Raw genomic sequence first — 140,347 nt, 5'->3', positions numbered from 1 at the left:
TTGTGAACCTTGAATTGTAGATGGATAACAGGACAAAGATGTTGATTTATGCGGCTGCACCATATATGCTTATCTCGATGATGGTTGTGGTTGTTGAGTCTAGGAAAAGGAAAAGGAGAGAACATATTACATATGGGCCAATGTTTGATAGGGATAGGATGAGAATAGAGTATCTAGATAATAAGATATGGAAGAATGACACGACATGTATAAACATGCTTAGGCTTAGAAGAGAACCTTTCTTCCGATTTTGTAAACTTTTGAGGGATCGTCAATTGCTTCAAGACACAATTCACATGTGTGTCGAACAGCAAGTAGCCATGTTTTTGAACACCGTTGGACACAACCTTAGGAATAGGTTAGTTGCCACTAATTTTGATAGGTCCGGTGAAACTGTTAGCCGTTATTTCAACCTAGTTCTTCATGCCATTGGTGAACTACGAAATGAACTTATTAGGAAGCCTTCGATGGAGACACCAACGAAAATACAAGGAAATTACAGGTGGGATCCATACTTTCAGGTATGAGAATGAGTGGCAATTGTATTAAAAAAATGTAGACATGAAACTGTAAGGGTTCTAATGAATTTTGGCTTTTATTTTACCAAATAGGATTGTGTTGGAGCTATTGATGGTACACATATTCGAGCTTCTGTTACTAAGGCCATGGAGCCAGCTTTTTGTGGTAGAAAGTCCCATGCTAGTCAATGTAATGGCCGCTGTCGATTTTGATCTACGCTTCACATATGTGCTGGCTGGTTGGGAGGGGACAGCCCATGATGCTCTAGTTTTAAGAGATGCTTTAGAACGCCCAAATGGATTACGTGTCCCACAAGGTAATAAATCAATTATGTAGCTTCATTTCTTAGTATAATTAATTCAAATGTACCAAAGTAACCAACTTGTCCCTCATGTTAGGAAAATATTACCTAGTTGATGCTGGGTATGGAGCCAAGCCGGGATTTTTGCCTCCTTTTCGTGGTGTGAGATACCATTTGAATGAGTGGGGGAACAATCCTGTGCAAAATGAGAAGGAGTTTTTCAACCTTAGGCATTCTTCTCTTCCAGTGACCGTAGAGCGCGCATTTGGGTCACTCAAGAGGAGGTTCAAAATACTTGATGATGCCACTCCATTCTTTCGCTTCCCAACTCAAGTGGACATTGTTGTAGCCTGCTGCATTATTCATAATTGGGTACTAGGTGATGAGATTGATGAATATATCATACCCGAAGATGAATGGCCACCTAATATTAATTATGCTTCATCTTCAAGTGGCCAAGCTCAAGAGCATGCTTATATGGTTAATTTTAGGCAGGGAATAGCCGATCAAATGTGGCAAGCCCGAGAGAACTACATTGCCAATAATGTGTAATTGTTCATTGTGAACCTATTTGTATTGTGAACCTATTTGTATTTGTGAACCCAATGTACAATGGTACTATTGTAATGTTATTTGTTGGAGTTTATGGACTGAATTGAGTTTGCAAGTGTATGTGTTTGACCTGCCTAACTTTGTAGGAAATGGATGTTGAAGGATCCAAAGGGGGTGGTCAAGTGTGCTGGACACCTCCAATGTCTTCATTCATGCTTAATCACTTATTTAATTTGGTGGCTGGTGGTGTGAGAACATCTGATGGTTTCAAGACCGTGCACCTCAATGCTTGTGCTAAAGCTTTGAATGATCATTTCAAGACCACTGTGACTGGAGCTCAGGTGTATAATCACAATAGGACATGGAAGAGGAAGTGGCAGCGAATAGCAAAACTCAAGAAACTGAGTGCTGCATTGTGGGATGAAGACAAGTGTATGATTGTTCTTGATTATGAGCATTACACGGGTCATATTAAGGTATGTACATGCTGGAATTACTTTTTGTCCAACTAGTTGCTCGAATCAGTTTTGAATGTCACAAACTTGCTGGAGTTTACTTTGCTATTGTCCAAATAGTTGCTGGAATCAGTTTTAAATGTCACAAACTTGCTGGAATTACATTGCTATTGTCCAACTAGTTGCTGGAATCAGTTTTGAATGTCACAAACTTGCTGGAATTTACTTTGCTATTGTCCAAATAGTTGCTGGAATCAGTTTTAAATGCCACAAACTTGCTGCAATTAATATGCTATTGTCTACTAGGATAACAAAGGAGATGAGCCGTACCTAAACAAAACTCTTGAGCATTATAATGAGATGGTTACAATCTATGGCAATGGTATGGCTACTGGAGATTATGCAAAGGGCTCAAGTGAACCACTAGCCACTGATTTCATGGATGTTGAAGATGATGAACCTGCCAATGTTAATGCTACACCACCTCCTAATGAAGAAGTTACTCGTTCATACAATGTTGGTGAGTCATCTGTCTCTAGGCCCTCAAAAAGGACAAACACAACACAATATGAGAAACAAGGCTTAGGACCAACACTTGTAGCTGTGGGTGAAAGGCTAGCTGTGGCCATAGAGAAGAATGTTAGCAACGACAACACCCCCGAGGGTCTTTGGGATAACATGAAGACACTTCCAACATTTGGTAGGTATTTTCTTGCTCATTACTATGCCTATTTGGTTGAAAATCCACGAATTGCTAGGGCATTCCACACTTTGGATCATGATGAGAAGATGGTTTGGGTTGCTAGGTATGTTAGAAATAACATTCCTTCTCACCCCGAGGCTAACCATCATGAATGAAGGCATATGTATCGGTTGCATGCCATATTTTGTTGTTGACCCAAAACAATGAACTTGGGGTATTATGACTTATGCTTTTGTTGTGAACCAATGGATGTATGACTTAAAACTTGCTGGTATGTAATGATGATGGTGGTATCTTGTTGGTATGTAATGTTCACGGTGATACCTTGTATATGTTTGTGCGTGTGCTTGATGGTATCTTGCCGAAAATATCTTGTGTGTACAAAGTTAGTATTGTTGAATCCAAGTTAGTATTTTATAACTTATTCATATCTAGTGTGTTCATATCTTGTTCATATCCACAACCTCATATCCACCCTATCCACTCAACCAAATGGAAACTGGACTCGTCCTATCCATATCTCATCCATCTCACCAAACAAGAACCTGGCTCATCCAAATTAGACAACCAAACACTGAAACTGGATATCCCTAGCCAGCCCATCCATGGCTATCCCTATCCAGCTTAGCTCGCTCGTGAAACAAACGCACCCTTAAGCAATGCGGCCGCCCCTTTCTTGTACAGGATGCCGTCGAGGAGGACGTACATCTTGGCTTTCGCGAGTAGAGTTTTGGCGCTTGGGCCTTCTGCTTCTTCGTCCACCTCGCCTTTCAAGGCACGGATAATCGGTGTCATCCAAGAGGGTGGAGCGTTGATGACCATGCTGGTCTTTGAAGCTTCGGCTTCTTCCTTTATGGATGGGGTGCGAATCACTTCGAAGAATGCGCCAGGTGGCAGTGGTTCTTTGGAACCGGCCGTTCGGGCTAACCTGTCGGCCAGGTCATTTTCTCCTCGTGGAATGCGTCTCGCCTCCATGCCCAGGAAGTACCGTTCCATCTTGCGAACTTCTTCGATATATTTCTTCATCGTCTCATCAAGGCATTGATACGACTTGTCCATTTGGTTTATCACCAGTTGGGAGTCTCCTTGGATGAGAAGGCGTCGGACTCCCATGGCCTTGGCCAGCCGAAGCCCGAGAAGTAGTGCCTCATACTCCGCCATATTGTTGGTGGCATTGAAGTCCAGGTGGGCATACTCCAAGATTTTCCCTTCGGGGCTGATGAATATGACTCCAGCCCCGGCGTCGTCGAGGCGCTTGGAGCCATCGAACCTCATTATCCAATGTGGTTCGGGGGGCTCGGTTTTGGATGTGACTTCTTCGGGCGGGGCTAGTGGAGCATGCCACTCGGCCACAAAGTCAGCCAGGACTTGGGATTTTATGGCCGTCCTCGCCATGAGCTCTAGCGAGAAAGAGGCCAACTCCATTGCCCATTTGGCGATTCTTCCGGTGGCTTCCTTATTGCCGAAGACTTCCTTGAGTGGGAAAGTGGTTGGCACCATGATGGTGTGGCCCATGATGTAATGACGGTGTTTTCGAGAGGCCATGAGGAGAGCGTAAGTGATCTTCTCGATCTGGGTGTATCGACCCTTTGCTCCTCCCAAGGCTTCGCTCACGTAATATACCGGGCGTTGTGACCCATCTTCCTCCTTCACGAGTGCTGCGCCTGCTTTGGACTTGTGAGAAGCGGAGGGGTCGACAAATAGGTCTTGAGTTCTTCGAAGGCCCTTTGAGCTTCGTCGGTCCACTCAAAGTTGTCGAGGCTTCTCAAGGCTTTGAAAAAAGGACGACCCTTCTCGGCTGATCGGGCGACGAATCGTCCCAAGGCCGCCATTCTTCCCGCTAGGCGCTGCACATCTTTGACGGAGCGAGGAGGCTCCATTTCCATGATGGCCCGGATTTTCTCCGGGTTAGCCTCGACGCCTCGTTGAGAGACGAGGAAGCCCAGGAGTTTTCCTCCTCGAACTCCGAATGCGCACTTCTCCGGATTGAGCTTTACGCCGTACTTGCGGAGATTGCCGAAGGTTTCCTGTAGGTCCTTGGGATGAGTTCCTGCAATTTGACTTTTGATGACGGCGTCATCCACGTATACTTCGGCGTTTCTCCCCAATTGTTCTTTGAGGATGAGGCTGACGAGGCGTTGGAAAGTCGTGTCGGCGTTCCTCAATCCAAAGGTCATTCTGCGATAGCAGAAGGTGCCGACGGGAGTGATGAAGCTGGTCTTTTCCTCGTCTTCCTTGGCCATGTGGACTTGGTGATATTCCGAATAGACGTTCAAGAAGCTCAACCTCTCGCATCCCGCCGTGGAGTCGACTAGTTGGTCGATCCAAGGGAGCGGATAGTCGTCCTTGGGGCATGCCTTGTTCAGGTCGGTGAAGTCGACACACATTCGCCACTTGCCGTTGGCCTTTTTCACTAAGACAGGATTGGCTAGCCACTCGGGATGCCAAACTTCTCGGATAAGCCCGGCGTCGGAGAGTTTAGCGATTTCTTGTTTGATGACTTCGCTTCGCTCGGTGGCGAGTTTCCGAAGCTTCTGCTTCACGGGAGCTTTGTCGGGTCTCACAGCAAGGCGATGTTCCATGACGTCACGCGGGACTCCTCCCATGTCGGAAGGTGACCAAGCGAAGAGGTCGGAATTCTTTCGGAGTAGGCCGACAAGTTCTTACTCGAGTTTACTCGGGAGGTCGGCTCCAATCTTCACCGTACGCGTGGCATCATCTTGGGAGATGCGTACTTCCTTGAGTTCTCCCTCGGGGAGAGGCTTGGGGATGTAGCGCTCCTGAGAATTGGTTTCGGATGCTCCCGCGCTCGAAAGCAAGTTAATACTCTTAGATGATTCTCCCTTTTCGGCGCACTTGGTCTCGTGGCGGTAAAGTGTCTTCCTGTCGGAAGATTGCTCGCCGTGGACCATTATGACGCCCTTCGGGCCTGGGATCTTCATGCACAAGAAATTGTGGCGGATGGTGGAACAAAGACGGTTTAGCGTCGTCCTCCCGAGGATGGCGTTGAAGGAGGCCTCCATATCCACCACGTCGAAGCGTACGAGCTCGGTTCGATGATTTGTGGCGTCTTCGAAGGTCATGAGGAGCTCAATTTGTCCAAGCGGCTGAATGGACTTCCCCGGTACGAAACCTGTGAGGGGATAAAGGGATGGCTGAAGCGAGCCGTTCCTGTATCCCCCCTGTGGCTCCATCAGCTTCTTTAATGTGCTCAGATATAGGATGTCGGCGGAGTTTCCGCTGTCCACAAGAATCTTCTTGAGCTCGCAATTGGCGATGATCGCCGTCACAAAGAGGGCGTCGTCGTGTGGGAAGCGTATCCCCTTAGCGTCTTCTTCGGTGAAGGCAATTGGCACGCTCGCCCACTTAGGTGGTGGTGTCGGGGTGAAGGTTCCCACGACATTGACTTCGCGAGCGTACTCCTTGCGTTGTCGCTTTGATCCTCGTCCCGTAGCGGAGCCCCTGAGTATCACTCCTACGTGATGTGTTGGTTCCTGGAACGGGAGGTTGTCTTCCTTGGGCGCTGGGTCAGCGACAAGGACGTTGGCGAGGCGCGGAGACTCGGCTGTCTTCTCATCCTTGCGCCGGGCTTGCATTCGCGCCTGGAACTCTTCGCGGGCTGCGATGAGCGTATTACACTCTTCGGTGCTATGGCTTGCCGAGTTGTGGATGAGGCACCTTCAAGCCACTCCCTCGGTCGGAGTCTTTTGAGGTGGTGCTTGCCCTTCGACGGCGAAGATTTTTCGAGCTTGGTCACCGGCGCCTTTTTTCCCCCACCTCCTCTTCTTCTTGGAAGACGAAGCGGGTGCAGGAGGTTTGTCGGACGAGGGAGTTCCTTCGGGAGCGGCGCGTGGCGCGTCCTTCTTGGCGATGTCCCCGTCTTCGCCCCGGGCGTATTCTTGCAAGATTCGATAAAGCTCTTCGGTCGTCTTCGGTGGGTTACGACTTAGGGCCCGATTCACTTCTCCTTGGAGAAGACCTTGCATGCATGCGTCGATCACGGTGGTTGACGGTGGGTTCGCGATTTGGCTTCGCACCTTTGCAAAGCGATGGAAGAAGCTCCGGAGGGATTCCCCCGGCTTTTGTTTCACGGGGTATAGCTCGTGAGCCTGTACGGGCTCCTTAAAGTTTTCCTGAAAGTTGGCGATGAAGACCTCTTGGAGGCGTTCTCATGAGTGCACGGAGTTCCTCCGCAGGTTGTAGAACCAAGTTTGCGCCATTCCGGTGAGCGCAAGCGGAAAGAGATTGCACATCTCGACGGGACCTCCCCCGGCAGCCCGTATGGCGGTGGAGTAGACATCCAAGAATTGAAGAGGATTTGACTCCACGTCATACGACCGTATCTTGGGTAGCTTGAACCTTGGCAGAAAAGGCGCGTCTTGGATTTCCCGAGTGAGCGGGTTGCAAGTCGGCCGATTCTTTTGGTTCCTTCGATGGCAAGGTCCTCCCTCGTCGCTCTCGTCGCTAGAGGGGTCGCTTGGAGAATGATCTCGACGTTTTCTTGGAGGGTCGGAGCGTCGACGGGAATTCCTTTCGCCGTCGGCACGGGCTCCGGATTCCGCCACTTGCTCGTTTCCATGCACGCTAGGGTCTTGTTCCTCGTGAGGCGCAGCTTGAGGTGGTACCTGGTGGGCGCCTTGTTCGACCCCGGCGGGGGGGAGCAAGGGGCGCTTGCGGGGCATTCGCAAAGCGAGGTTGATGTTGAGGGTGTGCGACTTGGAGAACACCTTGCGGCGGAAGCCCCCAATAAGGATGATACCAAGGAGCTCCTTGGGCGATCGCGGCGAGCGCCAGTGGAGGTAATCCCGGGTTGGAGGGGTCGTAGGCCGGGACGCCACATGGTTTCCTCTTGTAGGTTCCGAGGGCAGGGTTACAACCGGTTGTAGGGAAGGTGGCGCGAAGCCCATCGAGCGAGGCATGCCGAGTTCCGTATCCCCTGCGGGGGCGGCAACCATAGGCAGCTCGCCGATCCTTGCCACTACGTTGGTAAGTGTCGAGGGACCGCCTACGACGGTTTCGAGCACCTCGGTTCCTTCCGGGATGGCCGATAGCGAAGGGGCGACCGCGACTTCCGTCGTGGCGACCATGCTTGCGGCGACGTCCGGATTGGTGATGTTTCCTTCTTCCTCGGGAGCCCCGAGGCACTTGCTTTCTTCGTTTGCAACCGTGTAGACTTCGTGGCAAGTTGGGGACCCGATGAAGTAGTCTTCGTCGGGGCCATTAGATCTTCAATTGCGGCGAGGGTTCCCCACGGTCGGCGCCACTGTTGTTGTTCTCGACAACAATTAGAGTAAGGGGTGCCAACGCTCGATGGCACAAGTGTGGGTATAAATGTAGGGCGTGTACGCCGGCCTTATAGTGAAGGTCGCCGTACACTTTGGACAAGTTGACACATCGATATTTTTTGAATAGGTTCGGTCGACCCTACGGGTGCGACTTAATCTTATGTTAGGAAAGGCTTCGAGGGGGTTGTTAGCCGAGGGCTTGGGCCGAGCGGATCTTTCCAAGACACCTTTAGGCGAGAGGTTCGTCGGGGCAGCTCGTACTTGGACCGAACGCGTCTTTCCAAGTATCGAGGTTAGGATACCCTCGGAACTCTAACCCAACCCCTTCTCCTTCGAGTCCAGGCCGAACGCGTCTTCCCAGATCTCAAAACTAGAGCTCTTTGCAAGAGGCTTTAGCCCTCTCCCCTTGAGTTTATTCAAGTGAGAGTGAATGATACATGCCCCCATGAGGGGTATTTATAGCCTAGGGATCCATGACAAAAGTCCACGGCTACCCTTGAGGGAGAGAGAAAAGTGGGGACAAAAGGGTAAAAGTAGCTCTTTTGGTTCATAACTTTTGAGTGCACCATGTGAAAAAGTAGGGCTTGATCCATGGTCCACCATGGACCAAGGGCCCTCTCCTCTCACTTTTTTTGCCCCCCACTCTAGCTCATTTGACCCCTTTGACCATGGCATGAGAGGCTTGACTCGTTGACTAGTCTTCCTCTGCCACGTAGGATTGACCGCGTCACGTAGACGTCTTGACTTGTGCTTGCGATATGTTGACTTGGTCGTCGCCACGTAGGATTTACAGCCCGGCCCATATAAGGGTTTTATTTTACTACAACAGAATTGATAAGTGGCATGGTTTGAGTTGATATATAATGCAAAAATGTAAATAATACATGTATGAATCGATGATGTGGTATGAAAAAAAATGTAAACGAGTATATGCATGGCTTGAAAAAGAAGAAGATATGCATGACTTGATCATGTGTCATTGCTTACACGACAATGTGTATTGTGGGCCTAGTGATGTGACATGCTTGAATGTTGAGAGAAATAGATAGTGAGGTGCTTCTATTTAGATATTGAAGATTCGAGCCGAATAAGTCGAGTTTACCGCGGCTCCGTGAGAAAGAATCAAGACACAATTGGAAGCAATATTCAATAGATGTGATAAGTTATGGACTCGTTGTTACAAGCAACCGAATAACCGTATCAAAGAATGTCACGCAGTGTCCTCCTTCCACTACGTTGGATGATCCATGCATGTTTATTATAATTTGCAAACTTGATTCTCTTTTCATATAAATACTCTCTCCGTCCCATATTAAGTGACTCAAATTTGTCCAAATATAGATAATCTTTGTCTAAAAAATGTCTAGATACTTAATATGGGACGGATGGAGTATAAGGCAGCATAGGGAATGCATGTAAATGATTTTTCTCTTTTGCTCCTCAATTATTTCTGTCAAACAGTGACATCCTTCCGAGCATTGTGAACCTAAATAAATTTAGTGTTCGGCTTATAGAAGAAACTGGAGGAGTGAAATTAAGCCAGAAGAAGGCCATAGTACCGTAATAACAGGTTTCTTTAAACAAATGTGGAAGAAAGGCAGCCATCATTTTATGAAGTGCAACCAAAGTTAGCTAAACGCAAGTCTCAGATGTCTGTTACTGACATGGAGAATCCTGTCTGTCCGTCCTCGTGCTGTTTTTTATGCCTTTCTCTCTCTCCATCAAATCTTTATCGCTGAAAAAAGAAGCAACGAATAAGAGCATCTCGAACAGTCCAACTCAGCAGGTACCAGTGTTGTGACACCTCAGCATATGAGTGACATGGCAGAAAAATCTGAGCAAAAGAGATGAAACGGTTTCCTCTGCGAGAAACGGCACCAGCGTTGATACCTAGGCATTCGTACCGATCCAAACTGCTATTGGAACAACCTCCTCGTTACTTCGGCGGGACCCACCGAAATCACGGATCGATCTGTGCAGGTTCCCCCTCCGTAGCCAAACATTCCCCTCCGTCCCGCTGCTGCCCCGCCCTCCTCCCATCTGCCTTCGATCTCGCCGCAGTTCAGGGCGCTGCCGCGCCGTCTCCTTCGCCACAGATCAACGGCACCGCTGCATCCTCCTCCGCAGCTCATTGGGGTCACCCTGCCGTCGCCGCCGCCGTGGTTCACCGGCGCCGCATCCTCGTCCGCAGGCCACCTGCGGCATGGTTCCCTCCACCTCTGCTGATTGTTGGTGGGCTACTAGCTCCTGGCAACGATTTCTTTACGAAGAGGCTCGTAAATCAGCTTTGTGGAATTTTTTGGAATTTGTTTGTTGAGTTCAACGGAGGTGTGTCTCCAGTCGATCTTTTACTGGAGTAGTACTTGTTTTGCAACAATCGAGTCCTTCTTAACTTATATTCTGATTAGCCAACATTATTTGATAGCACAAGCATGGTCATACCTGGATGTTCAGTTTCATCGTGGCAATGCAACATTAATAAAAGAAGATTCTTTTGCTGTTCATGATCTTGAACTTTCTAATATGAAAAGAGGATATATTTTGCAAACTGAATGTACTTTTCTGCTGAACTCATGATTCAGTTCTTTTGCAAAGAAAGTATGTCCGATGTTCGATTGATGGATGGATGATCTTCCATGGCCGTAGGTTCTAATAGTGATGTATCAATTAATCATTGTGTGCTTTATAATTTTGCTAATTATTAGATTACTACTTGTTAATACAATAGACACATTAAGGCTTCGGAGTTAGAGTTCAGTGTAGATCCTCACAGATAAGTCACACATGCAACATTTTAAACAATAATTCCTGATCCTAAATTGTTAACGAAATATTATGTATCTAGATTTTTTTTAAAACAGATACATTCATATTTGGACAAATTTGAGTCAAGAATTTAGGAGTATTTTAGATCTTAGTACCAAGCCAAAATACTCACTATCGGAGCAGTTGTTTAGCATGAGGCTGTCTTAGTATCAGCTGTACTACTACCGACTTATTGAGGATGCCCTAATTAGCTATGTTTTCATCAGGTAGGTAACCTGGCAAATCGAGTGTTCGTCCCGCAAGGACCAGCAGATCGGGCAAAGTCCAGAAGAGCCTTTGCGCCCCCGTATTCCGCACAACTCAACCAAAACATTTCGCCCCCCATCTCCATTTCTCTCCCAGCCATGTGGGCCAGCACATATCCAAACCCCGCACGTCAGTCAGAGCAGCCAGCTCGCACTCGTCCACGGATCACACGACCCCCACCTGCCCCAAGAGCCAGCAACCGCCTCCCCCCCCCTCGCCGCGCCCGGCGCCTGTTCCCCTCCCTCCCTCCCGCCGTGAGCTTATACAGCTCGCGAGTCAACTCCGAAACACAGCGCCGTTACCACGTGGAGAGAGCTCTTTCCCCGGGGATACTGACGGCGGCGTAGTCTCCGCGCGATTCTGCTCCAGCGAGGTCGCGACCGCGGGCGTTTTGGGGGCCGATTTGGCGGACCGAGGGTGCCGCAGGATGGGAGATCTGGCGGCGGTTGGGAGATGGTGAGCGCGAGCGCCAGCCGGAGCGGCTCGGGACGCGTCGCGCAGAGGGGCGGCGGCGCCGTGCCCGGGAGCCCGCGGGTCTCCGCGGCGGCGGCGGCGCAGCGCAGGTGGTGGGCGCCCTCGGGCCCGTCGCTGGAGCGAGTCGCCCTCGCGCTGTTCCTGGCCTCCGTGGCGCTCGCGCTCTCCTGCGCGCTCTACCTCTACGTGTTCCGGTACCTGGGACGGGGGCAGGCGGTCGCCGGGTTCGTCGGGGAGGACCTCGAGGCCTGCGACGTGTTCGACGGCGGCTGGGTCCCCGACGCGAGCTACCCGCTCTACAACAGCTCCGAGTGCCCGTTCGCGGAGAAGGGGTTCAACTGCCTGGCCAACGGGAGGGAGGACACCGGCTACCTGAAATGGCGGTGGAAGCCGCGGCACTGCGACGTGCCCAGGTTCACCGCGCGCGCCGCGCTGGAGCAGCTGCGGGGGAAGCGGGTCGTGTTCGTGGGGGATTCCATGAGCCGCACTCAGTGGGAATCCTTCATCTGTATGCTCATGACCGGGGTGGATGATCCCAAGACAGTCTACGAGGTGAACGGGAACGAGATCAGCAAGACCATACGGTTTCTTGGGGTGAGGTTTGCATCGTTCGACCTGACCGTGGAGTTCTTCCGGTCTGTGTTCCTTGTCCAGCAGCGCCCTGCTCCTAGGCACGCACCAAAGAGGGTCAAATCGACTTTGAGGCTGGACAAGATGGATAATATTAGTCGGAAATGGGTGAATGCTGATGTTCTAATTTTCAACACTGGGCATTGGTGGACTCCCACCAAATTGTTTAATACGTAAGGTTTCTTGCTTTGTTATGCTATACGAAAGTTTTCTTGTTTTCATTACTGTAATTATCTTTTGCTTTCTCATATCTCATTGGATGCATTTTATGTGTGTATTTTGTTTTTGATTGAATTAGTAGAATTGGGCACCAAAAATTGTATGGGAATAGTAGCACATTCTCCATTTTGATGGTATCAACTATTTAAAGTATTTGTAAGCTTCTAAGGCTCCATTTAGTTTTGCTGTAGAGTGTAGATTTGCATATCTGGTGGAGTTAGTTTTAGATAACTGGGTGCTTGGCTTCCTGTTCTTTTCTTGGTCAAATTGCAAACACGTATGTATGCATCACAGATCATATGAGATGAAATGTGAGATGACAAACATTAGATATCAGAATGTATCTACATTTAATTTGATTTGCGTAGCAGATTAATGGAATATTTTTAAACTTATTTTTGACAGCAACTTCAATTAAGTACAGCAAGCACAAAACGACAACCACAAGCTAGAGCCTAAGTCAGTTTCTCGGGTCAATTTGTTGTTCATGTTCACACTAAGCTTGTGGTTGTCTCGTTGTCCTACCAATCTTCCTATTCATCACATGCATGGGTGTGAGCAGGAGCTTTCACGATAGCGTTGCTAGTCCATGTGGATAGGTGATGACTTTGCAGATGGTTATTTGCTGGATGTTATGTGGCTTCCATTCAACATGATTTTCTTTTTCAAATTCGATGTGTGTTAACTACCATGTGAGAATGTTGGGTTCTAGCATCAACTCATAACAAATGACCTAAGTTACTATTTCGTTGTTCTAGCATGAACTTGTTGACCATTGGCGCATCCTTTTTCTTTTATATGTTATGTATCCATAATTATTTACATATATGAGTTAAATCCAACTTAAAAAAATAATCCTAGCATGATCTGACTTGTTCTTCCCAATAGGGGTTGCTATTTTCAGGCGGGCCGTGCTCTTAAACTAGGTACAACCATTGATGCTGCTTTCAGGATGGCACTACAGACTTGGGCTTCCTGGGTGGAAAAAAGAGTTGATTTAAATCGAACACATGTGTTCTTTCGCACATATGAACCGTCTCATTGGAGGTGCGTTTTATAACATCCGCAGAAAGCTCTTCTCTTCCGTACAGCTTACTGTACTTCACTGCATTGTCAGTACAATTTGAACTGATAGATAGATAGATGTACTGTACTATGTGTGCGGTTTAACCATAAGCAGATGTGTGAAAAGCGTTTTGGAGTTTAACCATAAGCAAATGTGTGAAGAATGCTAACTTTGTAAGTACTGGAGACTAAGAATACAGATCATTTATGATTGCTGACATGTTGCAGCGAACAAAAATATCTTTCTGTGGCATGTAAATTTTATATGGAAACAATCTTTATCTGCATCCAAGCACCACTAGGTTCCACAATATCTAAATCAGACACCCATGTAAATTTGAATCCTGTTAGGTGCTATGCCTATACTTGAATAGTAGGGAGATAGACAATAGTTATGTTACCATTTTGCAATATTTTGGTTGAGATCCCTGTCCATTTATATTAACCAAAACATCATAACATGTACTCCCTCCGTTCCATATTAATTGCCGCGGATTTAGTGTAACTTGCACAAAAGTCGCGCCAATTAATATGGAACGGAGGGAGTATTTCATATTTGGAATGTCCATTGTCAAATTCGCACTCTGCTATACAATGAGGATACATACACGGTTCATCTAGCTCCATCAAAGCATATATACAGTAACTTGATTTCACCAACATTCTGATTGAAATCTGCTTCATACATTTCACTATATCAAATTGAAAAGCTTGTTATTATAATGATAGTATGTTTTATTTTGGAGCAAGGAGGAGACATGAATATGTAACATACACGGTTCATCTACCTCCACCAAAGCATATATAGTAACGTGATTTCATCGACATTCTGATTGAAATCTTCTTTTCATTATATCAAATTGAAAAACTTGTCATAATAATAGTATGTTTTATTTTGGAGCAAGGAGGAGACATTAACTTGTCTGCACAGTTCACTGAGGATCATGTGTCGTCTAATATGTTTACTCCAGTAAACCGCTGAGCCTTCTTAATATTCTCGGATCAAAATTTGACTCTACTGCATTGGGTCCACTAAAAGCTTTCTCTGTTCATAGCACTTCATTCGGAGTAGTTGAATGTTTGTTGCAAAATGTTAACTTCCTTTCTTTTATTCTTACAGTTTTTTCCTTGCTCTGCTGTATCTTTTCTGTAAGAACTAACAAAAACTTGTTTCACGTTACAGTGACTTAAACCAAACGATATGCGAAGTGACAGAAAAGCCTTCATCTGAGGCCAAAGGAAACGATAAGAGTGAACTTGGCGATATACTTGCTGATGTTGTGTCGAGCATGAATGCTCCTGTTACTGTTCTCAATGTTACTTTGATGGGAGCGTTCAGAACTGATGCTCATGTTGGCGCTTGGAGTTATCCTCCCACCATACTTGATTGCAGCCACTGGTGTCTCCCTGGAGTTCCTGATGCTTGGAATGAACTAGTATTTTCGTACCTTTCGACAAATGGTGAGTTCTTGTTTATGCTAATGTGCATCTTCGTTTCTCTGTTACTAGGAGAAAACTAAAGTATATCAATCCACCTGTTGATTCTGTATCACATATTGCTCTCTCCCTGAAATAGTGTTTAATGTATCCCCTTCTCCGTCCAATAATGTATCCCCTTTTCCGTCTGATGTATGTACATGAATATTAAATAAACAAGTCTTCAAATGCATAACATTTGGTAACTCTACACATGCAACATGAACAGTGAATTTACACTTGGTAAAAAAAACTGGATGGTGTAGCAAATCATTTTTATTTTTATTTTTGCGCGCGCGTGAAGTACCATGTTATAGTTGACCCCATTAGGCTGGTCATAGTGGGGAGTAACATAAGATAGTAACATGCATATGTTACTAGTCTATGTTACTACTTCAATAGTGGGTAGTAACATATTTGTGGTAACATAGAAGCCTCATTTATTAGCTTTATAGACTCATTGTATCTTGGGAAGTCTTAGACTAGTCATAGTGGGAGTAACAAAGGTGGTAACTAAAGTGCCAACTAAGCATTTTTGGTGATGTGTCATGTTATTAATGAGGAAGAGAGGGTTGGGGTAACTAGATATGTTACCATCACATCACACTTCCCAAGATACAATGAGTCTATAAAGCTAATAAATGAGTCTTCTATGTTACCAAAAATATGTTACTACCCATTATTGAAGTAGTAACAGAAACTAGTAACATATGCATGTTACTAGCTTAAACCTAGTGCAGGAATTCATCCAGACCAAGTAGTTCTTATTGATTGTATCCTTCATCAAATTAAATGTTGCTCCAAGCATTTACAGCTGGATAATTAAATTGTTCCGATGCAACTGAGTTACTACCCTACAATCTTAATAACAGTGTGTTTGGAATGCTTCAATCTGATGTTGCAGAAGTAATAAAAAATGCTCCAGTTTTGCAGTTGGATGTGTTATAATTGTTTTGTTGATGGTTTACATTTCTCGTGTTTGAATTTCACAGGTTGGCGAAAGACTGCGGGGTGACTGTTGACCATATACTCATTTTTCTTGTTCCTTTTGCACCTTGAGTACATTTCCATCTTCTGTTCTATCAGGTAGAAGAGCAATAGATGCCACCGAAATAGCTGAATCTCATAGGTGGTTAACTGGGCCTTTGCATTCTTTTCTCTCTTATACAAGGTGATGCATTCGTTCTGAGGTGTAGATTTTGTATCATTCTTCTTCAGGTTGTCGATGGAAAGAGAGCATCGCATTTTGTAAGCCTGTATGCTTCTTACAATTCATTTTATACGTTGTCAAAATCTTGTATGTAGTGACAATTCACTTCACACGATGTAAAAAGTAAACGTTGCTGCGTGATAAAGACGTTCCCATTGGTATACTATACTGCCTACATATATGCATTGTTCTTTACTGTTTGAGAAGTACTACCTTCGTCCCATAATTCTTGTCGTGGTTTCAGTACAAATTTGAACTAAAATCACGACAAGAATTATGGGACGGGGGGAGTACAAAGTTAAAATTGCAAACAGTTTTGGTTGTAGCTTCGCTTTCTGACTTAAATTTGGTAGGAATAGTAATCAGTTGATAGGAAGTCTATTTCACAACATACACGTCCTTGGACCCTGGCTCATTGTGCTCGGGCAAGCTAACCGTCTCCACCACTACCTCATTTATTCCTCAGCAAAAAGAAGAGCCTCCAAGGACCCCCCCCCCCCACCCCCCACCAAGTCAAAATTTGAAATACAAACATTCTGTTTGTATTTTGAGTAAAATTCTTTTGAAATTTTACAACAAATGCTCCAACCAAAAAAACCTGGACCCTCCAACAAGGCCCTTACTACTACCAGTTTAGCTATGGCCCTTCTCCTCGGTCGGTTGGCACTCTTCGTCCAACTGGTGGTGGTGCAAGTGGAGGCCAAGTTGGTGGTTCTGATCTTAAATTTAGATGGAAAAAAAATATTAAGTTTTGGAATGATGCAGTGTTCTATTTTTTCAGATACTATCAAATTTCAGTAGAAAGCCGCAGTTCTTCAGTTGATAGATCATTAAATGACGTATGAAAGTTGCCATCTGAAAGTGGTGTTTCAGTTTGTTAGAAGGGATGTACAGTTAGTAGAAACAGGTGTTAAATTTTGTTGAAAGTTGGTGCTGCAATTTTGTTGGAAATTGGTGTTAACCTTGTTAGAAGTGGGGATGCAATCTTGTTGGGAGTTTAGGTGGTTACGTGAAATTTAGCTCCACCTCTCATCTGCCATGCGCCCATGCCCAGTAGCGAAGCACTGTCAAACGGCATCACAGGATTATGCTGAGCAAAGAACTCCAAGTTATGTGCATATTGAGTCTACATGGATGTCACACATGTATTCCGGCAGACCGCGCTCAACGAGGGCCGAGGGATATGATTTGGTCGAAGCTTCTACCTCTAGTGACCAGCACAATCTCTTGTACACAAGATGTACCGTTCCCTCTGTCTTTTCTTCTCGCAAAAGAACATTTCGAGTTCTCAATATAGGACAATTTACATGTGCTGAAAACTTATTAGCTAAACCAACCCAAAAGAATTGTTAGCCATCAACCCGCAGCAAGACAAGAGCTGCAACAAGGACAGCAACAGAGGGTTTGTGTTTGTATGGGAAAGGGCCTAAGCATAGCTACCTATACAAGCTGCTGCTATGCATGTATGGTGCTATACAGAAAGTTTTCTGTCATAATATAATGGTTTATCTACACAGATCATGAGCTCGACAAGCTCACCGCAGGTGTCACTGGCACGGGGAGGCTCTTCGTCTGGTTTGTCTCGCCCCAGTGCCACAACATGCTCTCCCAGAAGCAGAACTTATCAATGCAGATCTTGAGCCTTGGATCAGTGATTTTCCGCTGCCAATGTCCATCTTCAAAGTTTGCCTTCTCGGCCCGCCTCCGGTCCCATTCCAGTCCAGCCTTCTGCCTTGATCTTAGAAGGCAGTAGGACTGAAGCTTCCGAGGCATCTTGTCGTGCACCTTCCACCACCGGTTGTGCGCGACATCACTTGCAAAATCACGCATCACGAGGCTGTTCCAGTTGCAATCGTAGTCCCTGAAGCACAGCCATGGTTTCAGGCCTAAGAAGTGAAGCACATAGAGATTCGGTGGGTCAGCACCAAACAGCTGGGTCTTCTTTGCCTTCGCCGCCTCACTGTCGCCCTCCCAAAAGTGCTTCAGGAAGTTCATGTGCCTTGGAATGCGGTGCCACCATGTGAATATCTCATTCAGGTACCCTTGGTCACCACCGTTGTACGATGTTATCTCATTGATGTGTTCCATCAGTAGCTGGAATGTGCAGTTTGAAGGCTCGATGACCATGACACCAGAGTTGAAGAGGGTTGCATTGTTGCCAGTTGCAGTGATCTCTGGCATTGCAAACAGGAAGTCTACATTCCTCAGGATGAGGAGGTCAGCATCTATGAATATTATCTTGTCGTAGTCAGTCAGCTGCCATAACCTGAACTTACTGTAATTCCACTCATTGTAGGCATCACGCTCAGCTTTTGGGTTCCTGATTCTTTGGATTATTCTTACCTTCCAGCCTGCAGCTTCCAAGCCTTTCCGGTGGTGATCACTTATGGAGTCATCAACAAGGATAACCAAGTCCCTAGTTGATCCTGCTTGCCTAATGCTCTGAGCTGCCGTGATAGCACCACACACATACTCACTCGCTGAATGCAATATCGTGGCATATGCTTCTCTTCTTCGATCTACCGAGTAAAGTCTTGCTGCACCAATAAGAACGGATGTTACCTACTGGATTCTAATATTATTCAGAAAATGAGGTGACTTTTTTTGAAGAAAAAAACTCTAGGCCCATTACATATATATTACTAGAGGCGAGACCTTAACCGGCAAAAAAAACACTAATCCATGTGCGAAACTACTCGTTTACAACATTAGTTGCTGATTTTGCAGAAAATACATGTACCTAGCAGCACTTTTAGTGAACGGAGTAGCATTTTTAATGAAGGGGAAGCATGTTAGGTGTCTTGATATGCATATATTAATCTAATTTAGAAAAGAATGGATGCATTGAGATGGGAAAGACAAGCCAAGCATAACTAAAAAGCAACAAACCTTTTGCTTTAAGTGGCACAGCTAGCTCACAGGATCCGACAGGGAGCTTGAGCTTTTCCTTTAGTGCCTTCAAATCAGGTCTATACAACCAAGCATTGCCTTCATGCTTCACAAGGTTCTTGCATGGGAAGAGATTAGGAATCGGGAAGCAGTCCGTCACAAAAAGCACATGGACATTCCTGTTGCCTCTTGAAGAGATCACAGCCAATTTTGCCGCTGAGAGCTGCAAATGGAGCCTTGCAACATCTCTTGACCAACCCCCCACCCTTGTACAGGGAAGTTTCACAGCAATAACATCAAACCATACACCTTTCCGAACATTAGGCTCCGGAAGTGATGGACAAGATGGTATCTCAGTTTCTTCCTCCTCATCGATCCACTCAGGATATAGTACTGGCCAAGTAATGCTGTCCTTGGCATGCTCAAGTCTTATAATGGAAACATGGCTTTCTGGGAGTAATTGTGACCAAGAGCCATACTCAGTGCTGTTAAAATTCAAGAGTCCGACTTTGAGCTTTTGGTCACCACCGTTAAGATCTTCTATTGCTTTATATACATCCATCCACTGAACATTAACAGATGATACATATCGTGGATCGGTACTTGTTTTGTCCCATATCCAGTCAACATCCACATACCTGCAAATCAAACAAACTTGGATAAGATAATAGTCCTCATATGCATTTGTCATCTTTTAGCACGTCATAAATGGTTCACTGATAATTGCTTGAAAATTTTGTACTCACAAAGAGCTGGACTGTAGTTGGTGCTCGTATAACGTCGGAGTTAGGAGGGTAACAAATGTCGCAGAGACAATAGCTATAAGCAAGTAGCGCAGAGATTTAAACTTGCAACCACAGTTCTTCTCGAGAACAAGAACTTCAAAATTTTCAACATCTTTGAAACTTTTGCTTTTGGTGGTCCTTCTCTTGGTTGTGTCGTCACTGCAGAAAGTAATAATACACGGTTATGCAAAACAGTAGGCTCCTTTCTCAGGAGAATTCAGACATCAAAGATCTATGCTTGTCTTATACAGAAAGAAATACAAGGAAAAAACTACTTCCTTGAACTAAGATAGAATAGACCTAAGCATAATAGTTGTACGATACGACTGGAGAGCTCTCATAGGGAAGCACATATGCTTTAACGAAGCACAAATGGAAGCATCAGCAATCCAAATCGCTCATAAAGGTCTCTCTAGAAACAACCCCGACTATACAATAGTTACAATAGTAAAAAGCAACTCAGGTTCCTACTTTTCCTTAATAATAATAATAATTAGTTCAACAAGATAGACTAGGTAATATTTTTATATGCAGTCAGGTAGTGCTACTTCCATCGTTTGAGCTTGCATAAATCAAAATAAGAGGTGTGCTGATAGCCTTTCACACTTTATTTATAAGCAAAAATGCATAGTGATGTTCCATTGAAGTGTCCAAAGTGTGCTTTTTAAAAGGGAGAAAATGCAGTATATCCGATGGTTGGACGTGAAAGTGAGTCACACTAAATGATGTTTGCCAATAAAAAAATCCAAAGAAACTAAAGGACCAAGCACTGAGATGTTTTTTTTCCTTTTGTGTGAGTGTGTGTGGACTTGTATTCCTTCATTCTTCAGCCACATCTTTCAGGAACTGAAATCATCACTGTATATTATTGCTAATTCACAAAGGTGACTTTGCACCTAACTGACAAATCTTTTTGATCGATTCAAATTGAAAGCATGGTTACCTGTTTTGGTACTGTCAACTTGGGATCTACATCATCCATTAAATTGACTTCTAGTAATATACCCAGTGAGAAAAAAAAAGAGAGTTTAAAGTTCAGAGTGACTTCCTATTATGCTTAAAGCACTACCATGCCGTTGCAAGACAGGAGATAATCCAAAGATGGTGAAATCACCATTAGGCAGCACAAGCCAAGGCAAGCCATCCCCTACACGTAAAGCGTGGCAATTCGACACTAATGCCACAAGAAGCCGTCCTAGTTGCCAAAAAGGATACATCTCCTTACGGCATGCGCAAGACAAACAACTCGCAATCTAGTACTACTAGAAGCTAATGCGACCAATTAATTCCACGAGGAGTCTCCTCCCCAAGGGTTGTAGAGAACTTCACACTGGTATTGGGTAGCCGCCGGATTGAAGCGCACGGAAATTCTACAGTCACCCCCACAAAATGCGAGATTGCGGGACGCGACAACTGCCAACCACTACTACACCAGCGGCAGTAAAGGGGCGGGGAGGAGAAAGTAGAGCACCACGTCATGGCCGTCGTCGTCTTCCTCCTTCCACACGAGGGCGCCGTTGGGTGGTCGGAACAGCCGGGTCGGCTGATCTAATGCCGCAGCATGCGTTTCGCGCGAGCAAACTACCCAAGCGGCAACGAACAGAAAGGAAAGAACTTTCGGTTAAACAGGGAAGGGATTGAGGGAATCTTACGCGACTCCAGATGGACGGTAGCGCTGCTCCATTGAATTGAACCCCCCCCCCCCCCCCCCCCCCCCGCCGGTTCTTCTTCTCCTTCTCTTCTCTTTCCTCTGTTAAGAACGAAGAGAGAATCACGCGATAGCTGCCGCCGCCGTTTCGCCGCTTCTCATCTGCAATCACAACAAAGGGGGCGCACAGGGGCAATGTCATGTAAAACGCGCAGGCCACCGGCAGAAACAAGCACAACAAAACGGAGGCAGAGAGAAAATAAAGGGAGAAGCATTGATCAACACACACCATGGACAAGAGGGGGAGAGGACCGAAAGGACAGGGGAGGAAAGAAAAGAGAGAAGAAGAGAAACTCAGAAAAGCAGAGAGTCGGAGTTGGAGACCCGATGCAACCATGACTCTGACACCACCCAGCCTAGGAAATCAGGCAAAACTAATAAACAAATCGATCTGCCGGGCTATTTTCTTTCGGAGGGAACAAACAAACTGCCGCTGATCAGCAGGAAAACGAAATCGCCAGTTCGCCACTAACCAAAAAATAAATAAAGCAGAACATGGAGCCCCAAAGGACGACGAATCAAGCAAATGCCGGGGCCACCAAAGAACAATCGAGAACCAAGAACGCCTAGGAACCAAATGAATAAAGAGCCACAGAGTACACCACGCAAGGGAACCGCCATGGATGGCGAAGGGCACAAGGGCAGTTACCCGCAACGCCGGCGAGCCCTGGATTGGCCAAGGGAAGGAGGACGGCAAGAAAAGGGTGCGCCTCCCCTGCTCTCCTCCTCTTCACTCTCTACGCACGCACGCACGCACGCAAAAAGAACTCGAGTAATGTATGAGAGCTCAAGAGGAGGAGGAGGAGGAGGAAAAGCTCCTTTATATATGCAATGAGATTGGAATTGGCGACACAGGGACGACGCCCACGCGGGCAGCGAGGGGCCGGGGTAGTGACGCGGATGCGCAGTGGCAAGCGCAGCAATGGCGAGATGATGGATTTCTTCTTTGTTATTCCCAATTATTGGACGGACGTACCACGGCCGGTCAAGGCTCAAGGGCCAAATCTTTTGGGGTGGGCCGGCCATGCACTGTGCGCGAAAACGATGCATTAGCCGGCGAGGGTTTTAAGTAACAAAGCACGGAGATTTTACCGGGAGAGAGGGAGGGGGGGGGAAGGCCATGTACAACTAAAAGCTTTGATGAAGCCATGAAGGATTTGGTGCCAAAAATTGGTTCTGCTGATTTCCTGACTAAAATTGGCTCCTTTGGTTTCCTACCAAAACTAGGTATTCCTCTCGGATTTTTCATAAAATTTTGGTATCGAAATTATCTCTTTTTCGTAGTACCAAAGCAAACGATTAACCCTAAATACCTTCCCAATTTTCCCTTGACATTAATTAATAATCAATTAAACATGTCGATTTTTTTTGCCAAAATATGGTAGTGTGATTTTTAGCGAACTTTCCTTTGATAAAAAATTTTGTCCAGCCGCGGAAGATTTGGGCCGTCAGGAAATTTGTCTCCGTTCCGGTATATGGGTCCCACGCATCCCTAGGTTGAGGATCTAACTAATCTAACATGAGTTTTATATCATAAAAATTATACGATTAGAAACTTCAAATGTTTTATTTTCTAATGATATAATTTTTGTGATACAAGAGTCATGTTACATTAGTTAAATTTTCAACCTAAGAATGCGTTAGGACCCCTTGTACCGGAACAGAGATAGTAGTGAAGATAGCCAGCGAGACGGACCTGCTGCTGAAGCAGGAGCGACGAACATAAGAACCTAGAGAGGAAACCTGTGAGACATGATTAGGGCAAAAAGGGTACATCGAGATGGAGAGGTTTAAACAGAGAGCTTGATCCAGCGGGGGTGCACCTGGCATGATGGCCCTTGACGCCCACGGAGGCGACTGGGTAAATAAAAAGGCTATTCTAAAAAAAGGGGGGGGGGGGGGTAGGGCCTCAAGGGCCATCATGAATTGGCTAACAATCGGAAGCCGCGATTGCGAGATGGATCATGCCTGTGGTTTGGGTACAGGAAAACGGGCAGTCTTGCCGGAAATGCGACATCAGAAAGCGGTGGAGAGAAGAATGAAGGTACAGACGGGAGGACACCACGCGAGGAGTTTTTGAGGATGATTGTGCTTTGTTTCGTTTAAACGCAGTACTTTGAATAAATGCTCACAAATATGCACGTAAACTAATTTGCCCAAACGCATTCATGCACTCTTTACTTTTATCACCAATATTTGAAAGACTGTACCATCATATCTATAAGTCTTCACGGGCATCTTGCTGTTGATGAGTACATCACTTATCATTGAAAAACAGCAACGTCTAAATTTCGAAACCCAGATGGATTGGCTCCACCACAGTAAACCCAACCACCTGAGCCAGTTCGTGGTTTTTGTTTTACTTTGGGAGCATTCTGACTGAAGGTGACCGCTGTCTAAGAGTGTGTTTGGAATATTGGTAAGTTTACCCTACTTTTTTGTCATGACAAATATTTTAGTCCTTACTTGAATAGTAGCCAACTTTTTGGCAAATCAATACCCCATTAGCAACTCTAGTTTTTTTTTGTTAACGACTTTGGTTAACTTACCCGCAAAAAAAAAGACTTTGGTCAACTTATTGGCTACCAAAACAAGCATAAAAAATTTGACTAGCCAATATTTGGCATGTCAAGTTTGGGATAAAACCAAACATAACCTGATTCTTTCTTTGCAACCAGAGTTCTCGTTTAACTCCGTCGAATTAATGGTCATGTACTTGAAAAAATAATCCATTTCTGCTTTGGAAAAAAAATCGTACATTTTCACTCTCTACTTTTACTTTAATGCTTTAAAACCGCACATGTAGTTGTAATATGTTAATTGTATGGTCACTTCTCATTAGATCTCTTTTAAATTTAGTCTTTTTGTTTGTTTGTGTGCTTGGTTGGCTATATATATACACGATATAAGACCAAAATTATATTTCATCATCTCTTACCAAAACCATCCACGTGGTTAACCAGTGTCCATGATCCATGTTTACGTGACGGGTTCTCAAAATTAGGTCTGCATTTAATTTGGCTATGTTTGAAAAAATATAGTACAAATAATTTGAAAATTAGTCTCACATCATCACATTATTAATAGAGCTATCTAATCAACCTTTTACCCGGTTGTAATGTACGTGTACTAGTTTATCGATACCTTTCCATTACCATAGGGCAGTTAAAATGTTTCTTGGACGGGTGTGCTTGATTTCATCTTGACGAGTATAAAAATAGTAAAAATATGATCACATCATTACGTGCTAGTAACATTTTTCATTTGACGCTTTGATTTAAATATTTTTTGTTGCATGTAAGGTAGTAAGTATATATTTGGAAAAAAGATAATGATGTTTTGAGCTGATCGCAATTATTTGTGACTTGGATGCATAATTTTACCGTAAATTCTCAAAGGGAACAGACATCGAAGTAGATAATAAGCATAGACATTGGGTTAGATCAAATCCAAAGCAGTGATATTAAATTGCATGTACCTAATCAGCTTACTCAGAAAGCTGGAGCCGTTGAAAAAATGTGCACAACATATTTCGACATTTGCCTTCATGTTTGGTCTTCAATAGGCCTTCGAGCTGTGGGATCGAATTAGTCCACTGTTTATTTGTTGGAGTGCCATCGTATGTACTAGATGACGCCCAATACGCTGTTGCAGAAATTTTGATTAACATACGTAAGTGAAATTGAGCAGCAACGAAAGAGTATCCAAAATTGAGAACATACACTACTACACAATCACTTATTTATGACGTTTCAGAAAACCTCTATGCTGACGCAAAACGGACGCGTCTGCAATCAAGGGTCAGTAATGCCTCGGAAACTTCTGACGCATATAGACGCGTCAGACATAGGAAATACTTCCTGACGCATCTTCCACCGACACGTGTCAGGAGTGGTCTTCTTCGAGCCTTGGTGGGGTATTTTTGCTGACGGTTTTGGGCCTAAAGAAGCGTCAGAAATTGTTATATTTGACACTTCCCTAAGGAAGAACTCGTCAGTGATGTTTCTTATATGAGTAAAAAAAAAGTTACAGCTGACGTCTTTTTTCTATCAACGTCAGATTCAACCATTTAATTTTTACTTTAAATCGCAGGGAAACATTGAGCCAATCATGCAAGATCTGCTACATTTCAAACAAGATCGACCACATTACCTTGCAGACAAGATCTGCTACATTTCACATAACATCGACCACATTACATTGCATTTGCATACAAGATCTGCTACATTTCAAATGAGGTCGACCACATTACATTGCAGTTGCATACAAGACCTGCTACATTTCATACAAGGTACACACATCAGAGCGTTGTCGACATGATCAAACATTGCCCTGATATGTTGGCAACATCATCCATGAGCTGCGCAACGCCACGCCCAAGAAGGTGAGGTATGCGGCCCGGGACAACAAGAGGAGATGGTGTTTTGGGTCGGAGGAAAGAGGAAGGTGCTTATGGGGAGCAGGTAGTTCAGGAAATGAAGAAGAACACTGAGGGGATTTAAGGAACGTAATCACGATCACCCAGGTACCTCGTGGACATCTCTCGACGCCGTTTCACTGCCAGAGCCTCGCCGACGGTGAACGGCGGAATCCTCGGCTGAGGAAGCTGAGGTTGAGGCTGAGGAAGCTGAGGCGGAGGCAGCTGAGGAGGTTGAGGCTGAGGCTAAGGCGGAGGCAGAGAGCCTGCAGGAAGACCTCTCGAAGATGCCGGCTCAGCCAACGTCGGCGGAGTGGACGAACGTGGTCGCTCCTGGATCTCCCACCCATTGAGACGGCAGTACGCAACTATTTCTTGCGAACCATGGTGGAGTTGTTCATGGTCGACTTGCACTGCATCCGGCCGCTTTTATAGCCGAGGTGAGGCAGTCCATGGACTGGAAGGGAGGCGACGGACCGGATAAAGAGGAGCACCAGCGTCTTCTCGATGCATCGCCATGGCTATGCATGCACCTATATTGAGCTCGCTCTGAAGTCTAAACATGCTAACTTTTTGACCTGCGCTCCTGACTTATATATATTCATACATATCTCTGACGCATCCTATGTAGGACGTGTCACAGATATCCTGTGACCATATATAGTTCTGACCCGTTTCTACTGCAAGTGTCAGAAGGTTATTGAGCTTCAAAAGCTTGCACCACTGACTCTTGTCGGATGAAAATGCGTCAGCTGTCTAGCAACCTATATATATCCTCGGTCCCCAGTGCGTACTCAAAAGAAAAAAAAACACTCTCACAAAATATCTTCTTTGAATCCTTTCTTCATGCGTCGTAGTGGATACACCAACGATGGTGTTGAATCAATGATGTCGTGGCTTAGGGACTTCGTTTTTTGCACCTCCTCTGATTATGATCCTGAGTACCTCCTGTCCATTGAGGAAGGTAGGATGGTGGAGGTAACTCAAGTGTCGAAGCTACAAGCCATGCTAGAGTAAGAAAAGAAAGTGAACAACAGATTGTCCGCTAATATGCTCAAACTAGAGTTCGAACTTGCTGCCCAGGATAGGGTGATAGAAGATCTCGAAACGGAGATACAAGAATCGAAGAAACTGATTGAAAACCTCAAAGTTCAGCTACAAGAGCAGACCAGCTTCTGTTGTGGGATGTGTTAGCATTGCAGCGATATTAGCTACTATTTTTTTGTGTGTTTTATTAGCTGTATCGTCGCTTTTACTTGAATTCATTAGCAACTACGCGTCGTGCATGTACAAAAAATGAGTTCCAACAATTCTCTGACGTGCTCTAGAACAAGAAGTCAGTGAGCATCAAAAAGTATACTGACGTCTCGGCACAACAATGTGTCAGAGACTTCCTCATAAACAAAGTTGACGCTTCCATGAAGCAAAATGTCGCAAAAGATAGATCTTCCTCTGACGTTGACAAGACATGTAAGCGTCAGTAGAAACTATGCATCAGAAGTGTGGACGTTCTCTGACGCTTCTTGCCGGTAAGTGTCAGAAATATCTTCCTACCGCGGCCTCCGGATGTTAGCAGTGACAGTTCTTATAAGACGCGTCAGATGTAAGTGTCCGCGCTAACGCATTTTAGTTTTGTGGCAGTGGTGTAACGAATTCTGTAGTAGTGATATAATGGAATTGTAGATTTTGCACTTAGTAGAGATAGTTTGATGAAAAATAGCATTCATGCATGTGCAAAAAATATGAGTTTTCCACTAAATACGTGTGAACAAGTAATGATGTGGCATGCTTGCATGTTGAGAGAAATAAAGTAGTAGGATTCTCTTATCTAGATACGAAGATATTATCGATTCTTGAACTCGAGTCTTCTTGGTTTCAATGCTATATTGAATTGCATATACAAAGAAAGGCATTAACAAATTTTAAGAAAATTAAGTCTGGTTCTTTTTTTACATCATACAAGCTCAATTTATTTCACCGAAAGTCATGAAAGTCCGAAACTCTTAGAACTTAGGGTCTCTCATCTATCACCAAATTTCATATCCAAATTGGATTTATCCCTCGAAGAAAAGATATATTTTCATGTGAGTAATATATAACTTTTTTCCTTCCAAGAAAAGTTTATAACCTCCGGCCTTTGCATGAAAGTGATGTACACTACCATCTTTTTTATCTTTATGAAAATGATGCAAAGTCGAGTGATCAAAATCATGAACAAACAAGCAGCGTACATGACATAACAACTATTGTAGTAACATTACAGCTACGAATTACGAAACCATCTTATCATGGAAGTTCTGGTAATCGTGCCAGCTAGTACTCCACAGCAGGCCTGAATGACGCTACCGAATGGGTGGCATAGCTAAATAGTAGGATATGAAAAATAATTTTCATATCCGAGGTGTTTTTTATTAGTTGGATACGTTGCATAGTTCAAAATTGTGTTATATTATTTCAGTTTTTTTTCTCCCACAATTTTTTAGTGCTAGATTGAACCTAAAATACTTATTTCATACTAGTTTCTGCTTGGGCTAGTTTACCCGAAATGTCAAATTTGCATCTGTATTTACGAGTATGCTTGCCACATGTTAGGATATACAACTAATTCATTTTTTTTAAAGATCGGAACCCCCGACCTTTGCATCAAAATAATGCATACAATCAAATTTTATTGAATTATTTAATCTCCAAAACCGCCAATCTATGCTTACAAGCATGATGATAGTATATAGCACTAGTTATTATTCATCTACTCTGGAAATAGCTAGGCGAACGAGCTACGGTTTGAATTTATTTCCTCCCCAAATGTGCTTCATGTAAAGCCTGTAACTCGCAGTGAACTTTACCGTGTCCCCCCGATCTAGGCGGTCGAGGATCGAACGGCCGAGGAGCTGTGGGCGGCCATCGGACTGACACGCAGAATACTGCTCCGTAGGTTGGAATCAATCCATGGATTTGATGTTTGTACGTTTGAAAAATGCTTGATTTGATGTTTGTAAAAGACGTTGGTGTTTTTGTTCGAAAAGAGGCAGGCAGCCCAATCAATGTGCTCGCCTATCGCCATGGGCAAGAAAGAAACCTATCCGATATATATGCGCGTGTACGCACCGCACTAGCAAGACGGAATGGGGCACTTGTACAGTTCTAAGCTAAGCTAAACTTCTTGCACCGACGATTGGGTCGATTGGTAAATGGATGAATGGTAAATGGTACAGGAGTTCTTCAGTCGTGTCAGGCATGGTACGCATCCAGCTGGAGCGAGTCAGACATTCGCAAATGTACAGCAATCAATGCCTCGGTTCTGAGTTTCTGACTGCAATTCTGCAAACCGTCATCCTTGATGGAACATACATACGTACCCTGCATTCTGTAGTCCCCAGTTCACTTTCTTGCCCTTGACACGAAACCGAGTCTGGTCACTAGGGTGGTTTTTGGTAAAATGAGAAGAGCATCTTTGGCAGAGACGCTCAAACACATACACAACTTCCCTGTCAAAAACTTCCTAGTGCTAAAAACATTATGGCCTCTTTAATTTGGAAGAGTAGAGAAAAAATATAATATAATTTTTTTCTATGATGACACTGTTAATCTATTTGATTTAAATAAATAAAAGAAAGTGAGCACACAAAATGCAATGATCTTGTAAAGAAAATTGCAGGATTTTTAGTAAAAGCACACAAAAAAATGCTATGATCTCAGAAAAACAAATGCAGGATTTTTATAATGCTAATCGGATACGTCGGGGCGTCGCAGCGCTCACAGCATCACACTCTCCTCGCCGCATGTCTACGCCACCACCGTCGTGTCCCGCAGCACCGTCGTGACCCCACGGCTTGCCCTCGACACCATCTACGTGCTCGTCGCTGCCGCGGGAGCTAGCTGCCGGCAGAGAAGAAGAGGTAAGTGCATTTGATTTTGTTTTAATGTTGCAAATGGTGTTTTTACATGCTACAAGCATGAATTTTATTTTGCTATATACACAAATGTTTTACTGAACGATTTCTGAGCGTGCTGTGGTGAGATTTACTTCCCTGCTGCATGTAGAATTTTTTATGTCGCGATGTGCTTTTGGACCAATGTTGCAACGTTAAACAAAAAGTGGTGTATGTAGGATTTTGATGCTGCGACAATCGGACGGACGAGATTCAGGGTTATAAAGAGATCTAACGGTTGGGAGGTGGCGGATCCCGGGCAAATGCCTCGCGCAGAACTTTTTATCCATCTAGACCTCTTTTGTAATCCCTTTACATGAAAAATAAGACAAGCATGTTTAGTGATGTAGTAACATCAACTTTATTTTTGCATGTGGTTTGACTTAAGTTTATCATGTTTATTAAGAATTATGTGTTTCTCCTATTCATGTGAATCAACCGACGAAATCTATAAAATTTACATGTTTTTCAATCCCCAATTTTGCACATGCATCCCTACCATATTAATGTATTTTTCTATCCTTGTGCTTTTAGAATCTTGCGAATCAAAGAGGCCCTAGGCAAGAATTGATGCAGGATGCGTCAAATATCTTTGTACACCCTAGCTATCGTATCTCGGGTCACTTCCATGGATAACATGCCTCCTCCTATATCACTAGCAAGTGGAGTTATACCCGTCAAATAAAATGATGGATCCAGACTCCGTATATCACTAACATAGAGCGGAGCATATTATCAAAATGCAAAATAAAGTGGAGCATAATATCAAATTGAGAAAAGTTTTTTTTGTCCTGCAACTTGTCAAAAAATGCACAAATAATTTCTCAACTTTTTAAAGTAGGGGTCAATCAAACACAAGCATTGTCTCTTTTTCTTGAAGAGATTGTCTTGTCTGGAACCAAACATGTTTTGTTCTCCAGGGTGAAAAACTGAAAACTCCTGATTTATTCTGACAATGGCGTTTGTGAGATGCTGTTGTTGGATAGTTGTTTTGTATATGTTCAAACGTCACAAGCGTCTTGGCATTAATTGACAACTTGGGTGGTGCTTGCACACAATTTAAATTTCAGTTACGGAGTACTCACTCTGTCCCATATTAAGTGACTCAAATTTGATATATTTATACTCAAAAAACGTCTAGATACATGTAATATTTCGTCAGTTAATATGGGACCGAGGGATTACATCTTAGGATGCAAAGACCCATGGTTTATCCCTCCACTGTCTAACAAAATACAGATTCTTTCGACATTGTGCAATGCACATCACCATGGGAGGTAAACTGTTCCATTCGTGACATGAATGCACGCTAACTACTTAGCCCGTGTACTGTTCAGGAACGTTAATCTGATGGAGAGTTGAGAATTCGACCGGTCTTTTTCCTCATAAAACCCGGTGGTTCCTTCTGCTGTCTACTGCAGTATCGTTGCATGACCGGTGCTGCCCATTGCGGCAAGCACCGACCCAGCAGAGTGGCTAGCCAGTCATGGACTACAAGAAGTAGGATACTACATCACATCCGAGAATTTAGTGCTTTTCTTTCTTCCCTTCTCAATGGTCAGGACCCTGCATTACCAAACCAAAATATCACTATCCTAATTATCACGCACCACTGCATATTGGTAGCGGTTGGAGGATGAGGAAAAGGGGCTAAAGACTAAAGAGAAGCATGGAAGCAGCATGAGGATGACACGCTTGCCGTTTAAAAAGGGCAGAGAGCCAAAACTCCAACGCAAGCCTAGGAACTTAGGAAGGTTACATTACATGTTGTCAGGTTCTGATTCCAAAGCCAAAAGCTCAAACTTTCAGCCGCACGTACCGCACAAAACATAAACACAATTTTCCGGTTAAAATAATGCTCACAACTCTAGTTCTTGTTTGGTATAGGGGCGTGTGGTGTGATAGCACTGTAGACACGCACGCATATCTTATCTTGGTATGGCTGACCAGGCTTCTTTAGTAGCCACGGCGTGCTGCTTGGCCATCGAATTCCTTCTAGATGTATGTACATGCCGGTGTTCCATAACTGTGCCTCTACTGTGTGATGTCCTGATGGGTCCGTATATACTTTGTTCGTTTTTTGGGGAGTACTCCTTCACTGCTCCCTGCATGTACGAGACAATCTATTTGCAATGCAACTGGGGATAGGTATGTCCTTCCAGGAGTTGCAAGCCCTTGGACCTGTATGAAATGAAACTTTTACTACAATTTCTTGCTACGTAATTCAGGTGCATCTGTGCAGGGAGGCCAGGCGAAACAGCTAGTCCCAATTTGAGCGGTCTCAATTCAATTCATCCATTGATAGCAGTAGGCAGTAGAAATTGGGAGGACTTGTCCCTTCACCAACACACACCAAAAATGGGATTTAGGCAGTGGTGGTGTGTGAGTGTGACCCTGCCCTCAAACATGTACATGCACACTAACAACTGCTACTGGCTAGCAAAGTAGCAATAGATTCCATCCGATCGAGTAGCCAAAGATCTGGCGATGCCGATGGGTAACGCACCGGAAGGGGGTCGAGCTGTGGGCGCAGCTAAAGGAAAGGGGGCCATGTGATGTGATCGGGTGGCCTCAAGACCTAAAGACAAATCTCCAGAGGTTTGCGGCAGTGTGCTACTTCGACGGGTTTGCCTTTTGGTTTGTGCAGATTAGGCAAGCACTTAATTACCACCCTGGCTCACGAGATGATGTAGTGGCGAAGCGATCTCGTTTCTGGAAAGAACCAAATTGGCAATCAATGGTGTGATTTTGCCAAAGCGTGTGTTGCATTGGTGATGATCTGGTTTTGGGCATCTTTATTTCGGTTTTTTGCAGGAGCTGCATGGGTTCAAGATGGAAATTAAATGGAAGGTGTGTGGCAATATTCGCTACGGCTTTTGGAAGGGTGAGCACGTTGATTGAGCAAACGTGGTAGCTTAGCCCACCACCGACACTGGCACCAACCCACAATTTGGGACGCATTGACATCAATTCAAGTTAAAAATGTACTGTACTGTAGTGTACAACAGATGAACAACATATTCATTGAACTGTACGCATCTTTTCTTGGAACATTTGTACGCATTCTCAAATTCTAGGTGTATCAGACGAAAAAAATCAGAAAAATATATAAGGAACAACGACTAAAGTGGTAAAGAGGTCCAAAAATGAAGAAGCCGTGACAACAGTAACGAAGGTGCACTTGTTAACGAAGCAAGAAACTTGTTTAGTGCAAAAAACATCTGGACTAATTAGGCCGAACAGACAAAGATCGATATCGTACGGATAGATGAATGGAGAATTGGCTGGCTTCCATGATGATTACGGTACGTACTGGGCATCCGTATGAGCAATCTAACAGACACAAATAACCAGCTGAATTAAAGGTACCAACCAAGAGATGGGGCAAGGATTAAGCCGGTCGATCGATCGACCCTTTCATTAGTTTCTTGCTTTCCAGCATGACGTGCGTGGTTCATCTAAAGAAGTTCTCTTCTAAAGCGGAAGGATTGGGCCTTTCTGGGTTATGATGGATTGATCTGCGTGTTGACTTTTCTTGACCTGATAGACAAAATTACCTTGTCAATAATTGAATATCAGTTGACCTTTTGAGTAAATTTCACAAAATCATATTTTTTTGTGATAGTCGTGTCGCTGAACCACAGTTAACGGAAAACCGTTCACAGAACCACACATTTTGAGTCAAGTTGTCTTAGTCAGTCCGAAAGCGAGTGATTTAACGGTTTTGCTGGATTTCTTACAGGTGGGCCCACCCGACCTGATCCCTTAGCCTGCGATTAAACCCCCAGCCCCTTCTCACTCCCGCAAGTTTTCGGGGCCGATGTGGCGTACAACAGGTGGACCCCACCGGTAAAAAATCAAGCAAAACCGTGAAACCACCCTGTTTCGGGCTGACCGAGACAACTTGACTAAAAAAGTGTGGTTTTGCGAAAGGTTTTTCGTTAACTGTGGTTCAGCGACACGATTATCCCAAAAACTGTGGTTTTGCGAAAGGTTTTTCGTTAACTGTGGTTCAGCGACATGATTATCCCAAAAACTGTGGTTTTGCGAAATTTACTCTTAGTCAATTGATGTTCAAAAAATAATCAACTTTCAGTTTTCCCAGCTTTTAATTTTTTAAACTTTCAGGTTGTGAGAAACACAGCTGGCACGTACTTAGCCGCGATACAATCGGTAATGCAACTAATAGTATATACTTGTGCTTTTGTCATCTGTGTGTTCACCAAAAGTCAATGAAATGGGCATAGTACGTTTAGTGTACGTTGGATGTGTTAATGACCCCATGTGCTCAACCATCCTTAATTAGTTGTATATACTCTCGTTGAATGGAACATGAAAGTGCCCCATACACGACGCATATCCTGCAGAGTGCAAATTAAGCAGCCAAAAGAAGCACAACCGCGTATGTGGTATACGTCCATCCCTGGAGCAGCCCAGCGACTTGGTCAACACGCATGGCATGCAAGATGCGCCGATTTAAAGCATTGTAGCTTGTACTTGTGGTGGTACGTGGCCATGCATGCAGCATGCAGCTCGCATGCATGCTGAACAGCGTGCGTCGGATGGAGAAGGCTCGTTTATACTTTTAATCATGATTATTCATATTTTCAATCATGTTTTTAAAGTCAGAGTCGGACATCACTACGACGAAAGTACCCTTTCACGATTCTCCTTCAGTGGCGCTCCAGTGAATACCTCCACTGAAGAGTGAAGACCCTCCCACAGAAACGTGATGGTTTTCTATGAACGACGGACGCTTTTTCACTAACAAGGACGTAAACATCGACACGCACGTACTACTGAGCTACGGTTAATTGAACTCTTTGATCAGCACACGTACGGCAAGGATTAATTAACTACTCCTATAACACTGTGCTCAGATCGCCGTGGAAGTATACTTTCCGGCCGGGTTGTCTCTGTAGAACAGGTGCACGTGGCCTTTTAATTAATCTGTGTATAGCGACAACCCAGCTAACCCTTCTTCGCTGATTCCTTGTTGGATGTGATCCTATCAAGTTCTCGTACCAAATTCTTCGAAAAAAGAAGTTCTGGTACAAAATCCTTTTTTTCTTATTTGATGAGATGACCTGCTCCTATCCTGTGATTTTATTGTGATATAATCGATCATGATTTGTTGCAATGTCGTTATTCTGGGCACATTAAGTGCATGCAGACCAATCAAAACTAAATTTTTGATATCATAATATGATTGTGTAGTTCGGGTATGCATGTCCAATTAAGTCGTTATTGTGACACCACACAGGCCTAATTCCGGCGTAGACAGACTAGGTAGAGTCCAAAGCTGAACTAAATTTGCCAACTGTGTGGAACCTGCCTCTTTAAAAAAAACGGGAATGGTACTTGCCTGATCGGTGACAGAGTTCAGCTGTGCGAAACTGGAGTGGAGTTCTTTTGCTTGGACCAGTCTAGAATTTGTGATCGACATGCAGGTTTAGCTTACAATTAAAACGGCGACAGGGCGACAGGCAGATTCTTTTCTGCTACTAACAAGCTGCCACGGAGTTACAAAGAGTTGCGATCGGTATAATTAAGTGATCAGAAGCTGACCCTAGCATGTGCTTTTAATTTTCAGATCGTTTTTTTTTTGCAGCGATATTAGATATGATCCGTATGTTGGGCGCTTGGGCGATATTCACAGACGCGCCACCGGATTGGCTTCCGATAGGACACCGTTCAGATCGACCAGAATCTCACACCCAACAGTAGTGTACATTAATTAACTAATTGCGTGGTTATCAGAATGCTAGCCGGACAAAATCCTGCATCCCCTGGCGATCCCACGGTCCCTCCGGTACGTTCGGCGAGCAGAGTTTGGGCCATGCCATGTTTGACAACTCACAGGGGGCACACTGGCACAGTGCAACTCGCCCGGATGATGACACATTGAGACGAGGAGTTTTACTGCTTCAGATGAATCCTTTTCCTTTTCCGTGCACGACGGACGGCAAGGCCTGTTCGTTTCTGCTCCTAATCCTTCCCCCGTGCACGTCACTAATGTTGTCGTTCGTCGTTGGAGGCCTAACCAAATCTGGCCAAACCTGGTGTTAGGGGCACGTACGTAAGCAGACGGATTAACATATGAGACGGGTGTTTGAGCGTCCGCACGTCTAACATGGACGCCGTTTTCTTCTGCTTTTGGTTTTGCCATTTATGTCTACGCCGGTTTCATGTCATGTTCAGTCCACAGCCAATAGAGTGATAGACGAACCCGACTGATAAACAACACTTCAACAGTGCGAGAAGATGCGCAGCAAGACCAAAATCAAGGATGAACAGCAATGCCATGCGTCTGAAAGGTTAGTTTCAGCTAAAGCGAGACAGCGGATTGGCTCATTAGCCTGGCGGGCCTGATGGAACTCATGCTCATCACGAGTTCACGACCGACAGAAGAAAAGAAACTGTGTTCCCGCAAAAAAACATAAAAACCGCTAGGGGCTTTTTTCGGCTTGACAGGTGATCGCCAGCACTTTGCAATTAAGTTTGCATCCACAGACCAAACTCACGACCAAATTAACCGAGATCTCCCCTGTAAGCGGACAGCGGTTTAGCTCAACCGGACCAGAAAACATCCAATAAAGCAGAGGTCCTTTGCAGGGTGGGTGCAGAGCAGAGTGGGCGCGCGCGCGTGTTTTTTGCTTTGCAAACCAGAAAGGAAGCGGAGCAAGGCATGTGTACATCTTGTGGAAGCCAACAGCAATCAATCCAACTACATATCCGGCGCAACTTTCTGAATGATCAGCGGTAGCTGATCTCGACGTGCAAGTGTTGCAAAATGTTGGCTCTAGTGACGGAATGCTGCACTGGGGGACAATAGGACGGATGGGTTTCGGTCCATTGGGCGATCTGGATTCTGGACGCAATCTCTGAACAGCTGACTAAGCTTGCAAACAGAAGATTGTGTCGTGTATCTTGTCGAAGGGAAGCTACTTCACCCAAAACAAAACACAGCGAGTTCGGAGATACTGTAACACTGAATTTGTTTGTTTCAGAAAAGTAACACTGAGTTCATCATCAGGCACGGAAAGCTCGAATCTCTTCCAGAAACATCGTCCAGTCACCAATTTTTCAGAATTGCATTACGTCTTGTCCATCCTGCAGCTTTCACGATCTTCTGCGTGAAGAACGGATCAGAAATAAAAATGCCGACCACATTCTGGTTACGGAAAAGGAAATCGGTTCTTCACAGACACACAGAAAAATAACAATCGCGGAACCAAAACTCTGCGAGTCATCATCAGGCATTGAAGGCATGGCGTAAGCTGTGCTTCGGCAACACTAACCTCCAGATGGCCATTGCCACCGAGATCATCGGCCGTCTGGACGTGGCACAGGAGAATAGGGACCTCTCCCCCGCCGAGCAAAGCCTCCACACTTCCATGAAAAACAAATTCCTAGGACTTGCGACCATCGCCAAGAGCAAGATCCGGCAGAGGGCTAGGCTGGCCAACATTAGAATGGGAAACGTCAACTCTAGATACTTCCACATCCGTGCCAATGGAAGGCGTAAGAAGAACTTCATACAATCTCTGGCCTACAACTCTGGCATGGCGATCACCCATCTTGAGAAAGAAAAGTTAATCTTCGAGCACTTCAGCGCCTTCCTCGGCACTGCCGTGCCGCGGACAGCTGGGCTCAACTGGCAAGCCCTCGGCTACACTCCTCGAGATCTTAGCCATCTCGAGCAAACCTTCTCTATGGATGAAATCAAGATGGCAGTATTCAGCCTTCCAGTGGAAAAGGCCCCCGGACCCGACGGCTTCATTGGGAAGTTCTTCCGCAGTTGTTGGGAGACCATCAAGGATGATCTCAAGCTGGCCATCGACTCTCTTGCTAGCTCAGGAGGCCACGCTTCTCCCCTTATCAACTCGGCACACATTGTGCTACTGCCAAAGAAAGGAAACGCTTCTTCCATTCGAGACTTCCGCCCTATAAGCCTCATACACAGCCTTGCAAAGATCTTCTCCAAACTTTTGTCTCTACGGCTTGCCCCAGTGCTCCCGGAACTGGTTTCCGCAAGTCAATCGGCCTTCATCAAGAAGCGTTGTATTCACGACAACTTCATCTTGGTGCAAGGAATCATTCGGGATTTATACCGGAAAAAGGAGCCAGCATGCTTCCTGAAGCTTGATATTTCCAAAGCCTTCGACTCGGTCTGTTAGCTTTTCCTTATGGAGCTTCTCAACGCGCTCGGATTCGGTCCCCGATGGCGGCAATGGATCTGCCTCCTCCTCTCGTCCGCCTCCTCTCGCGCCCTCCTTAACGGAGTGCCGGGCCCGAGGATCCGCCATGCCCGTGGGCTGAGACAGGGAGATCCACTCTCCCCGATGCTCTTCATCATCGCGATGGACCCCCTCCACCACATCTTGCACAAGGCGGCTTTGGACGGTCTTCTCAAGCCTTTTCGCTTGACCACAATCAACGTGCGCGTCTCTCTTTACGCAGATGACATCGGGATTTTCTCCTCCCCCTCGCCAATGGATTTACAAGCAATCCACCGCTTGATCGTGCTCTTCGGAGACGCCTCCGGATGCGCACCAACCTCGACAAATCGGAGATCTTCCTCATCGGCTGCGACGAGGCGCAATCTGCTGCCGCCCTTGCCGCCTTCCCGGCCAGGCTAGGGGCCTTCCCTTGCACTTACTTGGGCCTCCCTCTCTGCCCGTCCAAGCTCAAAGGCACCGCCTTCCAGCCGCTGATCGACAAGGCAGGCTCCCGCCTTGCGGGTTGGCGGGGTACACACTTTACCCGGGCGGGACGTGTCGTTCTAGCAAGATCCATCCTCTCCGCCGTGGTCACTTACCACCTCACGGCATTCAAGCTCCCCGCCGGAATCCTCCGCCAGATAAACAAACTCATTCGGAACTTCATCTGGGTACGCACTCGTCAGCCAGGCCAAGCGTCGTCCTCTATACCTTTGGTGAATTGGGCCACGGTGTGCCGCCCCAGGGAGCTTGGTGGGCTTGGAATCCTCGATCTGGCCAAGTTCGGCAGGGCTCTCCGCCTCCACTGGCCTTGGCTCGCGTGGGCTGATCGTGCCCGCCCATGGTTGGGACTCCCCTCCCCTTGCGGCCAGAAGGACTTGGCGCTCTTCAGGGCATCGACGAAGATTTCCCTTGGTGTGGGAGAGAAGGCATTATTCTGGCACGATGCTTGGCTCCCTGACGGATCCACTCCGAGGAATAGATGGCCGGGCCTTTTTGCGATTGCCTCCAGAAAAAATCGCACGGTCCAAAAGGAATTGTCTGGAGGAAACTAGATTCGGGCCCTCCTTCGCATCAACAGCACGAAGCAACTTTTGGACTTCGTCGCACTTTGGGAGTGCATTCAGGGCGTCCACCTCTCCAAGGAGAACGATTCCATCTCCTGGAGATGGACCCCCTCGGCCTCATACACCACCGCCTCGGCATATCGAATTCAGTTTGCTGGCTCACTCCCCCCTTTTGAGTCAGGGAAAATATGGAAGGCGGTAGCGGCGCCAAGCTACAAATTCTTTGCATGGACGCCGGCACACGGCAAGATCCTAATGGCCGACAACCTGGCCTCTCGGGGATGGCCCCACGACCCGATGTGTAAGCTCTGCCATATCCACGGGGAGACTATCATCCACCTTTTCCGCGACAGCAGTTTCACCACGGAGGTATGGTGACATATACAGACTTGGAGCTTGGTCACGGTGGTGCCCATCCCTTTGACCACCGACATCAACGCCCACTGGGAGTGCCTTATTCACGGCCTTCCAAAGGAGACGAGGACGCTCAGCAGAAGGCTCATCACCACCTGGTGGGGGATTTGGAAGGAACGCAACAGACGAATCTTCCATTCGTCGGCTTTGACCACTTTAGAGGTAGCTTACTTAGTTTGGAAAGAGGTGCAGAGCCGTACTTTGGCGAGCTCCATAGACTCGGGAGACGTCTAGATTTTCCTCTCGCGTCATTTTGCTTTGCTTTGGTTTCTCTTCTCTTTGATTCCCCCGGGGATTGAGAGCCTGTACAGTTCTATTTTTTCTCTCTAATCGAATGACGGAAACGACCGTCTTTCCCTAAAAGAAAAAAACTCTGCGAGTCCCTTGTTATTATGGGCTTATTAAAGGAAGGTTGGCACAAACTTGGGCTCCCTGAAGCGATTACAAACTTGGGCTTCCTGAACCTGATGTGCGAACCGTGTGGGAGCAGTGTAGAGGTTTATACATGGGCTTTTTTCGCAAGCCAGTTCCTTTATATGCTGATTTGCTCAGGAACTAGGAGGAAGGCCGAAGTAACACGACCAGGCCGGAACAAAAGGTCATCTGCAGTGGCGTGGATGAATGGGAAAGGCCGTGCTAGCCAAATGGACCTCGCATTGCACGGTGTCGCGCAAGATCGGCAGTTCTCCGCATCGTGAGAAGAAAAAAGAGAGGAAATTAAACAGAAAAAGCGTCGACAGCAGGATTCGAACCTGCGCAGGCAAAGCCCAACAGATTTCGAGTCTGTCTCCTTAACCACTCGGACATATCGACTTTTATGCAGACTTACCAAGATAAACTTAGTTATTACTGGATGGTATGTGAAATCCTGCAAAATCCAGAGACCAAAACTACGGCTTCTACGACTACAAATACCTTGTTCGTAACTTCAGGGTATAGACCTTTTTCCCGAAAATTATTCCATGTATGTGAAATTGTGAATGTGGTCACCTTAACCCTTCGCTTTCATGTTCTTTTTGTTTCGTCTCTTTTCTCTACAAGTTGCGGGGAAGAGGAGCAGGGCGAGGCCCGCCATGCATTTGGCGGTCCCTCAGCTTCGACCCCGAGTAAAAAGGCAGAGCGCGCGCGACACGACAGAGACCGGACCCTGTCTTTCCCCGTCGCTAAAATATTTCACGTCCTAGCTAGCTGCTACTACTAGCTAGCATTAAGCAATAGATATAATCATGGTCAGTTTGACATGATCAGGTATGCGGAATTCAGAACCGATTCAATGCCCAACCCATCCGGTCTAATCCTGCTGTCTGCGCGCGCCTAAACCTCTCAGGTCTCAGCCCCTCCGTGCATGTGCCCAATCCCCGTTTCTGTAATCTCTCCGGCTCCATCTGGTCCAGGCTTTTCCCTAGCACGTCATTCTGTCATGCCCCTTGCCTTTGCGTTATTATCATTGTTAATCCCATCTTATATGTCGAGAACCTTCTCCTTTAATTAATTCCCCTTCTACAAAATGACCTGAATTATTCTTCTTCTCTTTCTTTCCTTCCTATAATTTGTCATCTTTTCCTTCCTTTTTTCTTGGGAGGGCCGAACTGAGGATTGCTTGTGTTGGGGGTAGTGGTGCAGCATAAAGCTGGAGCAAGAAGTCCAAACTGATCAGATTTGCTTTTAACAATTGGGCTCCTTTCCTCCATGCCGTTGCCTCTTCGGTACTCGCAGTACGTCTGCAACGGATCAGTCGACACTCCCAAGAAGCTAGGGAAACTGGTCAGGGGATTGCAGATGCACGGACGCGTATGTATGTATGTTCTTGAGATTAGTATACTAAACAAGTATGCAAGGAGTTCATTGGCCTCACCGATGGCCTAGTCCTCGATCGCCAGCCACCCCTCTCGACGCTAAAGCATGGCGTGCAAAGGTTTTTAGTAGTGGAAGCTGCACTTTAATTGTCTCTGCAATTACTCACTTTGGAGACTTTTCTTATTTTATCTGGATAGACTAGATGTTGTTCAGGGAGAGGAGACAGGGCAAAGCAAGTGTGTACAGAAAGAAATAATGTTGTCATAAGGAAGGCCATTTAACTTTCAAAATAGTTGTTCTGAATAAATAAAGGAAGTTCATTTCATTGGAAGCCTAATCATCAGTTATAACTAACAGTATTACTTTACTATTGCCCATGGTAATTTCATGGATGCTTAATCATCGGTTACCAGCTTGCCTTTATTTCCCAAAGTGTGGCAATAATATAAGGCCATGTACTCACTTAATTTACTGGTAGACAGAACGCAGCCGTTCTAGATACACTAATCATTACCGAGCGCGATACCAACGTTGCGAAACAAGTGCCATGCAGAAAAGTGGAAGGAGTTAGATTAGCCAGTCGACTGATAATTGAAACAGCTTTTTGGCGGATCTGCTGCCTCCTAGAGTATCCTAGGTGAGATTTTGGCGCATGGCAAGCAAGCATGGGCTTCGAGTATCTTACTGCTCAGATCAGCCTCGGAACTGAAGAATGAAAGACCAAGACTTGTATCCGGCCGGGAGAAAACATATCAAACTGACTGGCTTTCGTTTATATACCATAGCTTCCCTACGCACATATAATTATATGAGTATACGTATCCAAAAACTCAGTCCAATGTTGGTTAGGAGTTGGGGGCCTGGGGTACCAGGCACTTACTTCTTCGGACATAGTTAAATGGCATGTTGGAGATGCGTCCTCCAACTCTTTTGGCAACCAGGCTCATGCCATGTCCCTGCCTTGCAAGGGAGACAGCCTATCCCTGCATTGTTGTACCCATGCTTATGCATCATGCTACAGCTGACAGGCCAGTGGCGCTATCTAGCTGAACCGTACATAGAGAGAGTTGCTTAAAATGCTTCGTTTCCTTTCATCTGTCCCTGCAGTGATACTGATAATTAGACCATGCGGTGTATTTATCTTTTAAAGATTATTGGTACACTAGCCGTAGTGATGCTTATATCAGGGGTTTGAGATGGAGTCTAACATGTACAATTGAGCGTACAATGGTCATGTACTCATGTGGTTGCAGATGACCCACCGAGCGGTCTGGCCGTAGGACCCCGGCCGATTGCCTTGCAGCCTCAAGAGGCCATGCCTCCCTGTCCTCCTCCTTCCATCCTGCCACATACATTCACTTAGCAATAATAAGAGGCATCTCTTGCTTCCCCATAACAACAAACAAATGCTCTCTTTGAGTGTTTTCCCCTTGCAAGCAAAGAGATGTGCTTTGCTTCGCCAGTTCCCTCCCATCTCGGTTCCCTCATCTTTGCCTCTTCTTCTTTTCTCGAGAAAACCATGTTGCCATTTCTGAATATGATGTCGTGTAATTGCCAATTTCTCAACACTATGAAGGAGATCAATCCAACAATTCTGATGTCACGTCACATCACGATTCACATGTGAAGATGCGGTGCTAGAAATGGGCGCCATGCGATTTCAGTAGGAGGAGCAGTAGAGGCTGCCGTTTTACCTGAGCGACCTGACACGCAGCATTATTGACACTGACTTTCAATATCTGATTGGGGATCCTGCACAACGCCAGACCTCTATTCTTTTTATGTGCTGCTTTCCCTACGTTCTCTTTCTTTACCTTTGCCTTTTTCCTTGCCCCCTTTTGAATCATTTGCCCCTCCTCCTCTGCCTCTCCTGCCCTGCCCTGCTCTACTACAGCTACAAAACCACAATAGTTCTAGGGTCATGTGGGTCGCTACAGGATGTGTGTATGGGGATGAGGAGCCACTCTTTTTGAGGTGCCCAAACATGATTCCGTGATTGTTTTTTGCACCATTCTTGTAGGCAGGCAGCCTCCCATCAAACTGTTGTTGAATCTCTTAAATCATTTCTTGTTTTCTGTATAAGGTGGCACACCACAGCCTAAAGCCCCCACGCTCTTTTTGTTCTTCCATCTTTTCCTTTTGTTCCTCTCCCTCTTGACCACCCCCACAACGCCAGCACCACCATTTTCCCTTGGCCAAGGAGAGATCAGAACCCCCTTTAAGTAGAGACAGCCAAGCTATCGCTCATCTTGTAGGGTTCTTGGCATTCAGGAAATACTACACCAACTTGGATGAGGCGCCGGCAAACAGGCAGTTGCTGCTGGTTCTTGGCTGTGGCAGCAGCGAAGCGAGAGTACTAAAGGTGTGTTTCTTTTGCCTGCAATTTAGGTGTTTCCTGACTTCTCCTGCTGGGTTCAAGAATGAGTAGTTCGCTGCTTGGGTTTCAGCCCAGTCCTTCCTCTGTTTCCCTGCTCTTTCTTCCCTTTTCTGCAAGCTTTTCAGCTTTACTCTTGACGAGAGACAGAAACCAAAACAGGAGAAACTCAAGAAGCAACAGAACCGTGTAATATTCCAATGCATACGTGGTGTGATGACATTATTATAGTTTCCGGTTCTAGTTCATCAGTTTTTGCCACATGGCTCTTATCCAAAGAAAAAAGTTTGCCACATGTTTATCTTGCAAGAGAAAAAACAAATGTACCGGAAGGTACCAGTCGCCTGCAATTTTCATTTAACTTTTCTGCCTCTCTTCACGTGTAGATCGTGATACCGTCTCTCCAGAAGCAGCGTCACATGCACATGGTCAGGACTCAGGAGTGAGGAGATAATGATGAACTCAGCCGTATTCGGTGCCTGCATTTCCTCTGCGAGGTACTAGGCGAGAGCTCCAACAATCCAGCTCCCCGTGAAGATTTATATATTTACCCAAGAAGGTTGGGATCAGCTAGCCAGGCCGCCCAGGCCATGAGTGGCTTTGCGGGGAGGCCGTGGATGGGGGACGCGACGCCGTCGTCGGGCGAAAACGCGAGGGACGACGGCGTGAAGGAGCTCGGGTCGTCGTCCACGAACGCCAGCGCCATCTCCTTCGGCTTCGCGGCCACCGCCATCCTCATCTCCATGTTCCTCCTCATGGCCATCTTCGAGCACCTCATCAAGCCCGGCTGGGCCTCCGCCGCGGCCCACGACGGAGACGGAGATGGCCAGTCGTCGCACTCGCAGCCCGCGGGCCGGCACCCCGGTGGCCCGCGCGACCACGGCTCACCGGACAAGCTCGCGCCTCCGCCAAAGGTAAGATTGATTCAGACACGAGAGCTCGCGCATTAATTCGGCTGCACGCTCGTGGCCATGCATTTCGGTTCACGTGCATCCTGTCAGCAGGACAGACGTGTCCGTCCGTGGTAGCAAAAAAAAGAAGAATTAAAGAAAAATTACACGCGAGCTGATGATATTTGTTTTTGTTTTTGGTTTTGCAGATGGAGGAGGAGGCCGTGGTGGCCTTGGACCTGACGGTGGTGATGCCGGGGCAGCGGTATCCGACGTTCCTGGCGCAGCCGGCTCCGCTGCTCCTCGCTTGTTGCCCGAGAGAAGGGATGCGTTGGCCTCCGCACCATCATGGCCATCAGCATTCATTGCTGCCGCCGTGACCGTCTCTCTTCAACACGATGGACGGATACGTGCTTGGTGTACGCTGTAGCGCCGAGAGAGATGATCCAAAGTCCTGATGTTCGTGGTGTCGACAAGCTCTGAATTTCTTTCATGGGCCGGCCTTCTTGTCTTGGGCTGAAAAAGAAAGATGTCTTGGTCCTTTCTTGGGCTGTGGAGACCGATTCCCATGTAAAGCCGCAGCCGACTCTAGAAAGAAAATGTAAAGCTGTAGCCCTCTTTTCCCATCATATGAGCTTGGGAGCTTGGCTGTTTGTTTACGTATGTAAATACACCCCCGTTCCTATTTTGATTGTCACAATGTCAGTTTAATCCTAAAACTATGAAAACTGAACATTTTAGTCCTAATTTTATGATAAGTGATGCACGCGAGATCCTAAGTTTGCTCGGACACATCTGACTCGCCTACGTGGCACGTTGACCACGTACACGTCGGCTCATGGGCGTTTGGCGGGTGTTTTGCTGCCGCTACGGTTGGGATTTTTTTGCTGAAAACCCTGTAAAAACGTGGCCATCTTCCTCTCTTAGTTTCCTCGTCTGTTGCTGCTGCTTCTGTTTAAGCTCAATCAAAATTCCAGATCTGAAGCTAAAAGCATCAGCCAAGAAAAAACGGCAAAAGCACAGTGTTTTTTTTTCAGAAGCTTGACAACAAACAAAAATATACACTTTGACATATTTCAGTTCAGAGCTAATCACACATGAATGTTGAAAAAAAAATCAGTTCGGGAATGTCGAGTCTTGAAGCTGATCACAAAAGTACGGAGTAGCAATGAAATTGAAACGGCCTTGCTGGGCCAAAAAAGCTTCCCTTGGTTTATGCCATGTTTGGTTGGGTTTAAAACTATTTTCTGATTTTTGTCTTATAAACTATAAAAGCATCAAATTATGTGCTTTTTGTTTTGGCTTTTAACTTGATATTATTAGATGATGGTATAAGCAAAAAGTTAAAGTTAAAAGCAACTATTTAGATGCTTATGTAACTTATAAGTCAAAAGTCAAAAGGCAATTTTAAGTCCAACCAAAGAGGTCCTTGGGTTGGTTTCAGACACTGAGCAGTTGTTGCAATACTGTTTCTTTGCGTCTGATTTGATGGTGGTCGTCGGCGGCGGAGGACTTCAAAATGGTGCCGCTGGTCTCCTATTTCCACCCTGTAATTAGGCGTGATCTTACTTGTCTTCGCCCAACCGTGACTCCATGCCGTGAGTAACAATTCTAATGCTTGGTTCCCCGAGCCCCGATTCTCAACGAGCGAGACATTAACACACTGTCAGTATGTGAATCCTGCAAACATCGCCGGCTAGAGTCAAAGACACTATGAGCAGAGACTATTATAAAACCATCAGCCTCATGTGGTCATGGCATATAAAATGGGCTACGAGGACGAGCGCCGTAGCAGTAGTTCCCAGCTATAAAATTTCGTTTTTCCAACAGACATCTCCCTAACCCAGAAATAAACAACTGAGAACCTGACACTCTCAACCGCCCGCTCTCGTAGAATCCACCCGTAATTAACCCTCCGGCACCGACCTGTTGTTACCAGACCAACGAACTTAAGACCTCGGTAATTCAAACTGCGTAACCATGCTAGTTAGCATAAATTACATTACAGATCCTTCACCAAGTAGTAGCACTATATAAGTACACGCATAGTCGTGTGCAGGAGACAAGAGGTGAATATAAATTCGTGTCCAAATCTTGGATACTTCCACAGACAACAGGGTTCACCTACTCGATTGTCCATGATCTTGTCCTACTAATCAGCACGCACGCGCACACGGGCATTTCACCTGTTCCATTTGCAAAACCAGAAGGGGGCATCAAAGAGTCCAGATCCAAACCAAGAAGCTAGCTAGCTCCATCCAGGTTTCATCAACCGTTGGGAGATGAATGGCTACTCCAACCTCGCCTCCTCTTCGCCGCCTGCAACGGCGGCGGCCAGTGCTGGCGGCGGCGGCCGAGCCAGGCGATCGCTGGAGCTGACCAACACCAAGGAGACCAATGCGTGGGAAGGGCTGGCCATTGGGGCGGTCACTCTTGCCAGGACCTTCTCCACCGGCTCCCACAGGCTCTGCAGGTCGGGCGAGAAGGTCAGGGCCGCCGGGCACCTGCCGGGCGCGCTGAGGAGGGCGTTCTCCATGAGGCGGCACCCGGCTGCTCCTGGAAAGGGGGATGGGTACTACTGGAGGATCCACGACATGGATGGGGGCAGCGACGGTGAAGGCAATGCTTGCGAGGAGCGTGACGAGAAGGAGGAGGATGAGGAGGAGCAGGGGAAGAAGAAGGAGGAGGAAGGTGATGTGAAAGAGGAGGCCAAGGGAATGACGAAGAAGAAGAGAGGTATTTTCAAGGCATGTAAGAAGCTTTTCTGGTTGTGAATTGTGACAGCAACTTGTTCATAGCGAGCTGCTTCGGCTGTGATGAAAATTAAGGAAATGTTTCAGTACTGCGCCTGTGTGCTGAATTGCTGATGTTTATGTGCCTCTTCACTCGTTGCTGATCTCCTCCTCTTCTTTTCTTTCATCTCCTTGTTATCACTATGTTTATGTTGCATTGTATCGTTGATTCGATTGAGGAGGAGAAGAAACCAGGTGATTTTGCCGCATCGAGCGCTGCGCGCATGCTCGTGCCGTCGTGCGCATGCGGGAGCTCTTTCAGATCTTGATGAGACTGGGGCACGTGGGTCCCGTTCGTGTCGCACCGGTCTCCGATTCCAGCACCAAAGACCAGAGTCAAATGGACTCGTCGGATAGGAACCTCAGCTGAAATGATATTCCAGAAGACCTGGACCAACCTCATTGGCCTGTAAATTTCTAAATCAATCACATACGATAGATCTTATAAAACGGGTTGTTATTGATGGAGCCCAAGACCATCCACCTTCTGGACGGCTAGCTCAGTACGTATAAGTATGCATGCACTACAGTACAATAGCATGAAAAAGAATCTTCCTGTTACTGCCAGCTGATCGATCGATGCCCCCAATTTTTTTTCTCTATTCAATATGATTTATATTTTTTTTTCAAGGCCGAGTTAGTAATAGGGTTTGAAAAAACCATAACTCTGCGTACCAATGTATTGTTAGTAAGATAAATGTAGGCTACACCTCTTCTATAATTTTGCAAAGATTAGTTACTAACAATATTTAAAAATTATCACTCTATATATACCATTTTATTATTGCTAAGAAAAATGTGAATACTGTTGCATGTGTTGTCTCAGATTTTACCCGTATGATATAAAACAAATAAATCAGATGGTTCGATTAAGAAAAAAAATCCCCTAAAAATAGATTAAGAAAAAAAAATGAGGAGGTAACACGGGAAGACGCCATGTTGATCCACATCACCTAAATTATATTGGCCATCAGATCTTATATTTAATGGTTAAAATTTAATGAGAAGGATATGTCACTTGGGCTACAAACTGGTCATATAGTAAAAACAATACAAGGGATACCGAGGAGGCCTCACGTTGATCCGCATCACCTCAATTATTCTGACCGTTGGATCTGAGAGTTGTTGAAACATGACCGTTAGATCTACGTGACACATAAATTTGCTTTCAAATTGTGCCTTACATATACGTGACACTTAAATTTGCTAACATGAAGAAACTAGATGACAGAAGCATCTCTTTTTAACCTAAACGAACTCTAACGTGTCACGTTTATTTTCCATAAAGCCCGCGCCTCGTGCCTTCGCTGGAGCCGGAACGCTCGCTACTGGAGCGTCCGCCGCATTCCTTCGCTGGTGACAGATAGGCCAAGCTTTTGAAGTGAATCGTCGATGAGGCCACGTCCATGATGAAAAATGTCTACGGATATGCGTGAACAAGGTTGTGTTGCAGCAATTCATCGAGACAAAACAAATTAATACTACAACAAAGTCTTACGCACTTTTGGTGTGCTGTCATTATTAACTGGATTATTTACATTCGGTGGTAATTAACGATTTAACGAAGTGACATCTAAGAGTTCGGTGGTAATTAGTGATCTAATTTTCGTCCTACGCAGCGACCCATGCAACTGCTTGCAGCATCGCAGCACGGCGGTCTTGCAGTTTGCACGCACGCCATCGGGTCCCTGCTGCCATCATCCACGGCTGCCACATCGCTCTATCAGCCACCGTCGGACACCGCCTCACACGCTTCATTTCCTTGTGCAGCTGCCGAAACTGCCTTGCTTTCTCTCTTCTCTTCCTAGCGATCGATCATGAAGATGGGGAGGCGCCACATGTGCCTTCCTCGCCCCGGCTCCCACTACGGCCAACTTTCGGCGGTGCTCCCCTGGTCTCGCTATCCCCGAATCCTGGTGCCCTCCTCCATCCTCTCTATCTGCCCGTGCTGCTCCATGTCCCCAACCTCATGCCTTGATTTGTTCGGATCCGTCTCCAGGCGATGGCAACAGGAAAGGCCGTCGTAATCTGGCGCTCCAGCTTGCAGCCCCCCACGGTCCCGGCTCCATCGGACGCCTGGATCCCCTTAGAGCATCTCTGGCAAATGCGTCGGCCCGATAGAAAAATAACCGCAACTCTTAGGTTTTTGCCCCCAAAAACGACACGTACAGGTACCCAAAAATAAGTTCGGTTCTACCGAAAACCACTCCTCGTTCCGATATATGCCCGGATTCTGTGGCCTTTGTTCTCGGTACCGATATCCTGCCAGGACGCGAGTTAACTCCATATAACTCTCCTTACTTTGAGCATCGAACTATTTTACCCCTTGAACTTCAAAATGGGGTATTTAACCTCGTGAACTTCGCAAAACCAGATAAATCACCCCCTGAAACCAACCTAAGCGCTAAGCAGTTTCCGTAGGTGATTTTACTGACATGGCGATTGAAAAATGTTATGTTATCAATTTTGGGAAAGGAATCAATTGATTTAGGCAAGAAAATCCCTCAATTTTCCTCTTCCTTGTTATCCATTCGCCTTTCCTTTTCTCCCGTACCCAGAAACTACGGTTCATCCTCAATGTAAAAATTAGACAGATGCTCAAGCTCAGCGCACAGGTCGATAATGTTTGGTTACTTAGATATTTGGATATGTTAAAGCATGCTCAATTCATAAAGAAAACTAACGGGGTGACCCGGATGCGCGGCTAGATTTCTTACATTTTTTTTTACATGTGTATTTTAGATTATTTTTCCCTACTTTCTAGCACTTAGTTCTAACAATTATTTTTTCACATGAATATATTGATGTTGCTCGTATAAATTTATAAATCGTAGTACTGTCAAAAAATCTATGTCAGTATATGCATTGTCTTGAACATCGAAAAAGATATCACCAACATTAGTTTACCGTTTCTGCCAGTGTCGTTGTTTCATATGTGAATCACTTTTCTCATGTGATCAGTGAAACACCAGTTTACGTACAAGCAGCGAGATCTAGAGAAGGAGAAAGAGAGGGGTTTGGGGCTGGAGAAACTTTCATGGTGATTAGCAAAGCCAGAACTCATGAGAAATAAAACGGCTTGCAAAATTTCCTACAGCATTCAGATAAATAAAACTAATAGTACTACGAAAAGTTTGATTGAATTACCTGCCCAGATGCCGCAAGCTTCTAGCTTCGTAGTTAGCTCGATCAGATCTTGACATCTTGTATGTTCTACTCATGGCAAAATCCAATGCTAGGGCGAAATCCAACTCTAGCAACCCTTGAAATTACTGGACTGCCTCTGGCATAGAACCGGTCGTCAGTTGACATGACACAAAACCTGCTTCTCGTCCTCCCATGCCTGTTGCGTCCTGCGCTCGTCGCTGCCTGCCCGCCGTGCCGCCTGCCTACGCCCACCGCGAGCTCGCCTGAGCGCTGTGCCACTGGCCCGCCGGATTTCTGCCGGCGCGCGCGGCCGCCTGCTCGTGCCGCCGTGCACCCGTCCGCCGCGCGCCCGCCTTCTCGCCACCGGTCTGCACGGGCAACGCCTGCTCAAGCGCGCCTGCCTGCCCGTTGCACGCCGCGCCAACTTCACGCGCGCCTGCCTGTCTGTTTTGCACGCCGCGCAGCCCGCGCGCCCACCTGAGCTGCCGGCCTCCGGAGCGTTCGGCAACCGCTTAGCGGCTTAGGTGCAGTCGGCGGGGGCCAATCGAATCGAGCAGTAGCAGTAGCTTCCTGAGCCATCATTAAATTCACCTCCATCTGTAATTATCCTCACACCATAGATGACGGTGGCAAGCTCCTCCCCAAATTCTCTGCTCTCTTGTTCCCTTGCGCTGTTGTGTTCATCGTTCCCCACGTCATGAGGGTTGACAGATTGGACGCTGACCCAAACTAAATCGGAGGCTACGGTGGCCGCCTAACGCGACCGCGACCAAGCACCGACCCAATATGGTGGCTTCGGCGGCGCGGGCCATCAAAGCTGGCGGCGGCCCCAGGCGATGGAGGCGGCGGCACGGCCCTAGGCAACGGAAGCGGCGGCGCGGTCCCTGGCGCAGACGCGCAGTGGCGCTGACGGCGGCGGCGCTGGCTACACGCGATGGCGTGGCGCGGCCCCGCGGGCTGGAGGTGGATGCCCCCACGCACTGGAGGCGGCTGCGGTGTCCCCAGGCACGGCCGGCGCCCGGCGGCAGCGTGTCTGCGTGAAGCCGTGAAGAGGAAGGTTTTTTTTTTACTGCCGAATCGTTTTTTCCCGTAATCTTTGCCAATCCGGGATTGAGCAAGGGCTTTTACGTAAAATTGTGTTCAACCAAAACTTTGAAATAATCTACGTCATAAAATTTCTGCTATTTTAATTATGTATTAGATGCTCAAACTGATTAGACTCTAAAATGTACGGTGCAGCATTTTAGTTTGTCGGGGTGATCTATCTGGTTTTATAAAGTTCACGAAATTATTTTAAGGAGGAAAAACCGAGGAGGTTTTCGGCCTAAATCAACTAAACCCCGCATTAAAATTGACAACATGACATTTGTATGTCGACAAGTCAGCAAAATCATCTACAAAACCATTTAGGTTGGTCTCGGAGATGATTTGTCTGGTTTTGCGAAACCGAGGAGGCTGACTACCCGGTTTGGAAGTTCAAAGGGCAAAGTAGTCTCGGCTTCAAAGTACAGGAGTTCATGAACTTACCCCGTCGCCCGCCCGATTCGTAGGGTATTTTTGTCTGCCCCTCCACTTCTGGCGGGAGATATTCGGAGCGAGCACCTCTGTTTCCGACCGCTCGCCGCGAGTTTGCCGCCACCGTCGGTCAGCTTTCCACGCGAAACTGACGGTGAGTCATCCATCGAAGGTCACCTTCTTCGGATCTCACAGCTGCCGTGGCCCGTCCCGCTCGAGGAGGTAAACATCTCATCGATTTGTTAATTTCCGGATTTGGGAATCTCGCGGATTTGGGGATTTGTTCATGTTTGTAATTGGGGATCTTGGGAGTTTTAGATGCAGACTTTCTTTTTGAGTTTCGCCGCGCAGCAATTTTTGGAGGACTCGTTGTGGTAGGACGATTCCTCGGACGACGAATTCAGCTACGATGACATGCAGAATATATTGATGATTCTCGCCCTGAAACACGTCGAAATGGTACCGGAAAACACGAGTTCGGCGAATTTTCGATTCAGATTTTGCGCGATTTGCGAGAGATGCTCTTTTTATGCCATCTGCGCCTCATCTCCCACAGGTGCCTCTACATCTGCTTTCTCCCAACTCTTGTTTTCCTAGGGTTCGTGAGGATTCCCAGCCGTCTGGTCGACCCTCTACGCCTACGCGACTATGCCACCGCCACGACACTTGTTACTGGGGTGCTCTTCCTCGCTGTGCGGTTCCGATCCGGCTGGGCGCACTGTTCAGTTTGGTCACCGTGCTGCTCCACCCAACACCACGACGGGATCCAGAGGATTTTTGGCGAGAGCCCGCAGAGACACCGTAAATCCCAACCCATGCTCATTAAATTTCTCTTAATTCGCTGGTGTAAGTTTTTTTTTCCTTCTCGCCCTTGATTCTGATTGGATTGTGTTTCTAAATACGTATCCCTTCCAGTGCCTTATCTAATCATGCGTTCCTTACTAGTTAATCTGCTGCTGCACTAATGATGTCATTGGTTCTAATGCAGGAATCTGTGGCTGCTGATCGCTGGGGCAGGGTATCTAGCTGTAATGGCTAACCAGGGATGGACCTTTTTTTTTTGAGAAAGGGAATGGAGCTCTAATCAATTCACAATGTTTTCTTTTCTGATCGGTAACATACTTAGTACTTACATCTTTTATGTAGCATTTCAGAGTGCATGTACTCCACTGCAGTATTGGCGATTGATTACTAGACTAGAAACTATAGTAGGAACTCCCATTTCTTATGAAACATCTGCAAGCATATAAGCCTAGCAAATTAGTTATAGTAGTGTTTTTGATTGGCTAAACTGTAAATGTATCGGACTCCTCTGCCCCATGGTTGTCCCGGAGGTCAAGGCAACGCCGGAAACACGCTCCCCACCCGCGGCAATAACAAGTTTAAGTCCTTCATCCACCTCCTCCTCGAGTGCAAGTTCTGTTATGAGTTCTCCGCTGCTCTATTCTAGTGATCCAGTCTAACTATGTCGTTTAAAGATGGGGAATTAATGATAAATTCGATATGTAAGACACATTTTTAGTGCCAGATTTGATTGAACCAACTAGCCATGCTTTTTTTCTTTGACGATGTTAGCCATGTTGGTTTGGACAATTAGTTAGGATTCACCTTGCAGTGAAATGAGTGTGTCCCTCTTGCGGAGTAGCCAAAAATAATCTATTCTATAACAGGGTTAAATTTATTCTTGGTCTTCATGTCTAAGAAGTAAGAACATTCAGTCTAAAATTAAACTTGATTATTAGTTTCACCATTGCTCTACAAAGTTTGGCTAGATGGTTGGGTAGTTATCTGAATTCGTGAACTTATTCCTACTAAAAACAACCTGAGGGTTTCTAAGATGATAGTTAAGTTCCTAGAACCTGAAGATATTCATCTGGAGTCATACCATTTACTTGACAAATGGTCAGGAGAGTGCCTGCTGTTAATCTGAAAGGAAGACAAAACCTGAATTTGTTGAACAAAGATACATCTGCTACTCTGAAAATAATTATTGACTGGATGCTTATGATTGATCTTCAAAAGGTAACAAATTTCAGTTTAGTTTCCAGAAATTTGTATACTCATGATTGTGTGTACTGTCCACATTATTTAGACAAGCATGCAAGCATAATTTTTATACATAGAATGACATACAATATTACAATTATTCTAAGCTGCCAGGTAGATCCTTATTGTATTAACCTCTACTTTGAATATTGTCGATCTTCAAATTGATATGGTTTGGTTTAGCTCGTAATTTTACTCTACACTTTATTATACATGCATGCAACAAGCAAATTTGTAAAGTGTGTTAATAGTCAATTAAAGTCGTATGGAAGCTCGCTTCGCACCCTACCTATGAACTATGTTGGTGGTCCTCATACAGATAGAATTGATGCAACATATCGACTACACTGGTAAATTTCTTTACCTTTACATGACAGACATGATAATTATGTATTTTAATGGTTCTGATGCTACCTTCGAAGTCACTTATGAGCACTTGTTAGTCAACAAAATAAAATTCCCATTTCAAATGCATTTATCATAATAAATTTTAGGTCAAATATATCATATTAATTTGCACCCAAACCTGTCATTCTTATATGTAGGGACGGGTGGGGCAACGCACAATTATGGTCTGGAAATATATAACTTGAATACTTAAAGCATAGTTTACACAAAGTAACAATCCAAAACAAAGAACTTATTATCAAGTTGAAATATATCTAACTTGCAGTCTTAAAACTTTTTCACCTGGTGATCATCCATAGGGTAAGGATGAAGATCCAAGATAGTTTGAACCATACAAAATCTGATATGTTCTCTCACCCATTCAAAAAATTGCCATGCAACCTTCCAAATATTTATCACGCATCTTGATATAGACATAGCCATCATCTCCAGTCTGATGGGATTGAACCAAACACTACAATTTCCAAGCTTCTTAAAATCTAGTAGATAACGACAAAGCATGCTCACTAAACATTTGGGCTAACAATAGCTTCCAAGAGATGAGTCAGTGTACTTAGTTCTATATTAAGGTGTGAAATGACGACATGGGATAATGCAACCCTTTTTGCTGACTTCAGATCAATAATGGTGATGATGGTGGATTGTCGTCATCATTTTCTTCCTCTTCGCAAATATCATCTTTTCCTAGAGAACCATATGGTTCTGTCACACTTGTTCAGGGAACTCATCAAATTCCTCTTCAACACTATAATTGACAGACTGATCTGAAACATGACCAGTTGCAGGCACATTAGACACATCAGTGACCTCATCACAACTTTGGCACTTCTTACACAACAACCAGAGTTGAGTACCAGAAATGTGTTGTTCCTCATCAATTCTTGGTTTAAATGATATAAGAACTAACAATTCCACACTGTAAATTGAATAGAATGTTTACTAGATTCGCCTTTTCATCTGTGCTAGCAACAGTTCCAGAACTAGAACCCTCTCAACAAAGGTTCTAGCTCAGGACAGTTTCTAGCCCAGATGAAAAGGTATATCATGTACGTAGCAAACATTATGTTCAATTTACGGTGTAGAATTGTTTGTTGTTATTTCAGTGTTTATGAATGGAGAAACCACATGTTTCTAGTGCTCATACTTTGGTTGTGCAAAAAGTGCAAGTGAGATGAGGTCGCAACTACTGATGTGTCTTGTGAGCCTGCGTTGGCGATGTTTTTGATTAGTGTGGCAATGATAGTTTTGAAGAGGTATTGGATGAGTTCCTTGAACATGCGGAAGAACCATATATATGGTTCTCTAGGAAAAAACAAAGATGATTTTTGTGAATCGGAAAATGAGGATGATGATAATCAACCACCATCAACATTATGTGATCTGAAGTCAGCAAAAAGGGCTAGGATATCCTATTATGTTGTTTCTTAGTTGAAAATAGAACTAGGTACACAGACTCACTTAGAAGCGATTGTCTGTCCAAATGTTGTAGCATGCTTTGCTGTTACCTGCTACCCTTTTTCAGAACTTGGTAATTATAAGTGGCATCTGTTTCAATCCCATCAGACCGTCAACGATGGCTTTGTCTATATCAACATGTGCGTTAAAGATTTGAGGAGGTTGCATTGCAAGTTTTTCAAGTGGAGAATATATTAGATTTTGTATGGTTCAAATTGTCTTGCATCTTTGTCCTGTCCCTATGGATGATCACCGGCTGAAAGAAACTTTAAGAATTCGAGTTAGATATATTTCAATTTCATACTAATCAACATCTTGTTTGGCACACATCATTTGGGCATAGAATTCTGGAATTAATTTTGAATTCAAGAAACCAACTTGTTGAGAGGTTGGCATGGAATCACACTCTAACTAACCCCAATTCATCTTTAAAAGCTATCATTTCTCTGGAATTGTCTCTCACTCTACAAATCCATGTTAGACAAACATGATTTTTTAACCCAAAATTTAAATCCAACCAAATAAAATCCAATGAAAAATTGAATTTTATTTCATTTTCTACCAAATGAAATGAAAGGATGGATGCCAAACAAACTGTAAGTTATTTGATTTAGATGTTTACTTAGGGTAAAATATGCTTTACGTATTCAAGTTGTCATTGGACCCGGAAGTATTTCTTTGCCATTAGTTATTTAGGCTATTTTGAAATTCTTAGGTTCCCTATTAATGCGAATTACTTCTTGGGTTCTACGTATTGCTCTTGTGTTATTACTAACATGAAAAAATTGTAAAGAACACAAATCGATGCATGCGGTCCTATGAAATGATATGGTATGCACTGAATATTTCAAGCCATGCTAAGTACTCGTACGAGTAGCTTCTCCTCGATGTCACTGTATATGTGGATCCCAAATCCACGAGTTGCTTGTGCGTCAGGAGCGTATCTAGTTAGATTAGCTGAAGAAAGATTGTTGGACTCCGATCATGGTTTCCGTGGCTGTGTTGGGCACTAAGGCATGCGTGTCGATCCATTGCCTGGGCAAGCTGACAACAAAGAAACTGGCCGTCACGTCCTGCTGCTCGTCTCCTCGAAAATTTCCCGACAAGTGGCGCCGCTCTGCCCCCTTTCGTCCCTTTCACGGCCGACTTGTAAATACAACAACCCCGTCGACGCAAGCGCTGCGTGATCCAGCCAGCAGCTAGCAAAGCAGCGCCCGGAGGCGGAGCCCCAGATGGTGGAGGTCCCGGCGACTGGTCGGCGTGGCGCCGGAGGAGTCGGCCCGGCTGCGGGTGCGAACGCCTGGGCTGCTTCCGCGTGTCCGGCCACGGCGTGCCTGCGGCGCTCCAGGCGGACATGAAGGCTGCCCTGCGCGCGCTCTTTGACCTCCCCGACGATGCCAAGCGCCGCAACACTGAGGTCGTCATCGCCGGTAGTGGCTACGTCGCGCCCAGCGCCGCCAACCTGCTCTACGAGCCTTCGGCCTCTGGGACGCCGCCGACGTCGACGCCTTCTGCGCCTGCCTCGACGCGCCGCCCACTAGAGCTAGTTCAAAACTGTGCCGATCTTTATGGAACGGAGGAATATGAGGGGTATCGAGGGGAGGCTTCACGTTGATCCACATCACCTCAATTATTCCGAGCGTTAGATCTGATATCTAACGATCAATATTTAATGAGTGGGGTATACTAGATGGGCTAGGAATAAAACATCAAATTGGTTTAAGGCCCACGAGGCCCAATATATGGTTAATGATAATTAAGTTAATTTTATATTGTGTTTAAGGCCCACGTAGGCCCAATATGTTATGATTAATGGTAATTAAGTTAATATTTATTTTTATTGTGCCAAACGAGTTAGTCGATCAATGTATTACCGACCTTCGGACTAAATTTTCCATTATTTTACTGCACACGTCATGGAAATATTAAATTACTAATAGATATCTCCACAGTCTATTATATAGTACTAAAATCAATGTGAGGGGTACCGAGGGAAGGCTCCAATCTGATACACATCACCTCAATTATTCTAGGCGTTGGATCTAAGATCCAACGGTCAAGATTTAATGACTTGGGTATACTAGACGGGCTAGGAATAAAACAAAAAATTGGTTTAAGGTCCGCATAGGCCCAATATGTTATGATTAATGTTAATTAAGTTAATATTTATTTTATTGTGCCAAATGATTTAGTCGATCAATATATTACCGACCTTTCGACTTTATTTTACATTATTTTTTTGCACATATCATGGAAATATTAATTACCACTCCCCCCCCCCCCCCACATTACTAAGTTGGTACAAATTTTGTATTAAGTGGGTGACACTTTGTATGTATCGGAGGGAGTGATAAATATCTCTACAAACTAAAAAGAAAACGACTAACTCTTATCAAAATTAAATCCAAGTATCTATAGAACAAAAACATTAAATTCACAATATGATTTATTATCATGCATGGAAACATATATTTTTTTCGACACAAAATACAGTAGGGAAGGTCCCTACCGCATCATTTTCATTTATATAGAATGGTATTTACAATTGTGGAAACATATCTACTAATATAATTTAGCATGCACATAATCTATGAGTGCAAACAATTGATCGACCAATTACTACTCATCTGAACTTTAATTTAGTGTACGGATGTTATATGATGTGTAATGAACCATATCAGAGAAAGACCAGAGATATATTGGTTGGTGATCTGAAGTTTAATTACAAATACTAAACTAATATCAATTACAAATGACCAGTCAATATAATAAAAGCACAATACAAGGTTCTGGAGAGAAAACATCACGTTGATCCAAATTATCTATTGTTAGTTAGATAAATATGGGCTAAACACGACCTCAGCTTTCCATTTTCAGCGATTGTTAGTGTGATCAACAATCTCAGGTGAAATCCAGTGGTTGGTAGGTGAACTAAACTTTAATTAAAAAAAATACTAGGCTAATGTCACCTATAAATAATTCAGAAATCTGATGAAAAAATCAGTCCACCAGCCGACACTAGATTTAATCTTTAGTTTTGGATTTTGATATAAAATTACATATAGATAAAATATTGTCTCATGTGTTAAAACATCACTTGACTCAGTATATAGATTTTACTTTTTTAGATATATTAAGTTGATTAATTCTGTCTTTCTAACGACCAATCATATAAATAGTATGACAATACATACCTACGTCAGCTAGAAAGCTAAGACGATTACAGATGTTTTCCGCGCAATTGCGCGGGACACCGTGCTAGTTTTCTAAACAAGATTAATCAAGCCCAAAGTGGTGATGTTGGTTCCTAACCGGCGCATTCTAAGGTTGTTTCGTGTCCCTTAGCTCGCTGATTTGAAGGGAAAAACCTTTGCCGCTGTTGTTGAAGAAAATTTTGATCTCCAGCGGTTCCCCTCGTCTTTGACAACAGATTCGGCGTTGACAAACGAGAGAAACCACGGATCAACGTCTGTCATCTTGTTTTTTTCCTGCTTAGGTCTGTGTGTTCTTTGCGTGGCATCTTAACGGTGGAGATGACGTTGTCTCGAAGATTGGTGTCCTTGCTCCGTCCTTGCCTTGGTGTTTGCGTTGCGGCATACTTTGTGAAGTCAGTGGTTCTCAGAATCGTATTTTGGTGTTTTTGATATTTTTCCTTATTGATTCATCGATGAAGAAGTGGCTAATGTGGCTTTTCAAAACTTATGATGTTAGTACAGCTTGTGTAAGCATTGTATTCTGCAATTTCGTTATCGGATACACGGAGGAATTTCAAGAAGATGCGACACTGGATCTAGAGATGTTGATTTCGAAGGACCATAATTGAGTTGTTAGCTCTATAGTGGACCTTTGTTGCTTATGTTTGGTTTCGATTGTTTCGATCTATTATACTTTCTTTTATGAATCAATAAAGCCATAAACTCGCTGATTAGAATTACAGATGGCTCATGACATGGCATATCTGGGCCTCTTGCAGCATGATTCGATTCTCCCATCCTATCCACTCCCTAGACGTGCATACTTCTTTTAGATAAGTCAAGCAATGCAGAGGCTAGAAAAAAAACATTTTTGTTTAAGAAAGGAGAAATGACAGACAAATCTTTGGGGGAAAATGACACAATCGTCCTCCTGCACTAGCCGGTGGAGTGCCTAATTGAACCTCGATGCTGTTTATGAACCTTCGAACTATGTCGTAGCCAAAAAAACGCGTTGTTTTCGTAGCAGCTGGGAAGTCACCTGTCAGAGGCAGAAGCCGACGACGAAACAGACCACCGTCCACGGAGAAGAAGGCGAAGTAGAGGGTTGGATGACCACCCTAAATATGGCTAGAAAAATCTAGAAAGACCTAATCTCACTAGCTCCACGACAAAGACAAAGCTGGTCAAACCTCGTCGATCGAGGAAAAAGAACAAAGATATGAAGATGATATGCAAAACACGAAGACATAACCAAAACCTCTACTCCATAAGAGCAGAACCATACAATCTATAGTTGTTATCTACGTCGCATACGAGGTGAGCTTGGAGTCGGAAAAGGATCCAGGGTCTCCACCCGCCTCGTTGCCGGCCATGAGAAGCAAGCAAACGAGGCGAGGCGCGCTAGCGCGGATGTGCCTTCTCAGGAGAGGTAGCTAGGGTTTCCTGACTCCTACCCGTGAGACGGCGTTCCCTCTAAGAAAAATGCATACATTGAACCATTCTAAAATTCGCTCAAAAAAATTAAACCCACATTAAACACCTGCTTTATAGACCAAATAAAGATACGGTGTTCCCTCTAAGAAAAATGCATACATCTATTATATACTAAAAGCAATACGAGGGGTACCGAGGGGAGGCTCCACGTTGATCCACATCACCCCAATTATTCTGGCTGTTGGATTTTATATCTAATGGTCCAGATTTAATGAGGGGTATGTTTGATGGGCTATCAGTAAACATTAAAGTGGTTTCGAGCCCAAGTAGGCCCAATTTGTAGAATTTGCGATAATTAGAGATATATCCGATGGGCTATAATAAACATTAAAATGATTTCAGGCCAAATAGGCCCAATATGTTATAATGGGTGGTAATTAAGTTAAATTTGTTTTTTATGGTGCCAAATGTAACATACTCTGTTATGCGATGACATATCTACATTATTTTTCATTGTTTTTCTTCACAGGTCATGAAAATATTAAATAGTGGCAATTAAGTTAAATTTGTTTTTTATGGTGCCAAACATAACATATTCTGTTACGCGACGATTTCAACATTATTTTTCATTGTTTTTCTTTATAGGTCATGAAAATATTAAATAATAAACTAAGTCTATTAATCATAATCTATATCTATATTTCTTTCAAGATAATTTAACCGTTGGATATGGTATCTAATGGCCCATATTTAATGACAGGGTATATTTGATTGGCTACGAATAAACAATAAAGTGATTTCAGACCAAGTAATCCTACTTTGTGGCCAACCAACAAAACATCGAAATATATTAAAATCTACTATGGCTCAATACGAATTAATACATGTCCAATACTGACACACGATTGCTGATCGCAGGACATCTCATTGGTTCCCTCTGCCGTATGATACAAAACAAATAAATCAGATGGTTCGATTAAGAAAAAGAATCTCCTAAACTTATATTAAGAAAAAAAAGTTAGGGAATCGAGGGAAGACGCCATGTTGATGCACATCACCTGAATTATATATATTGGCCATCGGATCTTATATTTAATAGTTAAGATTAATGAGAAGGATATGTCGCTTGGGCTACAAACTGGTTATATACTCAAAAGAATATGAGGGGTACCGAGGAAGGCATCACGTTGATCCAAGTCACCTCACTTATTCTGATCGTTGGAACTGAGAGTTGTTGACCCAACGATTATTCTGTTGGATCCTGTCATTATTAACTTTTTTTTTACATTAAGTGGTAATTGGCGATTTAACGAAGTGGCATCTAAGAGTTCGGTGGTAATTAGTGGTCTAATCTTCGTCTTTGCACAGGCAACCCATGCAAATGCTTGAAGCGTTGCAGCACGGCGGCCATGCAGCTTGCATGCCCGCTTTGATCAGCCGCCCCAGCACCATCGGCCACTGCTGTCGTGATCCGTCATCGTCGAGACCCCATTAGGTCCTTGCTGCCGTGATCCACGGCCGCTACAACGTTCCATCAGCCGCCGTCGGGCGCCACCTTGCTCACTCGCGGCACCGCGCGCCTGCTCGCAAGGGATGCTGCTTGTCGCACCATCCGTCCAAAACAATAATTAAATACTAAAAATATATAAATCTGTGATCCATGTCGAAAAGTAATTTTAAAAATTATATAAAATAATATCGCACAAAGTGAAATATAGCCAACACATAAGTTCCTTATTCATGCTCAACGCTTTTATATTGCAGATAATGTTAATAAAATACAAATCTGTTGCTAAAAAAATATAATGACAAGCTAATCTACAATATAATGTGTTATTGAATTAATCTAGCTAATGATGCACAATATTCCATCTTATCATCTCAGAAGATTTGTCTTCACGAAAAACAAATGAAAAAGCTATACATATTTTGGTTAAGTAGAAGATATAAGAAATCAAATAATTCATTATATAAGTTTAGCCGCGCAATCTGAAGGGGTCACACCAATTATTTCTAGACGTTAGATATGAGATCTACGATTCCTACAAGCAATATGAGGGGTACCGGGGAGCTTCCACGTTGATCCACATCACCCCAATTATGTACAGCCGTTAGATATGATATGTACGAGTCCTACAAATCGTTCTTTTGATGTTACGTTCAGCTGAACCTCTAAAAAAAACTAATAGTAGGAAGCAATGGCGGGAGACGCCAAGCAGAGCAGCAACAGAGCGACGGACAAGGGTGGGAGTACTGTGGTGACCGTGGCCTGGCCGCCTAGAAGATTTGGGAAATGAGAGGCTCTCGGGAGGGATTTCACAATTGAGGTATGGAACTATATCCCTTAGAGCCTTCACAGGGGTGCTGGACACAAGGGGAGGCCGTGTAGGGGTGCACGCAGATGGGCGGAGGCACTTTTGGGCGAGCGCGGCGTAGGGGCACTAGCGGACATAGTGCATGGCGTGCGCAGGAGGGGCGGAGGTGGTGCAGAGGCCGCGCGGCGAAGGAGCGGAGGAGGTAAGGGCCTTGAGCGGGGCTGTTGAAGTGGGGCGCTAGCGGAGTTGTGGTCTGAGAATTTGATGGGAAAGTGAGGTTGGGAAGAAGAAGAGATAAGGGAAATGATTAATTAATTCATTGTTTTGTGGGTCCCATCTACATGCAGGTTTGGCATTATCTGCAGTGCAGGAAAATTAAAATTTAGCATCAAATTTGGTTTCAACGGAGAATATGCAGTTTGGCTTTTGGGCCAATGTGACAAATTTGGCTTTTGGCATGCCGTGAAAGCCCTTAGGTATACAAATATCATGTTTTCGATTTTAGAATTAAGAATATGACGAATATATACGTATCGGACAAAATCGAGTATCCGTGAATTATACTCCCTCCATTCGGATTTATAGGACCTGCACTGAATTTTGTGCCAACTTTGACGAACAATTATACAAAAAATGTAGGTATATAAACGTTATACTATTTATTGAGTTTTCCAATACAGATACAACGATATCTCTTTTGTGTCGCAATAACGTCGTATTACCAAGTAATGTTTCGTCAAAGTCCGTTATAAAATCCCGTGTGGACCTTATAAACCCGACCAGATGGAGTATACTAGTATGGCAGAATTCAAAAGAGGTAAAAAGTGAAAAAGTCATCAGCACGAAAAATACAACAACTATCATCAGGTCTAGCCCGCACGAAATGTGCGGGCCACCATGCTAGTTGGAAATTACACCGCAGGTCCATGAACTTGGCAGTGATGTTCAGTTTCATCCAATAACTTGAAAACTGTTCAAATGACTCACTAAACTTGGTAGGTTTGTTCATTTTAATCCAATTGGCCAAAATCAGATGAAATTCGGCCACGCTGGCATGTGTCGTGGACCTGGCCGGCGTCTGAGGGGGCTTTTCACAATTTTCTGGTTATGGACCTTTTCTGTTTAACCCCCTCGAATCTCCAGAATGGGGAGCCGGTGAAGCCACTTCGGGCCGGCATACGCGGTGTCCAAGCGAATGACTTCGTCGATGGGTTCGGCGGTGGCTACTTGAACGGTTAGATCCACGTCACATGCCATCATAACCGAATTTCGTCCGAATCTGACCATTTGGACTAAAATGAGCAAAGCTGTCAAGTTTAGTGAGTCATGTGAAAGGTCTTCAAGTTAATGGATGAAACTGAACATCGCTGCCAAGTCTGCATGTAATGTAATTTCCTAAAAAAAATTAATCCCACATCAAACACTTGCTTTATGGAAAAAAAAAGTTTACAAAATAAGCCTGCCAGGCTGCCACCAACGAGCCGTCCGCGAGAACGGGGTTGACTATGCAAGCAAAGAAAGGAACTAGTACGCCGGTATCGCAAACTGCCGTGGGAAACAAAACGCTGTTGAGTGTTGACAGCTTAACTAGTCTACCGTCGACAACGCTGCGCACAAACAAAACAGGCCTGGAGAATCAGAACCCGCACGTACACATCCCGCGAAGCCGGTCCGACGCAGCAGCATCCGTCTGTTCTACGCAGCAATCGGCGCGTCGTACGAGAATACCATCCGACGCAGTAGCTATCCGTCTGTTCTATGGCACACATCGCAAGGACGGAAGATAATATGGACGCGCCAAAGCGTTGCACTCCCACATTGTCCCTACGGACGACACGTGCCGAGCCGTTCCGTCCAAGTTCCTGCCGCCAACTCGCGGCCTGTCGACAGGGCCAGAGAGACGGGGTCGGCAGCTCGCACATGCCAACACGGGACGGAAACCCCTTGGAATATTCGCGACCCCGACGAAGCGGGGCAAGTTAGGCGACCCGAAGGCCGAAACGACGGATTTGCTTAACCGACAGGCTCGATGGCGCACGGCACGGGCACGGGCACGCGGAGAGACGGGATTTAGCTGAGCGGCCCACGTCCGGAGAAAACCCCCGAGAATAGGCTGCGGCTCCTCAGATCCAGGGCGCCGGTCCGCCCTGAAATCCCCCGCGTGCGCCCCCAGCCTATCCGCGGCCGGCGCGTCGTCGACCTCTTTCCTCCCCTCCCCCCCAACCCCTTTCTCCTCTTCTCCTCGCGCAGAGGGAAGAAGAGAGATTGGTTGGTCAGTCCTCTCTTCCTTCCTCCCCGAATGGAAGAAGATTGGTCAATCCCGCACGAATAAGTAGCGGGGCTCTCTCCCTCTCTCGCTCGCCCGTCGCCCCCCACCCCGTTCGTTGTCTAGCTTGATTCGATCGATCCCAGACGGATATTACTTCTTGCTGGCCGTCTTCCATTACTGCCCGGTTGGTTGGATTAGAAATTTCCTCCCTTTCGTTCCTTCTGAGGTGAGTACCTACCATTCGCTTCCTTTTTCCTCCCCCGCCGTTTCGTTTGTTTCTCTTCCCCGTCTGATTGGTTGGTTGCTTCTTTTCGTCTTCCTCTTCTTCTTCTGCCAGTTTTTTCGATTTGGGATCTTTAGTTCATCGGCGGGCCGGCGGTTCTTTCAGCCCCATCTGACTATAGGTTTGAACTGTTAAACGCTATCTGATCGATTCCTTGCTTCCACAAGTAAATTGCGAACCTCTAGAAAAAAGAATTGCGAAAACAAGACTTCTTCTTTTCGTCGTCTCTCCAAGGATAATGGCGTGGCGGTTGTATACTAGGAAGGCCGTAACTTGCAAGGCTGGCATGCCATGTGCCCATGTCCTGTCCCGAACTAACGACCGCGATTGATTGCTGTGCCAGTGTAAACATCTCCGTTGAATTCATAGGACGTATCATGTCTTCATGTTTGATGGTAAAGTGCCGGTAGCTTTCAGAATCTTCCTCTTTTTTTTTGATAAAAGAGTAAAAGATTACTCTTTTTGACCATCGTAGTGATGAAATTTATTCGGGCACTTTGCTTCGAAGGGTTCATACATTACGGGATAAGCATCATCCTTGGATGATTCGGTTTTTGGAATAAGTTTTTTTAGATTTGAGATTAATCTGTGCATTTCCATCGATAAAATATGGTACTCCGTATTTATAAAATACTGCCATTTTTGCGCAGGTCCATACAGTACTCAGCATTTATTTGCGTGATCAGCATCTATTTCCTTCCTTCGAACAAGAACATATACACATCCAAGATCCTGCCCGAGATAGAAAACACGATGGCGGCGATGAGCGCCGAGTCTGAGGGCGCGACGACCGACGACGATGTGCATCTTTCCCCCAGCAGTGTCTGCAGCAGCGCCAGCGGCGGCGGCAGAGGGGGAGGAGGAGGAGCAAGAGGAGGAGGAGGAGCAGTCAGCGGCGGCGTGCGCTTCAAGATCCTCTGCAGCTTCGGCGGCCGCATCATGCCCCGGCCGTCCGACGGCGCCCTCAAGTACATTGGGGGCGAGACCCGAGTCCTCGCCGTGCACCGCTCCATCCCCTTCGCCAGTAAGTACTGCTCAAGTGCTCATGGTTTCCAGAATCCCTTTCTTTGCCTGTGCTTCTTGTTGATGTAATGTCGCGCTTAAATCTTCTTCTGTCCCCCGGCCGTCCGCGTGCAGATCTGAAGAAGAAGGTGGAGGAGATGTTCAGGACGGAGGTGGCGGCCATCAAGTACCAGCTCCTCTCGGAGGACCTCGACGTGCTGGTGTCCGTCACCTGCGACGAGGACCTGGTACACATGCTAGACGAGTACGACCGCTTCGAAGCCAAGCGGTCGCCGTCGGCCTCGCCGCGCTTCCGCGTCTACGTCTTCGCGTCGTCGCCACCGCCGCAGCACGCCTTCGTCTCGCCAGCCGCCGCCGCCAGCATTTCCTCATCATCCTCCTCCCGTCACGCAAGCTACGCCCGCAGCCAGCAGCAATATCACCAGCTCCAGCAGCAGCAGCACCGCCATGGCCACCACTTCCAGCCCGATCGCTACGTGGCCACGGTGCCGTCGACGCCCAACGGGAGCCCGCCGTACCCGGACCAGCCCAACGGCGTCGTCTCGGCGGGGAATTCCCCGCGCGCACCCAACATCGTGGCCGAGCAGCAGCCCGTGTTCCGCGCGGGCGGGATGCAGCGTGTCCGGAGCTCGCCCAATCTCGGCGGCCTGAACGGGACCCTGCAGCAATTCAACCAGCACGCCGGGGAAGACGGCGGCCTGTCTGGGTACATGAGCAGCTCGCCAGTGCACGCGGCGGCCAGTCCTCTCATCTCGCAGGGCAGCAACTACAGCAGCCATTACCGCCACCCACAGCAGCACCAGTACGCTCCAGCGCCAGTGCCGGTGCCCGTGCCGCTCCATGGCGGCGGGGCCGGGAGATACGACGCGCCGCGCGGCTATGCCAGGGGTGGCAGCAGCTACATGGCGGCTCCAATGGTGCCGGCACTCCGGTCGGGTCGTCCCGTCACGAGGGTCGGTGCGCCGACGTATGGCGAGATGCAGACGCCGAAGAAGACGGCGACGATATGGGACTGACGGGCTGACGGCCGGTCGCGCGCCGGGGAGGGACTGGTCTTGATTTTGCAGCGGTTCGGGGACTCTGGAGGGCAGCGGCAAACTCTTGCTTGAGATGTAAATAGATGGATGCATATTTCGCGCAGCCTTGTTTGTTTGTAGGCTGTTTCGTTGTTGAAATGTTGTAATCCAGGCTGAGAAGTAACAAATGTTCGAAACAAACTCTTCGTCTTTCTCCGGCGTGCCTGCTCCGATTGTTCTAGTTCGTGCTCTCTCTTGATTTGGACGTAATCCGGCGGCACGGCCGTTCGTCTCAAACACTCCGACCACTCAGGCAATCGGATGCTGGCGATTCAGTTAGGCTTGGAATGGGGATATGATCATAGGAGGACCAGGAGGGAAACGACGTGGCCCGCTTAGCTGAAAACGTGTCGAGCCCGGCCAGCAACTCTCATAGTCATACTTGTCCTTGTGGAGAATCGAAAGCTACAGCTACCGCCTGCACTGAGCACAAACGTCACGCGACGCACCGTTAACGGCACTAACAAACTATAAATGGAAGTTGGATAAGAGTCCGTCGATACTCGATAGGATCAGCACTCCGGCTCAGCTGCTTGAATTCATCAACTTACGGAGGACCCTGCTGAGCGACGTCATTTTGGACCCTTGTGGGGGTGTGAATGTGATCTGATGGTGGAAGTGGATTAGCTCGTCGGACTGTACTACTCGCCGCGTCAGCTTTACGAGAACTAATTACGGAAAAGCGAAATTTGGTCCGTCCAGGATTCGAAAGGCCGTCGTCAGCATAAGTGCAGTAAGCAATTACGGAAAAACGAAGAAGGGTCATATCCTGGACTACACCTGTGTTTTATGCCAACAAGAACAAGGGAGGAGACCCAACTTCAGCTGCTCAGAACTGATAGTATTTCATCAATCGCACACCCCTCAAAACCGATTCGCTCCCACTTTCCTTTCCCTTGTCAAAATCTCTGTCAAAAACAATATCACCTTCTTTAATCATTTGTTTGAGGGATTTCTTCAGCTTGAAAGAATCAATAAGTCATACATGATACTGTTGCACAAAAAAGTAGCGAAGGTTCACTTGGAGCTTTCCGCTCAATTTCTGTGTTAAACGGATCACTAAAGTTTTTGTTGCCTGGTTACAAGATCTAATCGAGCTTATTCTTGATGTAGACCAATCATGATTTGTCAAAACAAAATGTACATATTATTTGTCATGGATTTAGTGCAAACTTGCATGAAAAGAGAGAATCACCTTCTTTAATCATTTGTTTGAGGGATAACTTCAGCCGGACTAATCAATAGGTCATACATGCAGAGGCCGAGTTAGGATTTAGTCATGAGTGGGAAAAAAATGCAAATAATTGCAAAAGCATAAAATTCAAGATGCAAATTTTAATCTGTGAGTATATCGTATGCGTGCTTGATCACCATCAGTACGTTGATGATCAACGCATTGATGACGGACGCACCTAGCAGAATCATAACACGGCTACAGTGTAGCTACGGCCATGAAATGAGTTCCTAGCACATCGGTAGCAAGCTAGGCTTACGGCGAACAAATTGATTTATTGAGTACATTTGCGCGAGTAAATGAAGCTCGGACGGACAAATAAACAGAAAGGATTGAAGAATCGACAGTTTAACTCTAGCACCAGGCGAAGCACGATGGCTTGTTAGGCTGGTACTCCCTCCATGCCGTAAAGATTGTCGTGGGCGCGTTCACAAAAAGACCTTACAATTAAGTCATCAATTGCTCTAATTTTGCATGTTTGGAGCAGCAAAAAAGAACAGACCTCCCAAATAAACACATATTCACTCAACAAAATACGAAAATTATAGTTAAAAGACAAAGAACCTGTTGCTTCACTTTTGAAAACAAGTGTACAATAGATTATATGATTTACAATGAGGCTTAACATCAAATTGCAAAAGGTGTAGATGTCTCGCTTCGAAAAAAAAGAGTAAAATATGGACACAAGAGGGATAACATTGATCTATTAAGTATATCTACAATCTCACTTATCAAAAAAAGGACTATTAAGCCACTAGGAAAAGAGCTGCAGGTTAGTTGTTTTACATTGTTCAGAAGATCCAAATGGGGTGAAATATTAAGGCACTAGGAAGGAAATTGCATGTTAGTTGCAAATTTAGCTGAAAACGTGTTCGGGGACTCTGGAGGTTCGTGAAATAAAACAGCATACAAACAGCTTGAAGCTTATTCTGGAGACAGCCAATAAAATTCAGAAACTAAATTTCTGCATTTCAATGTTGGAGTACAACAATGAAATAGAAAACATAAACCAAATGGAGTACTAAGCAATCATGTTATGTTATATTTTTTAAATAGACAAATGGATTACTCGATGTTCCAGTTTCATGTTTCAGATTTTTTTTCTTTATGCTCTTGTTTCATGTTACAGTACTGCACTCCATAGGTATTTATATATGTTTTCAATAATTATAAATTCATAGACATTGGATAATATTTTATTACTTGAAGTAACATTATTCAAAAAATTGTTGATATCATATGAAGTAGCATCGTTCATACATGGTTGCTTGCATAATGGAACATTACATATTGGTACTCTAATGTTTCTATTACAAGTAAAGGGTACATGTCATCTTATATAAAAAGCCATAAATCGAGTTCGAGAGGCACTAAAATGATATTTTTCCAGTGCATTTCTATCTAGTAAATCTCATGATATATCCTATATAGTTCCATTTTTTATTTCACAGATATCACTATAATTACCGACCTAGAAAGATCAAGTAGATATTTGACATAATAAAAAAAAGACTTCTCAATGTAGATATGTTACATTAACAACAGTACAAAATAGCAGATAAAACATTTATTGTGTATGCACTTTTTTTTCATTTGTGTAACCCACAAAAAAAAGTGAGTCAATCAAATTAGTCACCCGCTGCTAAGTTTTGGGAAAAAAAGATTTAATATAGAAGAGAAGAATTGTACCAACTAATGCAAATGGAGGATATACATATTGCTTTGAACAAACACAAACTCACAAAACAACATAAAGTTGACGAGCCATGCGCACAATGCAACACTTACACACAAAATGTCATCTGTCATCCGGAAGAGGCTAGCAACACTGACAAGAAATGGTGTGCCTCCCATTCGGTAGGGCGGCAGAGCTGTTTGAGAAAGAGATGAAGAGGTACAAATACAAAGCGGAGAGGAGATGGAAAAGTTTGATGCAGATGCAGAGAAAACAAGAGGTGACGAAGAAAGTTTAACACATGTGCACATCTAAAACCAAACTAAACAACATAATTACAACAAAACATACTCATACAAATACTGTGAGATAGAAAATAAAAAAATTGTACTTCCTCCGATCCATAATAAGTGTATCAGAATTTGTACTAACTTAGTACGAAGTTGTACTAATTCCGAGACATTTATTTTGGATCAGAGGGAGTATGTTAAAGACGTGAAGATACAATAGTCCTCATAACTTCTTTAAAGTTGGAGAGCGAAAGTTCGCTCAAGTACCATCCGCAACGCATTGAAGTTGCCACCGTCATAGACTAAAGTTGTCACCCTCATACGCTAAAGTTGTCACCTCCAAAACTAAAATTGCAACCCCACATTACTAAATGTTCGCTCCCTAACGGTACCTTCTGTTGCGACGGGGTAAAGTTGCCACTCGCACATAACTGAAGTTGCCTCGTCGAAAAACAAACTAAAGTTGGCACCGTCAAAGACACGTGGCACGATCTCAGGCACAATTTTCTCAATCTTATGGCCAATAGATCGTTCGTTTCGGGAGACTAAAGAGCGAACGCCGTCGATCAATCTCTCCCCTTCAATTCTCTCGCTCCTGACCGTTTCTCTTCCCATGAGCCCACGAACCGTTCTGTCCATACGTTAATTGCAGGTCTCGAAAGTTGAATAAATTTTCTTGGCTGTTAAAAGCAAGGGAACATGGCAAGGAATATTCCGGGAACATGGGATATATAGAAGCAGGCAAGCCTTGTTAAGCCCGGACATGAAATCCAACAGCAAGGACAGTACAAATCATGAAATTTGGGGAGGAGGAGCGGCACCAGCCAAGTCTTGCGACCTTCCAAATTAAGCTTCAAAAAAACAAGTAAAGAACACGATCTTGATCACCATAGAGCACGTGGTGCAAACCACCACACACTCAGCTCTCAAAACGCTACGTTTCTGCTAGTTATAAGTCGATCAGAAGTCTCACAAAATTAAACCCTTAACAACAAATAAAGCTAGCTTGGTCGGTCGACCGCTTGCAGCTAGCAGCATGCATGCATTCTGTCTGGCTGGAGGGGCCATCGTGTGAGTCTCAGGCCGCCGCGAAGTTCCAGACGGCTCCGTCGCCCTCGCCGCAGGCGCTGTGGATGGCCCTCATCCGGTCCACCGACTTGCAGATGCCGCTGCACGACCAGTCGAAGGACGCCGCGCACACGTTCCCGGCCTGCTTCTTCCACTCGCAGTCTGCAAGCAAGCGAGGAAGAAAACACAAATCAGATCGTGCTTCCTAATTACGAAGTAGAGTACTGTAGATCCTAACCATTCCTCTGCATCGTAGCGACATTGATTGATCGATCGATTGAAACTACTACAGAGCGATCCAGCAGCGCACCTGGGGGCGTGGCACAGCAGAGGCTCCGGTCGTCAATGTGCTCCACCTCGAGCCCGATCAGCCAGGCCCCCAGCGAGACGTCCTCGTTCGCGAACCGGTGCAGTATCGGCCTCCAGGCGAAACACAAATCGGGCAAACGGTTAGTTCATGTAAATATCAGGCAATGCACATGTTGTGATCATGCATGCTTGCGTACTGGTTAATGGAGATGTAGGAGGCGAGGTCCCTGGAGATGGCGTAGATCTGGCCGGTGGCGTGGCGGAAGTACTTGTTCCCTTCGTCCCCGAACTTCCACGACTCTGGCTCGTGGTACTTGACGCCCCTGCCACACAAAGACACGCATGCGAGATAATTTGTAACAGTTCTCAGTAAACATCAGGACAATGCAGATTAATTTTCTTGTGCTTTGTATAGTGCGCTTACTTCTGCGACAGAACTGGGCCGGACTTCATGCAGCCCACGTAGACCCTCGGCGTCGTCCTGTACCGGGCGAGCCTGCTCGTCAGCATCCCTGCAAAACTCACGACGACCAGATCCAGATGGGTGAAATCACGCACGCACATGGAGTATATAATACTCTCGGTTTCTGAACGTGCTTGCGTGGCGTACCTAGGTTGACGTGGACGTCGTCGTCGACCTTGACGTAGAAGGCGGCGTCCCAGGTGGCGACGGCGGCGGTGAAGTAGATCCTGGTCTTGGACGACAGCTCGTGGTAGCCCTCCACATGGTCGAGGCGCATGAAGTCCCTCGTCTCCGCATCCTCCACGTCGATGGCGCGGTCCAGCGCACCGCCGGGCGTCGCGCTGTGCCCGATCACGAACCGCACCACGATCCCCTTCTCCTTCTCCAGCCGCCGCAGCTTGTCCCCTCTGGGAACCCAGGTGTCCCGGAGCGAGTCCCGGCGCTTCTTGCTGCTGAAGGCCGTGTTGATGCCCACCACGACGAACGCCTTCGGGAGGCCCTTGGACGACACGGACGCGCCGAGGCCGCCGTTCCTCTTGGCGCGCTCCACGGCCAACTCCATCTCCAGCGACGACACCGACTTGTCAAGGGACCTGCATATGCATGCATGCACGTTCGTGCGTACTCATACACCCCATGCGAGGAACAAACAACATACGTACTGTACGTGGAACTTGGGATTCGAAGAGAAAAAACTACTAACTGCTTACTGGATTGCTTGGTGAGTTCTTGACACCTCGTTCATGATGTCGTTCGGGTTGTTGCTCTCTTCTAGCTTCTTCATGAAACAAGAAAGGAAAGACAAAATGAATGATCACGCATATTTGCGCGGGCACGCATGCAAATATGTTGGTTTTGACAATGTATTGGGTCTGGCCGGTCGCGTCCAGCTAAAACACGTATCGAGTGAAACGAACGCGAAGAGTACTTACACGCCTGTGCTCGCAGTCGTCCGAGAAGAGAGAGATCCTGGAGCCGTGGCCGGAGCCACCGCGGCCGGACCCCGACGGCGCCGTCAGCCTCGTCGTCATCCGGCCGCTGAGCAGCAGCCCCACGAAGAAGCTGGTGGCGCACAGCACGAACACCGCCTTCGCCGACATCGGCCTCGCCCGCGGGGCCTTCTTCTCCGACTGCGGTTGCCTCTCGCTCAGTGCCTGGATTCAGATTGCCAACAAACAAACACACGCATGAAACGGTGCATATATCCCGGCTTCGTCTGAAGAAAAACAATCATACACGAAACACACGAACCATCATTGCTTGGAGTGATTTCAGCGCCTACTGAAACGAAGCGTTGGCCTCTCCTCTCCTCTCCAGCGGAGAAGAGGCAGGGATCTGGGGGAGGCTTCGGCGCTCGAATCGATGCCTTAAACGCCGGCTATCTATCCCAGCGAGGGCCAAACGGTTCAGTTGGCAAGGCCCTTTGTGTGAGGGAGCTCATGCTGGCAGTGTGAGCGAGCGGGCTCACGATTGAACAGACTGCGTAGGGAGGACACAGCATGTCGAATCGATCGTTCATGCCCCGAAGTAAAGCTCACTAGAAGGGGTTTTTAGTTTGCCGACTGAGTGACTGATCCGCTCGCTAACCACCTACTAATTGATACACTGACTCATGATTTATGCACCGATTAATGCGCCGTGTGATCTTATTTCTAAATTCGGATTTCTTACAGTTTGATGAAATAGTAGCGTCAGTCTAGCCGTCTACTGGTGAGGCCTAGCACGAGGCAACAGATATGTGAGGCGTCATTTGTGGCTAACTACTCGTTCGTCCTACTATGATAGACAAGTACTCCCTCCGTCTCATATTAAGTGACGAAATGGGAGGGAGCATTAAATTCTGTGCGATTCCAACCAAACAAAAGTAACAAGTAAGCATAATTGCAGTGTGCGGTTATTTAGAAAGCAAGAGCTTTACAAGAAATGTCGCAGTTCCTAGTGAGAATCGATGAGGCACCCCATTACAAACTAGGGCTTCAATGAAGTTCAGCTCACCTCCAACAACCAGATGCATCGACACCTCCGGGAATTTTGGCACGGTTCCAACAATTGCCTCACCGTCTTTGGTTACCATAGGAGTACATATTCTGGCACATCTGGAACTGAAGCTACCTTGTGCAGCTCCCGCTACGTATGAAGAGATAGAGAAAGAAAGCTTGCAGAAAAGGATAAGCAATAAACAGGTGAAATATCAGACATATGTAAGTGTTCAAAATCGCTAGAATGCACAACATATTGCAGTTTCTCATTATCTCATACCTCAGTCCCCTGAATTTATCATTGCCGCAGGCGTAGTGCAACAATGGCTACTTCTAAATATCCATTGAATTCTGCTAATAGCAATGCCCTGGCCCCTGAGCTGTATTGACAACCGCTTGTGGAAGCCAGGAAGGCTAAATCAGCTGGCTTAGCAAACCGAGCCAGATCCTGACATGTACACGTTGCTACTGGTCCGTCTTGAACTCAGAGTAATACAGGGACACCATTAAATTTTAACTCCGCAAATAACAACAATACGGAGTAGATAATATAAATGTATCAGTTGAGCAATCCGGACCAAACTTCCCTCATACAGCCAATAAGACCAGCAAACCATACCAGGAAATAACAGCAGTTGCACCTCAGCATCAAGTGAAATGTATGGCTTGATCACTCGAGAGCCAGAGGCAGCCGATACTGCTCAAGCAAACAAGACATATCAACAACGGTCATAAATAAGTTTATGATACAAGGCACATTTCCTGGGGTTCTTTCTGCAACAAGTAAACGATAAATTTGCCCATCCTTAAGTCCAACATAATACAGTTCCTTTTCCTCAAAAAAAAACATAATACAGTTCCAACTGACATGCGAAATACAAATAACACAACGGTTTCAATATTTTAGACACCTGATAGCATTGCCACCCCATCCCAGTAAGTAGAGTACTACGGTGACATTAGTGGAGGCAAGATCCTATCACTAACATAAGACATGGAATCAAACCAGAAGGGACAGGACTGGCTACAAGTTGAAACAACAGGACATCTAAAAAGACAACCATATGCCCTACCATAGGCCATATTTACATTCATGTAACGGCGGGTGAACAGATAACACAACGTGAGAGCTGAGAAAACAATGGCTTCACTGGCCGATGTTACATTCATTGAAGCTCAATATGCTAGTAGGACGGATATGGAACTGGTTGAGTGGGAGCTCGACGGTTAACATCATTCAGAACAGAACCAAATACACGTCTACTATACTCATACGTACCATCACTTAATCCTCTACTTGCTACCCCACTTGATGCTGGAGAAAAAAAGGAATCATAAGATTTAATACAGATGCCACATAAAATACCTTATATTTCAAAGGACCAAAGAAATTCTCTCACCTTGAGCATGGAAATCATTAGAATGACTTGGAGGAGCACCGTAGCCTGCGATCCTACCATTTACCACTCTGTGTTGTGACACAGGAGTATCACTAGATCGCAGTAGTTGAGGTGGATTGCGCAGTGGTATAGGGTTCATTTTAGGTGTTACAGGCATATTGGCATTTGAAGAAGGCTTGTCTTGCCCAGAAATCTGTCAAAAGAAAGGGATAATTTCAGAGTTCAGTCTTTGGTTACTGCTTCATAAATAAACAAATCTAGTAACAGCAAGAACTGCAGGTAGTCAACGAGATTGGGTTGGACCCAGAATCAACTAAACAGACCATACCATAGGACTACAGGGAGCAAAAAGAAACGCACCGCAAATCTAAGAGTTCTATTATGAAGCCGAACAAGGCCAGAAAACAGCTTAACAGCATACTGGGCAATCTCCTCTGTTTCATATTCAGCAAAAGCATATCCTCTGCCCCGATTAGTTTCCTTGTCACGAGGTATGTGTAGATCTACTACATGACCTACCTGAACAAGGATCTCATACAAAACCCTCTCTGGAACCTTTTCATCCAAGTTACCTATTTAAGAAAGATACAGTTGAAGAATTAATATGATACAACTGATTACCCCGTTACATTTAGGCATACAAAAAGAAGAGACAAAATGAAATAAGAACAATCATTGGAAAATACTAGAACTAGTGCACTGCAACACGGTTCACCATTCCTACCACCAGTTTACTAATAGGACTGGGGTTTAACATGACATTTTAATGTTCATTAAAGAACTTCCCTCCGTTTTTTCGTCAGACGACCAGGCCCCAGTCCTGATTTTCTCTAGCAGATCACCGGTCATGTCAGGTTTTACAAACTATGGGTAGATCACCACATTAAGAAACTGATAAGCTGAGAAAATTACTAGGCAAACAAAGAATAAAACACTGAAACCTAACTTGCTTGCAAGTTGTAACGTATTCACACACTCGTTGCACAATAAACCCATTATGTTCTCTAATACCTAAGCTCGAGCCAAAAACTATTGAAGTCAAGGCCTATTAATTTGCTTAGCGATGGCACATATCTTCCACTCAGTTAAATGTAAACAAAACCCCTAATGACATGTCCCGAAAGCATATTCATCTTTGTCTTGCAACAACACATTTTTAGAAAACCATAGTTTGTGAAGTTGTGGAGAATTTCTTTTGATCATATGAATTTGCCAACAACTATGTTTAGGAGGAAAAGGCTCTATGGATCGTAACATGCTTAAAACCAGATGATGCATTTAACCAGGTTATAATTAAGCAGGTTGAACTTTCTATTATATTTGGCTAATCTATGCTTTGGCATATTTTCACTATGTTTCCCAACGTATAAAGAGCACAGGAAACCAAAAATGTTTTCACGGAATTTGCGTGTTATGTTAATTAATCAGACTAATCAGCTACTAGTACTATGCAGGTAAACCTCGTGCAACAAACTGTTCCTATTTCGAACTTGAGATCTAGGAGAATGCAACAGCACATAAGGCAATCATCGACTGTAAAGGCTTAACCAAGCAATCTACTAGAGATGCAAATAGTAAATCTACACCAACCAAATTAAAAAGGGGGGGAAATCGTGTTTTAAAACATCTAAAGCACACAATCATCTGTCAAGGGTAAGAATCACGGCAGGGAAACCCGAAACCTACTTCCAAATTTCAATTCCTATTCTATCCAATCTATCACCAAATTCCAGCGCAAAGCCATGAAACAGGGTACAGGTATTAAACAAGTCAAACCAGACGGGAAGCAACAACAGCAGTCCCGAAAAATCCCAATTCGGGCGGCCCAGGTAGCAGCACATCCACTAATCAGAGAGTAAACACAAGGGCGCCCCTCAACTTATCGAACCGATTTACCCCTCAATTCCGAGCCAAACCACCAAGAAGGTCGTGGGAAAATTGGGAGGAAATCGCGTGCACAAGCGTTCCGCGCGATTCGGACATCGAACCAGTGGGGAGGGGATGGGGATCTTACCAATGAAGACGGCGCAGCCCGGGTTCCTCGCCATAGGGACTGGATCTGGGCAGCGGAGGGGCTAGGAGCAGCGGGCCGGACGCGTCGGAGCCGCAACGCGAAGGAGTCCAACCGGGGTAAAAGCAAAGGGAGCGAGCGCTACACGACTGCACGAGCGAACGGGGAGGGAAGTTGGTAGAGCACGCTATTTCTAGCGGATGCGGGTAGAGACGGTTCGTGTTCGGCTGCCGACCCCGAGACGGGCTTGGACGGCGGCGCGGTCGGATTGCGCGTTTGGCTGCGGATGGGCCCAGATGTCAGTGTGTCGAGCATTTGCTCCCGACGCTTGCGATGCCTTGTGTTGACGAGTGGACCTGAAGATTAATCCACGCACACAAAAGTCATACTCACTCTCTTTCTCCCATCTCCAAAATCTAAGATCCAGCATAGATATATATTCCTAAAAATATTAAAAATTATTCTCTCAAATCTTAAATTCGTGTCGTTGTTTTAGTTGTGCGCTTGTTCACTCACTTGGCATTTGATTCATAATTCGAATTATCGTGAGAGTCACTTTCCGACTTGCATCGGGAGAAGGCCGATCAGAATTTGGGGGAATGTGCTCATGTGACTTATCGCATCCGTTCGACTAGTTCCTCGTCGTCGACATGGGTGACAAGGACAAGATTAATGCAGCCGACAACATCGGGAGAGACGGAATCTTACCGCCGCCTTCGACGCCGTTGGCACAACCTGCGACGCAGGCTTCCTTTTTTCAACCATACCACATGTGTTACTGATGAGGACATCCCTAATCTTTTGTCATCTTTGCCTAATGATGATCTTGCTATTCAGGATAAATCTAATGATCTACGCATTGGACCAATTACACGAGCACGTGCCAAGTTATTAGAACAACAGTTGAACTCACTCCTATCTGCACCTAATGTTTATATTGATGAGAATTTTATATTGCCTAAGTCTTTGTATCTTTGTGTAATCAGGTTTGAGGCTGAGGCAACCGTGAAGCGTGGAGGAGAGGAGGCCGCGTGCGAGGATCATCATGTGCTGTTATCCAACATCAAGATATGCGCGAGAGATGAGAGGGAGGCAGATGCACCACAAATGAAGATGGAGGATATAAAACGCTAGAAGAATAATTTGTGTGCAAGGGGTAGCCAACGACAAGAATGATCTGTCCACCACAAGTTGAGTACAAGTATGAGGCGCACCAGGACAGCCTACGACGAGCCCGACACGTCTAGGGGGCGCCCGGACCTGCGAGTCCTTATTTATGCCAATCCTATTCGGATTGGTTGTATGAGTTTGAGTCTGAGTCTGAGCCTGTTTGTGAGTTTGGGCTGCCCCTCGCCTATATATACAAGGGGTACGCCTAGTGTTAGGGTTAGACCACGTTTTAGCTTATTCAGAACCTTTTGTTGAATTACTCCAAGCATTCATCTGAAAGTATATAATTCCTCTTTGTTTCGATCAGAAATTTTACCTACACCATATTCGTTTCGATGGGGTGTTTTATCTACTGAAAGTCTGAGCGTAATCTGTCGTTCCGCTGTGAATTGGAAGATTGCGAAACCGCTTGTGGTCGGCAGACTACTGCGCAAGTGTGTGGTGTTGCAAATTTTCATTGGGTTGCAAGTTCGTCGTGCGGCAACGGGTGAACGGACGGAAGATTTGTAGAATCATACAAGTTATCCTCGTTGCTCTCTGAGAAGATCGGGCCACCCCTTATCAGTTACTCTTCTTTATGTTAACTTTGGGTATATGTTTTGTTGGTTATGTTACGAAGATAGCTGGTGTTATCGTATGGCCTAGTGTTGTGTTATGTGTCCAATTTCACATGATCTATATTTCTTTCTTTTCTAGCAAGGGGCAAAACTCTTCCTCTCTATTGACTAGATAAATCATAGAAAGTCAATATGACAATGTCGGTTCATCTGAATAAATTAAATTAACTAACTCCACCTTTGTTTAGTAAAAGATCTAAATACAATAATAACCAAAAACCAGATAAAACTAGCTCAACATCTACGTAATCTAAACTCGGAGCCTAAACACGACGATGAGAGTGAAATAGATACACCCAACAATAAACTAACTAACATTTTATCAAAATCATAAGAGAACACACCTTGCAACTCCAGCGAAAGTTGCGTCATGAAACATTACATTCACTATCACCAAGTAGGCTAAATCCGACGTAATTTACCCAGCAAAGAGTGCATGATTCCCCATAGGCTTGAGACCACTAGAAATGCCAAGAAAAAGACATAGTGCGCTGCTAAGAAACTTCTATATCAACTAGTTGCCACCTTTTTGCAAAATTGTTGTTATCCGTTCATTTCATATTTTTTATAGAATACTAAATTATTTTTACACTTATAAAGATCTGAGTTGGTGGTCGTGAGTTCACTCTAACAAGACTACCCTAAATGGCTACGTAATTATCTATTGCCACTCATTCTATATGTATATCTTTTGACTATGCTTAATTGGTTTTCATGACTTCAACATAATTTTAATTTTCAAAAATAATATTTTGACATAATTCTTATTTATCAGAAATTTAAAAAATATATGAGTGACACATATTTAAATAACACATGCATGACACAAAATTTTAATTTCGTAGCAGAGCACGAACATTTAGCTAGTACTATAAAAAAGCCGGTTTTGCTATTTCTAAGGCAACTAAGAAATAACTATTTTCTAAACCGATGGTAACAACCGTCTTACCTAACCATTGAGATTTGTGCAAGATTCATACAAGTATAAAATGATGGAAAATCATCGACTGAGAAATAAAGTTATTTCTCAGTCGATTGAGAAATTGGCACTCCCAAAATATTTATTTAGCAGACTAATAAAATAAAGACAATAGTCAATATTCCTTCTATATAATTGGCAATAGTCAACTACGAGACGTCTGTGGTGACTTCGTCAATCTCAAGTTGATCGGTCGGTGGCTCAGTCTGTTGGAGGTGCTCATAGGGGTAGGGTGTGCGTGCGTGCGTTCATAGGGGTGAGTGTACGTGCGTGTGTGTGAGTGGTTGCGTATGTACTGTGTTTTTCCTAAAAAAACATGATACTCCCTACTTTTCACAAAGGTGCAGTATTTGGTTTCGTTAAGACAAGACTTTGATCAAGAGTTACTTTATTAATATGTAACTTATACGATACGAAACCATGATTATTAGCAACACTTTTAAAGACGAATATATTGATATAAATTTGATGTATGAGAAAACACATATTAATAAAATTATCATTAATCAAACATTTGTCTTAAAGATATTTTCCTGTTTTCATCTCTGGTGCTTGATTTTTTTTTCAGGAGTAGGAAAGTTGACTTGTATTGGGCGGCTGAATCCAATGAAACTTTCCCGCAAAAGAAAACCCAATGATACTACCTTTGGCGCGGCCGTAGATTACCCTGCATGCTGCAGTTAAGCTTCAAAAGGAATTAATGAAGTGATGTGAAAGAAGCAAAATGCCAAAGATCACTGCTCATGCAAGCTGCAACCACCATCCATGTATACACTATGTGCAAAATCTTCAAAATCTCTATGTGATGGGGGTGAGAAGAGGCCGGCTAGGGCCGGCTCGCCGGAGGAGTTGGCTTTCGATGCCATGGACGCGGGGTACTCGCCGAGGACTGCCATGGATCTTGCTTTTCAGTTGCGGAAGGGGGGTTTCCCTCGCCGTCGACAGGTTGCGTCGGAGGGATGGCGGCCGTGGTGAGGGCCTCTGCTGCGGCCTCGGATTTCGCCGCCAGTCACCCTCCCTGATGTGGGGTGGACGGTGGTGTCAGGGAGGCGTTCGAAGGGGTCTTGGAAGGTGGCGGTGGAGAACCTGAACGGCGGATTGGCGATCGTCGGCGACAGTGCTTCGCTGGCAGACGCGCGATCAGCGCTGGTGACGTTGCCGGTTCAAGTGGCTGGGCTTCCGAAGCCCATGTTGCCGCGTGGGCGTCAGGCCCAGCCCGCATCTCGGGCCCATGGTGGGGTGCGTGTTTATCCAACGGCGAGGCGGCTAGGGCTGTCCAACCTGGTTGTTTCCGATCGGGTTTTGATGGATTCTGCGTCTGGCGATGCTGGTGGTGGCCAGGCGGCAGGTGGCGGTGGTTTGGCGTCGAGCGATGGTGGGGTGGCGAGCGGCGGTGGCCTGGCGGCGAGTGGTGGTGGTTAGGCGGCGGGTGCTGTGATTGCTGCTATTCCTGGTGCTGCGGTGCCGGCTGCGTCCGCAGGCAGGCGCCTGGTCTGCCTGGTGGTGCCGGTACAGCTGGAGGTGTGGCTGGAGGAGCGGCAGGAGGTGCTGGTGGGGTTTCTGCTACGGGTGCCCGTGCACAGGAAGGTTTCGGAAGAGGCAATGCTGCACAGGGAGGTTTCGGAGGAGGCAATGCGGGCTATCATGGGGGCAACGGCGGTGGCTTCTGTGGGGGCAATGGAGGTGGCTATGGGAATGACTATGGTGGTTTTGGTTCAGGTTATGGTGGAGGCTATGGTAATGGTTATGGCGGTGGGTATGGTGGCGGTGGATATGGTAATGGCTATGGTGGTGGTCGGAATTATTGCTTTGCTCAGTCTCGTGGCCGGTTTCCCTACCAAGGACGTGGGGGTGGTCGACGTTGGGCCCGTGGTTTTTGAGGCAACAACGAACAGCAGGGCGGCGTTGGGCAGCAAGGTGGTGGCGAGGTGATGGGGGCGGAGATGGGTTCCTCTGAGACTGCTTCTGGGCAAGGAGGGGCAGCGGCAGGGCAGGTAGCTGCCCCGGCAGGACAGGGTGCGACTGCTGCTGGAGTGTCTGCCGTGGCAGGGCAGACGGTTGCCGCGGCAGGACAGGGGATGAAGGCGGCTGGTCTAGGGGCTGCTGTGGCAGGGAAAGGTGCTGGTGCCGCCGCGACGGGGCAAGCTGTTGTGGGGGCTGGTGCTGCTCAGGTTTCTGCCGTGGGTGCTGCTGCGGCAGGGCAGGGTGTGGTTGCTGGGGGTAACGAGGTTACGATGACTAATACTTTGGCTAAGGTGCGGTGTTTTCGTTGTGAGCAGAAGGGGCACTATTCTTCGATGTGCACGGCAGTCCTTTGTGATGTTTGTGAGAAGGCAGATCATGTCTCAGCTGAGTGTGAGTTTCCTCGTTTGCCTAAACTTTCCGTGCGCTCCTGCGGTACTGTGGCGGATGACTTGTTTTACTTTGAACTTCCAGAGGAGGCGGTGGTAGTTCCTAAGGTTGAAAGCAATAGAAAGGGGCTGATTCAGGTTGAGGGTGGTTCTATGTCACAGGAACGGGTTGTTGCGGAGATGCAAATGCTTATTCCGGTGTCTAACTTTCAGTGGGAGGTCACTGCTCAGGGGATATCTGACTTCGTAGTTTTGTTCCCTACGCGTGGTGAGTTGCAGCGGCTTGTCAGGGTTGGGGTGATCCAGGTTCCCAATTCAGAGTTGAGGTTCAGGGTGGATGAATGGACTTCTTCTTCAACTGCGGCTTTTGAGTTTCAGGATACGTGGGTTCATATTGGTAATATTCCACGTTATCTTTTTAATTACAGGGCCATTTGGGGGCTGGGTACTTTGTTGGGTACTACTCTTGATGTTGATATGCCATTCTCTCGCCGACATGGAGTGGCACGTGTACGTGTCAGTGTTACTAATATTTCTGCCATTCCGTTGGGTACTGATCTTCGTCGTGAGGGTCGTGGCTATAGACTTACTTTTCTGGTGGAACTTTCTAAGGATGAGGCTTTGAATGATGATGATGATGGTAATGATGTTAAGAAGGATAAGCACGATCCGGATAATAATGATGATATGGATGATGAGATTTTGGATGATATGAAAGATCTTGATAATAAAAAGAGGGAAGAGGAGAGGCGAACTGGTAAGCGTTCCAAGCCGTCTCAGGAGTTGCCGGATGGGAACTTGGGAGGTTTGTCGTCCGCTCCGCCGGTTATATGTGGTTTGATTTTTCGGACGGGTTGCGCTACTGGAGTGGGCTTTCTTTCTCCTTTTAAGATGTTCCCGGAGCCCGCTGTGTCAGCTGTTGTGGGGGGCATGTTGTCCGGGCTGCAGGGGGTGCAAGAGGCACCTTCGTCTGAGCTGCAGGTGGTGCAGGAGGCACCTTCGTCCTTGGAGCATGGGATGTCTGAGGTGGTGTAGGAGGCACCACCTTCGGCCGTTGTTCCTTGCCGCTCGCCGGCAGCAATGGTGGTGCAGGAGGCACCACCAGTTGCTGCTTCAGCTCCCGGTCCGTTGGCTGCCTTGATGGTGCAGGAGGCACCACCGCCTGTTGCTTCTCCGCCGGCTGTCTTGGTGGTGCAGGAGGCACCACCGGCAGCGGCAGTCGCGCCGGCAGTGTTGGTGGTGCAGGAGGCACCACCAGAAGCTGCTACTCCGCCGGCTGCTTTGGTGGTGCAGGAGGCACCACTGGTAGCGCCGACAGCGTTGGTGGTGCAGGCGGCACCACCGGTTGTGGCTCATCGCTCGTCGGCGGATCTGGTGGTGCAAGAGGCACCACCGTCTGCTGCTGCGGGCCCGCTGCCTGCTTTGGAGGTGCAGGCGGCACCTCTGGCCGCGGCGTTGGATTTTGGTGTTGATGCTGTGCAGGTTCGTTTGGCCGAGGGAGAGGTGGTGTCTCCGCGGTCCGTGTCGCCGGTTCGTCGTTCTCCTTCTCCGTCGCCAGTGTTGCCGCCGTCTTCGCCGTCGGATTCGACGGGCTTGAAGCTGAACTCGTCGGTGGAGTTTCCCCCATTACTGACCTCGGGTGTTGGTCGTGGTGGTGGTGGTGGTGGGGGGGGGGGGGGGCGACGACGAGGAGTTGGGTGCGCCTCAGAGGGGCGCGGTACCTGCTGTTGGAGCGCGAGGGAGGCGTCGCGAGTACCCGCCGCCTTCGCGTTTCAGTGCGCGTCTTGCTGCCCAAACTGACTCCGATGAGGCGATGATCAACAAGGCAATGCGACTTGCTAAAATCCGGAATCTCGAAGCTGAAACAGGTATGGAAGTAGAGCTTGAAAATTCTATTCTTTCTATTTCAGATGATGATTTTGCTTCTGATATGTCTAGTTTGGGGGTTTCTTTAGGTAGGGGTGCTAAAGAAATTTCTAGGACTATTCATATGATTAAAAATAATGAACTTGATAGGTTAGCTTCTAATTTACATGTTCTGCGTGGCAAGAAAATCGAGAAGTTTCCAGACACCTCTAATTGTCTTTTGTTAGAATCGGCAGAACATTTATGTCGTGATTTGTCTGATGAGGAGGAGGAAGAGGTCCTGTGTGAGTCTCCTCCTTCTCGCTCTCGCGGTGTTGCTGTTGGAAAAAAGCAGACCAAGGTGGGGCATCCACGTGGTCGTGCTTTAAAAATTAAAAAACAAGTTGTTACCTCATGAAAGGAATTTTTTGGAATAGCAGAGGTCTTCGTGACTTGGCTAAACATGGTTTTTTGGCAGGTGCTGCTCGTGAGCATAATCTTGATTTCATTGTCCTCATGGAGACGGGGCGATCGCATTTCTTGGCTGGCTTTCTTAATCATATCGGGGGTGGATTAAATTTTATTTGGCACTGTCTCCCACCAAAGGGTCGTTCTGGAGGTATGTTGTTGGGATTAAATGCGAATTTGCAGAAGTGCTATCAGTCGATGCGGGCGACTTCTGTGTAAAGTTTAGCCTCAAATCGAAGTCTGACGGTTTTAGATGGGTGTTGGTGGCAGTCTATGGGGCTGCTCAACCTCAGTTTAAAGCTATTTTTTTGACTGAGTTGGTTCAGTTTTGTTCTGCGGAGACTCTTCCTTTGTTGGTGGGAAGTGATTTTAATATCATCCGTAGGCAGGAAGAGAAGAGCTCTGATGCCTTCTAGGAACGGTGGCCCTTTCTTTTCAATGCGATCATTGAAAGTTTGGACCTCCGTGAGATTGAACTTTCTGGTAGGCAATATACTTCGGCTAATAATCTTCCCACCCCGACTTATGAGAAATTGGATCAGGTTTTAATGAGTACGAAGTGGGAGGCTATCGAAAGAGGGTTATTTTGAGACTATTGAAGCTGAGTGGAAGAAGGTTACTCGGGGGACGGTCCGCTATCGAACGTTGGCAAAATCGTATTCGCCATATTAGACAATTTTTAAGGGGTTGGACGAAAAATCTTATTGGTGTGTTTAAACTAGAGAGGGATCGCCTTTTGCGGTTGGTTGAGGAATTAGATATTCAGGCTGAGCTTGGTCCCCTTTCCTGTGATGATTGGGTGGCTAAGCGCCTCGTTGACGATCAGTTAGCTGCTTTATACCGTGATGAGGAAACTAAGTGGTCGCAGAGGGCGAAGGTTAATAGTGTCTGTAATGGTGATAATAACACGCGTTACTTTCACTTGGTTGCTAATGGGAAGCATCGTAAGAAGCGAATTTTTCAGCTTGAACAGACGGAAGGTACGAGTGTTGGTGATGAACAGCTGAGACTGTATATCACCAATTATTACAAGCAATTGTTTGGTCCATCGGAGGCTAGTACAGTTTCTATGGATGAATCAATGTTGGCTGACCTTGAGCGTGTTAGTCCGGAGGAGAATACCCTTCTCACTGCACCGTTTACGGAGGAGGAGGTGCGTGAGGCGGTCTTTCAGATGAAGCCCGATGAGGCTCCGGGTCCTGATGGTCTCCCGGTTGAGTTTTATCAAAAGTTTTGGGCTGTGATTAAGGAGGATTTGATGGCTCTTTTTGTTGACTTTCATGCTGGATCTCTCCCAATTTTTCGGTTAAATTTTGGGATAATTACTTTGTTGCCTAAGAAAGATGATGCTTCTCAGATCCAGCAATATAGACCTATCTGTCTGTTGAATGTTTGCTATAAAATTTTCACGAAAGTATGTACTAATCGAATTAATGCCGTGGCTAGTTTGGTTATTAAGTCTACGCAGTTCGCCTTCATGTCTGAGCGGCATATCTTGGAGAAGGTGGTTGTGTTACATGAAACGGTTCATGAGATGCATACCAGAAAATTAAATGGGTTGATTTTAAAAATTGATTTTGAAAAGGCCTACGATAAGGTTAGATGGCCTTTTCTTCAACACTCTTAGAATAAAAGGTTTTGATGAGCAGTGGTGTGCTTGGATCGATAATTTTGTGAAAGGTGGTAGTGTTGGTGTCAAAGTGAATGACAAGATTGGGCATTATTTTCAGACTATGAAAAGTGTTAGGCAGGGTGGGATCCGTTGTCTCTAACATTGTGCCGGATATGTTGGCAATGCTGGTAGAAAGGGCTAAGGATATTGGTCATTCAAATGCGATTATTCCGCATCTCGTGGATGGAGGTGTGTCGATACTCCAATACGCCTGATGATACGGTGATCTTTCTTGAGCATGATCTCCAACGAGCTAAGTATTTAAAGATGCTCTTATGTGTTTTTGAGCAGTAGTTATTCAGCCGGTTTGGATGTTATGTAATTTTTCTTTTGTAACCGACGACTTGTACTTTGAATAATTTTAATAATTTATGGCTGTGTTCATCGATCGATGCAGAGCCGGTGCTGTCCTCCTTTTCGAAAAAAAAATGGGAAAGTATACACTGATCTGATCTCAAGTTCTTTCCGGAGAATTAACGCACATGGCACCGACAAAATTTACTCCACCTCAGTTCATTCAGGCACAGCCCCTGAGGATCTCAGCGAGGCCCGTCCTCCGCTCCTCCGAGAGGTTCTCGGGGAAGACGACGTCGAACTTGACCCTTAGATCCCCGCGCGCGCCCCTGTGGCCGCCGGCGACGGGCATGCCTTCCCCCTTGACGACCTTCTCGTAGCCGGGGCAGATGACCTCGTCGCGGAACGACCAGCTCACCTTCTCGCCGCTCATCAGCCGGAACGAGAAGGACCAGCCCGTGAGCGCGCTCACCAGCGGCACTTCGGCCTTGAGCACCAGGTCATCCCCCTGGCGTTTGAACGCCTTGTGCTTCCGGATCGAGACCGTGAAGACGGCGTCCCCCGGGAGGCAGCCGGGCCTCTCGTTGCCCATGCCCTCGAACGTCACCTTCGTCCCCTTCTTCCACCCCGGCTTCACCCGGATGATCTGCGTCACCTCCTTCTTGGCAATCAGCCTGTGTGTCATAAAAAATCAGATTTTTGCAGATGATATATGATCATTCAGTGATCGGTAGATTAAGAAAAATGCGAGCTTGGTGACGTGCCGGCGGTACGATTGGTGGTACGAACGGATCAGGGATTCAGGGCCCGGGGCGTGTCCAAGCAGAAAACAAGTGCAGAGTCACTGTCTCCGGGTGCAAACTAGGCCAGCATCCTCACATGCAGGCAGCATACATGCATTACACACCACCTGCTGCCCATAAGGACCACTCTTGACAGGCGATAGCCTCCAAAACAGAGGCATTCAACCAAAACATGATTTCCTTGGCACCTAAACGTATTTGGTGCTTGCTTTATCGTTACCTACTCATGGAACCACATTTTATAAAACAATCCACAATATTGATGCAACGCCTGTTTACTGTTTACCATGACGCTCGATTTCGAGCGTAAATTACAAAGTACACAATTTCTGCGGTAAATAGTTTTGATACACATATTAAAGAATTCAATCTGACACAATTTCTTAATCGGTTTTTCTATTTCTAAGACGATTGAGAAATAACTATTTTTAAGTCGACGCTAACAACCATCTGCTCCGATCACTGAGATTCGTACAAGATTCATATAAGCATAAAATGATGAAAAATCTTAATTGGATGGTTATGATCGTCGACTGAGAAATAACTTGTTGTAGTAAAATAAAACCTTTATATGGGCCGGACCGTGAATCCTATGTGGCGACAACCAAGTCAACATTTTCCTACAAAGGTCAAGGTGGCTACGTGGCACGATCAATCCTACTTGGCAACAATCAAGACTGGTCAACAAGTCAAACTTCTCATGACTTGGTCAAAGGGAGAAATGAGCTTGAGTAAGAGGCAAGAAAGATGTGGGGAGGGGACCCATGGTCCATGGTGGACCATGGACCAACCCCTACTTTCCTCACTTGGTGCACACAAAAGCTATGGATCAAAGAGTTACTTTTACCATTTTGCCTCCACTTTTCTCTCTCCCTCAAGGGTAGCCATGTTTTTCGTCATGGACCGTAGGCTATAAATACCCCCCATGGGGTCATGTACCATTCACTCTCAATTTGAATAAACTTAAGGGGAGAGGACTAGAGAGCTTCTTTGAGAGGAGCTCTAGTTTCAGGATCTCGAAAAGCCTCGTTCGGTCCGAGCTCGAAGGAGAGGGAATCGGGTTAGAGTCCTAAGGGTATCTTGACCTCGCTACTTGGGAAGCCTCGCTCGGCCCAAGTACGAGGCGGCCCCTTTCGACCTCTCGCTAAGTGATTCGGGGAGTCTCGATCGACCTGAAACAGTTTGGCTAACGATTTCCTCGAAGCCTCTCCTAACATAGGACTAGGTCGCACCCGCAGGGTCAACCGAATCTATTAAAAAAATATCGACGTGTCAACTTCCAAGTGTACGGTGACCTTCGTTATAAGGCCGGCGTACACGCACTACTTTTATACTCGCACTCGTGCCATCGTGCATTGGCACCCCTTATTCTAATTGTTGTCGAGAACAATAACATAACTATTTCTAAGTCGACTGATATAGACATTCCCTTTCTTAATACACATCCTATATGTCACACATTACGGTCAAACAATCTTCCTCTCATTTCTACTATATATCATAACATTTTACTAGTAAGAAGCGGTAGCGTAGGTTCGTATAGTTGAAAGTTGAAGTAACTTTTGATAATTGGTCAATTTTTGCACGCTTTTAGTTGAAAGTTGCCATGAATCTTGAGGAAAGTGATTTAAAGCTGTGCAAAGACAAAAATTTAGTTGAAACTTTGATTTTACATTTTGGTACCGCTGCCGCTGTTTAATTGCCAAAAGGCAAATGTGCGGCTCCGTTTGCTCAGGTGGGTGCGCTGGCCAAGAATGTCGGGATCGACTGTTTCTTCCACCCGTGACCATATATAATCATCACTGCTCAAACTGTTCTTTTATTTTTCTGAAAACGATTTGCGACATGAAGCCATACGTGTTGTTATCTGAAAGCAAAACGGCACTGATGTTGTCGCAGATGAGTTTATACAAGTGCAGATACGAACGTTCTCTATTTGGTGCAGGGTTCCACGTCATTACGGGGGTCGGGGGCGACAGCTTACCCGTTCTTGGTGACGACGTCGCGGGTGTACTTGACCTCCTTCTTGCACCCGGCGCAGAGCTCCTCCAGGGTGCACTCCACCTTGCACTCCAGCGGCGGCGCCTTGCGCACCACGTAGCTGGAGAACTCCGCGAACGCGCGCCGGCCCCCGAGCCCGACGTCCGTGGAGCTGTACACCTTCGTCTGCCCGGAGCACTCCCTCGCAGCAGCCGGCGCCTTGCGGGTCGACGACGTCGTCGCGCTGATCTTGCACGGTGCCCGCGGCGCCATTGCCGGCAAACCGCCGCCGGCTGCATTCTCGGCCCTAGAAGCACAGCTCCTCCTCCTCCCGTCTTCGTCGACGTTGCGCGCCCTGAACACCGCCCTGTCCTCCTGCTGGTCCAGGAGAGCCTGCATGCGAATGCGAAGGAACCGATTGAAAAATTCTGCATCAAGATCGAAACAGGGGCGGCATGACATGACATGAATGGGGATATGGATGGATTGGATAATCACCTCGTATGCCTGGGTGATGGCCTTGAACCGGGCCTCGGCCTCGGTCTTGGAGGAGGGCGGGTGCTTGTCGGGGTGCCATTGCCGGACCAGGCCCCTGTACGCCGCCCTGATCTCCTGCGGGGAGGTGGTGTCCTTGGCGATGTTGAGCACCTCGTAGTACAGCTCCGGTGGGTTCTTCCCCATCGTCCGTCCGTCCGTCCGTCCGGAGCGCGCGGATTGGATTGAGTCGTCGATCGTCGTTGCCAATGGACGGCCAGCCAAGAAACGGAGTGAGTGATCGAGAGGATTCAGGAGGGACTTGTTCAGTGCTATCTATAATGGGGGAAACGGGGGGCGAGAGAGATGCGTGTGCCTTCGATGTAGGATGGGGGAGGGGTGGTTTGACGTACGTGGAGTGGGAGGGAGGTAGATGTAGGCCAAGGGGCACGAGCCACGAGGGGTGCACGGCCTCGTGCACCAGAAGCTATAGCGCTAGCTTCTTTGTTTGTTCCAGGTCGACGGCCGTCCGGTACGTACGTGGCGCTGACGCAACAGTGGCAAAAACTGGAAATCTGTAGGGGCTATAGCTATGGGCGAGCTGCTGGGCTCTGCAGATTTGGTGCAAAACATGGAGCCGCAAATGCACACAGAACGACAAGGAACCAGCGAGCTGAGACCTTCTTCTCTGCTCTGATCGATATGGTCCATCCATGCATGGCTTTACCTCCCCGAGATAGAAAGGACGATGGTCGTCGCGAAAAAAAGAGAGATAGGAAGGATAGTACGAAATAGGTCCTTTGCTAACTAACTGTGCCCCAGTGCCGCTGGATTATTGTCGTGTCAATATCCGAAATAGGTATGTGTGTCCTTTGGTTTGGTTTCTGATTCCAATTGAAAGAAGAGAAACACATGGGTAGGCCAGGGTATAACTTTGCGAAGTTTGTACCTAACCTGGTACCATGTAGTAAAGGGGAGCCTTTTTTGCGCTCAAGGAGAGGGTAAGGAATTTTGCCAACTGAATGCAGTGATTCCAGCATGGACGTTCTTCCCAGATTATACAGTCACCGGTGATCAGTGCAAAGGCGGGGCGAGGGGCGAGGGCCCTATCATTATCATGTTTGTTTGGCAGGCTATTAGCAGCGGTAGATCTACGATTTTACTACTCTCTCCGATCCTAAATTGCAGTCAAAATATTACATGTATCTAGACTCTTTTTAAGAATAAATATATTTATATTTGGACAAATTTGAGTTAAGAATTTAAAATTAGGAGTAATAACTTACTAGGGGAGGGGTACGTATAACGATGCAATGCGCGTGTCAAGGAGGCCGGCATGCAGAGCGCAGGTGGTGTTCCCGGTCCTAATCATGGTCGTTTATCTGCTGTGCAAAAGAACATGTATATACATAGTTTTGGGTCCTCACGTCCGTACTGACATGTACAACGACTGTATTTATTGTGGTCGATCGGCTTTGTCTAGATCTGGATCATGTCATCAAGCCCCAGCCACACTTGCATCTGCACCGGTTTGTTGCAGGTCTCCACGGACTGAGAAACTGTGTATCACGCAGGCAAGCAACACTCGTGCCCCAGTGAAATTATAATCCGTCAGTAACTGAATAGCTCACTCGTGCTGTGTCCTGCAACCACGATCTTACGAGTGCCAATTTGTATGAGCATTTTGATGCTACATGCTGTGTAGTACCGGGTGTTGTTGCAAAGGCTTGTTTTGTACTCCGTCTGATCTTAAATTCTTAATTTAAAATTGACTAAATATGAATGTATTTATTCTTAAAAGACAAATTCTGCCGTACCTAATACTCCACCCAGCATCAATGGAGTATCAATGGAGTATTAGGGAAGGGCATATCTGATTTTTCACATTTTCCCATTACTGTAAAAAATAAAGTTGGTCTCGCCTCCTCACCAATCACAGAGCCACGGAGTGCCGCCGCCCTCCACCCGCCTCACAGCGCCGCCACAACCCTCCTCGACCTAGCCCAGGCCGCCGCCGCCCTCCTCCAATGTACCCCGCTCTCCCCGTTGCGCCATCCTCGCCCTCCTCCAGTGCGCTGCCGACAACCTTGTTGAGGAGCCTGAGCTAATTAAGCACAGGAGTCTGGGATTAGAAAACAAGGAATTGAATCAATCCAAGCAATGCAACAGTTAATGCTATCCTTGTGCCAGAGTCCACGACGCCACATGAACCTTCCAAGAAATGCACACGAACGGGAAGAATGCATCTCGCCTCTTGCCATGCCACGGCCAAAGAAGAGAACGGAGCAGGAGAAGCAGATCTTTTGACTTTGCTCACCTTGCAGCGAGGCCGTGGTGCTGATCTCGGGAGGGATGGGCCCGGAGAAGCTGTTGACGTCGAGCGGTCAGGGTAAGAGGTCTGTGAGCGGGGCGAGCCCGGCGAGAGGTTGGCGACCCGCCGCGGCCGTCGCAGGCCACGCCTCGAACCCGCTGCCGCACGAGTTCCACCCGGGCGCCCACGACGGCAGCAAGCGGCCCGTCGGGTCCAGCGCCATTGAGGTGGTCTTCGGCGGAGGGAGCTCGTGGTCTCGGCGGCGGCTGCAGAAGACCCTGTCCTCGTGCGAACACATCGACGGGAAAACAAGGGGAAAAGGCAAACTGCCGGGATTATTTTACAGTTGTTAGAGCACGTTTTTGCCCCTACTCCTCGATACTCCATCCAAATACTAGACCTTTTGGATAAAAAAAAGAACGGTCCAAATTAATTCTAAGGTATCATAGAAGAGCTCTTTTAAAAAACGTTTAGATACATGTAATATTTCGACAACAATTTAGGATTGGAAGGAGTATGTGACAATTGAGATGCTTCACATAGAACAAGAAGATAATGACAATCGATCGTAAGGAATGATGGCCAAGAAAAGATCATGCTTGTAGGTACGGCGTCACAGTTTGTCCCAACAACCAATCGAAACTGGGAGTCAAACGATAATCTTGAAGGAATTAAAGGTTTAAAATTCTTATAGCTGTGTGCATAGTCGATAGGCCGGGCTTATCCTTCTTTTCGAAATTTTTTTAACAATTTTTATTTATGCGACCCATGATTTGTGTACTGTGATGACATAACGTTGCAATAAAATGGCTGTGTGCATCACTCTGATGTAGAGGCCGGGTAGCTCCCCCTTTAAAAAAAAACGTCTGCTTCTTAAATTTCTAGCTTCTTCAAGAATCAAGATCAAAACGTTTCTCGTGCATTGTCTCCTTTCTTTTCTCTACTTGTGTGTAACGTGTGCCACACATTTTCATCTCTACTTGTGTGTAACGTTTTGCTTTCTTTCTTTTCTGATGGGCCGTACGTTTTGCTTTCTTGGAATGCAGGATTAGTTATGTGTTGCTTCATTAGAGCACGTACCAGAATGATGTGGTTTTTGAGAAGTTGAGGCCCAATCACCAGGCTATCATTCGTGCCATTCAATTGGAGGGCAACGCTTGGCGTAGGACGGGGCTGTTAGGGTTTTCGAGATTTGCGGCACTGCCGAGTGGGAGTGATGAGTGAAGAGACGCCAGCTAATTTTGTTGTAAACGGTGGCCTTTGGGTCTAACTGCTCAGCAGTTCTCCTTCTTTTATGGACGATGGATGATATGTCGGGCTGAGGCATATTCTCCAAAAATAAATAGAGAACGTACTGATGATGCTCGCCATGGTGTCCAATGTACGTAGTCCTACTGCAGGACATAATGGTCAGTTCGACCTAGTAATAGTAGTTGCTAATTACAAGACAGTCACTTGTTTGTGGCCAGGTGATCAGAGTGAGCCGGATTAGATGCCACATCACATCACTCTGAAAACTAAAGAAAGGTGAGGGGAATGTGACGGCAGTTTGGCACTCTCTTACAGTCAATATCAAGGGCGCTATCATTGTAACCATTTTTTAGGGACCAAGGTAATCAAAGCTAATTGACTGAAGCAATTCCGGGCCATCTTTTTTGGGGCACTCTCTTAGGTTAATTTGTTGGAACAAATTTTAATTTGTTGTGGCACTGTCCAACTCCTTCTGTAGTATACAGTCCATAACTAATTTGTTTTTAATTTGTTGGAACTAAACCTCACGCAAGCACGCACACTTGCTTTGCTTTCGGTGTGGTTTTCTGACCATAGGTGGAATTCCATGATGGCATGATCGGAAGCCTAAAACGCCATGTTGGCCCTGACTTGTGGGTCATTCTTGTAAGTTCGGCCGTAAAATATGGGTTTGGGTCTTGTGTTGATAATTAGAGCAAAAAATGTAAGTTTTTTGGAAAGGAATGTTTAAAACATGCGGTAAACTTTCAGAAGTGTACATGAATGTGGAGCTGTTTTGCAATTCATTCTTGGTCTTAATATAAACATCAAGTTTCAGGTGCAAAGATTGTGGTAGCTAAAGTTGTAGCTTCCGTGGCTCACAAGGAGACACTAGATCGGCCATGCTTCCATAAACCCTATTCCATACTCACCACGTGGGATAGGAAACCACGCGAGCAACCTTTTGTTCGTGGGGAGGCCTAGTAACCTCGGTTCCATGCAATCACAATATTAAGCCGCATTCAGCGGAAGGAACAACCTCTATCGAGGGATTAGTTGCCAGGATGCGTGTGTGTGTTCCTTGCCTGCACAAAGAAGGGATTGTAGGTTCAATTATGGTTGGCCCCTTCATTTTCGTTTTTTCTTTTCGGTTGAAACATTTTTGTTGGTACAGTTGGCAAATGTTTTTTTAAATAGAGATAAACAATATTTGGAAAATGTTCATGAAACAAAAGTTATGTATGTAAAAATAATGTTCATGAATTTCTAAGATGTTCATGACTCTCAAAATAATTGTTTGTTGGTACAAATTAAACATATTCTAATAAATTGATAAATATTAAATATGAATAAAGATATATATTAATTAGACTTTTTTTCATGTTCATGAGTATCAATAATTATTTATTATCTAAAATAAACGTTAATACTTACAAAAAAATGTTTATAATTTATTTTTGACAGGAACTTGTTTATAAATTTCTAAACTGATGTTCATGACTCTAATAAAAAGAAGACAAGAAAGAAAAAAACTGTATCTGAATTGGGCTAGCCCATTTCAATCCGTGGGCGTGGGCTCATTGTTCACCCTACGATCAGGTATATTCTGCACAAGCCGGTTATCAATAAAGCGAGACGGTTGTTCTAAAAAAAATCTACCCCGTGCGACCCCCTCAAAAAAATAAAAAAAATCTACCCCGTGCGATGCCAATGCTGTAGCGCCGGCGCCGGAGTTAGGGTAACGGGTGAGGGGCGGGCCTCAACGACGAGCTCTCTAGAGTTAGTCTTAGAGGTGGGGATATGGCCGGCGCAGTAGAGTGGCGGGCGGGTGGCTGGAGGAGGCGGTGGCAGCGATTGTAGCGGCCATCGCAGACCTCGTGACCATCGTTGTAGGTTTTAAGGGAAGGAGATGACAATTTTTTGTAAGTTGAAGCCTTCTTCGTACTACTACTCCCTAGAAGTACCAGTCTATCGTTCTGCTGTCTGTTTCGATCATCGCTTCACCTAGCCTTCTTCAACGACGCGGTAGAAGTTTATGTTGCGGTTGCACGGTATTATTTGCCACAACGATTTATGCAGTTTTACATTCGCAAAAGAATGATTGAGTGAATTAGACATAGATCCATGGGATTCTTTGAATCAAAGCAATTGATCTACTCCCTCCGATTCATATTAATTGTCGAAATATTACATGTATCTAGACGCTTTTTAGGCATAAATACATCCATATTTCGGCAAATTTGAGACAATTAATATGGATTGGAAGGAGTATATAACCTTCCCTCAATTTACCCAATTCTTGCTTCCTGCGGATTTGGCCTTAACCTTACTTCCTAGTGTGTTCTATACTTCTATCATCTGCAATGTGCCACAACTAGAAGGGATTTTTGGATTCCAGGGCATGGATCACCACCAAAGCTGCCAGGACCTACGGGAATAGAGCAACTCCTTTTACCTATGCAGGCCTGAAATAACAAAATAAATAATTTAGTTTTATGTTGCTACTAAGGCACCAGACTATAATACTAATGCATACAAAAGGAGGCTGCACTATGTCACCTGTTTCACAACGGATTCTGACGATTCAGCATGGCAACTTCCAATCGTAAATGTTCTGCAGTCTCCTGCAGGATTTCCATAACTTGCAAACTCAACTGCTGAGATGTGTTTGCCCTTTTGGCACCGTAGACGTACTTCTGGATCCTTTCCTTGTGACTGGACTGGAGGAGCCGAAAGCTCATTCACACTACTACACACTGTTGTGATGGACACTGTGTTCACTGTTATCTGCAGGGGATTTCCTCCCATTTCCTCGACAAGAACGAGGAGATTATCTGTGTTTTTCAAAAAGTGTTGTGGTATGTGATACCTTCGGAGTAAAAAAATGCCATGCCAGTGAGTTATTGATTGTAAGATCACATGGAAAGAGAAGAGAGTTTGAGACTGAATTTGGATTTAACTCTACTTACAGAGATTGAGAAGGTTGCCCACTTGGAGTCTTGAATGAGACCCAATACCGCCCAATGCTCTCCCCGTTGATCCATACTTCACCCTTTCCCATACTAGTAAGGTTCAGTGTTACTGCATCATTGCCCATTGGTGTGGCAAATGTTGTCTGTGTCACACAACAAATGATGTTGGGTATAGTTTATTGCTGTGAATACTGGATATTTAGCACAAGATTATGAAACTAGTTGTTTTACATACCTGGTACCAAGTAAGCGGAAGATATGTCAAATTGTTGACATCTGTCCATTCAACACTGTGTGATCCTTCTTGAGTGTATATTCTATTACCTTCTCCAAATAAACCAACCTGCATTTAATTTGTGAGATCAAATTCAAGAGTTTTATGTCGACCACTGTTTCACATTCCAAATGAGTTGACTTGGATTTACCTGGTATCCCCATAACTCGTTGTTGAGGAGATGTAGTGCATGTTGTCCTTGTTGTATGCTCACTTTATGGATTCCAAAGCTTCTTCTTTCCATGTGAGCACCAGAGTCCTTCAATTAGAGGAGCGATGCATGGCTAGTTAATTCACCTTTTATAACCATCTAATTTTCTAATTTATGATACACATGCTTCAATATATCTTTTGAACAATCTGAAATCTGAAAAGTCTCAACACCCATGTGTTGGATAAATTACACTCAACTCATTTGCTCATTTTACACCGTTAAAGTTCAGAGATTGTCAGTCTGGCACCATATGCTCTCTTTGATTGAAGGGTCTATTTGTAGGGAGTCTTGATTTCTTCATGTTAATTTATTTTATCATCCTTCATTATTGGCAGGGCTGGTTATAGGAACTATACCGGTGATCCAACCATTACATTAAGCAATGATATGGTGTTCTGTCCCTCCTTTAGAGAAATAGTCATGTTGAGAATTATATAGCCGCGTGCACCATGACTCCCATGCACACTCCCTGACCATATTAGAGAGGAAAGTTATACAATAATATATGAGTCTTGTGCGATTAGCAATAACGTAGGACAATATGATACACATTTACTTAACAATGGCCTATTGTGCATTTGATGTTACTTTTCACAAAAGTACTCCTTCCGTCTGAAAATAAGTGTCGCAATTTTGTATAGATACGTATGTATGTAGACAAGTTTCATCGTGTAGATTTTCTCATTTTGAAAAAAACTGCGACACTTATTTTGGTACAGAGGAAGTATATGTGAAGTAGTTTGCCTAAACCACAATTCATCTAATAGGATACTGACCTACAAATTCGCCGTTGACAAAGGCATGCAATATATGTGCTTGTGACTCAACATTAAGAAGCACGAGGTGGCTATCGTCACTTGGTCTATATTCATAACTGCATTTCAGCAATATAGTTAGAATAGTGATTGAAATCAAGTAAATAAGTAAAATGCGAATGATGAACAATAACACCTGCGGGGGATCTTTTTTACCTGGCAATGTACCAGAGATAATCTGTCTCATCTTTAGTTGTTGAGAGATGTTCAAAGAGTTGCTTTCCAGTGTATGCAGCTTTGCTTATATCTTGAGGAATTGATTCTTTGAATGCCTTCCAAGTATGAGTGTCATTGAGAGACTGTACTACTTCAGCTGTTCTCGATCCATGCTGAGCATTTACCTGTGATATAGAATATAAAATAAAATTTCATAACAATAGGCTATGCCATTTGCCTGTAATAACAAGGGTCTCCCAGCTGAATTTGGATCAATATTCCACATACCTTGCCTGTTTCAAAAACCACTGTCCTGCAATCTGAGAGAATACTGATGGATTTGGGTGCCAGTTGCAAAGATATATTACGGAATATTACTGTCGGTCTCTGATGCTTATCAAAGTTGACCAGGAAAGCCACACATTTCAATTTCGTTTCGAAGACATGCGCCTGGAGTACATCACACATTATTTGGTTATATTATTGCTACACGTTAACATAATGAAATAAATTCTTATTTTGTTACCCCTAATAATTTTACCTCTTGATCTTCACCTAATGAAAAATTGGAGTATGTTCCATACAGTAATGGTTCTGATGATAGCTTTACTGCAGCATGCAGTTCTTTAAGATGACCCCATGTAGGTTGCCATATTAGACCTTTCAAATAATATAACTAAATATAATTAATCATTGTACATGGTAGAATGGTGTAAATGCATTTAGATTTTCTATCTTATGCATAAATATTTACCATACTCATCAAGAGGTGCTCCATCGTAGTAGCTTGTTGTGACATATGAAGAGGCAAACCTCCCGAAGTTTGTTCCTCCATGGTACTGCATCATAATCATTAATCAGCACAAAATTATTAAGAGGTTGTCCATTCAAAACAAAATATTACTAAGAGTTTGAACTAGGTTTTTTTTTAAGATTTGCCCCTAAAGTCCATACCATGTAGTAGCTCACAAAGCTTCCTCCCTTCCTTGCTATAAAAAGTGCAACTGCAAAGGTAATATCTCCTGTAGATCTCAGTTTTGTATCATTACCATATATAGGATAGCTGGACACAGAACAATTCCATTAGGCCTTGCGTTTTCACCTGAATTAGAAGATGCAAGACCAAATGAGCAGAAATTTCATTCAACATACCGAGTTGTCCAATTTTCTGTCCACAATGCAGGCTTGTTGGGTGAGTTTGGTCCTACAAATGTTTCTCCGCAGATGAGCCCGTTGCAGGTATTAATCTGTACACGAGCTTTTGTCAGCTGATTTAGTTTTTCAGCTTAAGATGTATAATCAAGGGAAATGGTAAGTTATGAATACTGACAATTGGATCTGGAGCGTCATTCTGCTTACACATCATCCATGGAACACCTGTTTGGAGACCTACAGCCAATGAAGCTGCCCATTGGACATAACGTGGGCCACCTGGGCCAAATGCTGGCTCAACCATTTGGTATTCATTCTCAATCTGCATTTTACCTTTTGTAAATAGCATAATAGTAGGCAATGGACAACCTGAAACAACTATTAATAGTTAGTTTTGCAGACCTGAGAAATGATGATGGGGCCTCCTTGTGGGTAATAAAGACCTTCATTTTTCATCATGTTTACCATATGTGTGACAAATCCTTGCATATGTTGCTGTGTGGACAAAAAAAAATGTAATTACTGTGGTAAAAAAACTGACAGGAAAGTACTCTCTGGGATTAGGCCAAATGATAACCTGAAATGACCAGCCACAATTCACAGCTTTTCAGCTCCCAGAGTTTAAGAATCCAATCGCAGAAATAGTTACCTTGAAGGGCTCGTTGTCAGTTCGGAAGGTGATGTTTGGAACCTCATGTAGCCAAAATGGAAACCCTCTGCATGTGCAGTAGATACCCAGTATTCAGGCACTACTTTTATGTGTATCATTTAGGCATTTTGCACTTACATAAAAAAGTTAACAGCTGTATTCTCTAGAATATAAGAACATTTCAGATAGCAAAATGTGTATCTACATAGGAAAATATGTTTTATACAATCATACCCGTACTTCCATTCTGCCTCTATGAAGGGACCAATCCTAAGGCTTACATAGAGCCCTTGAGCTTGAATTTCTCTGATGAACTTCACAATATTGTATCTTCCCTCAAAGTTATACTGATGTGATGATACACATTCGAAACATATATTAGTATCGGACAACTCATTTACTGAACACATGTCAAGTCTTTTTGATAGCCATGTGTATGTATCAAATTGGAAAGAGCACCTACCTTGCCTTGGACAGGCTCATGAACGTTCCAAAATACGTACGTTTGTATCACATCGATCCCACCTTTCCTGGCCTTTGCTATAATTTTTGGCCACATCTGTCAATTTAGGAATATTTTATGAACCGCAGGATTTAGCTTATCAGCAAATCGCTCCAGGGAAGCTAGGAAATAATATGTAGATTCACTTCAAACAATGAATGCCTATAATTTGACCTGAATACATTTTATTCGGTGGATATTTTCGAGTGTGTGCTGTTGTACTGTCTACTTACTGCCTAGTACGCCTGAACTATGAGGTCAGCATCAAAATGTTACCAATGTCTGAAGCTGGGCAAGTTTGACAGGGTTTTACCGGGATTTTTCCTTGTAAACTGAGTAGTGTTTTGCTGAGGATACAAGTAGAGGTAGATGAGGAATGAGATTATTATTTTTTCGATAAAAGAGGGTTCTGCCCTCTGGCTTCTATTGTTAGAAACCAAACACATTGTTCAGTACAGTACAGACCTTAATGATGCTTCTAGAGAGAGTGAAGCTAATGTATCAGCTACTGTGCTTCAGGCAAAGGTAGAAAATAACACGAAGAAGACAGGAGCAACAAGCACAGAGCAAGATTACTGAAGGCAAGGCGTAAAGTCGATGGCCTACAGTCAGCACAGAGAGTTGAAGATCTCCAGTGCCACCTGCTCCATCAACTTTGCACCATGCTTCAGAAGCGTCTTGCTTGGTTCTTTTGTCCGCAGAATCACGCAATCACGCAGCAGGGAAACAATATGACATACTACAGTAAATGAGGGTTACCCAGCCTCTTATGCTGGAAGCAAGCATGCTTGTGCCTTTTCCAGATCGTCCAAGGTATGTCTGCAACCCCACTGAGATCAATTTCTAATTTTCTACTGTAGTTCCATCAGCATAAGACGGTAACCAACATCCAAAGAGCCCAGTCACTCCGCTAGGCGTTGTGGCCATACCAAAAGCACATCTAGCCACACCCAACACATATCTTGCGAGAGTACAGCAGAAAAATAAGTGATCAATCGACTCATACATCGAACAGAACTGATAGCAAACTGCCCCTTTCCATCCACGGTGAGTAAGACTGTCTTTTGTCAGGATACGTCTCTGAATCCTTCTCCATGAGAATGATAGTCATGGATTATTTGTAATTATGCGGGACATCGTATTTCTGGGTATTTTAATTTTCCATCTGACAATATTTCAGGAATGAAAACTGCATAAATGTATAATTGAATTTTGTTTTTGGGGAAAGCATGCATGTTTAATTGGATACGCAAGGAGCAGTGTTGGGCCATGTTTCTGTAGACCAGAATGCTGGGTATGCAAGTCGGACGTTAGGCAGAGCTGAGAAGCGTGCCGTCAAGAATAGAAGCCCATGAAAGTTAAGTTTTGTAACTTCAAATTGGGATGGCCTTTGTGGTGTAAGTACCGTTTTTTAAGTGCCATTGAAACCAACCCATGTTTAAAAAAGGGGAAATTTGCCGGAGAACACAGTTATTTTGTGGGATTTGCCAAAACACGCCGTCGGAATGTGTCTTTGCCCAGTACCATTACAATTTTGTGGACATTTGTTAGAACACACTGCATCAACTGAAATAGCGAATTTGACATTTTTACTTGGGCGACGACCATCATAAATCATATTTTGAACACTTTTTTTCTTTGTACGAATCGATATTTGACATGTACTAGGGTTCGCTGTTGGTTGAGCTGGGCATTCGTCCCCTTTGTTGCTGCACTCTGCAGGGAGCAAAACGCTTCGAACAAAGAGTTTGAAAAATTCTACTCCCTCCATCCAACAAAGGATGTCTCAAGTTTGTCAAAATTTGGATGCATTCAAATTTAGTCAAAGTTGAGACATCCTTTGTTGGACGGAGGGAGTAGACACATTTACTAAAAGGTAGAATGATAATTCAATGTGAAAAGAAAGTCAAACTTTTCGTTTTGGACCATATAATGTGTTTTGAGCAACTTCCGACGGTGTGTTTCGGCAAAGGCCACAAAATAACGGTGTCTTCCAGCTAATTTTTCCTTAAAAAAAGACTGAACTTCCTACACTGTCGTCACCCAAGTATACAAACCAAATTGACAGGAACACTTTGGCTATGCAAAAAACATTTGACCTGTAATAACATTAAGAATTCAACTTTTTTACATGGTTATTCAATCTTGGATACACTAACTCCTTATTTAGTCCATGCTGTCAGACGCCTTTGGGAACGCCACCGGCCTCAAAGTCAACCCAAGGAAGTGCTCCGTCGCTACCATCAGATGCGAGGAGGTCGACATCGACGACGTGCTACATCCTTTCCTCGGCAAGCGAATCGATTTTCCCTTCCGTTACCTTGGTCTTCCCCTCTCGTTGGGCCGGATTAAGCTCGCCCATCTCCAACCCATCCTCGATCGAGCGCGCTAAGCTTGCTGGATGGCGTGGCAGATGGCTCAACGCTGGTGGGCGAAGGGCCTTGACTGCCTCCGTCCTTAGCGCCCTCCCCGTCTACGCACTCACGGCGCTCCGGCTTTCCAAGAAATTCATCGTCGCCCTGGACAAGGTTCGGCGCCGCTTCATCTGGGGCCTCGAGGAGGACGAGGTTGCCGGCGGTAAATGCAAGATCGCTTGGTCCAAGGTCTGCTCCCCCCTCGATCTCGGAGGACTAGGCCTCCCCAACCTCGACACTTTCGGCTGCGCGCTGCGTCTTCGGTGGCTTTGGTATGAATGGACCGCGTCAGATAGGCCTTGGGTCCATTCCTTGTGACATGGAGGATCGAGAGCTCTTCGCCGCTGCGGTCGGCGACGGAACCAAGGCAAGTTTCTGGAACTCCAACTGGCTTGACGGCACACCCCTGCGTTCCGCTTTTCCTCTACTCTACCATCATTCGTGGCATAAGGCCCGTTCCGTCGCTTAGGCCATCACTAACCACCAGTGGATCAGCGACCTGCACCATGATCTAACACCTCCTTTGCTTGAAAACTTTATCAAGCTTTGGTCCCTCATCCGCGACGCGCCTCCCCTGCGAACTGATTCACCGGACTCCATCCGATGGAAGCTTACCCCGGACGGAACCTACTCCGCCAAATCAGCCTACTTGCTTCACTTCCTCGGCAGATCCAGGTCCTCTTTGAAGCTAAAGGTGTGGCACACTTGGGCCCCCCAAAGAGGAAGTTCTTCGCCTGGCTCCTACTACAAAACAGGCTGTGGTGTGCCGACCGGCTTCAGCGCCGTGGATGGCCGAACTCCTATTTCTGCCTGCTTTGCCGCCGAAATTTGAAAACAACGCTTCATCTTTTTGTCGAATGTCCTGTCTCCCGCCTCCTTTGGTGCGAGGTGGCGGCATGGCGCAACTGCTCCGCATTCGCCGCTGCCCTTCGAGCAGAGGCCGGCTCCATTGAAGACTTCCTCGACAGCGCCCTCACGGCGGCCCTTGCCGGCCATCACAAAGGAATTAGCTCCCTCTTCACGCTTCTTTGCTGGACCATTTGGCGGGAGCGGAGCTCTCACGTTTTTCAGGACAAACATACCCCGGCCAGTCAACTCTCCTGTTTCATTAGGGATGAAGGTCAGCAATGGACGTTTGCCGGCGCCAAAGCACCGAGGAAACTACTGTGGGAGCCACCTTGAGTTTTAGGCTTTTTTTTGCCTTCCTTTTTTTTTTCACCTTTCGTCGTGTGCGAACTTGTACCTATTTCTACCTGCTAATACATGGAAGCCAGCATTTGCTGGACCTTTCAAAAAAAAAGTCCATGCTGCCAAAAAAAAGTGCTTATTTACTCAATGCTTCTCAAGTTGGAAGACAGAGATTTGGCTATGAACCGTGCTATACGTATGATCAATTTCCGTCCAATAACCGTAGGATACTACGTGGCAAACATGGGCTGGGCCTTGGGCTGGGGGCAGCAAGAAGCCTAGGTAGCGTAACAAGGACATGACGAAGAAAGGAAGCATCTTGGGGTTATTGGACGCAATTTCATCATACATGAAGCAATTTCGTGTGGTTACGGCAGCTTGCAGCCTACTAGAGTAAGTGGTCTGGCCTCTATCTGCTAGGTGGCGGTCTAGTCTTTTATCAGACCTCCATAGAGTTCTTATTTCTTTTCACAATGTAACAAGTATGTACTTTGGTTTACTTTCCGGTACTCTTTTGGTTGTAACGTTTGATATGAGTATGACATTAAGATCTATAAAGCCTTCATTTTCGAAGAAAAAATAATAATATTACGGTAAGTTCTCTCTTTTTCTTCTCCTAAACAAAAATATGCTCGGTTGGTTGTACCTTTAGTGAAAAGAGATACAAAGAATGGGCCAAAAATCCTTTTTTGAAATAAAATAAAACTCAGGAACGCATACAAGAATACCAATTAATTTCTCTATATTTTCTCAGTTACCAAGTGATGTGTGGTGTGTTAAACAAATGTAAAAATTGGTACATTCAAAATACAGTTCCCATATGAACTGACGCGGTGATGCCCATTTGCAATGACCAAAAAACAGCATGCAGAAAGTTTACATAATGTACAAATAAACTGCACGCAATAATTTGCAATACTAATTTATGCTGACAACAAGTTCTTTTATTTGTATCAACCCCTCCATCGCAAAACCAGTTTCATGTCTCTCTGTCATGAACTAATGTACCTAAGTTATCGAATTCTTCCTTTTCAGCTTTTGACCAGTGCAACGGTTGTGTGCGTCATTGATGCTTTGTCATTGTATTATTGCAGAGGCAATGTTTTATACTGTGTATCAACTTGATGCATCAATAAAATGGCCAACTATCGATCGAAAACTGATACAAGCAAGCTACTCCTATCTGAAAGAAAGGTAATTACTCAACCATCCAAAACTATATACACCATGATCAAACCAAGAGGATGAAACCTTGCAAATGGCGCTACTTACTCAAAGCAGTGCGATCGATCGAATTACCTCAGGGGTGCTTCTAGTGTAGTGCATCTCACCGGAGAACAAGATCCTCCTGGTGCCATTCAGCACCAAAGCCCTGCCATCATACGTGGCCTCCCTTCCCACTCCTCCTTCCCCTCCCTCCTCCCCAAACAAGGCTCCCGCCGACGACACCGCCGCGGCGGCCCATGCGCATGCCCCCAGCACGGCTAGCGCCACCACCGTGACGACGGCCATGTTTATCGAGGTGGTCGTCAGTTCACTAGGTACGAGTTGGGAAGGAAAATCCTTGCGGTTTCTCCTTGGCTCAAGTGTCTATGGAGGCAACATGTGCATGCTTCGGAAGTATTTGCTGGTAGTTGGAAAAGGAAATGTGTGATGGTTTGCTAATATCTGTGTGCTGTTAAGTTTTGGCCTGTCTTCTTGCTGGCTTCTTGGGTGTGTGGTAAATCGGCAAGGAAGCCTTTAATTGCCATCCTTTTAATTGCCTTGGCACTACGCTCTATGCACACCACGGGATTTTGTTCAGTAACATTTCTTCAATAATTTCCCTAGTAGGAATTAATGCGTGCTCAGAATTTCACTGGAATTAATTCAATTTCTGCACGATGCACAGAAAATCCATACGCGCAACCGCTGGATAAATTGTGGTATAATATGAATTGCTGCGACCTGCAGGTGTGATCCAATTTGTTTCTCTCTTGACTGAAGCTCATCTCCACATGCTACTGTTGAATATGGACCCTTTAGGTCCCTTCGGTTGCATAGTTCCCCACCGGTAATGGTGGAACCGAACAATGCCTTAATATTCAGAGCTTGCCCTGGAAATGTTCCGGCGACGTTTATTACGGTTTTCGTCCGTTTTTTCTGCTAATTAACGGGATAACAGATAACTTCTTTCTACGGAGTACTTTATTAAGCTCCTGGACTCCGGTTCAAAAAGTATTCAGACTTTGTCTTGCTAAGCATTGCTTGAGTTGTGGAAATAGTGACTTACACCTAGATGTCCAGTCTTTTAGTTACATTTTGCAACTCCAAGATGCATAGGTACTCGAACTTGCACACACGACACACCCGCTTAGTTATCTTACAATCGGAGCAGGAAACAAAGTACTCTCTCCGTTCCACAAAATATTTACTTCCTCTGTTCAAGAAAAGATGTTTCAAATTTGTCAAAATTTGGATGTATTTAAACATGACCTAGTGTATAGATGCATTCAAATTTGGTTAAAGTTAAGACATTTTTTTTTGTTGGACGGAAGAAGTAATATAGATCTGTGCATTTGGACCAAGACACTTGTTTTCTAGTGTTTGACCATTCATATTAGATTAATAGTAAAATGTGGGTGAGCAGTTATTGTCCATGTAGGGGAGCCAAAAAAATGAGATATGTTATAACACAAACGAGAAAAAAATCATATGACGTGTTTTGTGAAATGTACGGAGTACTCCTGATTTTCAGCCAGGCTCGAAAACAAAACAAGTGCATATTAATTGATGTTAGCACTTAGTAGTACAACTAGACCTTCTGTCACTGCATCATGCGATTCGAGCATGCATGGATGCATGCTGGAACTTGGAAGTGAATAAAGCGACGATCAGTAACTAGGACATGAGAGCAGAGAAGAGCAGGTCACCATTTCCAGCTTTCAGTTACGACGGGGCGAGTTTACGGCAACTAAAAGTAGACCCGTTTCCACTTTCCGGTGATCACCAAATCAATGATAGGCATAGGCACCCACCGGTTGCCATTCTTGCCTCGGGGTGTCCACAAATGGGAGCAGATGATGCAGTTCTGCACCGTGTGGTTTGAAGAAGTATTCTCACCAGTTATACCGCCCCATATGCCCGAACATGGCGACGGAGTATGCTTCTTCAAGCATATATTGCTAGGCGTGGCGGTTAGCTTAGGTGCTCCGACTGAGATATGCCGTAGATATCAAAGAACGCAATTCTCAGCCTCATTTTCCTTCGACACAAAGAAACATGCCGTTTGTAGCTTTGTTCTTGGACATCTTTCCCTTAGGGTCAGGCTAGGTAGTGTGGATCGACAAACAGCTAGAGGTAATGCCACGTCCTATTATTATGTTTTGATGGGACCACATCCTATTTTTCTTTTTTGCGAACAAATATCGTGATCCTTTGCTTCGACAAATTTGCATAATTCTTGAAGCATCATACTTTGTACAGAATTGCTAGTGTAAAGTTGTTTGATTTGGCTTTCAAGTTTCAGTATATTTTCGTGGCTGTTCAGTTTCTTGCTTTGCGAACAATAGTTTTTCAGTAAAATAGAATTTAGGGCTCAATGTGGGAACCATGACTCCACAAATCTCTGAAAAATGCATACAACACATAGTATATCACAGGAATGAATGCCCAAATATGAATGTATCTATATCTAAAAAACGTCTAGATACATGTAATATTTCGATACTTAATATGAGACGGAGAGAGTATACGGTACCTCAGGGGTGCTTCTGGTGTAGTGCATCTCCCCGGAGAAGAGCATCCTCCTGGTGCCGTTCAACAGCAGAGCCCTGCCGTCGTACGTAACCTCTCCTCGCCCTGCATCTTCTCCTTCCTCCTCCACACGGCCGTGCCACCCCGCCGCCGCCGCGCACGCTGTCAGCAAGACGAGCGCTACGGCCAACGCCACGTCCTTGTACATTTCTTTTGTCTATACGCTTGTTTGGGACCTGGGTGGCTGGGAGAAACATATATATATATACACACACACTACTGCATACGCATAGGATGGCACGGCATCGAAGGTGTATCGGTCTCTTGCTCCTGGTGTTGCCTTGCTTGGCCTCACTCTCTCTTTGCCGTTTTCCTGGGGATAAACATCATGGGTTTGCCACTTGCTTGCCACATTTTTGATGAGGGGTAGTGAACTAGATTAGACGCGTGCGGAACGGTTCGGTGAACTGGAAAAGGTGTGACCTGTTTTCATGGTAGTATTACCGTAGCGTTTCGTTTGGTCTATAGGATTACTTGGACCGGTTTTTATATTTAATCAAGTGACCGGTGCTTTAATTTCAGGAAACTGAATAATAATTGATACATTCGCAGGTTATACCATGAGGAGTAGGCCACCACATTCAGCTTACAGTTGGGTCATGCATATATGTCCACCCACGGAAAAAGAAACCTTTTCCCTTGATTGATCATCACTGCTCAATGATGATGGAGAGTTGTGTGCCACACAAACATGTCCTTTCCGTTAAAGCAAGACTTTGGGGGTTATACTCGATCGAACGAGGTAACGCTAGTACATGACAGACATGACGATCGAGTTGCCGTACGTAATGTATTTTTCGAAATGTGCACGCAAGGCCCTCGTGCGTAGTAATCTGAAGTATACTTTATATAGTCCCAGTGATACGCGGGGAACTGCAAATCCGCCAGGCGTTCGGTGATTCAGACGTGCTGGGGTGATCCGATCCGATCGGCCGTCCGGGTTCCAGATCGAATCAAGTTGTCGCAAGTGGCAGCCTGGCAGGCACGTGGCACGTCTTGGTGTCTCGGATCTTTCTTTTTATTTTCTTTTTTTGAAGAGGAGGGTCTCGGATCTGTGTATGGCTGAGATATCGGAAAAAAAGAGCGAAGGTTCATCCCTGTGACACCTCGCGCGACTGCCATGCGATTGTCTTTTTTTTGAGATATCACAGGGGGGATGTGCTCAGATTGTGGAGACCGTTTTCGATGAAAAACTCTCAGATTCATGCGGGGAGGCATGGAGGAATAACCGCTCAGATCCCTGAAAAATCAGCACTGGCCTCTGATTCCATCTCCTATATAAATTCTTCTCTGGTCGTGGTGGCAGGAGCAGACTGCCGCCGGCGGACGGGAGGGAGGCGTGTTGGAATTTAGGACAACTGATCAGGTCTAAACTAAATTAAATTCCCAAAAAATCTCAAAAGCCTGGTTATTGAGTCAGTCAGTCCGGATCATTGCTTATTCTTTTGGCAGTTGGAATATGTTGCGGTTTCCTAAATCAACGTCGGTTGGTTTTTTAAACTGAAGGTTTCCTAAATTGATGGTTTCCTAAACCAACTTCCGCATGCGTGTCTATATAATAAGACGTTCCCGGCCTCAGAACAAATACGCTACAAATCCATCGTTGCGCCCACGATCCAATCTCGTTGTTCGCTGCCTTCTGCTACTCCATCCCGCCGATTGTGTGCACAGCTCGCCGGGAGAGCAAGCCTCCGAATTCCGACCTTCGAGATCCTGCCCGGGAGACGGTCGATAAGATTTTTGAGAGCGTTCTTACGCGACTGCTCGCTTCATCACGTCCCTTCTTCGTCGGCTTCTTCGTCACCATGGTCAACAACGGTGATCCCGCAGCTCAGGCTTCCGCTCAGGCTCAGCAGCAGCAGGCTTCTCAACTCCAAGCACATCAGCAGATCAAACAACGGGCGACTGCTGCTGCCCAGATGCAAGCACAGGCGCTCGCAGCTGCCCAGGAGGTTGCCAGGTCTGCTGCGGCAGCCGGCGTGAGCATCGACGCCGCTGGACTCGTCACCGACTTCAACAAATTCATCAACAAGGAACCAACTCAAGAGAAGGGCATCTTACCGTACGTAATCTGCTCTTTCTTGTTGATTTTATTCAGTAGTTATAATACGCATGTTGTGGAATTAGACGAGTTTTATCGCTCTGCGTTGCTGTTTAGTTTGTCTAGTTTACATGACATAATATGCTACATGTTTTTAGCAATGATTTTCTGGATTAAATATTCATAAAAAAAAATCTTATTATTCAACAATGCAAAAACCTTATATGTGTAGGCAATTTTCGATGGCTTAATTTGCTGCTACTTTGAAACCACCTATGTTTACTGGACTGCACTTTAAGAGGTGGCAGTATAAATGTCACATGTGGCTTGTGGCTATGGGCGCATGGTGGCCGGTACAACACGGGAAGACTCAAACGGTTGCTCCTGAGCAGCTGTATAAAGAGGCTTGTGTTGTATTCGTCGGCGCGATCCTAAGTGTGCTGGGAGATAAGCTCGTTGATGCTTATCTGCACATTCAGGATGCCAAAGAGTTGTGGGATGCGCTCGACGCAAAATTCAGCGCATCTGATGCTGGCAGTGAGCTGTACGTCATGGAGCAGTTCTTTGACTATAAGATGGTTGCAAATCGATCTGTAGTCGAACAAGCTCATGAGCTACTGACTATGGCTAAGGAACTTGAGCAATTTAAGTGTCCACTACGTGACAAATTTGTTGCCGGGGGCATCATCGCCAAGCTTCCTCCCTCGTGGAGGAACTTTGCTACTTCTCTAAAACACAACAGACAGGAAATCTCTGTGGAGAACCTGATCGGAACTCTTGATGTTGAGAAGGTGAGAGCAAAAGATGCTGGCCCCAAAGGCAATCCCGTGGAGGGTACTTCCACTGCCAACATGGTTCAGAGGAACAACCATAACCACAACAACAGTAACAACAAGGGAAAGGGAATGGGATTCAGCATGCCTGGTTCAAAAAACACTACCACTTTCAAGAAGAAGAAGAAAGGAGGCAACAAGGACAAGTGTGAAATCATATGTGATGTGTAACATTGGCAAGTGTTTTAGATGAAACATTGATGTGGATACTTTGGATAATATGGATATTTAAGTGATGACATGTATCTTGTTTGGACTTAGTGCTTTGCTAGTGGTGTGCTGATCCATTAGTTTCTTATGTGAAAACATGGCGTGAGTTGTGTGAAACTTACCCTGAGTCAAGTCGTGGACTTGTGCTCGTACTGGTTATTTGTGTGTTCGTTTTCAGGTGTTGCCGGAGCTAGAAGAACGTGGTCGATGACGGGATCGAGAGACGAAGCTTGGGAAGCTGAGGTCGAGGATCAAGGTCATGCGGGACGTTCGTGCGAAGGAACAATGGAAGTGAAAACTACGATGATCCGGGAGGGCACCGGTTTGTCGTATGTTGTTTATACCGGAGATGTACGGTATTGGAGATATTCGATACGTGATGGTCGAGTTTTGAAGACATCACAAGAAGAGTTGATGGCATGAAGTGACATCGAGGTGAAGATATGTAGGTCCAGCCGTGGCTGGATGAGAGCTGTTTAAAGATTAAACAGTAGCATCATCAAGATGGCGTCGGATGGAAAAGTGATCCACATGAAAGTTGTGCGCGTCGTCGAGACGAACAACTTTGCTTTTGGAGTCATCTCAATCCGAGATCGTATGCGGGCCCCACGGGCAAAATACTGACCGGGACAGAGGAGTCCGTGTTGGATTCGGATTCGGTTTAGGGTTGCGAATTTTCCCTTATAAATAGAGGACATCCTAGCTAGGGTTTTAGCAAGGACGTGAGGGAACTCAAAACTTTGGATCTAGATCAATTCTTGGAGAGTTCTTGGATGCATGGTTGCATCTTTTGTAATCGATCGACATCGTTGCAATAAAGAGATTCGTTAGCGGTGTCATCTCTGTTTTTCTCGGATCTTCGTGAAATCTTCGTGCTAGATCTTTCTAATACTTTGGTGCAGGTTCATCACAAGTTCATAATACTTTGCTGCAGGTTTATCACGAGATCAAGAGAAGACTGCAATTAATTCATCTTTCTTGTTATTCCTCGAAATTGGTTTTAGATTAATCCTCGTAACTTTCTGTCAGCTGTTACTATTTTGATCATATCTTTTGATTGGTAAGTCCGATTGAGCTGATTCTTGTTGCGTTGGTTAGATAATTTTAATACCTTTCTTTTCCATACTCATACGTATTTTTTGGTTCATCCAATCAAAAGTTACGGCTGTTTTACTATCACGGACAGAAAGGTGATTTAGGGTTTGAACTTTCGGGAAAAGTTTTAATTTGCTTCCACGCAATCATTCACCCCCCTCTGATTGCCTATCTCGATCACACAATTGGTATCAGAGCAAGGTCGCTCTAATCTATCTTAACCGTTTGATTAGACTTGCTAGATATGGATAGGTATTCTACCAAACCCTGTGTGTTCGATGGTGTTGATTTTCAGTTTTGGAAGGCGAAGATGAAGGCATACATCATGGCACACATTACGCCATATGGGAGAAGATCGCCAAGTCCTATGAGCTTCCCGCGGACAATGCGATCACACCAACAAACTTGGTCCACGTGGAGAACAACTACAAGGCGAGGAACTACATCATCCAAGGTCTACAACGAAGTGACTTCGACCGTGTCGCTCACCTTGCATCCGCTCATGAGGTATGGAACGCACTTTGTAGTTATCATGAAGGATCAAACTCTTTTAAGGAGGTGCGTCAAGACATGTACAAAAAGGAGTACATGAGATTTGAGATGAATACAGGTGAATCTTTGGATGAATTCTTTGCACGCTTTAATAAAATTCTCAGCAACTTACGTGCATTAGGTGTTACTTATACTGATGCTGAGGCTTCTAGGCAACTTTTGAGTGCATTAGATATGTCCAGATGGGAGATGAAAGTTACATCTATTAGAGAATCTACTGTCATGAGCACACTTACACTTGATATTCTGTACTCAAAATTGAAAACTCATGAATTAAATATTCTTGCTAGGAGAACCGGTTCCAAATTAATTGCACTTGTTACTAACCCTGGCAGATCTAATGATGGTACTTCTACATATTGTTATGCTCTGTCTTGTTTGTCTCAACTAACTGATGAACAGCTAGAGCAATACCTAGAGGAAGAATTGGCACTCCTCACCTCTTGTTTTACACGTGCCCTGCAAAATGTTCGTTCAAGGAAGAGAGGTGGGAACAATGCTCCAAGGTGCTTTGAATGTGGTGATCCAAATCACTTTCGCCAAAATTGTCCTAAATTCTTATCCAAGATGGTGAAAGAAGAAAATGGGGAGGACAAGAAGAAGAAGCGCCCCTTCAACATCAAGAATAAAAAGAGGGGCGACTTTACTCGAGCGGTGGCTCACAGTATTTTCTCTGTAATCAATGAATATGGTGAACCATGCTTGAGTGATGTGGATATCGAGTCTGATGAAGATGATGCATCCAAAGGAAAGCGCGACATTAATGGGATGTGTCTTATGGCTAGCAATAAGAGTGCTACCTCCCGTGACGACTACGACAGTGACAGCAACAATGAGGTAGAACTCTCTTATGATGAATTACTTAAAAGTGCTAGTAAATTGAGTTCCTTGTTTGATCATGCTACTAAAAGAATTAAGAAATATGACTTGAAAATTGCATCCTTGAATTCTGAAATTACTAAACTTAAGTCTATGATTCCTGATGATGATTCCTGCAAGTCTTGTGATTCTATATATTCTGAGCTTACCTCTTTGCATTCTATTCATGATGATACTCTTGATAAGCTTAGAGTTGCATTAGAAAATGGAACGGTACTCATGCTTCTGTTCATGGTGTTGGCTCGGTGGATCTGAAGTTTACTTTGGGGAAGATCGTGCAGCTGAGGAGCATGTGCCCTCCATTCAGAAGAATCTTATTAGTGGATCCCTCCTTTGCAAGGACGGATTTAAGTTAGTGTTTGAGTCCAATAAAGTTATTGTGTCTAAGTATGAACAATTTATCGGTAAAGGTTATGAGTGAAGCAGCCTCGCAAGCCTCACAAGGATGCGGAGGAGAGGAACCTAGCACCGTTAGAGCTCATACATTCTGATCTTTGTGAGATGAATGGTGTATTAACCAAAGGTGGAAAACGTTACTTTATGGCTTTCATTGATGATGCGACTAGATTTTGCTATGTATATTTATTAAAATCAAAAGAGGAAGCATTGCATTATTTTAAGACCTATAAAGCTGAAGTCGAGAATTAACTTGAGAAGAAAATCAAACGGTTGCGGTCTGACCGCGGTGGAGTATATTTCTCCAGTCAGTTTAATTCATTTTGTGAGGAACATGGCATCGTCCATGAGAGGATGCCTCCCTATTTGCCCCAACCAAACGGGGTTGCTGAGAGGAAAAACCGCACGCTGACTAACTTGGTTAACGCCGTGTTAGACACTGCGGGTTTATCCAAGGCATGGTGGGGGGAGGCTCTATTGACTTCGTGTCATGTCCTAAATCGTGTTCCCACAAAAAATAAAGAGATTACACCATACGAGCTATGGGAAAAGAAGAGACTCACACTTTCTTACTTACAGACTTGGGGTTGTTTGGCGAAAGTCAATGTGCCAATTACCAAGAAACGTAAGCTTGGACCCAAAACCGTTGATTATGTCTTTCTTGGCTACGCTCCTATGAGTGTCAGCTATAGATTCTTGGTTGTAAATTCTGGAGTACCCGACATGAGCGTCGGTACAATTATGCAGTCCAGGGATGCTACATTTTTTGAGGACATATTTTCCATGAGAGATATGCATAGCACATCTAGAGAGGATCATGATATACTTGCTGAACCCGATAGTTCAGAGGAACATCAAGATCATGATGTAGCTCCTGAACCCGCCATCCCAGTTGAAAATCTTGAACAAACGCTTGCTGAGATTCCTGAGGAGCATGACAACGAAGCTCCTACGAGGAGTAAGCGACAAAGGATTGCAAAATCCTTTGGTGATGATGTCATTGTGTACCTTGTGGAAGACACTCCTAAAACCATTAATGAGACCTTTGCATCTCCGGATGCAGACTATTGGAAGGAAGCCATTCATAGTGAGATGAATTCCATCATGACTAATGGTAATTGGGAGGTCGTTGACCGTCCGTACGGGTGCAAACCTGTAGGATGCAAGTGGATATTTAAGAAAAAGATGAGGCCCGATGGTACTATTGAGAAGTACAAAGCGCGGCTTGTGGCTAAGGGTTTTACCCAGAAAGAAGGTGAAGATTTTTTTTGATACTTACTCACCTGTAACTCGATTGACCACAATCAGAGTATTATTGTCACTGGCTGTCTCATATGGTCTGATCGTCCATCAAATGGACGTCAAGACAACTTTCCTTAGTGGAGAGTTGGACGAGGACATTTACATGAAACAGCCAGATGGATTTGTAATAAATGGTCATGAAGACAAAGTGTGTAAGTTATTAAAGTCTCTGTATGGCCTGAAACAAGCTCCTAAGCAATGGCATGAGAAGTTTGACAAAACTTTAACATCTGCCGGCTTTGTTGTTAACGAAGCTGATAAATGTGTATACTACCGCTGTAACATCCCAATTTTCAAAACCTTTCATACTGCATTGTATTTCATGAGCATCATGTCACTCACGCTCAGGAGAAGGTGGGGACCGTCGTCCAAAAATCCAAGAGTTCAAACCTTCTCATGTACCCAAAGGCTTCTTGTGCAACCACTTGCTATTATGGGCTCTGGCTTGGTCGACTAACCAGCGGGAAACCCTTACCTGGGTATCGCCATCCGGAGAGGAGCCAATGTGCTCATATGGGGCGGCAGTTCCACCAGCCCCGCAACCTATGGGCGCGGGTGTGGAGGAGGCTGCGGCAGGGGAGCAACAGGCGGCTCCGCTGCAAGGGGATGACGCTCCCCCCGGCCAAACAGTGTCGGCGGGGGCCTCGTCGTCATCTTCCGCTACCTCCGGCCCAGACCTCGGCATCCCTTCCTGGGCGACTTGTGACCCAATCACCTGGGACCCAAGCATCTACGATCGGGGGCACTAGTTCCTTGACGCCATTAAGGAGCAGCTGGCGTTCGTCACCTCATTCAACCAGGTAAAGGAGCGCCACGAACTCGCGAACGGCCAGCTCGACGAAGTGCGGCAAGCCGTCGAGAGGGAACGGCAAGAGCTCTCCCGGCTACGGGAGGAGACGCGCCTGGCCCAGCAGGACAGGGATGAAGCCGCAGTGCCTGAAGCGATCCCCCTTCACCAAGGGTTCGATCTCTGTGCTTACTTGTGCTAGTCCCTGGATCGACTTACTAGCACACACAGTTCAAGATGTGATACCAAGATACAAAGGTCAAAAGTACTTTATTAGATCGTATCATCCAGAACTTAAATTGTACTTACAAACTTGCATGACCTCCTAGGCCAGCATAAACAAATAATGTTCAAAACCATGATAACAAAGTATCACGAAGCTGCAGCGGAAAATTAGAGAAAAGGGCCTCATCTACTCCCAGAGGAGAGAGCATGTTGGAATGTAAGCACATGACCCAGAGAAATATCGACGAACCTCACTCTTCGTCAGTTTCACCTGCATTATTAATTGCAGCCATTACGCGGTCAATACATTTGAATGTATTGGCAAGCTCACTAGAGTTATAAAGGACCTACCAAGTACATGCATAGTTTGGCTAGGTGGGGTTTGGCTATTTTGCATAAAAGCATCATTATTCAAATCCTATCATTTTTAGTCAAATAGTTTTGAATTCTATTGGACACAGGGTAGAAACACCCATGCTCCTATTAACCTAGGCCATTGAGTAGAAACATCAATGCTCCTACCCAGTTCAAACCATTCATTTTATTAGGAAATTTGAATGAGTGAGACTTTCCTTACAGCTCCAATATCTAGTTGCTCATAATTGTCCGTAACTGGGGACACGGCTCAGTACTTAGTTCGACACTCTCGAGAGGTGGTACACTTTACCCACAAGAAATCGACGTGTTAATCCCTTGCTGTCCTCCAGGTGGAGTAGCAACGGCATCGATTACAGGAATTTTCAGAACATATTCCCCCAAACCACCTGAGGGACGCGCCCCCACCTACACTGCTACATACTGATGTCACCTCGGATCCGGGTTCATATTTCTTACATCCATCCTGGCAGAGCCCATAATACCATGTGGTTGTACTGGAAGCTACTAAACAGGAAACTAGTCCAGTCTCTGGTTATCCCGGGTGGCATTCCACATTGTGACGCAGGCGCTCCCCGAATCGCACGGGGAGACGACCATGGACGCTCCCGAATCACACGGAGAGACGACTCAGTGGGCCCCATAGAAATGGACCTAACGTCACGACATCCGAATACTCAAAGCAGCCCACCCAGGACGGTTCATTGAATTACTTGTTTTGCCATACACTAGGAAAACTATATTTGTAATTCAATAGTATCACATTGTAACAATACCACCCTCGTATATTATCATAGCATAGCCTCTTACTACTACGATGGCAGTTGGTGGTGAAGTCATGGCAAAGGTATCCTATACTACTAGGACAGATCATAGCTAGCATAGATACAGTAATAATCCTGACAATGCAACTAATAAAATCTAGTGCATAATAAAATAATGGGTAAATGGTCAAAGTGAACTTGCCTCGATAGTAGTTGGTATTCAAACACTCTTCACAGTCACACAGTTCGCTCTCCGAGAAAACTATACAATCAGGCAAACATACACATACATAAACACACCATACAAGCAAAAGAATATGTATGCCATGATGCAATGCAAAACATGTGACATGAGTTTGGTTTATTTTATTTGGGTGATCTGCTGATCCAATGCCTTGAGAATTAAACACATGTAATTAGGGTTTTTAAGCAAAAGCCAAAGCTAGGGTTTAAATCCTAAAATGAGGTTTTATTTGCATCTGCAAAACAATTTAATTCAAAATATTTATTTCTCTGCCCCATTGGACAAAGGACATTAAAGCAAAATTTTGGGCACTGGTTTCATTCAAAAAGGACTTCTAAATAATTAGTTATGATTTAAATGGAATAAAACCCTAATCTGTAATTTGAATGTGATTCAAATATTCAAATATGAAATTGGACAGTGCCAAAAGATTCTACACTTCCTAAGGATTCCAAAAAGGTGTGGATCATTAAATTTGGCCAAACAGACTTAAAGTTATGACCATTTGAAGTTACAGGGGCCTATCTGCAAAAGTGCATTTTATTATTTCCGGGGGATTAAAATTACATTTTTATTTTATAAAAACGGGTGCCACGTGTCGCAATCTCATTGGTGCATACCGGTTTGGTTAAATGAAAAAAAAATCGGGATCTAATCTGGACCGTTGATCACGATCGGACGGATGGGGACTCTCGGGCTCACCTAGGGTTCCGGCGAGGAAACTCCGGCGGCGGCGCGGCGCAGGCGGGGGCGGCGGCGGGGTCTCCGGCGGGGCGGGCGTGACGGAGAGGCGCGGGGACGGAGCGGCGCAGCACGGTGAGCTCGGGGACGCGGTCGGTGCGGGGTCGGGGGCCTCGCCGAGGTCGGAGACGAGCGGGCGGCGAGCGCGGGCTCCGGCGAAGCTTCGGGCGGCGACGGGGGCGGCGCTACGGTGCATCAAACGACAAATCGAGCGTGTCAAAACATGCGCAAGCGCGAGGGGCTCCGGAAATTTGAAGAGTCGCGCGCGAGGGCTCACCGGCGTGGTCGGCGCGGCGCGAGAACGGCGGCGGCGCGGGCGAACTCCGGTGACGAAAACCGGCGGCGTGGGTGCGTGCGGGTGCGGGAAAACAGAGGGGAAAAGAAGGGGGAAGCCAGGGCTTTAAAGGGACGCGAGCGGCTCGGTTCGGGAAGGTCGGGAGGGGCGGATCCCGGTGATGGCGCGCGGCGGTCACGCGCGGGGACAGCGGCGCGATTTCGGGCGCCTGCCCGAGGTAGGGGACGACCACGACAGGTGGGCCCCACCTGTCAGTGGCTCGGGCGCACGCGAGCGGGCGGCTGGGCCAGCTGGGCTGTGGCGCGCGCGGGGGAGTTGGGCCGGTTCGGCCCAATTCGGCCGGGCCGGTCCGTTTACCCCTTTTTTTTTCTTTTAGACCTTTTCTTTTTCTGTTTTTCCCATTTCTTTGATATGTTTTGAGTTTGAACTCCAAATTGGTCCAATTGAATTCCAGAAAATTTGTAAAATCATGTTCTACCATGATACAACTTTTGGAAGTAGTTTCTCTTCAAAATAAAATATATAAAAATACATTTGCCCTATAAATGCCCTTAGGGCTATATATCCATTTAAATAAAATACTTTTTCAACTCCAAATAATTATCAAAAAATTATGGGATAGCTCATATATGCATTAAACCCTTTTTATACATCAAACCTATTGGTTTGAAAATCCAAAGGTTACAGGGATGTAAACAAAATCTCTTAAAGCCTTTTGTGATTCAAAATTTGAATTCAAACATGCAATTGTGGCATGATGCTCATGGATGCAATGCACATGTAAAAGTTTGAAATTTTGGGATGTTACAGTGCCGGTCGTCCCCGAGGCAGAGCTCCATCGGCAACTGGAGGCCCAGCGTGCCGAGCACCAGCAAGCTCTGGACTCGCTAGCCGTGGCGCAAGAGAAGGCCAACGAGGAACACGAGGAGGTGCTCGCTACGGCCCAAGCTCGCCTCAATAAGAAGAGCGAGCTAGTGAGCAGCTACCTCTCCCAGCTCCAGGGCTGCGCACCAAGCTGGAGGAGCAGACCAAGGCCGCGGAGGACGCGACAGCGGCGTCGGCACGTGAAGCGATTCCCCCCTTTACAGGGTTCGATCTCTGTGCTTACCGTGCTAGTCCCTGGATCGACTCACTAGCACACACAGTTTCATGATGAAATATTCAGAAACAAAGGTCAAAGTACTTTATTACATCGCATCATCCAGAATTTAATAGCACTTACAACCTTGCATAACCCCTTGGGTCTGCATGACAAATAGGGTTTCAAGATATCAAAATATTGCTTCACAAATGGCAGCGGAAAAAGGTGGAGCAAATGGGCCACAACTACTCCCAAAGGAGAGAGCATGTTGGAATGTAAGCACATGACCCAAAGAACATCGACGAACCTCACTCTTCGTCAGATTCACCTGCATTATTAATTGCAGCCACGACGTGGTCAATATATTTGAATGTATTGGCAAGTTCACCTGGAAGTTATAGCAGACCTAACAATGTACATGCTCCTACCCAGTTCAATCCATTCATTTTATTAAGAAATTGGAATGAGTGAGACCTTCCTTACAGCACCCAGATCTAGTTGCTCATAATTGTCCGTAACCGGGGACACGGCTAAGTACTTAGTTTGACACTCTCGAGAGGTTTTACACATTCCCCACAAGAAATTGACGTGTTAATCCCTTGGTGTCCTTAGGGTAGAGTAGCAACGGCATCGACTACAGGAATTTTCAGAACATAATCCCTCAGACCACTTGAGGGACGCGCCCCCACCTACACTGCTACGCGAACTCGTCAAGATGGGCGAGGACAACATGGCCAAGGCCACGGAGATCTCGTGGCAAGCGGAACTCCTCCGCCAGGCCAAGCACGCTGTGGTGCTGGCACGCGGCAACCATGCCACACTGGTGGAGCAGCGCCGGAGGGAGACCGTGAAGCTGCTCGGGATCGCCCGGGCGATGCACGACCTGCTACCGCGGTTCGAGCTGCATGCCGCGCAGGTGGATGGCACGGACATCAGCACGCTGATCCCGTTCTTCTCCGACATGGTGGGGAAGCTCGGGGCGCTCGACGTGTGGATCTCCAAGTTCCGCGGCAGGGAGATAGCCTCGTGTGCCAGGGAGATCACTGAGACAATCCTCCCTCGGGTGCACCTCCACCACCCGGACTTCCCCTTCGAGATGTTGCTGGACACCTGGTCTGAAGCGCTCCCCCTTCACCAAGGGTTCGATCTCTGTGCTTACTTGTGCTAGTCCCTGGATCGACTCACTAGCGCACATAGTTCAAGATGTAATACCAAGATACAAAGGTCAAAAGTACTTCATTACATCGTATCATCCAGAACTTAAATTGTACTTACAAACTTGCATGACCTCTTAGGCCAGCATAAACAAATAATGTTCAAAACCATGACAACAATGTATCATGAAGCTGCAGCGGAAAGGTAGAGTAAAAGGGCCTCATCTACTCCCAGATGAGAGAGCATGTTGGAATGTAAGCACATGACCCATGACAAAACGACGAACCTCACTCATTGTCGGATCCACCTGCATTGTTAATTGCAGCCACTATGTGGTCAATACATTTGAATGTATTGGCAAGCTCACTAGAGTTATAAAGGACCTACCCAGTACATGCATAGTTTGGCTAAGTGGGGTTTGGCTAGTTTGCATAAAAGCATCATTATTCAAATCCTATCATTTTTAGACAAATAGTTTTGAATTCTATTGGACACGGGGTAGAAACACCCATGCTCCTATTAACCTAGGCACATTGAGTAGAAACATCAATGCTCCTACCCAGTTCAAACCATTCATTTTATTAGGAAATTTGAATGAGTGAGACTTTCCTTACAGCTTCAATATCTAGTTGCTCATAATCGTCCGTAACCGGGGACACGGCTAAGTACTTAGTTTGACACTCTGGAGAGGTGGTACACTTTACCCACAAGAAATCGACGTGTTAATCCCTTGCTGTCCTCAGGGTAGAGTAGCAACGGCATCGATTACAGGAATTTTCAGAACATATTCCCCCAAACCACCTGAGGGACGCGTTCCAACCTACACTGCTACATACCGATGTCATCTCGGATCTAGGTTCATATTTCTTACATCCATCCTGGCAGAGCCCATAATACCATGTGGTTGTACTAGAAGCTACTAAACAGGAAACTAGTCCAGTCTCTGGTTACCCCGGGTGGCATCCCACATTGTGACGCAGGCGCTCCCCGAATCGCACGGGGAGACGACCATGGACGCTCCCGAATCTCACGGAGAGACGACTCAGCGGGCCCCATAGAAATGGACCTAACGTCACGACATCCGAAATCTCAAAGCAGCCCACCCAGGACGATTCATTAAATTACTTGTTTTGCCATACACTAGGAAAATCATATTGTAATTCAATAGTATCACAATGTAATAATACCACCCTCGTATATTAATATAGCATAGCATTTTACTACTACGATGGCAATTGGTGGTAAGGTCATGACAAAGGGTATCCTATCCTACTAGGACAGATCATAGCATAGATACAGTAATAATCCTAACAATGCAACTAATAAAATCTAGTGCATAATAAGATAATAGGGTAGATGATCAAAGTGAACTTGCCTTCATAGTAGTTGGAGTTCAAACACTCGTCACAATCGCAAGGTTCGCTCTCCGAAAATACTATACCATCAACAAACATATACACACACATAAACACACAATACAAACATGACAAAAGAATATGTATGTCATGATGCGATGCAAAACATGTGACATGAGTTTGGTTTATTTTATTTGGGTGATCTGCTGATCCAATGCCTTGAGAATTAAACACATGTAATTAGGGTTTTTAAGAAAAAACAAAAGCTAGGGTTTAAAACCTAAAATGAGGTTTTATTTGCATCTGCAAAACAATTTAATTCATAATATTTATTTCTCTGCCCCATTGGACAGAGGACATTAAAACAAAATTTTGGGCACTGGTTTCATTCAAAAAGGACTTCTAAATAATTAGTTATGATTTAAATGGCATAAAACCCTAATCTGTAATTTGAATGTGATTCAAATATTCAATTTTGAATTTGGACAGTGCCGAAAGATTCTACATTTCCTAAGGATTCCAAAAAGGTGTGGATCACTAAATTTGGCCAAACAGATTTGAAGTGTTGATCATTTGAAGTTACAGGGGCCTATTTGCAAAAATGCCTTTTATTAATCCGGGGAAATAAAATTACATTTTTATTTTATAACTCGGGTGCCACGTGGCGCATTCCTATTCGTTGGTACCGGTTCGGTTTAAATGAATAAGGACGATCTAATCTACACCGTTGGAGATGGATGGACGGACGAGATCGATCGGGGGAAGCTCACCGGCGGGTTAGGGTTCCGGCGACGGAAACCGGCGGCGGCGCGGCGCGGGCGGGGCGGCGCAGGGGTGCTCCGGCGTCGGGGCGTGACGGGGAAGTGGCGGGCGATGACGGCGCGGCACGGCGGAGACGGGGCCGCGGTCGGCGTGGGCTCGGGCGGCGCGGGTCGGCGCCTAGGACGGGACGAGCGGGCGGCGCGGTCGGCGGACGGCGGCGCGGGGACGCTCCGGCGACGTGGGCGCGACGGGGAAGACACGGGGAGGCGCGGTGCGGCACGGCGGAGACGGGGCGCGGTCGAGGACGGTCGGGGACGGCAGGGTCGGCGCCGAGGACGAAGATGGGCGGCGGCGCGGGCACGGCTCCGGCGAGAAATCGGGGCAGCCCGGCGGCGCGTTTGGATGGAGAAAATGGGGGAAAGAGAGAGGAGGTCGCGGGGGTTATAAAGGAGTGCTCGGGCATGAAAATGGAAGGCCGGAGGAGCGGATTGCGGCGGCGGGCGCGCGGGGACGGCGGCCGGAAATCGCGCGCGTGACCGGCGGCGCTTTCCTTCGGGGAAGACGTAGCTGACAGGTGGACCCCACCTGTCAGCGACTGCGGGCGCGCGCACGGACCGGGCGGTCTGGGCCGGTCGGGCGCGGTTGGACTGGGCCGGTTCGGCCCATTTTGGCCGGGCCGGTCCGGTTTACCTTTTTTTTTTCTTTTAGGCCTTTTCTTTTTCTGTTTTTCCCATTTCTTTGATATCTTTTGTGTTTGAACTCCAAATTGGTCCAAACAAATTCCAGAAAATTGGTAAAATCATGCTCTACCAAGATACAACTTTTAGAAGTAGTTTCTCTTCAAAATAAAATATGTAAAAATACATTTGCCCTATAAATGCCTTTAGGGCCATATATCTGTTTAAATAAAATACTTTTTCAACTCCAAACAATTATCCAAAAATTATGGGATAGCTCATATGTGCACTAAACCCCTTTTATATATAAACTTTAATGGTTTGAAGATCCAAAGCTCAAATGGGTGTAAACCCTAGGGTTTAAAATGAAATAAAGAATCTTTCCAAAGCCTTTTGAGATTCAAAATTTGAATTCAAATATGCAATTGTGGCATGATGTTTATGAATGCAATGCTCATGTAAAGGTTTGAAATTTTGGGATGTTACATGGTCGGACAGCGAGGACGGCCCTCCTCACAGCAAGGCGGTGAGCAGGTTTGTTGAGCAGGTGGGGGACCGGATGTAGAGGAAGCTGGAGGCGGAGCCCCCAGCTGAAGACCCCGGCAACTAGTCGCCGCCGCCCCCTGCCGGTCCTTGTTTTATCTTTGTGTCTTTGTTCTTGATTCTTGCAAGTATCGCGCTTGGCGCCATTGAACAATTGATGTTTTATTAGTCTATGTAATCGTTCACTGTTTCTATGAATTTTGCTTTCTAGGTCTACATGGTACTTGCTTCTTGTTCCTGAAATTGACTCGCGGGGTGGATCTTCTGACCTTCGTGTGTTATGCCTCGTGTTGCCGGGGACTCGTGCGCCACACACTTAACCTGACCAGGGACCCGGGACGGACCCGCAGTGCCGACCTGGGGTGAAGTAGCAGCAGCGAGCCACTCTGCTTGCGGGATAACTACTCCCAAGCACGCGCCCACGGGACAGACCAGCAAGCCGCATGAGGAGCGCACTCCCCCCACAAGCGTCCTTCTAACACCCCAGCCACACGCAGGACTCGAGCCACACCAACGAGCCAATGTTAAGTGTCAGAAAGCTAGGTGGCTAGGATCATGCACTTAGCTGTCTGTTCTCGCACTTGGAACGCTTGCTGGAGGGATGCGGCAGGAACGCTGTGGCGGGGCCGCCATTGGTGCCAAGCACGGATGGCGGCTCCAACATAGCGTCTCCGCGGCAGCCCTCGCCTCGGAATCACCTTAGGAACACCCGCTGGAGGGATGCGACAAGGGAACGGCAACAGTGCACCCATCAGTGCTGAGTGCTGATGGCATGCACCACCACCGTGCCTCCGCGGCCTCCCTCGCCTTCGCAGCTATCTTTTTAGCTTCCCTCTGAGTTGCTCCATGGCCACCATGCCCTTTTATAGGCGCGGTGAAGAATCTCACCACCATGCGTGCCGAGTCACCGCGGCACACGGGGCGACACCCTCCTGCAGCAAGAAACTTGAAGTGCGGTAAGAACCTCGAAGTGGTCGCCATGCACCATTGGCTACCGCTAAATGACACGGCCCGTGAGTGCTCCACGAGAATCACAGTGAGCGCAATTCCGTCCTTGTCCTGCACGTCAGATTCTTACCGATCCCAAGATGCTGCAATTTTTTTTCGAAATGCACGAAAAAAGACGCAACACAGATAGAGCACAGGTAACCCTCATGCCTCCCAGCACCCGGGCACAGAAGGATCGATGCCAAACTTGGGTGTGAGCACTCTTCCATTCCAGGACACAGCTTCTGCGTGATGCGCGTTGCGGGGAGCCCGGCAACGGCATGGGCCCGTGCCGGTGCGATCCGGCAACGGGTTTTTGTTTTTGAGGCTCCGATAGCCCCCTGCTCACAACCAAGGATGGAACGAGACTTCTGTGCACCTAAAGCAGGAGAAGAAGAAAAAACATGCAAATAATCGAGACAACTTGAAACTCAGAGGAAAGCACTTATCTTTATTGAGAAACTAGCGGTTTACACTTGGGGGTTGCCCGGTGATCAATGCAAAATTTAGAGTGATATGTCGTTCTCTCCACAGGGATTGAGTTACAAATATTAAGCAAACTCCCAAAGCTAGACTCACACAAACTGGTGTTTAAAAGTAGTGACAAAAGAGCTCTGGACTGCACTTTAGTGAACTCAAGTAACAGGTTTACTCTGAATCTAAATTACAGACAGCACAAAGAAACTATATGAACCACGAACAGAAAAATAAACTTGTCTAATGTTTTTGGTATTTTTCTGAAATAATAACAAGCAGTAAAGATATGACTCACTAATTACTGAAACTAAAGAACTGAGGAAGCAAGAGGGCTAACAAAACACAGGTTATCAAATTCTTGCAGGTTTCTGTCTTACAAGAAGCAACACGAACAGCAGCAAGTTTCACACGATTTATCTTTCCAAATGCAAGTACAACAAGATCAGCAAAAGAGCAAGGGAAGGGAAAGAGTGGTTGGACTTCGTCACCAAAGAGCTGCTGTAGAAGAGGGTTCAGAGATTTTTCGCCAAGTTGTTGAAGCGGCGAAGCAGGAGAAGCAGAGGAAGCCGGATCGGGAAGATGCAGAACAAATACTCGAGCTTGATGACGATGTGGACGAGCAGCCTAGCGGTGAGGCGGATCTCCAGCTGCGACCTCCATTCTCCTCCCTTTGTCTCTTTTCTGATCTCCTCCCCTCTTCTCGATCTGACTTCCCTCTTATCGATCTGTCTCCCCTCCCCCAAAAGAAGCAGAGCCCCCCCTTTTTTTTTGGTCCTTCTGGAAAAGCCACCGGCACATGGCCATGGAGTGACTCCCCTTTTGCCTTTCAGTCCTCTAATTATTTTCTTTAGTGCCCAAGTTGATCCCTGCTGCTAACATTCTTCTCCTTGTAAAGTCCTTCTTAATGTTGAGTGAGGTGCTCAGCCTAATTAATTGAAGTTTCTGGGCCTTTTTCGCCCCTTCCTGCATATAAAGAATTGAAGATTGTAATTGCCTCTTTGGAGTGGAATCTGTTACTTTAACATACTTTCAGGAGTGAAAAGAAGAATTTAAGCAGTGCAAAAACTCTGAAAATGCGCACGAAAAGTACTGAATATAATGCTCATCACCCGGCTACACTAGTTCGAGAGGCATGCTGCCGGAGCATCACCTGTGGGTCGGGCTCCGCCGCTTCACGGGTACAACTTACGCAAGTGCTCAAGGTTCCAACTGTTTTGCACCGGCAAGCCTTCTTCGGTTTCAAGCCGGATAGCCCCCGGCCTGGTTACCTGCACTACCCGGAAGGGGCCCTCCCATTTCGGAGCCAGCTTGTGCCCGGGGTGCGATCCTTCCGGGGAGCAAGCGAGGTGGCCCATGCGACATGCGGTGGTGGTACCCTGGGTGCCACTGGTGCGACACACTCTGCTGCGGGTTAGCTACTCCCAAGCATGCGCTCACGGGACGGACCGGCAAGCCGCATGAGGAGCGCACTCCCCCCGCAAGCGTCCTTCTAACACTCCAGCCACACGCAAGACCAGACCCACGCCAACAAGCCAGCGTTGAGTATTAGAATGCTAGGCGACTAGGATCATGCACTTAGCTATCTGTTCTCACGTTGATCGTATCAGTTCTGCACCTGGAACGCTTGCTGGAGGGATGCGGCAAGGATGTTGTGGCCATGCACCCATCGGCGCTGAACACTAATGGCATGCACCCCCACAGCGTCTCTACGGCAACCCTCGCCTTGGAACTGCCTGTTGGAGGGATGCGGCATGGGCACGGTGGCAGTGCACCCATCGGCGCCGAGCGCTGATGGCATGCACTCCCACCGTGTCACTACGGCCTCCCTCGCCCTTGCAGCCATCTTCTTAGCTCCACTCTGAGTTGCTCCGTGGCCACCATGCCCTTTTATAGGCATGGTGAAGAATGTTGCCGCCGCGCGCGCCAGGCTACCGCAGCACATGTGGCGACACCCTCCTGCGGTAAGAACCTTGAAGCGGTCACCATGCACCAGTGGCTTCCCGCTAGATGACATGGTCCGTGAGCACTCCACAAGCATCATAGTGTGTCTGACCCCCATCTTTATCCTACATGTGAGATTCTTACCAATCCCGAGATGCTGCAATTTTTTTTTTGAAATGCATGAAAAACAATACAGCATAGACAGCCCTCCTGCCTCCCAACCCCGGGCACAGAAGGGTCGATACCAAACTTAAGTGTGAGCACTCTTCCATCGATGCAGGCACTGTGTGGTGCGCGTTGCAGGGAACCCGGCAACGGAACGACCTCGTGCCGGAGTGATTCGGCAACGGGATTTCTGTTTTCGAGGCTCCGACAGCCCCCTTCTCACAGCCAAGGATGGAAAGAGACTTCTGTGCACCTAGAGCAGGAGACAGAAGAAAGGACATGCAACGATCGAAACGACTTGGAATTCAGGGGAAACCACCTACCTTTATTCGTAGAAACTAGCGGATTACAATTGGGGGTTGCCCGGCTAGACTAGTTCGAGAGGCATGCTGCAGCAGCATCACCCATGGGTCAGGCTCGGGTAGAACTTGCGCAACTGCTCAAGGTTCCAACTGTTTTGCACCGGCAAGCCTTCTTCGATTTCCAGCCGGACAGCCCCTGGCCTGGTCACCTGCACTACCCGGAAGGGGCCTTCCCATTTCGGAGGGAGCTTGTTCCCGGCCTTCGTTCCTTGTATCCGGCGCAGGACAAGGTCTCCGACGTCGAGCTCCCGAGGACGGACCCGCCTGTCATGATAACGGCGGAGTCCCTGCTGATAGCATGTAGCTCGTACAGCAGCCTGGCATCGAAGTTCTTCGATGAAGTTCAGATCGTCAACCCTCTGCTCGTGTTGCCTATGGTTTCCGTACGCGCGTACCCGAGGGGATCCATGCTTGAGCTCGAGGGGCAGCACCGCTTCTGCCCCGTCGACAAGGGCGAAAGGAGTTCCGCCCGTTGCCCGGCTAGGTGTGGTCCTGATTGACCACAGCACGGGCTGGAGTTCTTCGACCCAGTGCTTCCCGTGGCCTCTGAGCTTGTCAAAGGTTCTCGTTTTGAGCCCCCACAGCACCTTTGCGTTGGCTCGCTCCGCCTGTCTGTTGCTCCTCGGGTGAGCAACAGAGGCGAAGTTGAAGCGACCGCCCCCGTAAAAGGGTTCGATCTCTGTGCTTTAGTGCTAGTCCCTGGATCGACTCACTAGCACACACAGTTTTCAAGATGTAATATCATAAAACAAAGGTCTCAATATTACAACGTATCATCCAGAATATAAAAGGGTACTTACAACTCGCATAACCTCACGGGTTAGCTAGAAATAAAACAATTGTTTAGCAGCGGAAAACGGAAGATACAAGGGCACATCAACACCACGGTGAGAGCGTGTTGGAATGTAGGCCCGTAACCCAAACATGCAGAACGTACGTCCTACTCGTCGTCGGAGCTTCCTGCATCATTAGACGATGCAGCCACTAGGGTCAATACATTGAATGTATTGGCAAGATTCACTAGGAGTTATACCAGAGCCTACCAAATATATGCATAATGTGGTAAAGTGGGGTTCAAGCTATTTGCATAAAAGCTTAGTTATTGAATCCTATCTTTTAATCAAATAGAATTTTATCACTATTGGACACGGGGTAGACACACCCATGCTCCTATTATCCTAGAGCACATTGATGTGGATTCATCAAGTGCCCCTACCCTGTTCAACCATTCATTTTATTTAAGAAGTTAGAATGAGTGAGACTTTCCTTACAGCTCCACATCTAGTCGCTCAAATTGTCCGTTGCCGGGGACACGGCTAAGTACTTAGTTTTGACGCTCTCGAGAGTTTGAAGATGACGCGTGGGTCCCACCGGTCAGTGAGAGCGGGCGGCTCGGGCGGGCGGAGCCGGTCCGGTTTGACCGGGTCGGTCCGGTTCGGCCGGTTTTCCTCGGTTTTTCCTTTTTTTTTTCTATTTTCTGTTTTCGAACCTCAAAATTGATTCGGAGCTCCAAATCACTCCAAATAAAATGCAACAAAATTTGTAAAATCATATTTTCATATGATCTAACTTTTGGAGCAAGAATTTTCTCAAGATAAAATATTTAAAAATATATTTGCATATAAAATGGCTTCTAGGGCCCTTAGGCTAACGAATCAAATTATTTTTTCAAAATACTTTCAAAAGCCAATTATGGGATAGCTTTATATATGCATTAAATCCCTTTTTATCACAATACCCTCATGGGTTAAAAATGCAAATAGTCAAGAGCAAGATCAAAGCCCAAAACCAAATAAAAGCATTTTTGCAAAAGGGTTTTCTGGGTTTTGAAAGTGATCAAATGCAAGGGTGACATGATGCTTATGATATGCAATGCATATGAAGGGTTTTGAAAATTGGGATGTTACAGAACTTACCCCCTTAAGATGAATCTCGTCCTCGAGATTCCTGTTGGTTAGCAAAAAGGTGTGGGTGGTCTTCTCGAAGATCATTTTCACGTTCCCACGTAGCTTCCTCTTCGGTGTGGTGATTCCATTGGACCTTGCAGAACCTGATTGTCTTGGAACGGGTATGTCTTTCCGCTGTTTCCAAGATCCTGGTTGGTTTCTCTTCGTATGTGAGATCGCTTTGAATGTCCACTTCGTCAAGTGAAACCGTATCCCTTAGTGGCGTATCGGCCATTTTCGGGTGGCACTTCTTTAGCTGTGACACATGGAATACGTCGTGGACACTGGTCAACTTTTCGGGTAACTCCAACTTGTAAGCAACCTCTCCCTGGCGTGCTAACACCTTGTAGGGTCCAATATAGCGTGGCGCTAGTTTTCCTTTAATCCCAAACCTTTTAACTCCGCGTATCGGGGAAACTCTGAGATACGCTCTGTCACCAATCTCATTGATGACATCCCTTCGTTTGGAATCTGCATAACTCTTTTGTCTGGATTGAGCTATCTTGAGTCTGTCTCGAATCAGTCTGACCTTCTCTTCAGCATCCTTTATCATGTCGGGTCCGAATAGACTGCGGTCTCCTACACCATCCCATAGCAATGGTGTCCTACACTTCTTGCCATACAATGCTTCGAACGGTGCCATTCCAATACTCGCTTGGAAACTGTTGTTGTATGAGAACTCTGCATATGGTAGATTCTCGTCCCAGCTAGAACCATAGTCCAGAGCGCAAGCTCTTAACATATCTTCAAGAATTTGGTTCACTCTTTCTGTTTGTCCATCTGTCTGTGGATGAAACGCTGTGCTAAACTCTAGTCTCGTGCCTAGAGACTCGTGCAATTGCCCCCAAAATCTTGAGGTAAATTGGGTACCTCTGTCTGAAACGATCTCTTTAGGGACTCCATGTAGGCATACAATCCTAGACATGTATAGTTTGGCCAACTGTGCACTTGTATAGGTAGTCTTTACTGGTATGAAATGAGCAACTTTCGTCAAACGGTCGACTACTACCCATATTGAATCATATCCTGATCTCGTCCTTGGTAAGCCGGTGATGAAGTCCATGCCTACCTTATCCCATTTCCAGTCTGGCACTGGCAATGGTCGTAGTAATCCAGCTGGTTTCTGATGTTCAGCCTTGACTCTGCTATAAACATCACACAGAGCGATATACTCAGAGATGTCTCGCTTCAATCCCGTCCACCAAAACTTTTCTTTCAAGTCCATGTACATCTTTGTATTACCGGGGTGGATTGAGTACGGTGAATCATGAGCTTCCTGTAGTATTAGCTTTCTGATCTCGGGGTCCTGTGGTACACAAATACGCTTCTCAAACCATACGGTACCTTGATCGTCCTCAACGAATACTTTTGCTTTCTCAACAGCCATATTATCCTTTATCGTTCTTATTTCTGAGTCTTCTTTCTGGGCTTCTCTAATTCTGTCCAGCAGAGTGGGTTGTACTTCCATGTTGGCTAAGTAACCTTCTTGAACTAACTCCAATCTGAGGTCCTTGAATTGCTCACACAATTCAGCAGGTAACTCTCCAGCTGTAAGTCCATTAACATAGTCCTTGCGGCTCAAAGCGTCAGCTACTACGTTAGCCTTGCCCGGATGGTATTGAAGATTCAGATTATAATCCTTGATTAACTCTAACAATCTTCTTTGTCTCAAGTTCAATTCCTTCTGTGTGAATATATACTTCAAGCTTTTATGATCGGTGAATAACTCACATTGCTTTCCCATGAGATAGTGCCTCCAAGTCTTGAGTGCGTGCACTACCGATGCTAGTTCCAGATCATGAGTGGGGTAATTTCCTTCATGATTCTTAAGTTGTCTTGAGGCGTATGCTACGACTCTTCCTCCTTGCATCAAAACACAGCCCAATCCTAAACGCGAAGCGTCACAGTACACTTGAAAGTCTTCCAGTAGGTTGGGTAAAACGAGGATGGGTGCTGATACTAGCCTCTTCTTCAAATCCTGAAAACTTTCCTCACATTTATCAGTCCATTCAAACTTCTTTTCTTTCTTCAAAAGTTCAGTCATAGGCTTGGCAATCTTGGAGAAATTCTCTATGAACCTCCTGTAATATCCAGCAAGTCCTAAAAAGCTGCGAACATCTCCGACGTTCTTAGGGACTTCCCATTCAGTCACCGCTGCCACTTTAGCGGGGTCGACAGCAATTCCATTTCCTGACACAATGTGTCCCAAGAATCCAACTTCGGACAACCAAAATTCACACTTGCTGAATTTTGCATAAAGCTTGTGCTCTCTAAGCTTTTCCATGATCAGACGCAAATGTTCTTCATGTTCTTCTTTGCTCTTCGAGTAGATCAAAATGTCGTCGATGAATACTACGACAAACTTATCCAAATATTCCATGAATACCTTGTTCATCATATTCATGAAGTAAGCCGGGGCATTGGTTAATCCAAAAGGCATCACTGTGTACTCATACAGGCCATACCTAGTGGTAAACGCTGTCTTGGGTATATCCACTTCTTGGATCTTTAACTGAAAATAACCTGATCGAAGATCGATCTTTGAGAAAACAGAAGCTCCTTTCAATTGATCAAATAGATCATTGATTATGGGTAGTGGGTACTTGTTCTTTATCGTCACCTCATTTAGTGAGCGATAGTCTATGCACATGCTTTGGCTTTTGTCTTTCTTTTCCACAAATAGAACAGGTGCTCCCCATGGTGATGAGCTAGGGCGAATAAATCCTTTGGCCAACTGTTCTGCAAGTTGCTTCTTCAGTTCCTTTAATTCGTCTACAGCCATCTTATACGGTCTCTTGGCTAGAGGTCCACTTCCTGGCAATAACTCAATAAGAAATTCCACATCTCGGTCCGGTGGCATGCCTGGTAATTCTTCTGGAAACACATCCGGATATTCTTTCACTATCGGTACATCCTCTAGGCTAACCCCCTTAAGAGAATTTACCTTGGTTAATTTAAGCTAATAGTTTGACTTCAAGCGGATTCGCTTCTTCTCTGGAGTGGTGAGTGTAATAGTCCTTTTGACACAATCTATAAGTCCTTCATACTTGGCTAGCCAATCCATTCCTAGGATCACATCCAAACCTTTTGATCCTAACACTATCAGGTCTGTGGGGAAATTGTGTTTTCCAATTTCTAATGACAGCATTCGGCATTCATAAGCCGTTATCATCTCTCCCCCAGGTGACTTCACCTTCATAGGGTTCACTAAGGTACTAGTGTTTAATCCATTCTCATGCACAAAATTCCATGAGATAAAAGAATGCGACGCACCGGTATCAAACAGTACGAGTGCTTCAAAAGAATTTAGACGGAAGGTGCCGATTACGATACCTTGCTCCTCCGTGATTTCTTCCACGTTGACGTGGTTCACATTGCCCTTCTGAAATGGGTTAGGCTTTGCTCCAGCCTCATTGAACTTCTCCGGACAATCGTTGGAGTAGTGCCCCATCTTGTGACACTTAAAGCATTGCACTTGGCTCATATCCCTGCCAGTGGTGCGGTTCTGTCCTGAGTTTCCTCCATTGTTATGGCCACTGCCTTTGTTGCTGTTGATCCTTGGATGCTGGTGTTGGTGTTGGTGCTGGTGGTTCCGGCTGCCATTTCCTCCCTGGTGGTGGTGGTGGTGTCCTTGATTTCCATGGCGATGATAGTGTCCACTCCCTCCATGGTGACTCTGATGATTTCCAGCATGCTTAACCATCGAGGAGCTGCCACTACCCTCGTACGAGGTGCGCGGCTTCTGGTGTGGACCAGCGTGGTTGTTGCCATGGTGAGGCCTCTTCCTTCTGTTCTCCATCTGATTCTGCTTGTTCTCCAGAATGATGGCTTTGTCCATGAGGAACTGGTATGTAGGGATGTAAACAACTGCCAGTTGAACGGCGAGTTCGTCGTTCAAGCCATCCAAAAATCTTTCCCGGCGTTTAGCATCGGTGTTGACGTCATCCGGGGCATAGCGAGACAACTTGTTGAAAGCTTCGATGTACTCTGACACAGTCCTGTTCCCTTGCCTCAGTTTGTGGAATTCTCTTTTCTTCAAGCTCAGCACGCCTGCAGAGATGTGGGCGGTGCGGAAGGCTTCTTGGAACATTTCCCATGTGACTTCTTCCATGGGTGTGGTCATCTGATAAGTCTCCCACCAAGCTGCGGCGGGTCCTTCAAGCAGGTGAGCAGCAAACCTCACCTTGTCAGCTTCAGTGCAGCCAACTGTCACTAGGCATTTGCTCACAGAACGGAGCCAATCATCAGCTACAATCGGTTCCGGGGAGCTGGTGAATGTTGGTGGACGCAGCCTCAGAAACCTGGTTAACATGTCCACTTGAGGTGGTGGGTTGGGGTTCTGGTTGTTGTTGTGGTTGTTGTTGTGGTTGTTGTTGTTGTTCATCTGCTGGGTCAAGGCTTGCAAAATCTGAGTCTGTGCAGCCAGCAGTTGCTGCATGGTGGCGGCGTTGTTGTCCTGACCCTCCTCATTGTTGTTGTCAGCAGGGCGGCGAGTATCGCGTCTCGGCGGCATCTGTTTCGGGACAGCATAGATGAGAAAATAGATAGACAGGATCTAAGAGGAAACTAAGCCCCACAACACAGGCAATACAACAGTTCAAACAACAAGCATAACAATTCAATTATGAAACAAGTCATCAAAAAAACAAGCAATAGCACTCACTAGGATTTTAACATCCAAAACGAATAGTTCACCCGGCGTACCAGCCTAAACACAAGTATAGAGTTGCAAATAAACACACGAATCTACATTGCCATACCAAAACGACGGCATGGTCAATGACTAACACGATAACGAATATAGTATAATAAATAGTCCAGCGGCTCTAAACTGAAACTAAGGAAGTGAGAGGAAGTTGGTGATCCCGGAGTTCTTCGCCCTGGAACGGGTGCGGGTGGCAGGTGTGTCCATCTCCTGCGCCTCCTGAGGTTCCTCCTCCTGCGGCTCCATCTCCTCGTCCTGAGGGGGTGGTGGAGCTTGTGCTGGTGCAGGTGTAGGGTTGGCGTTATTGACCTGGGCTTGGAGCTGATCATACTGAAGTTGTAGGAGATCCTTCTCGTACATAATTTGCTCCATGATCGCGTGCATGTTCAGGATAACATCCCCCCTGCGGTTCACCTCGCTTGTCTTCATCGTCAGTTGACCTTGGAGTATCCCCACCTGGTCTTCAGCTATGTCTGTATGGGTCATCTCGTTGTAGAGAGACTCTTTCCTATGTCCACCATGTTCTGCTCCAGAGCTTGAAACTGAACATCCTCCATGTGTGGATCCTCGCCTAGGATCTCCGGTCCCACGGCATTCCCGCCAACAATTCGCCTTCCGAAGCTATGAAAGACAGAGTCCGGAGGCAGTTCATCATGGTACGCCTCGCACACACGAGCTATCGCATGTTGCATGGCGAACTGGAGTCCCAGCATGAAGTCGGGGTAGCGCACGGAGTAGGTGATGTCGGGCGTCAATGGAACAACAGTCCGTCCCTTGATCTCCGTGTCGATCTCCCAGCGGCGTGCACCTCCCTGAGATCCCACCGGCTCAGCACGTCCTCGGAAACAAGGTGCTGCCAGGTGTAGTGTCGTGCACAAAGTAGCAAGCTGCCTCCCAAACGGGATGTCATCGTCAACTGTCGGGTAATGGACGTGTGTGAAAGGTGGCTCATCTCCTAAATTTGGCGGTCCATTCATCTACAAGATTGATGGTGGGGGAAAAGAATTAGTCACATGATCAAGTAGGTGGATGCATAAATGTAATAATGACAATATAAGGTGTAGGTTATGCAAACATGACGTATGATTGTAATAGTGGAAAGCATGATATTGTAGTATGAGGTGTAAATAAATGCATATAAAGTCTTTAGATGCAAGTGGATGAAATAAAATACAAGCAGTACATATGCATTGGACCTTGGTATGATTGCAAGTGTATATGATTATGCATGTATCTCAATATGCAAATTTAGAGTGGTATGAAATGCATAGAACAATCCTATGGTCTCTTTTAGTCTAATCCATGCTAGGGTCACATTCCTACAGGCAACACAATGCTCTGATACCATCTGAAGCGACCGCCCCCGTAAAAGGGTTCGATCTCTGTGCTTTAGTGCTAGTCCCTGGATCGACTCACTAGCACACACAGTTTCAAGATGTAATATCATAAAACAAAGGTCTCAATATTACAACGTATCATCCAGAATATAAAAGGGTACTTACAACTCGCATAACCTCACGGGTTAGCTAGAAATAAAACAATTGTTTAGCAGCGGAAAACGGAAGATACAAGGGCACATCAACACCACGGTGAGAGCGTGTTGGAATGTAGGCCCGTAACCCAAACATGCAGAACGTACGTCCTACTCGTCGTCGGAGCTTCCTGCATCATTAGACGATGCAGCCACTAGGGTCAATACATTGAATGTATTGGCAAGATTCACTAGGAGTTATACCAGAGCCTACCAAATATATGCATAATGTGGTAAAGTGGGGTTCAAGCTATTTGCATAAAAGCTTAGTTATTGAATCCTATCTTTTAATCAAATAGAATTTTATCACTATTGGACACGGGGTAGACACACCCATGCTCCTATTATCTTAGAGCACATTGATGTGGATTCATCAAGTGCCCCTACCCTGTTCAACCATTCATTTTATTTAAAAAGTTAGAATGAGTGAGACTTTCCTTACAGCTCCACATCTAGTCGCTCAAATTGTCCGTTGCCGGGGACACGGCTAAGTACTTAGTTTTGACGCTCTCGAGAGTTTGTACACATTCCCCACAAGAAACCGACGTGTTAATCCCTTGCTGTCCTCAGGGTAGAGTAGCAACGGCATCGATTACGAGATTTTCAGAGGTAATTCCCTAAATCACGAGAGAATCATGCTCCCCCGACACGGCTACCTCAGTACAATTCCTCGGGTCTAGGTTCATACAACTTACTCTTGTCTCGCCAGAGCCCATATAGCATTGTGGTTGTACTAGAAGGTTCTAAATAGGAAACTAGTCCAGTCTCGGTTACCCCAGGTGGCATTCCACATTTGCAACGTAGGCGCTCCCCGAATCCACGGGAGAGACGTCCATGGACGATCCATTCCTGAATCCACAGGAACTCGACTCAGAGGGACCCATAGAAATGGACCTGACGCCGCTAATCCTCAAAATCTTCAAAGCTGCCCACCCAGGACGGTTCATTTAATTAATTGTTTTGCCTTACATCTAATAAAATCATTTCATATCGCCAAAGGCATAACAATAAATAATGTAGTTATTTCCCCCACGATACTACCATAGCCTAGCATTTAACTACAATCGATGGCAATATGGTAGCAAGGTAATGGCGAGGGTAAACTAGACTACCTGGGATTTATAGCTAGCATAGAAGTACGAGTAATATTCCTGATGCATCTAATGAAACATCTAGTGCATAGTAAAAATATTTAGGAGAATGATCAAAGTGAACTTGCCTTGTCCAAGGTTGTGGTAGTTCTCGCACTCTTCGCAACAGCAATGCTTACACTCCACACAATCTAAAATAAAAGGAACACACACAATAAACACAACATTCAATACAAAAACCATGCCATGATGCACATGCTATGCTGATGCACACAAAGGTTACCTCTAAGGTAAGAAGCTTCGTTTCTGTTTTGAAAAGTTTTTCAAATGGTTTGGACAGATTATACAACATCAAGGTGGTAATTAATATGCAAGAAACACGGATAGGGTTTAAAACAAAAGATCGTGCGGCTTTTGTAACATAGAGCAATATTTAACTTGCATGCCATGATTATACACAAAATAATTTCTTTTCTGGTCCTAATGGATAGAGAACGAGTTTAAATAATTTTATAGCAAGCTAACATGCTCAAAACTATTTTGAAACAATTCATTTGAAATTTAAACCATAAACCACCATTTTGTAAATAGCTACTGTCTAAATTATTCAAAACTGAAAATAAACAGTGCCAAAATATTCTACACGTTACGACGATTCCAGAAAGGTGCGGAACACAAATTTTGGACAAACGGTTTGAAAGATATAAAGGTTTGAAGTTGTAGGGTCTTTTCTGCAATAGTGCATTATCCAGTTCGGCCGAAAAAAAAAAAAAAAGCCCTGCCACGTGGCAGCGCGGGACTGGCCGGTTTCTAGGGTTCCGGCCGGCGGCTAGCTCGCCGGCGGCGGCGCGAGGGCGGGCGCGGGCGGGCGGCGCGACGCGGAGGCGGGGGCGGCGCAGAGGCGGGCGCGGGCCGGCGGCGCGGGCAAGCGGCGGGGGCGGCGCGCGCGGGGCGGCGACGGGCGGCGCGGGGCCCGGGAGCGCGCGGCGTCGCGGGCGGCGCGGTGCGCACGGGCAGGTGGGTTGCGCGGACGCGGGGCGGCGGGCGGTGCGGCCAGGCGGAGCGGAAGGCGGAGACGGCGCGCGGACGGGCGGAGCACGGGCGGCGGGCGGCGGGCAGCGCCGAGGAAGATGGCGGACGGAGGCGCAGAGCTCCAAATCGCGGCCGGCTCGCGTCACAGCGTGCGCAAGGAAGAGAGGAGGAAGACTAGGGGGTCGGCGCGGGCGGAGACTCACCGGAACGGCGGCGAAAACGCGAAGAATGGCGGTGGCAGCAACGAACTCCGGCGAGCAATTACTTTCTAACCGGTGCGAAATTGAACGTGGGGTTTGGGGGAAGTGGAGGAGAAAAGCGAGGCCTTCGGGGTGACGCGCAAGGATTTGGAGAAAACGGCCTGAGCGCGGAGAAATCGGAACGGATTCGTGGGCAGTTCGCGGGCGTGCGTGGCCGGATTTTTCGGACGGAGGTTGAAGATGACGCGTGGGTCCCACCGGTCAGTGAGAGCGGGCGGCTCGGGCGGGCGGAGCCGGTCCGGTTTGACCGGGTCGGTCCGGTTCGGCCGGTTTTCCTCGGTTTTTCCTTTTTTTTTTCTATTTTCTGTTTTCGAACCTCAAAATTGATTCGGAGCTCCAAATCACTCCAAATAAAATGCAACAAAATTTGTAAAATCATATTTTCATATGATCTAACTTTTGGAGCAAGAATTTTCTCAAAATAAAATATTTAAAAATATATTTGCATATAAAATGGCTTTTAGGGCCCTTAGGCTAACGAATCAAATTATTTTTTCAAAATACTTTCAAAAGCCAATTATGGGATAGCTTTATATATGCATTAAATCCCTTTTTATCACAATACCCTCATGGGTTAAAAATGCAAATAGTCAAGAGCAAGATCAAAGCCCAAAACCAAATAAAAGCATTTTTGCAAAAGGGTTTTCTGGGTTTTGAAAGTGATCAAATGCAAGGGTGACATGATGCTTATGATATGCAATGCATATGAAGGGTTTTGAAAATTGGGATGTTACAGAAGTGGATCTTGGTGCCCATGCCCTCACAGTAGGTTTGGAACACCACGCTCGTGAATTGCGTGCGTTGTCGGTGATGATGCCGTTGGGCACACCGAACCGGCACACAATGCTCTTGAAGAATTTGATGGCCGCCTGAGCGGTCACCTTCCTTACTGACTCCACCTCCATCCACTTGGAGAACTTGCCGATGGCCACGAGCAAATACTCGTAGCCACCAACCGCTCTCGGCAACTTGCCGACGATGTCCAGCCCCCGGACCGCAAACGGCCAGGAGGATGGAATGACTTGCAGGGCCTGCACCGGCTGGTTAGTCTTCTTCGCATGGAACTGGCGCGCCTCGCACGTTTTGACTAGCTGCTCAGCATCGGCTAGCGCTGTAGGCCAGTAGAAGCCGTGCCGGACGGCCGTGCCGGCTAGAGCCCGGGAGGCCACATGGTAGCGGGCGATGTCCACCGCCCATGGAGGGGTTTCCCTGCTCATGTATGCCGCCGCATCAGCGGCATGGACCTCCGCTGCTGCTGCGGGTTTCCTTCGGTTGCCGGGAGGGCTTCCCCGGCAGCCGGCCTGGGAGTGACTGAAGGCGCAGCCTGCCTGTGCCAGAACACCCCCGCCGGGACCTTCTGGCGCTCCGCTA

General features: G+C 45.9%; 10 protein-coding genes, 2 long non-coding RNA genes, 2 other non-coding genes and 2 pseudogenes across 27 annotated transcripts; 10 read left to right on the top strand and 6 right to left on the bottom strand.

Annotated features, from left to right (window-relative positions):
* The window catches only part of LOC100827664, a 2,814-nt pseudogene extending 129 nt beyond the window's left edge, over positions 1–2,685 (top strand).
* Positions 2,686–11,089: 8,404 nt separating this feature from the next.
* LOC100846810 (protein trichome berefringence-like 7) lies at positions 11,090–16,140 on the top strand. The gene is made up of 4 exons (XM_003568358.4): positions 11,090–12,164; positions 13,099–13,257; positions 14,459–14,736; positions 15,744–16,140. The coding sequence occupies exons 1-4, from the start codon at positions 11,341–11,343 to the stop codon at positions 15,764–15,766; spliced, it is 1,284 nt and encodes a 427-aa protein (XP_003568406.1). The 5' UTR covers positions 11,090–11,340; the 3' UTR covers positions 15,767–16,140.
* A 1,048-nt stretch (positions 16,141–17,188) lies between these two features.
* On the bottom strand, positions 17,189–21,335 carry LOC100846502 (UDP-glucuronate:xylan alpha-glucuronosyltransferase 1). 2 transcript variants are annotated; one of them, XM_003568357.4, is made up of 4 exons: positions 21,288–21,335; positions 19,597–19,794; positions 18,851–19,488; positions 17,189–18,498 (listed from the first exon to the last, which is right to left on the bottom strand). In XM_003568357.4, exons 1-4 carry the CDS (start codon positions 21,317–21,319, stop codon positions 17,480–17,482), a joined length of 1,887 nt encoding a protein of 628 aa, XP_003568405.1. In that variant the 5' UTR covers positions 21,320–21,335; the 3' UTR covers positions 17,189–17,479. The 2 variants fall into 2 exon arrangements, with proteins under 2 accessions (XP_003568405.1, XP_024315628.1); XM_024459860.1 differs by lacking the exon at positions 21,288–21,335 and adding an exon at positions 19,936–21,192.
* Positions 21,336–40,126: 18,791 nt separating this feature from the next.
* TRNAS-CGA lies at positions 40,127–40,208 on the bottom strand. The gene has a single exon. It is a non-coding gene; the product is annotated as a tRNA-Ser (tRNA).
* A 2,688-nt stretch (positions 40,209–42,896) lies between these two features.
* LOC100845898 lies at positions 42,897–45,189 on the top strand. The gene is made up of 3 exons (XM_003568355.4): positions 42,897–43,554; positions 43,953–44,480; positions 44,666–45,189. The coding sequence occupies exons 2-3, from the start codon at positions 44,157–44,159 to the stop codon at positions 44,834–44,836; spliced, it is 495 nt and encodes a 164-aa protein (XP_003568403.1). The 5' UTR covers positions 42,897–43,554; positions 43,953–44,156; the 3' UTR covers positions 44,837–45,189.
* Positions 45,190–46,386: 1,197 nt separating this feature from the next.
* LOC100827054 lies at positions 46,387–47,354 on the top strand. Its single transcript, XM_003566168.3, has one exon. It carries the CDS (start codon positions 46,739–46,741, stop codon positions 47,228–47,230), a length of 492 nt encoding a protein of 163 aa, XP_003566216.1. The 5' UTR covers positions 46,387–46,738; the 3' UTR covers positions 47,231–47,354.
* A 3,396-nt stretch (positions 47,355–50,750) lies between these two features.
* On the top strand, positions 50,751–53,476 carry LOC104582653. Its single transcript, XR_730514.3, has 4 exons — positions 50,751–52,132; positions 52,229–52,369; positions 52,467–52,756; positions 52,899–53,476. It is a non-coding gene; the product is annotated as an uncharacterized LOC104582653 (long non-coding RNA).
* Positions 53,477–55,254: 1,778 nt separating this feature from the next.
* MIR7755 (microRNA MIR7755) lies at positions 55,255–55,467 on the top strand. The gene has a single exon (NR_127043.1). It is a non-coding gene; the product is annotated as a microRNA MIR7755 (primary transcript).
* Positions 55,468–56,397: 930 nt separating this feature from the next.
* Positions 56,398–57,653, top strand: LOC100826746 (annotated as a pseudogene).
* Positions 57,654–64,806: 7,153 nt separating this feature from the next.
* On the top strand, positions 64,807–67,566 carry LOC100826433. The gene is made up of 3 exons (XM_010233045.3): positions 64,807–65,257; positions 65,965–66,338; positions 66,452–67,566. The coding sequence occupies exons 2-3, from the start codon at positions 66,068–66,070 to the stop codon at positions 67,351–67,353; spliced, it is 1,173 nt and encodes a 390-aa protein (XP_010231347.1). The 5' UTR covers positions 64,807–65,257; positions 65,965–66,067; the 3' UTR covers positions 67,354–67,566.
* Positions 67,567–71,342: 3,776 nt separating this feature from the next.
* On the bottom strand, positions 71,343–74,586 carry LOC100845388 (probable beta-1,3-galactosyltransferase 8). 4 transcript variants are annotated; one of them, XM_024459260.1, is made up of 9 exons: positions 74,448–74,576; positions 73,704–73,931; positions 73,385–73,606; positions 73,163–73,230; positions 72,600–73,045; positions 72,414–72,501; positions 72,187–72,312; positions 71,919–72,100; positions 71,343–71,842 (listed from the first exon to the last, which is right to left on the bottom strand). In XM_024459260.1, exons 2-9 carry the CDS (start codon positions 73,707–73,709, stop codon positions 71,691–71,693), a joined length of 1,290 nt encoding a protein of 429 aa, XP_024315028.1. In that variant the 5' UTR covers positions 73,710–73,931; positions 74,448–74,576; the 3' UTR covers positions 71,343–71,690. The 4 variants fall into 4 exon arrangements, with proteins under 4 accessions (XP_024315028.1, XP_010231346.1, XP_024315029.1 ...); XM_010233044.3 differs by having other exon boundaries at positions 71,991–72,100; XM_024459261.1 differs by having other exon boundaries at positions 73,163–73,227.
* Positions 74,281–78,025, bottom strand: LOC104582652 (splicing regulator RBM11). 6 transcript variants are annotated; one of them, XM_010233042.3, is made up of 5 exons: positions 77,846–78,025; positions 76,351–76,403; positions 75,832–76,024; positions 75,711–75,746; positions 74,281–75,128 (listed from the first exon to the last, which is right to left on the bottom strand). In XM_010233042.3, the coding sequence occupies exons 1-5, from the start codon at positions 77,877–77,879 to the stop codon at positions 74,938–74,940; spliced, it is 507 nt and encodes a 168-aa protein (XP_010231344.1). In that variant the 5' UTR covers positions 77,880–78,025; the 3' UTR covers positions 74,281–74,937. The 6 variants fall into 6 exon arrangements, 5 of the variants coding, with proteins under 5 accessions (XP_010231344.1, XP_010231342.1, XP_014754941.1 ...); XM_010233040.3 differs by having other exon boundaries at positions 76,192–76,403; positions 77,846–78,022; XM_014899455.2 differs by lacking the exon at positions 75,711–75,746 and having other exon boundaries at positions 76,192–76,403; positions 77,846–78,023.
* A 6,014-nt stretch (positions 78,026–84,039) lies between these two features.
* LOC104583156 (calphotin-like) lies at positions 84,040–85,491 on the top strand. The gene is made up of 2 exons (XM_014898563.1): positions 84,040–84,441; positions 85,456–85,491. Exons 1-2 carry the CDS (start codon positions 84,040–84,042, stop codon positions 85,489–85,491), a joined length of 438 nt encoding a protein of 145 aa, XP_014754049.1.
* Positions 85,492–87,288: 1,797 nt separating this feature from the next.
* On the bottom strand, positions 87,289–93,137 carry LOC100845079 (dnaJ protein homolog 1). Of its 2 annotated transcripts, none has more exons than XM_024460124.1 (4): positions 92,813–93,137; positions 90,520–92,599; positions 90,026–90,414; positions 87,289–87,912 (listed from the first exon to the last, which is right to left on the bottom strand). In XM_024460124.1, exons 2-4 carry the CDS (start codon positions 90,700–90,702, stop codon positions 87,462–87,464), a joined length of 1,023 nt encoding a protein of 340 aa, XP_024315892.1. In that variant the 5' UTR covers positions 90,703–92,599; positions 92,813–93,137; the 3' UTR covers positions 87,289–87,461. The 2 variants fall into 2 exon arrangements, with proteins under 2 accessions (XP_024315892.1, XP_003568401.1); XM_003568353.4 differs by having other exon boundaries at positions 90,520–92,594.
* Positions 93,138–95,699: 2,562 nt separating this feature from the next.
* LOC112271015 lies at positions 95,700–102,248 on the top strand. 2 transcript variants are annotated; one of them, XR_002963790.1, is made up of 2 exons: positions 95,700–95,958; positions 101,290–102,248. It is a non-coding gene; the product is annotated as an uncharacterized LOC112271015 (long non-coding RNA). The 2 variants fall into 2 exon arrangements; XR_002963789.1 differs by lacking the exon at positions 95,700–95,958 and adding an exon at positions 98,911–99,926.
* LOC100844771 (beta-galactosidase 7) lies at positions 96,167–108,492 on the bottom strand. Of its 3 annotated transcripts, none has more exons than XM_014899756.2 (19): positions 108,112–108,492; positions 100,732–100,827; positions 100,503–100,615; positions 100,269–100,335; positions 100,022–100,114; positions 99,798–99,941; positions 99,620–99,714; positions 99,422–99,530; positions 99,222–99,306; positions 99,009–99,127; positions 98,756–98,917; positions 98,468–98,652; positions 98,273–98,370; positions 97,853–97,965; positions 97,434–97,541; positions 97,244–97,351; positions 97,006–97,151; positions 96,596–96,905; positions 96,167–96,501 (listed from the first exon to the last, which is right to left on the bottom strand). In XM_014899756.2, exons 1-19 carry the CDS (start codon positions 108,313–108,315, stop codon positions 96,391–96,393), a joined length of 2,466 nt encoding a protein of 821 aa, XP_014755242.1. In that variant the 5' UTR covers positions 108,316–108,492; the 3' UTR covers positions 96,167–96,390. The 3 variants fall into 3 exon arrangements, with proteins under 3 accessions (XP_014755242.1, XP_024315661.1, XP_024315662.1); XM_024459893.1 differs by lacking the exon at positions 108,112–108,492 and adding an exon at positions 105,672–106,607; XM_024459894.1 differs by lacking the exons at positions 96,167–96,501; positions 108,112–108,492 and adding an exon at positions 105,672–106,621 and having other exon boundaries at positions 96,730–96,870.
* Between the last annotated feature and the right edge of the window lie 31,855 nt (positions 108,493–140,347).

The sequence above is a fragment of the Brachypodium distachyon genome, chromosome 2, assembly GCF_000005505.3.
Source record: "Brachypodium distachyon strain Bd21 chromosome 2, Brachypodium_distachyon_v3.0, whole genome shotgun sequence".
In the NCBI taxonomy this organism is placed as follows: domain Eukaryota; kingdom Viridiplantae; phylum Streptophyta; class Magnoliopsida; order Poales; family Poaceae; genus Brachypodium; species Brachypodium distachyon.
The sequence above is the reverse complement of the archived record's forward strand: the minus strand, read 5'-3'. Positions and strand labels throughout refer to the sequence as shown.

Coding starts and splice junctions, on each gene's coding strand:
- LOC100846810 (XM_003568358.4), top strand. CDS start 11,341: ATGGTGAGCGCGAGCGCCAGCCGGAGCGGCTCGGGACGCGTCGCGCAG. Junction 13,258..14,458: donor TATGAACCGTCTCATTGGAG/GTGCGTTTTATA, acceptor TTCACGTTACAG/TGACTTAAACCAAACGATAT. Junction 14,737..15,743: donor TTCGTACCTTTCGACAAATG/GTGAGTTCTTGT, acceptor TGAATTTCACAG/GTTGGCGAAAGACTGCGGGG.
- LOC100846502 (XM_024459860.1), bottom strand. CDS start 19,988: ATGTGCTTCCCTATGAGAGCTCTCCAGTCGTATCGTACAACTATTATG. Junction 19,795..19,935: donor CGTACAACTATTATGCTTAG/GTCTATTCTATC, acceptor TACTTTCTGCAG/TGACGACACAACCAAGAGAA. Junction 18,499..18,850: donor TGTGCCACTTAAAGCAAAAG/GTTTGTTGCTTT, acceptor TTATTGGTGCAG/CAAGACTTTACTCGGTAGAT.
- LOC100845898 (XM_003568355.4), top strand. CDS start 44,157: ATGAGTGGCTTTGCGGGGAGGCCGTGGATGGGGGACGCGACGCCGTCG. Junction 44,481..44,665: donor AGCTCGCGCCTCCGCCAAAG/GTAAGATTGATT, acceptor TTGGTTTTGCAG/ATGGAGGAGGAGGCCGTGGT.
- LOC100827054 (XM_003566168.3), top strand. CDS start 46,739: ATGAATGGCTACTCCAACCTCGCCTCCTCTTCGCCGCCTGCAACGGCG.
- LOC100826433 (XM_010233045.3), top strand. CDS start 66,068: ATGGCGGCGATGAGCGCCGAGTCTGAGGGCGCGACGACCGACGACGAT. Junction 66,339..66,451: donor CCGCTCCATCCCCTTCGCCA/GTAAGTACTGCT, acceptor GTCCGCGTGCAG/ATCTGAAGAAGAAGGTGGAG.
- LOC100845388 (XM_024459260.1), bottom strand. Junction 72,502..72,599: donor CGACGTCCACGTCAACCTAG/GTACGCCACGCA, acceptor TGAGTTTTGCAG/GGATGCTGACGAGCAGGCTC. Junction 71,843..71,918: donor CGCTACGATGCAGAGGAATG/GTTAGGATCTAC, acceptor GCTTGCTTGCAG/ACTGCGAGTGGAAGAAGCAG.
- LOC104582652 (XM_010233040.3), bottom strand. CDS start 77,879: ATGGCGAGGAACCCGGGCTGCGCCGTCTTCATTG. Junction 76,404..77,845: donor GGGCTGCGCCGTCTTCATTG/GTAAGATCCCCA, acceptor TTTCTTAAATAG/GTAACTTGGATGAAAAGGTT. Junction 76,025..76,191: donor ATAGAACTCTTAGATTTGCG/GTGCGTTTCTTT, acceptor TTCTTTTGACAG/ATTTCTGGGCAAGACAAGCC.
- LOC104583156 (XM_014898563.1), top strand. CDS start 84,040: ATGGTGGTGCAGGAGGCACCACCAGTTGCTGCTTCAGCTCCCGGTCCG. Junction 84,442..85,455: donor TTGGTGTTGATGCTGTGCAG/GTTCGTTTGGCC, acceptor GCGAATTTGCAG/AAGTGCTATCAGTCGATGCG.
- LOC100845079 (XM_024460124.1), bottom strand. CDS start 90,702: ATGGGGAAGAACCCACCGGAGCTGTACTACGAGGTGCTCAACATCGCC. Junction 90,415..90,519: donor CCATCACCCAGGCATACGAG/GTGATTATCCAA, acceptor ATTCGCATGCAG/GCTCTCCTGGACCAGCAGGA. Junction 87,913..90,025: donor GACGTCGTCACCAAGAACGG/GTAAGCTGTCGC, acceptor TATGACACACAG/GCTGATTGCCAAGAAGGAGG.
- LOC100844771 (XM_024459893.1), bottom strand. CDS start 105,884: ATGGCCGTCGTCACGGTGGTGGCGCTAGCCGTGCTGGGGGCATGCGCA. Junction 100,336..100,502: donor GAGGCAGAATGGAAGTACGG/GTATGATTGTAT, acceptor CTGCACATGCAG/AGGGTTTCCATTTTGGCTAC. Junction 99,715..99,797: donor ATGACGCTCCAGATCCAATT/GTCAGTATTCAT, acceptor GCTCGTGTACAG/ATTAATACCTGCAACGGGCT.